Source organism: Zingiber officinale, chromosome 2B (genome assembly GCF_018446385.1).
Source record: "Zingiber officinale cultivar Zhangliang chromosome 2B, Zo_v1.1, whole genome shotgun sequence".
Classification (NCBI taxonomy): domain Eukaryota; kingdom Viridiplantae; phylum Streptophyta; class Magnoliopsida; order Zingiberales; family Zingiberaceae; genus Zingiber; species Zingiber officinale.
Genome location: NC_055989.1, coordinates 28,990,551 through 29,113,728, shown reverse-complemented (window position 1 = coordinate 29,113,728; position 123,178 = coordinate 28,990,551). Strand labels below are relative to the sequence as shown.

The 123,178-nt window shown below is 37.8% G+C and overlaps 2 protein-coding genes across 3 annotated transcripts; one reads left to right on the top strand and one right to left on the bottom strand.

Moving 5' to 3' along the window:
- The first annotated feature begins 1,597 nt into the window (after positions 1–1,597).
- LOC122045543 (N-alpha-acetyltransferase 35, NatC auxiliary subunit-like) lies at positions 1,598–66,469 on the top strand. Of its 2 annotated transcripts, XM_042605808.1 has the most exons (16): positions 1,599–1,851; positions 15,165–15,232; positions 17,409–17,567; positions 17,650–17,817; positions 27,082–27,232; positions 28,369–28,448; positions 28,957–29,229; positions 29,369–29,512; positions 34,093–34,227; positions 34,934–35,032; positions 50,629–50,685; positions 50,777–50,981; positions 65,320–65,438; positions 65,503–65,571; positions 65,651–65,749; positions 65,841–66,465. In XM_042605808.1, the coding sequence occupies exons 1-16, from the start codon at positions 1,710–1,712 to the stop codon at positions 66,078–66,080; spliced, it is 2,208 nt and encodes a 735-aa protein (XP_042461742.1). In that variant the 5' UTR covers positions 1,599–1,709; the 3' UTR covers positions 66,081–66,465. The 2 variants fall into 2 exon arrangements, with proteins under 2 accessions (XP_042461743.1, XP_042461742.1); XM_042605809.1 differs by lacking the exon at positions 34,093–34,227 and having other exon boundaries at positions 1,598–1,851; positions 65,841–66,469.
- Positions 37,099–40,906, bottom strand: LOC122044937 (sucrose-phosphatase 2-like). The gene is made up of 7 exons (XM_042604966.1): positions 40,662–40,906; positions 40,275–40,574; positions 40,074–40,175; positions 39,769–39,963; positions 39,386–39,676; positions 39,030–39,064; positions 37,099–37,132 (listed from the first exon to the last, which is right to left on the bottom strand). The coding sequence occupies exons 1-7, from the start codon at positions 40,743–40,745 to the stop codon at positions 37,099–37,101; spliced, it is 1,041 nt and encodes a 346-aa protein (XP_042460900.1). The 5' UTR covers positions 40,746–40,906.
- Positions 66,470–123,178: the final 56,709 nt, after the last annotated feature.

Genomic DNA, 123,178 nt, shown 5'->3' with positions numbered 1-123,178 from the left:
ATCAGTGTACTTCGTTCAGTTACGTATTGCTGCTAGAAATGAAAACTATCTAGATTGGCCATAAACTTTACATGTTTCTTTTATGCTCACATCCTTCACGACAGGTAACTGTCAGTGGAAGGAGCACAGGAGGTTGTCACAACCACCAATGACGATCAACCGGTTAAGGCGTGACATCCTTTCACAATGAGTTGTAGGGTCGAAGGTCCACGGACGCGCACTGGATGAATAATCCGCCGAATCGTGTTAAATTCCTGAGACATATTACCCGGCCAAGATTACCTCCTCCTAGGATTCCTGTGGGAGGGAGCTAGGGGGCATTTGGGCGGGCGGGACCCGCCTTTTTGCACAATGTTCACAAACCTCTATGGGTCAAATACCTTCGGTCTCTCCCACGCATCAAAATCCCTATTGATCGCACATGCATTCACATTGGATCAGCGGGTGGTGGTAGCATAGGGTCGGGGCAACTATGGGTGGCTTTGGTGTTCTGGAGTACAAGAGGTTGACACAACCTCTAGTGACGTCATGTTCGGCAAACCTCTAGGTCAAACATCTTCGGTCTCTCCCATGCATCCGAATCCATACTAATCATCCATGTGTTCATGTAGATGTCGCCCTAGGAAGAATTTAGTACTTGTTAATTAAATGACGGACCGCTAGTAGTAGCACAGGATTGGGGTAGCTAGGCTAATTTTGGTTCTAGGGAGGATGGTCACGACGATAAGATGAGTCAACGTCACTTGTGGTAGGGAGAGTAGCGATAATGAAGCTCTCGACGAGGAGAGTGTTTAACCCACACAGTGGTATTGAGGAGGAAGGCATGCGGTGGTTAGTAATTGTTGCAGTGATGGTTATGCAAATACTGTGTTATTAGGGAGAAGGAAACCGTAGTTATGCTCGTAGAGTGGCAACCGAATGCCCGAAGGAGGACCATAGTTGGCTTGGGCGCCAGCCGTAGGTTGCTCGCATGGCAAATCGTGAGTCGTGTGGCGTCATGCGCAATTGGAGTTGAAGCAATTGGGACGAGAAAATTTAGATTAATTAAAAATGTGGGGTTGAAAAGAAATTTAATATATATTTTTTAAAATGGATAGAATTGGAGCTCACCTTAACCAAAGTATGATTCCACCCTTGAATGACAACCAATATCACCCCACTACACAACCTCTTTTGCCTTTCTTTTGTCACCTTCTCCGAGAGAGAATGAAGAGCTGGCTTCTAAATTGGAGTTGACTGAGATTTTTCGTTTTAGGATGGGTAGATGTCATTGTAGCCTTCAATTTACGAAGTTTATATGCACTTGTAGAAAAATTACTTTATTACTCCATAAAATTAATTAGCAATCTATGGAATCGATTATTTGAAGTAAAAGTGTCAGTCAAATATGATATAATATGTTATATTACTCTCTCTCTTATTTTTTTTAAAAATGTTATTTTTAATTTTTTTTTACCAGGGTTGCAATGGAAAGTAGGCCACTGCCATGTTCGTCTAGTATGACAGGAGCTAAGATTCTTGGTTAATTTCACCAAGTAGTCGGGTGTGTGGGCTGGGCCCAAACCGCTTTCATTGACGCAATAATACCTTTTGCTTGTGTGGGAGACCCTTAATCTCACTCCTCGCCTGCCTTCGATCGCTCGCCGTTGTTTCCCGATCATTTCCTACGCCTCCCCAAAATCCTAAACCTCCGGAACTCTCCCTCGCCGATGGCTAGCCGACTTGTACAAGGACAAGAAGGAGAAACAGGAGGGCGTCTCGCCGACCCATCTATTTCTTATCCTATCATCCCTGCCGGCGAGCAGACCGTCTGGGCCGACGTCAGTCCCCTCATCGCCTCCGCCTGCAATGGTGATCCTGCTCGCCTATTTCTTTTACGCTCTCCAAATGTCCTATTTATTATGCCGATCCAAAATACTTCTTGAATAAGTTTGATAGTTTTCCTTATTATTTCCTGAAAATATGGTATTTGTTGATGTTTTCCTCAAATTCACGGTGGGAATTGTTAGCGACCTACAAAGAATTTGCAACCGTTGACATGGTCCTCATTTGTTCTATCAGCGCGTTGGAGTATCCGTACTATAGCAGTCCATGTTCTGCTCCTTTATTCTTGTTATGGTTCTTTAATAACTGAAAAACTGAACGAAGGAAAATAAATGTTTAAAAGGAAGACAGCTGATATAAGTTGGAAAACGAATTATTTTAATCTAGTTAAAACATATAAAGTTGTATTTTTGATGCGGTTGAATCTTCTGTCAGCCTTTTTTAAATTCTGAAGTTTTTTATTCCCAAATACGAATAAAGTAGTGGTCAATAAGTCATGTCCATGGTCACCCTGCATCATTTCTATAACGACAGTTGTCGCACAATGCATAGTATGTCTAGTTAAATGACACACTCATCACTTAATCCTCTATTGCCACATCTGTTGTTGCTCTAAATTATTCCTTTAGAAACCTGCTGTGGTTTCATATGCTTAACGGACAGATTTATATTTTTAATTACTAGATTGTTGTGAGGAGAGGTAGTGGATGAGTTAAGAAATTATAATACCAGCGATAAATATATGAATGCAATGCAAACAAAGAAAAAGAAATCATTCTAATTTGCTAGGAGAAATTCAGGCCTTTGTCCTTTCATAGCAATTTTGTCATAGGTTGTCTTTATGAATTCATCCTCAACATTTCCACTTTCATACCCAAGACTACTATGAAGATGTGGACATCATCATTGCCCAATGATAAATTGAGTTTTCTTATTCATGGGAAGGAATGACCAAAGAGGAAGGAAATGAAGTTAAAGCTCCGGAGACTAATAAACTATACCAATTTTTTACTCACTGGAAGATACGTCTAAAGATTCATAATGAAGATATTATGGTACGTAAATGAGAAGACATAAATGATTTTATTTTATTTACATATTGGAAAGGATAACCTAATTCAAATTCGAAGATGCTTACAACTCCCTTAGAGTTGAGTACTCTTTAGTGATAATAATGCAAAAAAAGAAATTAATTTAATTTGTTAATTGTTCAATTTTGGTGTGATGAAGTGTAGTTTTTTTTGGGGTAGTAGTTTAACAAATTAGTGGATTTTTTTTTCTAACTTAGTGTTTGAGTATCTAAAAATTGTTGTGGCAATATATTGGGTATCTTTTAGCTCAGTTTGATTTATCTCTTTAAGACCCCTTTTCTTTGCATGGAATAATTGTCCTTGTGCTTCATTGAATTCATCCAAATTCTAATTTTGGTTACAATTGGTGTTCCATTAGAATGATTTAGATTCTTCTACTTCAACTAGTAAAGTTGCCTAAAATATATCACATATCCATGTTACATTATCATAGCACATATGCACTACAATTGATATGAAATGATTGTTGGTGCTGAGAATTCCGTTCTGTGTAAATCCCTTTAACAAAAATTTGTACGAGCACAGAACCTTTCCTAGCAACCCATATGCTCGATCAAACATGTGTTTGATCAATCAAGCAAGTTCTTGATTGATCAAAGCGCACCTTGATCGAAGTACAAGATCGCTGGCCTCTTGTGTTGATATTCAAAATCGATACAAAGAAAAATGAAACTAGATACGCAGCGGAATTAAAGAACTAGTTGTACCTTTCTTCGTAGCTAAAGACCTCAAGATCTTCTGCCGTATTCCTCTCCTCTTCTTGGATGTCGTGTGGGCAACGATCTATCAAGACAACACCACCCTCTTTTCTTTTCTTCCAAAACCGCCGGCCACAAAAGAGTCGCTAGGATGGGGCACCTTCTAATCTTCTTCTTTCTCTTCTTCTTCCTCTTCTTTCTCTTCTTGTTTTTCTTGCTCTTCTTCCCTTTCTTTAAGCCGCCGCCTACAAGTGGATGGAAAGGGCGCCCACCACTGAGTGAGAAGGGGCCGCTGGCCACCAAGGGAGAAGGGGGGAATAAGGGCGCCGACCCTAAGCAAGGAGAAGGAGAGGGAAAGGGGGGGAGGAGAGTAGGTTTGTGCCGTTGACCCTAGGAGGAGGAGAGGGGGCGACAACCACAAGGAGAGAAGGGATTATAGAGAATAAGAAAGTTAGGTTTTAGGGGCCACATCCTACTCCTTTTTATAAACTTGTCGTCGGTTATAAGGAAAGAAAAATTAACAAAATTTTGTTTAGAAAAAATCTAAACAAATTATGTTAAAACAAACCAAGTTAAATTAAACCAAACCAAGTTAAGTTAAACCAAACCAAGTTAAGTTAAACCAAATCAAGTTAAGTTAAACCAAATCAAGTTAAGTTAAACCAAACCAAGTTAAACCAAACCCAAACTCGGTTATGGATGGGTGGATGCGAGACTTTATAGAGGCTACAATAGGGACCGAGAGGAGGAATTGATTTTAGCTTCATGATGGACTTGAGCTTCCTGTGTTCGACCCGAACACCCAACTCAAGTTTATCAATAATAATCCATACCACTAAAGAGTTATTATTGAACTACCGCATCAATCCCATATTATAATATGGGCTCCTACTTATTATGAGTACGTTAATCTCCTTGTGTTTAAGATATCAGATGTCCGCTAATTAAATAAGTTACTAACAACTCATTTAATTAACATTTCACCCGCAAGAGTAGTACCACTCAACTTTATTATCATATCGGACTAAGTCCACTTGCAGGGTTTATATGATAATCCTATGAGCTCCTCGGGGATATCATCAACCTAAATAAATAGACACCCTTTATAATCAACAACACACCATATAAATGGTACTATCTCCAACTTATCGGACTATTGATTTAGAATAAATCTCACCCATCGAAAGTTAAAGAAATAAATACTAAGTATATGTGTTTGTTATTATATCGGGATTAAGAATACGCACATCCATAATAATGAGATTACGTTCTTTTATATAGTCGTATAAATCGAACAACCTCAACGGTCCCGCTTAATACACACATAGTGTACTAGTATAATTATATAGTCAAGACAATTAATACAAGTACGGACATTCTGATGGTTTGTCCTTATCCATCTTGGTCATGAGCTACTATTTATAATTTATAAGGAACCGATGATCTTGTCAGACACCACACACCATGTTATCTACAATATAAATTAAATGGACAATGCATCGACGTATATATAAATATAAAAGACATTTGATCAAAGTGATTTTTATTTCAAATATCTCAAAACAGATGTTCATACAAAATTGAGCTATAGTATACCTCAACAATCTCCATATACTAAAATTATGCTGCGTATATACGCCGTACATCGATTCCCATCCTCAGCATGCCGTGAGTTCTGTAAGGCAGTGAAAGGATCTTCCGGGTTATCTGGATCTGATCTTGGCGAAACAACTTCTCCTCGCTACGATGTCTGTGACGTGGTACTTGCGCTCGATGTGTTTACGCCTTATGGGCTTGTGGTTCCTTCGAGTTTACTATTGATCACTATTATCACAATAAATTGTGATAATTTTGAAATAGAATCACATCTAAGCCCATGAAGTTTCAGCCATACACTTTCTTTGGCCGCTTCGGAGGTGCCACGTACTCAACTTCCATTGGTAGTCCAAACATATTCTACCACTCCTCCATTGTTGTGACTCCACCTCCCAGTAAACACGTACCACGAGGTTGGCTTACTATTGTCCCTATCGATTGAAGTCGAATCCTGTAACGAATCATCTACGGTAAATCGATATAATTTCTAGTCCTTTTCGGTACTTTAATATATGTTTTACAGAGACCAATGTCCCTGTCTGGAGTTATTTTGATATCTGAACTATGTGACAAAACAGGTCTACATGCATCGCATACATTAGGCTTCCTATACCGAAGCATAAGGAACTGCCTTCATCTCTTCTATCACCTTTGATGTTTTAGGACACATCTCTTTAAATAAAGGTACTCTATGCTGAAAAGATAAAAAATCTTTCTTGGAGTTTTGCACGCTAAAACGAGCTAGGATAGTATCGATGTGAAGCTTGGGATAAACACAATATACTTTTCTTGCGATCCCTTATTACTTTGATCCCAAGAATATGTTCACATTCTCCCAAGTCCTTCATATCAAACTGTTTGGACAACCATACCTTTATATCTGACAACACTTTGACGTTGTTGCCAATGAGCAAAACGTCATCTACGTATAGTACAATAAATACCACCACATTTTCGCCACTTTTATTGTATATACACGACTCATCCGGACACTGAATGAATTCATGAGACTGGATTACTTCATCAAACCGGATGTTCCAAGATCTCGAAGCTTGTTTCAGCTCATAAATGGACCGATTGAGCTTACAAACAAAATGCTCTTTGCCCTTCGTGAATGAACCCCTACGGTTGTTTCGTATGGATGTTTTCTTCAAGACTTCCATTAAGGAAAGTTGTCTTGACATCCATTTGTCAAACCTCATAATCTATATAAGCAGCAATAGATAAAAGAATCCAGATAGATTTAAGCATGACTACCGGTGCAAAAGTTTCCTCATAATCGATTCCCTCTTTCTGAGTATATCCTTTTATAACAAGCCTCGCTTTAAAGGTTTCCACCTTCCCATCATTCCTCTTTTCTTTTGCACCTATTTACATCCAACGACTTTACACTATTTGGTGGTTACAAGCTCCCACTGATTAGAATACATAGATTCTATTTCGTAGTTCATTGCACTTTGCCAAGACGCTGCGTCTTTATCTTGGAGTGCTTCATCATATGTCTAGGATCGTGTTCATGTTCACCTGTGATCAAGTCAAGACTCTCCAAAACATGAATCTGTCACGGTTGCACGCACAATCCTCCTTCTGACGAGGCCACTGTAATTGTCACAATCATTCATGACACGTGTTGCTTATTTATGGTATCTCATCTTATGCGGGTGGTACTAAATTAGACGCTGTCCTCTTATTTCCTCAAGAACAATTTTACTCACGGTCAGGGTTCATTACATAATTATTTTCTAAAATCGGCACTGGTGTTAACAATGACCGATCTTTAGACTATAAAACAAACCACCTTCGCTCCTTTAGATATCCCACGAAACAAGCGAACTTTCAGACGTGATTCCAACTTATCGTCTCCTTCAAAGACGTGTGGGACTACTCCAAATCGAATATGTTTGAACTAGGCTCACACCCATTCCAGCGATTCGGTAGAGGGTACTGATTTAGAAGGTACCAAGTTCAGAATGCACGCCGCTATTTCCAAAGCATATCCCCAAAACGAATTTGGTAATTCTGAATAACTCATTATTGATCTAACCATTTCCATAAGAGTCTATTCCTTCATTCCGTCACATCATTCTGTTGGGGTGTACCAGGTGCAGACAATTGAGATTGAATCCCGGCCTCTGATAAGTAATTCCTAAACTCTCCTAAGAGGTACTCTTCACCACGATTTGACCGTAGTATCTTGATTCTTTTATCCTTGTACTCCTTGAACTTATCAAAGCACTCAGACTTGCGGCGCATCAAGTAAATGTACCAATATCTCGAATAGTCGCTTATAAAAGAGACAAAATATTCGAAATCACCTCTCGCCTGGATATTTAGGTCCACACAAATTAGAATGAACCAATTCCAACACTTTTCTTGGTTATTTTTCCTTCTAAGCAAGATTCGCAGGTTGGAAAGTTTTCCACTACCAATGAATCCAAAGGTCCATCGGCTATTAATCTTTGAATCCTACTCAAGTTAATATGACCTAGCCTTAGATGCCAAAGATATGTTTGATTCATTTTGAAAATTTGGTTTCTCTTATTAGAATTAGAAGATGTCTTATTAATTTTCATTCATTGCATCGGAAGTTATTGGATTAAGAGTATACAAATTCTCAACCAACGCACCAAAACAGATAACCATCCTATTTTTCTTGACGACCACTTTGTCATCAAAAGCAGAATGTCATCCATAAATAATTTAGAACCCCAAATTAAGTTTTTCTAAAATACGGCACGTAAAGATAATTTTTCAAAATCAAAGTTTATTCCTATCAAAAGATAAATAAACATCTCCCACTGCAACAACCGCCACTCTCGTAGCGTAGCCCGTATGACGGTGATTTTCTTCACGATCGTCGGGCTTTAACCCTGCAATGAATTGCAGATACGATCAAGGGCTCGTATCTACACACCGTCCGGTAGATAACACCGCTAAACATGTTTTAATAACTAATAGACGAGATATACCTTTATTGTTCTCCTTTCTGCGAGGGTAGTTCACCTAACGTCTGCATCGCCAGACGAAACCTTGCCCTTCGCTTCTTTCATTTTCACACCGTCGGGCCCATTCTCGAGGTCGAATCATTTTCTTTATCAACCAACTTGCTTTTCTTCTTCCCGCCTTTCGGCAGGCAAACGTTTCATGCAACTCGAACCTTCACGAAATAACCTTCTGCCGCTGAGTTCTGTCAAAGTTACGCCAACGAATAAGTCCTTTTGTTCATGTTATAGTTCAGGCGGCCAAAACTCTTAGGTAGCGTTTGGAGAATGACATCGATCCGGGTTCCCCATCGATTTCTACCTCCATGATTCAGATCTCGCTTAATGAGTCATTATTTCGAGGATATGATCCTCACCGTGTCCCTCGCCATTGTGGTCGCCAATGTTTCTATGGCCTCACTGACGACCCGATTCGTGTCCAAGAGTTCTTCGAGATCGAGCATCACGCCATAGCAGTGTAGATGCTAAATACATCACGAAGCCAAAATGTACACCCCGCCATCTCATCTCGCTGACCCATTTACTACGTCTCTCATCTCCTCTTTACTAGAATCCTTATCGTGCACGCTAGGACGCACTCAAAAAGTAACGAATCAGATCCTTCAAAGCTAAGACAATGTCCAACTTTCGCTTCCAATCAATATAATCGAGACCAAGAAGTTTGTTTTCTTTAAAATAACGCAAGATCGAAAACCATGTTGAAATTGAGAATCACAAAATAAAATATTTCAAAATTTTAGAATTTAAAATAATATTGATTCTTCAAACAATATAATTTAAATTCACCAACACCTCAAAACACCGTGAATTTCGTATGCCACGATAGTGTGGACGTATACTAATTCAAACATTTGTAAGAGGAGGTTTTACCCATTAATTTGATTATCTTGTCAACCTAATTTTACGATAAATAAAATTAATAGTTGGTTCATCTTCACACAAATAATACAGTGATTCCGATGGGGAGGATACTATTAAACGCGCTAAGTATATACATTACTTGATATTTAGTCCATTAATTAGGATTGTGTCCCTTCATATGGAGAAGATCACACATACCTAAATAATTTCCTATAATCATCCATAAAGGAAGTTTGATTTAGTGATCCGTAAGCAAACTCATCCGATACGGAGGAAGACATTTAAAGCCAACGCAAGTTTGAACGCATCACTTACAAACCAAGAATGGAGATGTGAAATTTATTTAAATAATCCCTCTCTACTTAGTTATTTAAATCGAGGAATTTTAATCACGCACGCACATCACAACACACACAACACATACATCAAAGCATATAAAAACAACATATAAGGCAATAAACATGAAAATAAAATTTCCAACTATTATGGCCTCATCCAACGCCTCCAATATGCCGCCAATGGATCGTTGTCCTCCAATGCCGACTGGATCAAGCCGTCGCTCTATCTCGCTTCCTTCTCCATCGGGCCTCGGTCCTCACGCATAGCAAGGATACAAGTCGCAATAGTAAAATTTTACATTTATCGATCCTATATTTCACAAAGGAATTTACACGTAATCTAGATCGAACGAATGTAAAACAACAATAATAATAATACGACAATGATCATATTTAATTATTACAATCACGCACACACAACAACCTCGACACGCGAGGGTTCAAATCACAAGCACACAAAAACCATAATAGTTGGAACTAGGATGCATGCAACCACAGAGTTAATCTATTTTGCATACCCTACTATTATCCTGCCTAAATTATATATGAACAGTGCATAATTTAATCGAAAACCAATCACACAGAACCAGAAAACTCGCTCTGATACCAATTGTTGGCGCAGGAAATTTCGTTTTGTGTAAACCCCTTGTACAAAAATTTTATATGAGAACAGAACCTTTCCTAGCAACCCATATGCTCGATCAGACATGTGTTTGATCAATCAAGCAAGATCTTGATTGATCAAAGTGCACCTTGATATAAGCATAAGATCGCTGACCTCTTGTGTTGGTATTCAAAATCCATACACAAAATCGATACAAAGAAAAACAAAACTAGATACACAGCGGAATTAAAAAACTAGTTGTTCCTTTCTTCGTAGCTAAAGACCTCAAGATTTTCTGTCGTATTTCTCTCCTCTTCTTCGACGTCGTGTGGGCGACGATCTACCAAGACAACACCACCCTCTTTTCTTTTCTTCCAAAACCACGACCCAAAAAAAAGTCGCTAGACGGGGCACATTCTAATTTTCTTCCTTCTCTTCTTCTTCCTCTTCGCTTTTCTTCTCTTCTTCCCTTTCTTCGCCGCCACATAAGTGGACGGGAAGGGCGCCGACCACCAAGTGAGAAGGGGCCACCGCCACCAAGGGAGAAGGGGAATAAGGGCGCCGACCCTAAGCAAGGAGAAGGAGAGGAAAGGGGAGAGATAAGGTTTGTGCCACCGACCCTAGGAGGAGGAGAGGGGCGGCAACCACAAGGAGAGAAGGGATTATGGAGAATAAGAAAGTTAGGTTTTATGGGTCACATCCTACTCCTTTTTATAGACTTGCCATCGGTTACAAGGAAAGAAAAATTAACAAAATTTTGTTTAGAAAAAATCTAAACAAATTATGTTAAACCAAACCAAGTTAAAACAAACCCAAACTCGGTTATGGATGGGTGGATGCGAGGCTTTATAGAGGCTACAACAGGGACCGAGAGGAGGAATTGACTTGAGCTTCCTGTGTTCGATCCGAACACCCAACTCAAGTTTATCAATAATAACCCATACCACTAAAGGGTCATTATTGAACTACCGCACCAATCCCATATTACAATATGAGCTCCTACTTATTATGAGTGCGTTAATGATATCGTATGTCCGTTAATTAAATAAGTTACTGACAACTCATTTAATTAACATCTGACTGCAAGAGTAGTACCACTCAACTTTATTATTATGTCGGACTAAGTCCACCTGCAGGGTTTATATGATAATCCTTATGAGCTCCTCAAGGGATATCATCAACCTAAATAAATAGGACACAGTTTTCCTTTATAATCAATAACACACCATATAAATGGTACTATCTCCCAACTTATCGGACCTATTGATTTAACGAATAAATCTCACTCATTGATAAGTTAAAGAAATAAATACTAATTATATGTGTTTGTTATTATATCGGGATTAAGAGTACGCACATTCATATTAATAGAGGTTCTGTTCTTTTATATAGTCAGTATAAATCGAACAACCTCAAATGATCCTGCTCAATATACATATAGTGTACTAGTGTAATTATATAATCAAGACAAACTAATACCAAATTACACTACAACCGTTCAATAGTTTGTCCCTATCTATCTTGGTTGTGAGCTATTATTTATAATTTATAAGGAACCGATAATATGATCTTCTGTGTGACACCATGTTATTTACAATATAAATTAAATGGACAACTGCATCGACAACAACAACCAAACCTTGTGCACAATATGACTTTTAGTGAAAATTTAAGAGGAAGCAACATAGAGGGAGAGTGTCATCATGTCTTTCACATACATATCAAGTTAAAACCTTTTCTAATTGAGAAAATTCAACTACTTTGGAGCCCAAGATTTAAGATTTAAGATTTAACTTGAAGCAAATGCCAATCCATGCTTGAACAAGCAAGTAGGAGGAGAACAAACATGGGGTATTATTCTGTACGATATCCTAACCACTTTTTATGAATCAGAATTGGTGGATCTTGTATGGTGGTATTTTTTAAGTGTCCTTTTCAACCCAAGTGTATGCTTATTTTCCTCATCTCTAGTAATAAATTATAGCATGAGTTCTTATGGTTATGATAAGGATATCATGTACTTAAGGTGGGGCAAAAATTGCTAGAATAAATTAAGGTTGATCCCAACTTTGTATTGTGAAGGTCACCAAGATGTACTCTGGAGAAAGGTTGAGCCATTGATATACAAGTGATGTAGCAAGAAACATGTTGGTAGGAGGAAGGATTAATGTTGATTTTCTCAGCATATATCAATTACTCTTGGCAAAAGAATATGCTAATCTTCATGATTAGCAATTTGTGGTTTTGCTTACATGGAATGATGAAAGTGATATTGGCAGCGGGATATAGCTGGATCTATTTTGCCCTTATTGTTTGGAGATTCGTTACCCATTCCTAAATCTCCTTGCCTTTGATACAATTCTATTCCCATTCTCCACTATAATCCAACTCAAATCAAAATTTCCCTGACATGTCTTGCCATGCACCAATTCTCTTAAATAAAATACCATCGCAGTTTCAATTAGAAATCAATCTCATCATTTTTCCACAACTTTCTCTACTCACCCTTTAGAAGGGGAGCCTTGGTGCAACTAAACTTGCTACCGTATGACTCGAAGGTCACGAGTTCGAATCATGAAAACAACCTCTTGCAAAGCAGGGTAAGGTCATGTACAATAGACCCTTCCTGACTCCACGTTGGCAGAGTTTCGTACCAGACTGCCCTTTCCTCTACTCACCCTTTATAACTTTATGAGTCTCTTAATGACATTTAAATATAAATTAAACTAAATGGAAAAAACGTGATTTCGAGATTAAGAAAGACTTACCTTGCATTGCAAGAGGTTGTTTCCACGAGTTGAACCTGCGACCACCACCATGTAACACGACAACAACTTTATTGTTGCGCTAATGCAGGTTAAGACCCTTCCCCGGACGCCGCATTGCTGGAAGTTTCATGCACTGAGCTGCCTTTTTTTAGAGATTAAGAAAGACTTATAACAAATCCCATTAAATTGTACCACTATTTAGATTTTATCACTGCAAACAATATGAAGGGGAGCCTTGGTGCGATGATACAGATGCCGCCGTAGAGGTCATAGGTTCGAGTCTCGGAAACAACCTCTTGCAAAGTAGAGTAAGGTTGTGTACAATAGACCTTTCCTCAGACCTGCATTGACAGGAGTTTCATGTACCGGGCTACCCTTTATCACTAGAAACAATATCATTACATGAAGTTTGCCAAGTGCAAACTAAGATAGCAGATAATTTAATTAGAAACAAACACTAACTTCATTTTGTGTTCACTCGGACTTTATGCTATTTAATATCTATTATACTAATGAATTGCAACAGTTGGATTAATATTCTTGGACAAGGATGAGGAATACCAGGCCTTGTCTTGTCACCAACTGGGTTTATGAATTTCAGACTGATCCCATGTTATAACATGATCATCTTTGGCCAATCTCACATTCCCACTACAATCAGACCTGTGCACTACATACTGGTTTGAAATTGTTATCCCTTGATGAAAGCCACAGAATTCAAAAGTGCACTAAGATTTTTGATCCTTTGATATATATACAAGTTTATATCCTCTGAAATGGGAGGTCAAGGTGCTCTGAAAACCTAAAACAACCTATATCAGAAAAAAACATCTATGTTAGTCAATCATTGCAGTTTGTTGCATGGCCCAATGACTACAGTTTTACAAAGAGTTATGAGGGGTATGGAGGGTGCTTACCAATATTTGCACTCAAAACTTTTTTGGACAATTACATATTGCCAATTATGATTTGGAATTTTAAACCTTGGTTGAATGTTTTGATAGGGACTGAATCTTTTTCTATTTCAATTGAAATTCATCTAAATTTTCTTTGATAACATAAAATGTTTCTCCATTGTTTAGTGGGAAAAGATTTGTCCTGTTTTTGTCAAACATTTGGATATTGTAAAAGGTAGATGCCTTCTAAACCAATGAAAGATGAAAAAACACTAATCTGCTCCTACATACTCAAAGCTTCTCCCCTTGTTGACCTTGAGTTCCCTTGGTTCTTGTTCCTCAAATTGTTAGAATGATTGCTAAGAGCTTCCTCTTTCCCAAGGTTTTGCAAAAATGCCTAGTATACAAAGTTGTTTATGGAAAAAAAACTTCAGCTGTCTTCTTAATCCACATAACATAGCAAGCTATTATTTCCCTGATTCTAGTGCCTTGTATAGCTTCTAAATCATCACCTTGTCAGCTTTAAACTAATGGACTAAATTACCAAGAGACTTGAATATAGCATTTTAGTCATATCAGTTTGCAGCATATATTTCCTACCAAATAACCATCAGGTTTATTGGTGGGGCTAACTAACCAAACTTTTACACAAGTTAAAGAAGATTCGGCTCAATGAAACCATGCTAAACTTGTGTCTCTTTCTTTGATTGACATGCAAATGTTTATATATCCATTAATCTCTAAATTTCAATGGAGCATTTGCATTTTCCTCTTTCTATACGAGATGCTTAATATCTAAGGCATACTTATCAACTATGATGTTCAATTTTGCTGGCTACAATTTTGTAGAGTATTAAATCTTAGTGGCTCAACTTTCTTGTCATTCAATGCTTTATTTTCTTTGGTCTGATTTACTATTTGAGGTTTGTGTGTGTTCATCTATATACTTACATATGTATAAGGATTAAACAATTTGTATTATAATCTGCTGGTGGGCCTCTATAAAGTAAGGACAATATCTAATATTGTTTTGATTCAAACTACAAGTTTAAGTATGTACAGAATGTTCTAACCGCATGACATTCCTATACAGCTAGTCAGCTGATGAAATATTTTCAAGCAAGAATTTTCAGAGCAATGAAAGTTTTTGATACCTGTATATTATTTTTGTATGTGGTAAGCATCTTTATTGCCTGCCATTGTGCGTCTAAGCTAATTACAATGTAACAAGAAGCTGCTTTCATACCATTTGTAACTTCGAATTTGGTGCATTTGAGTACTATGCAGTATTGTTAGACCAAAGAACAACTTTGACAATGTTATGTCTATATGTTCAGATATGGTGTATGGTGTGCTAAATTGTTGAGTCAAAATTTGTCTTTCTTGTTTGTAAAAATACACCATTGTCAGGTCATGTTATTGACTCTACCTCTTTATATCAATAATATTTTGCGAACTTATACTAGCTTGTATCTTTTGTTCACAGATCTTCAAGATGGTCAGCTCATACATGGAGAAAATTTCAGCCTTTTTGCAGCAATGTCTGCTCTGGAGGTCTGAGCCACATTCCTGTTTGTTTTCCTTCATTGCCATGATAACATATGGTTACATACTTACATGTGTATAATCCATGCAGTTTGTTTGTGTGCAATACTGAGAAATTTAACTCTATTTTATATAGAATGAATCTATGAGAAAACTCAGTCTGATTATATTTTAGACAGTAAGATTAAAATTAATGTACAATAGTTTGTGCAGCAAAATCTTGATATTTTACATGGAGGGATGGGTTGGAACTTCCTGCTGAAGAAAAATTTCTTTATCAAAGTTACCTGGCCGTCACCCTCAAGACCTTGTATTAGTATGTATCTGAGAGTCTTTTGTCCCATGAGTTGCATTGGAGTAATACAGAAACACAGGCTGCATAGTGACAAGGCAGACAAATACATGCAGATGATTAATGTAAGGAACATTCAAAATGGGTAGGAAGAGGGCAAGACTAGGTTGAGAAAGTGTGGAGGAGAAAACTTACACCTGCTACTATAACCTTTGTTGTTGCTGTTTGCTGCTTATCATCGTTGGTTACTGAAATTCCTATGTTTCAGTTTTGCATGTTGATGATCTTGGTGTCTTAGTGACACAAAGCATGGCCATTTGCCAAAATTGACAACAAGAGAGAAGAGGAGAGTAGTTCAAGGGGTTATTAAACAATAATTTAATTCATAACTAATTCAATATTAAGTATCTTACTAATTTGTCTATATATATTTGATCCAAAGATAAAAACGATGATAACTTACTATTAAGTTAGCTAATAGACTAATATAAAAAAAAGTAAACTATTGATTGAATCAAGAAACATGTAAATATAGGTTCTTCCTCCCATGATATAAGGATAGTATAAACTATTGTGCTGACTCAGCTAATAGAATAATCTATATACATTGTATTAAATAAGATTTCAAATCTAGAAAGACCAAATCTTGAAAGCTTCTTTGCCATTCTTGTCTATCAATGAAAACCCCATGAGTTAGACAATAAAGGTGTAGATGGAGTGTGATACATGAGATCAACAAGGTGTGAATGATGAAGGATAAATGGAGCTCCGGTGTCTTAGTTTTTGTCACAGTGAGGAGTCCGTATGCCTTGGTCAGTGAATCTCATAAAAAGGGCACCCTCATAATAAATCACTTGTCTTCCTGCCCCATCATCATGCAGGAGTGTATATATGACTCTAACACAAGGATGCATGCATCAGTTGATCCCATGGTGAGAGAAAAGACAATGGGAGGCTACAGAAGATAAAAAAAATAAAAAAAGTTTACTTCATTTAATACTAAGTTTACTTCATTTAATACTTCACATCATGTGCATCACTTGGCTCAATTCGATTTCTTAACCATCTTCATTACTGAAATAATACTGTAGTTTTTTTGTATGCTCTATGTTGAGTATGAAAAATAAGGACAAGGGAGTGCAGAGTGCTCACTGTCTTGCTGAATAGGTATTCTTTATATGCTTACACTTAAATCGCCTTCTCATGTAATGTTATGGGGTGTATACCGTTTGTCCGAGTGAGTGTTATTGCTAAATGAAATTTGATAATATGGGATCAAAAGAGAAAAGAAAGGAGAAGAGCAATATTGAGATCTGTTGTGTATATGGATGTTGAGAAAAAGGAAGTTGACTCAACTAGCTGAAGTTCAACACTGAAAAATGATTTAATTTGGTATAGTAGCACTTATATTTTTTCTGATAATGCACATATCCAAGGAAAAACATTTATAAAAATATGCATTAAACTTTCTTAAATCTGGAGACATGTTTTTAACAGAAAAAAAGGCATTCAAAAAAATGTGAAGAGCACCATGAGGAAAAGAAATATTGACTTTGCCTATTTTTAACAGAAGAAGGCAATAAACACTAAAACAACATCCCCAGAAATGAATGGAACTTTCATATGAAGAATCATAGTCACTGCAGTTTCAATCAAATAATTTTTTTTATCATTCCAAAATTCAGGCATGAGGAAGAGTGAACAATGTCATGAGTACTTATAAAAGAATTGAAGTACAAAAATCATCATAAGAATTATCAATGTGTAACAAAGTCAATTTGAGTTGAATTTCAGCAATGACAGAATGAACATCAGAATCATCATTCATCAAGGTACAAAAGAAGAATGCTGGAGTTTAACTCCTCAAATTTGACTACTTGCATATTGTTTTAGATAATGGATCCAAAGATGGATGCTGGAGTTGAAAAATGTGGATACTACTCGATCGAGGAAGCTATAGAAAATAATGTTGCTCCAGTTCCTCTCAGCCTGAACCCGACTCTTGATGTTCAACGTGTGATTGATGTCATTGACCATCTTTTTTCTTGTGAGGTATTGAAAGCAGTTTTGTTTTCTTTAAATCTATTTAGGACTATAGAAACTTCTACATTTATTTGACATATTTGTTTGACAGGCTACTTGGTACAAAGGTCATACGTTGGCACAAACTGTTTTTTCATGCATATATCTCTTGAGGATTGAACGGACATCTTCACATGCATTGCTGCATTCATATTGCAGAATTATGCGAGCTACTTGTAATGCTGTTATCTCTGTAGTTTCTGATTCACGTACACATGAGGTATTTTCGTATCTAATTAACTCTTCTGAGTTAACATGGCATTCACCAGATTAAAGTGGAAATTCATTTTGATAGTCATGGGTCAATGATTTAATAAAGTTATTTTTTTCATCATCTTATTCTTGAATCCTTGTCCTATGAAAAATTTGAATATCCCACGGTTGTCAAGCCTGCTTATAATATCAGGCTATTTGACGTTAAAAAATAGCATTGTATTATTATTTATGTGTGCATAGTTACATGATTAACAGATGAGAATAGTAAAAGAACCTTCGTACACACTCTTATTCAGACTTTAAACCTTAGTAGAAGTTACCCTTTTCCTGGGACTCATTGGTTCAATGGTTTCTGAAAGATGTTATGACACCATAAGATAGATCTATTTGCCTCAGTTGGCAATCCTGTGAAATATAAGAGAGAATCTTAAAACAGGTATTTTATTTTTGCTTGAATGTTCAGAACAGTGAGATTAAATCATTTTTTATAGTCTTTACAATAAATTGTTCTCATCAAAATCTGAAAAATAGACTAGATGTACTACAAATAATACAAATTTGTAGAGCTAACTCCTGAGGCTCAAACTTAATTGAGTTAGGGGTTTTTACTTTTATCTCCTAGGATATTAAGGCTTGCTTCAAATTTGGAATTTTTCATTTTCTCTTGTTGAGTTCAGGTTGGGAAGGTGTGATAATTGCTTTATAGTTTCTATTTTAAGTTTGCTAAGTTTAATATGATTATGGATTTACAAATTTGTTCTGTGCCAAGTGGCAAGAGCAAAATACCACATTCTAGTTGTCCACTGATGGGCAAAGTTGGGTTGAGACCTTGAAACCCTCATCAGGTTGTTTGATTAATTCTTTTCTCATTTGAAAGGTTCTGCTCCGTGCAACAATGATGAGGGGTGAGAAACTTCAGTAATGTCACAACACAAGGAAGGTAAGCAACCTCTTATGTGACAATCTAGTGACATAGTATAGGCAAGGGACATCTTCTTTGATGATCAAGTTACACAATGTGACACAAGTGAAGCGAGAGATAAGCAACTTCTTTTCCCTCTCTTCCTTCCCCCAAAATTGTGGATGACTGATGGGTGGAGGGAAATGGATCACATTTAAAAAAAAAAACTTCAGTGGAAAGGAGGAGAGAAGATAGAGGAAAAGGAGAAACATGGGACGGAAGAAAGGGAAGAACGACAGATGAGCTCGTGTTCGTTTTGGCCACGAATCACAGCCTCTGTGGTTGCAAATTGGGGCCTTCATGGCTGCATATTGTGACCTTTGTGGTTGTCAATTGCGCCTCTGCGACTGCAAGTTGCGGCTAGGCCGTGAGCTTATGGTCTCCGTGGTTGCGATTTCGTTGGGCGACTTGGTTACGGGAGCTCGTCAGGAAGTCTTGAGAGCTGCAATCTGGCCGTGAGCTTGTGGCCTTCGTGGTTGTGATTTTGTTGGGTGACTTAGTTATCGGAGTTTGTTGGGGGGAATTGCAAGGGATGCGATCCTGCTGTTGGTTATTGGAGTTCATTGGGAAGTTGTTGTGAGAAGGATGTAGACTTCGTTCCACCTGCTTTCGTGTGGACAAAAAAATAAGTACAAAATGATCGACCGACAAATTATGAATCTGTCCACGGATCATTTTTAAGCTAAGTATGAGGGATTCCATCAAATTAATCCCTTAATTTGCGCTCCGGAGTAAACAAGGCAGTAGGGTTAATAACTTGCAAAATAGACATGTCATGTCTCTTTCTAGATGAGTTGGGAACTGAAACTCTACGTCGGATTTGAATGAGATTCTAAACCTAGAATAGGAATATTTGTAAAATTTATTTAATTGTGTCTAAAAACATGTATTATCTCTCCCATTGATTATTCATGCAAATAATTTCACAACAATCTCCTGTTTCAAAGAATGCTAAGGACTTATCTGTATTACACCAAAGTAACTTTGTATCAACAAGGCTATGGTGCTGGTTGCATCCTAGTGATTAATCAACATTGACTATATTCATGTTCCATTATGGCATCTTATAAATCTCATTATTCCCACCTTTCACAATTTTATAGAAATTACTAGTACTTTTCCATATATCCTCTAGGGTAAGCGTAGTTAACTACAATACGCAACATGTCTCTTAATTTCTTCTTCATTTTTATCTTTATCCAATGGTTTAACTTCATATTAATACTTAAAATCTCCATAATGTTTGTCAAGCATTATTGCTAAAACTCAATGTGGACATTTTGATGCTATGTATGTTGATGATTGCCACACTTGATGATATTGTCTGTCTCTTGGTTTAGGGTTAAACATTTCTTGGTTCTTATTAGCTTGTGTAAGGTGGAGAATTAGTATCTATTCTAGGTAATGTTTTGAAAAGTTGTTTCCCTAAAAGGGTGGTCCTATGAGATAGAGTGTTTCTAAGTCTGTTGATTTGAGTTATGCACCTATTTAATTAGGGTCTTAGATTAACTCTAGATAAAGCTTATGGTATTGTTCCATCTCTATAGGCGTCATATGCTCCTCTTCTATAAAATTAAGCAAAAATAATTTTACTTCTCTTTGGATTATTGTAATTTGTGAATGAACCTATGGAGGGTCAATTTTAGGTCTTTCGTTACGTCATAACAGATATACAAAATCAACCAAATGACTTTTTTGTTCTATTTTGCTTGAGGATGATCATTCTCCATTTGTCCACTTAGGTCTATAATTTATAACCTAAAATCAACCAAATGAGAACTATTCCTTTCCTATTTGAGTCTCATCTTAAGTTAGTTTGTGATTGTTACAAATTATATAAATAAAAAAATATAGAGAGATTATTTACCTTAATTGTAGGGATATGATTTATCTTGATTGTAGATATTTGATTAAGTGTAAATACTCTCTCTATATGTATGAGATTGATTAATAAAATTAATAACATATTTTTTCTTCTAAAATTTCTTAACATGATATCAGAGCAAACCCTAGCTGTCATCCAGAACCTTAGTCGTCATCCCAAGCCCTAGCCATCATTTCAAACCCTAGCCCCCACTTCTCTCTCATATTGATTGATTGGGACAACTCTTTGCTTGCATTAGCTGCCATTGACCTAGGAGGAATCACTGATCTATCATCACCCAAATTCTAGTCATCGGAATCTCTGCACATGAGGCACATATGCCGTTACTAGTTTTTTGGTCTAGTCCCACGAGTCGGCGTGTGAAAGTGTGTTTGTTATAGGAAATATCTTCGATTGCCACTATTTCATCATACAACATCTTCGTATACCTGATTCAACATTTATTCAGGTGTGAGACTTTTTGTGCAACAAGTTTAGAGTTTCTTTGGTATTCCATATTTAGTTCTTTGTTTTCTTTTGTTCTTGCGGCTCTTTGATGATATGGTTGAGAAGAAGTTTGTCATGATTTTTGATGATGAATATATCAAATTCTCTCAGTATCAAGAATCGTTAAAATTTTCATCTACTCTAATTACTACCATCGCTGAGTCAGGTACATGCCTTATTTTAACATTCCTATGCTTGTATTGTTACATTAGTAGATGGGTTAACCTCTTATGTTCTTAGGACTGACATAGTTACACCAATTCCTTCGATTCCATTACACTCTATTGTAAGCTTACCTCAGTTGTCTTTTAATTTAATTTATGCAAGCAAACTCACATGTACTTTTAACTATTGTGTCTCATTCTTTCCCGATTATTGGCTTTTTCAATATCTTACGACAAAGAAGCTTCTTTTCAAACTTTGCGAAGAGGTAAGTGTGCTTAGATGAGAACAGTACTAGGATGGGCAATCCTAGGAAGCCCCCATGCCTGATTGGACAAGTTATTCGAAATGTAGGTCTAACCATTCTGGGTTCTACAAACAGTTTGCAATGGGTATCATCTTATTGGTTTTATATGTAGATGATATTGTCATTACTCGGAATGATATTGTAGGCATTTCATTTCTTAAAACCGTTCTTCATAGTTAGTTTCGTTCAACGTAGTTAGGGATTTTAAAATACTTCTTGGGCGCTGAGGTAACAAGAAGTAAGAAAGGAATCTTCTTATCTTAGAGGAAATGTGTACTTGACTAATTATCTGAGATGGGAAAATTAGGAGCTAAACCATATATTACTCCAATGACTCCTAATCCACAACTCATAAAAGATGGTGAATTATTTAAAAATTCTGATAGGTATAGAAGATTGATTGGAAAGTTAAATTATCTTATTGTGACTCGTCCAAATATTACATATTTCAGTTGGTATTGAGTTAGTATATGACTTCTCCAACAGTTAATCCTTGGGAACAAATTTTGTGCTATTTGAAAGGAGAACCTAGATGAGGTATTTTGTATACCAATCATGGACATACTAAGGTTGTTTTTCAAATGATGATTTAGTAAGATCCAAGGATGATTGAAGATCCACATGTAATCATTGTGTGTTTGTTAGAGAAATCTAGTTTCATGGAAAAGTAAGAAGTAGAATGTCGTCTCACGTTCAAGTACAAAATCAAAATATAGAGCTATAACAAATGTTGTATGTGAGATAATGTGGATATATCAACTTTTGACTAAAATAGATCTTAAAATTTCAGATTGTGGTGTGATAACCAAGTGACTTTATATATTGTTTCCTATCGCGTATTTCAAGAGCAAACTAAGTATATTGAATTTGAGTGTCATTTTGTTGGTGAAAATATATAGCAAGGTTTGATTGTATGTGAAGATAGGAGAACAACTAGGAGATATTTTTACAAAAACTTTAAATAGGGGTTGGGTTTGATTATCTTTTAATAAGTTAGGCATGATTAATATTTATGCTCCAACTCGAGGGGGAATGTTATTAATTATATAAATAAAAATAAGAAATATAGGGATATTATTTACAATAATTGTAGGGATATGATTTATCTTGATTGTAGAGATTTGATTAAATCTATATACTCTATATATGTATGAGATTGATGAATAAAATTAATAACATATTTTTTCTTCCAACATTTCTTAACAGTGATAAATGATTTTCCTAATCACCTAAGTTGAGTTCATCCTTTTTCCATAGTTTGCTAATACCCCCAATAAGTTTTATTCTAGTATATCATTCTTCTTCTCAAGTAATAGTTTCTCATGAATTCATGTTAGCTAGTCAATTAAAATGCTTTTGGATTTAATTGACCATGAAACTAGTGGTTCAATATTCAACATATTCTGGGATGCCCTCTAACTCCAATCTTGGTCTAGTTGCATGTGTAGGATAGTATTTAGGTAATCGATTGATAATCTTTCCTAGACATTGGGTGGTGTAATTTTGAGTTCTAACACATGTTAGGGTTTCATGATACTCTTGATGTGTTGTCGTTAATTGTGAGTAAAACTCTTTTCTTCAGTCAATTATAAAATAGCTTATAAATAAATTCTTTAAAGCTAGCTAGGTAGCCAAACCTACTTTACATGGATCTAAACTCATCCTTTATATTTTATAAAGGATTTAATTTCAAGACCTACCTAGCAACTTTGCGGCCTGCAGTAGTGATATTTTCTTTCATTATTGCCGATTTACTCCAGTTAGTCGATGTGAAATTATGACAAACATATCAAACGAGGAATAGGAAGACAAAAAACGACTTTGTTAGCAACAATAAAGTAAGATACAATTTATTTAAGTGTAAATGATGATATTGTAGAGATAGAGCTCAATGACGTAAAATGATCCATATAACCAACTCCATCTAGTGGGATAAGGCTTGTTGTTGTTGTTGTTTCTTTGAGAAAAGTTAATCAAATGCTAAAATAAACTAAATTAATTGAAAAATTAAACAAAAGAATTTTTAAAAGATGCGCAACTCTACTAACATGTGTGCAAGTTGTTGAAGTGCCATGTGTCCAAGTCTTGATAAGAGTTTCTGGACTCTTTTACTTTGATAATTTTTTTTAAAGGAAATTATGGTTATCTATGCTATTTTGTGAGGCACACAAAAGGGAGAGGAAGTATGTGTTTAGTGGATATCAACCATGGTTGTAAAAAATCAACTACTGATACAATCTACTACTGATACGGATGACTTGGATTGATATTGGTATAGCCTAATCCATTTTTCTTGAGAAATTAATCATCTCATATAGATGGATGGAGAAGTTTTAAAAGTTACAAAAGTATAGATTGAAAGAAATTACCTAAAAAAATGAGTTTGACTCTCAGAAAACAGAGTAAATTAATTGAAAGCTTAATAGATCATGAACGAGAACTTGACTGGCTGAATTGATTTTGTCAAACTTGTCCAATCTACCAACTCATTCTTGATTTTAATCGTGTTTACTAGCAAAGTCATACACGCGAGGGAATATTCTTTAGTTACTCTCGTGAATTCTAGCTTAAATTGCTAACCTCCATCTAGAATTTGTTATGATATCAACAAAATAACTTTGTTGTTGTATGCCATCTGCCATTAGTAGACCAAACATCTCATTAGTCTCTTATTCATCCACTATTGATTGAGAGATGACATTATTGGTTGAGAGAGATATAATACCTCTTTTGATAAATAATGCCTCAAATACGGAATATTAAATAATAACCTTTCTTAGTGATTGGTATATTAATAACTAACTTTGTTTTTCTTTTAATGTGATAGCAAAGTTCAAAATTTCGAGTCATGCTGAAGTTTCGCTCTTTGACTCGAACGATATTATTTTGGTATCATGTTGATGTTTCAAGGCATGGTGCAGATAATATTTTGGAGTTGAAGAATGAAGAAGATGAAGCATAGGAAAGAGTGGTTTTCTATATGAAGAGTGGTTAAATCTTGTAAATTATTGAAACTCGATACCACTCGGTACAAAATTCAATACCACTTAGTACAGTCTCATTCGCTTGTTTCATCTCTTTTCTCTTTCAACCTCTAATTTGTCATCGACACCATGCATTCAAGCGTCGACAATCGACATGATATTGGAATAGCATCTTTTCAGTCAAAGACTTAAACTACGGTATGACTTGAGATTGTAAGCCTTGGTGCGGAGTGATATCGAGTTTTGGTGATTTACCCGAATGATACGTTTCGACCGTTTCACCTAGCACAGTACGGGATTTCAAACCATGTGTGATAGCATTCAAAAATATTTTTAATTATTGATTTTTTAAATAAAATATCATTTATTATCTATGATAATCTAAATGGAATACATTTAGTTTCCAATTGATGCTATTTAACAATTTTTGAATATTTGTTTACCAAATAATAACAATAATAACTTGATATTACTAACTTAAAATAACAACATATGATAGTACTGATACTCTAACTAGTCTGATTAATCAATTCTATGATTCATTGTTTATATTGTGCTATTAATAAAACTATTTAATAAGACAATATAGATTATTCTTATGTAAACCCATCATTTGCCATCTCTTATATCATATTATTTAATTTTTCACTTTTTTTTTTTAAATTTTCCTAATCATTCTGATTTGACCTTTCCTACCTATGAATCTGATATGGATGATTGTTTTTTTGATCATTGAATCTTGACAATAATACTGCTCTCTCTTGGTACGGTTGGTAGAAGTGTAGATTTGATATTAACTTAGTATCTACCTATTGTTTGTTATTGCAAATAACCTTCTTGAAGGGGAGCCTTGGCGCAATGGTAAAATTGTTGCCATGTGACCAAAAGGTCACGGGTTCGAATCCTTGAAACAACCTCTTTCAAAAAGCAGGGTAAGGCTGCGTACAATAAATCCTTCCTCGGGACCCCGCATGGCGGGAGCTTCGTGCACCGGACTGTCATTTTTTTTTTTTTTTGCAAATAACCTTCTCTCATATAACATGTTCTTTAATGACCTTTACCCTGCTTGAATGATCTTGATCTCATTAACATTAGGGGAGTTCTAGGTTGTATATTGGTCTATTGAAAGTTTTTCTTGTAATTTTGTAATTTTCATGAACTCCAAACTTTTTATAATACATTCTGAAATCCTCTTGCTATGTTGCAATTATTATTTCATTGGACCTCCAGTTCTCTTTGCACTACATTTTAAAACAATTTTTTTTTTGCTTCATTTATTTGTTTATTTTTATTTTTTGCAATTTGTGTTCTGCTCAATGTTGATCTTCTCTTTCACATTATCCCAATTTTCCAAGAGATTTTTTTTTTACATGTAGTGGAGCCCACAATCAGTAGATATCACAATTAATTAAAATGATACTTTTGGGCTCTCACGTTGGATCTTTGCAACTGGCTATTTTAGTAGTGGATCACCTTGACTTCTTTGTCAATCACTAGATGTGTCATTTGCTGATGAGGGTGGATCTTCGCTCTCGCAAATAAGAGGTGAGCAGTATGCTCTCTTCCTCATATAGTAGGCTTATCAAGATGGATTGCAGTTGATGTGGTGGGTACTATTTGGACATGAAGGTGCTGGACATTGCTTCTGAGTTCTAGGCTTTGTTGGATAAGGCATTCGTGGTGACAAGAAGTTGAACGTGTTGATGGATGCAAGGCATATAAAAAACAGGACATTTTAATAGGCTTGTTGGAAGATGGTAGTGGAGGACTATGGGGAGGGTGTATGAAATTCTGATGAAGAAGGGAGACCAGATACAGTTGCACTGTGAACTTGTATTTGTTTGTCTGGAGCAGTTGCAGCAGGTGAAATTGCATCGAGGTTTGTGGGATATTGACTTTAAGTGGGATTTGTGTAGTTGGAATTCTGGAATAGCTATAATTTTTTGAAGAGAGAGCACTAGGTGACAAGGGAAAGAAAAGAAAGTATGCAATGGAGGAGAATCTGGTCAGTTGCAGTAGACAATGAAAAATGGATGACTGATTGCAATAGAGGAATACAACTATAAAAAGGTGTTGAGGTGGGTGGGTGGATCCCAGATTACACATGGTCAATTGATCTAGCACAGGGCAAATCCGTTTGTCTTGGCAATCTCATGTGAAGAATGTCAAAATAGAATTTGCATTATTGCTCAAATGTCGAGAACAATGAGAAATATTTGTCTCCGAAGGCCCCATAAATTTTCTAGTAAAATAAAATTATAGTGTAAAATAGAAATTTAGACCCAGAACTAATTCGATTTTTTAGATTGATTTAATGTTTTTTGGAAGAATTTATTTTTATTTTTAAAACCTTCTTTTTTCCTTTTGGTTCAAAATTCAAACTCTAGATTAGTTACCACATTTCCATTGGGTTGTTTAAATTCCTTTTTTTTCCTTTTTTCGTTCCTATGTCCTTGAATCATATTTTAAAATTTTCTTGATAGGAGGAGGACCTTTTCACAATGGCTTATGGGCTTCCTCTGAAAGGAGAAGGTGACGAAAAATGCTTATCAATTCTAAATTCAGTTGAGGAAACAATTTCTCGCCAACTTCGAGCTTGCAAAGCCCAGTCATTAAAGAAGAAGCAATTAGAAGGTACATAAACTTTATATCATTTTCACCTGCACTTATGATTTATCTTTTTAAGCTGGTTAAGACTACCCTCAAAGAGTAATTTAGTAGTTCTGGTTGATGCTTACTCTCAACTTGAAGGACAAGTAGATAATTAATCTGCAAATATCAGTACAAAATTAACTCACAAAATTCTTGTAATGCTGAAATAGTGGCTTACATTGTTGCTGGACACTTGAAAATGTAATACAGTACAAGACACTATACCCGGTTGGGGAGTATTGCTAGTTTGTTATATCCAGCAAGATTGGCTGAGCTGCAGCGTTAAATGTGGTTTGACGCTGTTATGGGGTTGTTTAGGTGCATGCGTAGGGAATGGAACATACATGCAAAGTAACCTTCAAAAGTTTATCACTTTTGTAGAACTTTACTGCTCTCTTCTTCTTAATGACTTTCACTGACCATTAATGTGGTTGATGTTGGTATGATGTCTTTCTGAGTGATGTTTATTGAATTTCCTTATAGAACAGAGTATTATTTCTTGTCTCTACTTGTTAAATAGCTTATCTTGTTCTTGTTTGTATTATTTTCTTGTGACAACTTTTCCATGATAACTAATTAATTCTTGATTATATTAAAAAAAAAGGTTTGGTGATCGTGTTTCTGAAACCAACATGCATTATATTGGTGGTTGATATCTGTTTCTATATATACTCATAGACACAAAAAATCAGTCATCTTACTTTGATTAAATAGGAAAACTGGAGCATGTAACGAATAGGAATGTAAAATCAGGATTTCAGTTCCTTTGTGGTGAAGAGAACACCAACTTTACACCATGACAAAAAAGAGATACACAATTTATTTTGGTCATTTGTGAATTGCCAATTTATAGTTTGATTACTTCATCCATTCATGGAGTTTGGGCAACTCATATAGCATATCTTGAATTAATGAAGATTTGCACGTTCAGACAAAACTTGAGTATGCCAAACTTTGGGTAGCTACCTGATGTGTGATATGGGTGCCAATGAAAACTATTTGTCACACTATCCTTGATCTTTCATGGATATGCATTCCTTATTGCTAGATATTTTATTTTATTTTTATACTTTATTTTTTGCAAGATTGTTAACGCTAATTCCCTTTTTTCCCTGTAGATATTGAGCCTCTACAAAGTAATCCTGACTTGGAAGAAGGCTATTGCAGAGCTCTTCTTTGTCGTTTACGTTTTCGTAAGGTCTTAGCCCATGTTTCCTAAATTTTCAAATATACTAGGATGTTGCATAAAAATTCATCTAAGACTGCCTTGGTTTTGTCTCGTAAAATTTGACCTATATGTTACCTAGTTTTATCTCTTTCAAGTTGTTGATATCAGAGATGCTACGTTTGGTAATTCATGTAGGTTCCTTCATTTTTACACTTCTGTAGTCAATTGCTCTCTGTTGTAGTTTGACGTTATTTTGACAGGAGTACTATTCTGTTTTTTTTTAATTACACGTAATCAATAGAAATGTGGAGTGTTAACTTGGAGTACCAACTTCGGGCACATGTATGTAGAGAATAGATGAAAGGACCATGTATCAAAGTTGTAGAGCACATTTTAATAGTACTTGATAAATTTGTGATCAACTTGATAGTCATAATGCTGTTAATGATTCTATTTATTTTCTTGTATTACTAATTGCTAATACATTTTTATGCTTTCCTCCTGCCAATCTGTTACTAAATTATGAAACCTTTTTCAGCACTATTACCTTGTTCTCACGAGTATGAAGAAACCCCAAGGAAAGGGTTTGGAGTTGGCTCGTAAACATGTGGCATCATGCTTGTCTGAATTAACTCACATCACTAAGTCACAAGAATTCCTCAGAGCCTTGTCATATGGATTTCATCAAGATGATATTCAAAGTAGCACCACTGCCTCAGGTTGTAGGCCTATTGGTTTTGATGCTAGCTTAAACAACAGATTTTCTGCTCCAACTCCACCACGGGCAACACATATCCTTAGTTGGAAAGAAGTGAGTTTTTGGAACACCTTAGGGATATCTTTGCTTCATTTTATTGATGGGAAATGTCAATTCCTAAACTAACTATATTGTTGCATGTGCTGTTTTAAACTTTTAATACACATTAAACATTTTCCAATCTGATTTCCAGGCTGTCAGTTATTTTCAGAAGCTGCTGAGTGATTTAGATTTCGTATGTTCCTTGAACACGGATTTAGTGCTTGATGATGTTTTCTGCTTTATTGTCCAATTCCAGAAACCTCAACCTGATCTGGTGGCTAGAGCTCATCTCCAGGTAGTTCATTGAGAATGTTGAATAATATACCTGTATCTATCAATATAATTATTTTTAACAATATAGATATCAATATTTTAGTGCTATTTGGCTTTGTAGCAATAACTAAAGACCTATCAGAATAATAATAGTTTCTCTTTCTCTCTTTTTCTTTAAAAATGACAAGGTAGTAATTTCCACTAGGCCCAAGAGGCAAGGGACTTACCACAAGTGTGTAACATATAATGTTAGGTGATCCCAGAAAATTGAAAATGCACATTTGTTATTTGTTCTTGTAATAATGTTCCATCAGCCAATGTTAATACCATATCAGGCTTTTCTATGTCGTCGTCAAACTCGACCAGTTTGGTCTAAATAAGAGTTTCATGACAATAGTGATCTCTCAAGAAAGTTCATTAATTTCTTTTGTATGTTTACTAGTATAATCTAGGGAATGAAGGTTCCTACAATAGTTTTACAGCTTTTATATAGCAATGTGAACAATATATGTATTTTTGGTTATTTTTAGGTTCTACCATTTTTCTAAGAAGAGAATAGTTTTTTTTATCGAAAAGAACAGGAAAAGAAAATCAGCCCATCCTTCTCCAGAAATAATTTGGAAGATCCAAAAATAGACACAATGTATGGGCTAGCAGTAATAATTGAGGTAGTTGATCCATATAAATTGATCTCGAATCTGTGTGAAATCTATTGATACATAAGAAATATATCTAATCATCTCCCTTTAATAAATAGATCCGATCATACCAAGGTTCAAAATCTCAAGCTATGCCGAGGTTTTGATCTTTGAATGAAATAATATTATGTTAGTACGTATTGTATCAATGTTTCGATGTATGGTGTCGGTAATGAATTGAAGTTGTAGGAGGAAATGAAAATAGGAAGGATACATTGTCTGTGCCGAACATGATTTTAAATTACTGAAACATAACATTCTGATCCATGCATATCTCAAAGATCAAAACTCAACACACAATGTCTCCTTCCTTTGCTTAATCTCCTTTCTCCTTCAACCTCCAATCAGTCATCGGCACCATGCATATCTTTTTAGTCAAAGGCTAAAACTACTAAACTCGAGATTTTGAACCTCGGTGGTTTTGGTAATTTACTGAACCGATACGTTTCGATCATTTTGCCTACATGGTACAAGATTTCAAATAATGGATCATACCTTCAAATACAAAATTCAAAGAGATCAAGTAGGGAATGATACTGAATCATACAATGAGTTGGCTAAATTCAACATTTGTTTGTATGAATATCTAAGGATTTTAATTTGAGGGCACACCAGAGAAACATGAGGCAGCTGGAAGTCTGAAGCCAAGAAAGGAAGAGATTACACTTGAATGCTTATATACCTCGAGTTCCATATTTTCTTGTGGGGGACAATATACAGAAAGCTGAGGAGAATTCAAGAATAGGAAAGGAATTGAATTTGACATAATTTTTTTTTATCCCTGAAGATCTGTGAAAATGTTACTTTTGCTTATCCCCTAAGCACTGTAGGCTTGCTTATATTCTAGTAAGTATGAGTTTGGTTGTTAATTTGGAGAGGACTTAATTGCTAATTTGTTTATATGCAGAGATTATATTTAGAGGAATTGTTAATTTGCACAAATTTTTACGTGCAGGGATCATTTATGGGATTTTTTAGTGGAAAAATCTAATTTGGATTGGAAATGTGTAGAAGAAATTAAATCAGAATAATTCATTGATGATTCTCCATGTCTATTGGTCTATAGGGTTGTCCATTAGTTGCACATGATCAAGTGTGCATTTGTGGTGTGCTTATATCAATGGGCATCACCACTAGTTGAAACCTGTGTGCTTCCATAATCCTGTAGACATGCCCTACGCCTGTGCCCTTTTTGGAAACCTGAGAACCCACAGATGCTAACATCAATCAGACATCCAACTGCTCCATTAGATCCACTAAGGAGGAAGTGGAATACAAGCACACGAAGAGAGGGAGAGCTTCATCACTGTATCACCTGCCAACTCGACCATTGGCCAGCCATGCTATGCCATGCACTGCTCAAGGTCTGCCACAAGATCTCTCCCACCTTATTTGCACAAGCAAAGGCACCTTGCTGTCTATACAATTGGGGCAACTCCTTTGCTTTGCCACCACACCAGACTTGAAATCTGGTAATTTTGCATATTGGTCCAACAAATTTGAAAATTGCAGATTAGTCTGCTGATTTAAAAAGAAAAGAAAAATTCAATTACAACATTGAGAATTTTGAGTGTTTCAAGGAAGACATCATCTCTCATTATTGTGACACTTGTATGACAAACTTGGGTAACAGAATAGGCTAGCATTACCCTAGTTAAATCTTTTTCATTGAAAATTACTTGTATGACAAACTTCAAGGACTCTTTTGCTAATTTACGAATGCTCTAAAAAGGGTCTCCTATATTATGATTGAGACCATCTTTAGATTACAGGATATACCTGTAGGGCAAGTTCTTTCACAATGGTGATCCACATCCAACTATTGTATTTGACTAGGAGATACTCTTATATCTTGTAAAAGAAAAAACAAGCTAACTTTAGTGGCTAAGATCAAAGGTGGAATCAAGTTTGGTGACAAATTACAAGGCTATAGTTCTTGCCACATATTAGGTTATTTGGTTTATGGCTCAAAACTTGATGATTAAACTGGATAATTCTCCTACTAAGCAGAAGAACTTTATTGTGATATCATGCTACAACGCACATTGCATTTATTCAATTTTCCATGGGAGGACAAAACATGAAAAGGTTGATTGTTACTTTGTGGTGAAATTTGCAATCAAAGGAGAATCTTACTTGATTTATTAGTTTTAATATTAAGTAGAAGATTCCCTGGCTAAATTTAATGAAAGTTTTAAAATTGAATATATTTGTAAGAAAGTGAGATTTTATTATATGTTCAAACCATCTTAGGGAGGATTGTCATTGATCCAATTACAATATTGCAAATTTTGAGGGTTTATTTGTGAAGCTGTAACATGATAATATAGATAGCTAGGAGGGACTCTCTCCTAGGTTATGGAATAACGTAAACTACTTCTCCATCCATAGAAGGCTTGCAATTTGTAACACAATATGCCCTTTGAACTGCATTAACTCGAAATGATGCAAGAACTCTGATATGGAATAGTAATGTTTGTACACAAATGCCTGTTTTATTTTGTTTAACAATGTTACTGTTGTTTAGAAATGTGAGAATAGAATGACTGCTTGGGCTGAGCATAGAGGAAACATTGAAGGGAACTGACTCAAGAATAATGGAAGGTGATAAAGAACCTGTACCACATTTCCACTAATAATGATGCAAACATGAGGCATATGTGAGAATTCACTATGTGCAAATAGGTTGTATCTGCAGTATGAGAAATGACCTTCGAGTCATGGTGCTCGGGGGATCAAAAAGATACCTAACACGTTCCACATGTGTTGACATAAATTTTATGGAGAAAGTTTCAGATAATTGTTTAGTAGTAGAGCAGAGCAATGATAATAACACTGAAATTGAGTATCATGTTATTAATAAACCAACTACATGCTAGAATTTGCAAGACAGATACTTCTTGCCTGAGTTTGTTAAACTAGTGAAACTCATTCCATTCCGAAAGTGACAAGTAGTGGCTTAAAATCAGAAGGATAGAAAGTAGATTCAACCAAGGAGAGATCAACTTAAAATGAAAAGAAAAAAAGGAGTATTAAATTAGGAGGCCAAGGATTAGCCTTTTGAATTTAGAAATTCCCCAACCTGATGTTTACCTACGTGTAAGTGTATTTAATGCAACAAGTGGGTGGCATATGTGGCACCGGAGTTTCTCCTCTAGGAGGCTTAGTTGCTGTTTCAGAACTCCCTGTACTACCAAGTAGAAGTGGATAAACTAATGCTATACAATCAATAAGAGGTGTAATGTGACACCTTTAATAGTTGAGGAATACTGGAAAAGAAACAAAATAGCCCTTATGAGGTTATTATTATTGACTGTTAAACAAGGATAGTTCCAAACTCAAGGTAAGTTCATTTGTACACATTGCAGCCGCTTTTGTTGGTTTACTGCCCGTGCAATAATAATGTCAATGTATAAGGTATGCACTTAAGTGCCTGATGATAAATCTTCTATCTATCTTTACCCTAATTTCTCCCCACAAAGTTTGTCTTTTCATTGGAAGTCATGAGTTGGGGAATGCTTGTCATTCAGTGAAGCTCCGTCTCCTTTCATTGTGGAAAGATATATAAACATCTAAATTTCTCTCTGCAAAATGCAACCTATATAATAGTCTTGTTGATTAACTAGCTTTTATTATCTGTAGCGAGATTAGTCATTTAAGTATTTATGGATGATTATTCTATTTTTATGCTTATATATACTCTTTGGATTTTTTAAAAATAAATACCTGGTTTGCTTGGTCTAATTCCTTTTTCTTTAGGTAATTTACCATTCTGGAGTACCAGATCCTTTAGCAATAATAATCTTGCTTTCTCATGAATCTACACCTTTTACCTTGTCAACTAAGATTATTATTTTTCCTTGATACCATTTATCTCAATTTTCTTGTTTGGAGACATTTCCAGATTTTATTGATTCAAGATGGAAAGCTTTACGGCAAAGAATTCTTTCATGATATTATCTCAAGAGAATTAGGGCTACCAGAACTTACAAAGGGTAAAGAACATCAGAAAAATGAGTTCATTGTACAGTTAGGCCAGGTGCGAACTGATAATTCTTAAATTGGGTAGGGTAATATCTAAATATAGCCACAACTATAGGGGATGTCTTATAACATAACATGTTTCCAATTTATATCTTATATATGCAAACTTCTAGACCTGCTATAGTTGTGGCAGGCTGCCATCCTTATTTTTAATGGGTTGCTCAGTTGTTTTTCCAATAATCAAACAATAGGGATTGACATGTCACTATATATATATATATTTGTAAAACATAAAGTCTGACATGACAAACAAATCCTTATTAACGCATGTTATGTTTGTGATATAATGTATACATGTGTGTGTATTGGTGACAATACATGTAGATATATATTTGTGGCATGATATATACATGTTTACAATTTGTGACATAATGTTTCTTCCAGTTATATGCATATCTCTTGCTGCATTTTTTTTGTGAATGTGATATTCCACTTTTATTGATAGAGCAATTAGATGTTTGTTGTCCATTTCATCAAGCTAAATGATTCATTAATCTGAGGATAATAACTTTATGACAAGTTATGTACAATTGATACATAGTGAATTTTTTTTTTTATAAACAATCCTATATTGTTATAGTTGAGGCTATATTTAGATATGAGCCCATAAAAACATCATTGGTGCTGTGAATCCTCTTACATCCTTCCATACTGCTTCCATTCAATTTTGATGACTTTTTCTATTCTTTACAAATATACAGTTGATTATCAATTTGCTTAAAATACTTTGTGCAAACACTGCATGGCAACGTCGCAAGCTTGGGAAAATATTACAGGACTGGAGTGTTCTTTCATTACAGGTTCATGCCTAATGACTAATGAGCATTAAATTCCTCTCCTTGCTGTTATTGCTTTTCTTTCTGGATTCAACCTCCGCTCTTAGCATTCTTTAGTCCTTCATTTCATGGAATTATTTACATTTTCCATTGTATTGTATGCTCAACACAAGTACTATTTTTTTTTCGTAATTACAGATAGTCTACTTTGTTAACATCTGTTCTGCTAATGATTTTTTGTAATGATTGCAAAATAATCTATCTTGTTAGCAATTATTATCAAACTATTACTTGTACCTTTAGATCATGTAGAGGCATTTTGAGGCAACGATAAGGACTCATTCCATGCTCTCCAGAAGGGATGACACATACTAATCCATCTTTATGTTAAATATAACCTGTCACTATGTATTCAAAAAGATTTAGGATCTATCTCGTTCTCACATTTAAGCTTGAAACACAAAAATAATGATGAAAGTGACTTATATGAAGTGGATTATTATAAAAGAAAATGGAAATTCCACTTTTATATTTTCAACTGCATGATCCATATTTTTGTCCAAATCATGTACTTTATTTCTTGACATTCCTAAAATTGCTAGCGAAATCTCTCTTTCCTAATGTTTTTGATGACCTAAACTTGCTCATTTTAGAAAAAAATTTATATTAGTAGGGTTTGTGAGAGTGATCGGAATACCTAGAAAATTGAGTTGAAATGCTCTATGAAGGAAATTTAGGCCAAAAAAAAAAAAATTTCTTTGATGGCCCAATGATATCATTGTAGTTAGAAAACCATAATGCATACTTCAAAGTGAATATTGGGTGCCTTTTTGGGGCAATAAAAAATTTCTCTTTGAATTAAAAATAGTCAATCACATTGTTAGTCCATAATAAAGAATTTTGCTCAACCAAAAAAGAAATCCAAAAGCCAAATACTTCCTAGGAGTCTCATGTTGCTTCGAGGTGAACTGGATATTTTTGTGTTGAAATAACTTATGAATGAGTTTTGGCCAAAAACTTTATGTATAAATATTAAAGCATTTATTTTAGTTAGAAATTTATGGCAAAGTGTACTTGGGTGCTCGAGGCATAGTGTTCAAATTCATCAAAATATGTAACTTTTGTGTTGAAAATGGCCACCAAATAATTTTTGGCATTTTTACCACACCAACCTATCCTTATATATATATATAATAAACAAGTTTAGGACATCGAAATAATTGGAAAGAGGAGTGTAGTTATTGGAACATCATGTAGTTTTAGTATATAAAGAGAAGTGGTGCTACCATTTTGTAAAAACAGTGCATGAAGTTATAAACCTTATTATAGGTGGATAAGATAATGAAAATGATAAATCAAGCTAGTGGACTTCTTTAGGAATTAGGAGGTACTCCTCATGCGTGTATCCACTGTTGGATCATGTAAGACGAGAGAGGGGGGGGGGGTTGAATCTCGTTCGTTAAAAATCTATTCTAAGGCCTGCGATCTTGACCTTTTTGGTTAGACGATACTAATATTAGTTATTTTGAAGAAGCAAGATCGTACAAGTATGATATGATGAAAGTAATAGTCCTACTATCTTTAAAGAATTAGTGTAAGACAATATTAAAGTTACCAACAACAATTAAGTAGAGATGTAACATAGTTGTTGGAGAACTTCTCGGAGCAGACTTGTCGAAGGTTGCACGAACAATCGCAATAAGAGCAAAGTAGATCGGATGAGAGGGTTGTTGTTTGGCTCGGTGCTCGAGGGCTTCTTTTATAGGCAGCATTTGGTCGACCGAAAAGCCGTTTGATCCTTTAGATCGACTGATCCTTCTATCAGTCGACTGAACTCCGTGCCTTCCTTCTTTGCATTGATCCGAATCGGCTAATCCCGTGATTTTCGTTGTTCGGTCGACTGATCAAGCCTATTGGTGACCGACCCCCTGAATTACCATTCCAGCGAAGATTCGATCTTATCATTTGTAATTTCCATTTTGGGTTAGTCGATTGATCCTCATTATTGGTCAATCAATCCACTTGTTTACTAAGTTTACGAGTTCTGCTATTTCTACTTGATTGGTCGACCCATCCTATGGTTCGGTCAACTAAACCTTGGTCAACTTGGAGCTCAGTTTTAAACTGTAAAACAAAGTTAGCACAAATACAATAATAATAGTATTCCTGCAAAATAGAGTTAGACAAATATATTAATGTATAAACAAGACAGTACCTCAACTCACCTGTCAAACATTGGGTCCTCTAGACCTGTGTGCACTTAACCGCTTAGCATCGGATCGGCTGTTAGTGCTTCCCTTGACTCGATATTAGGTCATCCAAACCGAGTCCACCCGTTAGATGTCAGGTCCACTTGACTATCTGGACTTCCTGCTTGGTTCCACGATTTGTTGAGACTTCCCTTGCCTAGTATCGGGTCCAACTGACCTACTAGGACTTTTCGAGTTGAGCATCCATGGATCAATTCATAACAACAAGACTTAACTTGAACCTTTGACAATATCAAAATATAGGTTTGATTATGGTACTTCCTGCACCAACATCTACAATTGAGATGGATTTGCCAAACAGGTTGAAGCAATCAGATTCATCTATGAGAGCTAGAGGAAGAAAAGATAGGACAAGATTGCCTACCTCATGTTGTTCTTAATTGACAATGAGACATTGATGGCATTGTAAGTTAAGAACGAGGGAGTTTGATGTCTATAAGAAGAGGGAGGGGAGTTTTGAATTTCATCGCGTTGTGGTGGAGAGGTGGAGTTAATTGCTTTTGTTGTTCAGAAAGGAAGAGGAACATGATTTGTGGGGTTAGTGGTGTTGATGCAGGAGGCTTCAAAGATTACCTTTTTTTTTAGAATTATTTTTGTATTTTGCATTTTAGGATTTTGAGTCCATTTAGGGTTTTTAGGGTTTTGAGTTTGTTAATATTTTTTTCCTTTCTTTTTTGTTAGTTAATTTTTTTTTCTTTTGCATCTTAGGGGTTTGGGTTTGTTGAACATTTGTTGGGTTGATGTTAGACATTATCTTTTGATTTTGAATCAATTTATTTCAGCTAAATCTAGAGACAACTTCTTTACATTTGGATGATTTCTTGTTTTCTCTAAAATTCCTTTATGAAATTCCACCTCCAGAATCATCGCTTTTCTGTCTGGCATTTGGTAACAAAGCCTTTAGATCCCATGGATAGTCGTCCTGATCGTGACAAGTTTCGGCTGAGGAAGTCTTGCACTGGGATCGTAGCACCCAAGATAAGATACTTGAAGATCTACAGATACAAGTCGCAAGAACTTAGCATCTAGTGGTGCAAGATGTTAAAGGTCATAAGTTTCCTTATCTTAACTTTGCATCCATGAGTTTCGTGACTACCTAGCTGAGTGTGGGATTCTATCCCAGCTCACTCCTCCTGGAACACCACAGTGGAATGGTGTATCCGAAAGGAGGAATCGTACCCTATTAGATATGGTACGATCTATGATGAGTCACACAGATCTTCCGACATACCTTTGGGGCTATGCTCTAGACACGGCAGCTTTTATACTCAACCGAGTTCCATCCAAGGCCGTGATAAAGACACCATATAGGATATGGACTGGAAGAGATGCCCAGGTGTCTTTCATGAGGATTTGGGGTTGTGAGGCATGGATCCCTACGTCAAGTCTCTGACAAATTGGGACCCAAATCCGACAAGTGCTACATTATTAGATATCCCAAGGAAACTAAGGGATATTACTTCTACATTCCCAGTCTGCACAAGGTAGTTGCGGCAAAGACTGGGGTCTTTCTAGAAAGGGACTTTGTTTCTAGAAAGACTAGTAGGAGCACGTTCAATCTTGAAGAAGTTCAAGATGCAAACAATAACACTGATGCCTCGATGGAAGTTGAACTGGAACCACAAAGTGTTATGGATGATGTTGTTCCACAAGGAGTTGAGGAACAACAACCAGTTCAAATAGACATACCTCTTCGCCGGTCTGATAGGGTACGTCGTCAGCCTGAGAGATACTCATTTCTCTTGTCTGACCATGATGACGATGTGCTCATAGATCCAGTTGGTTCCTACCAGACAAATAAAAGAACTAATCAGCACATATGAACTCAAAATGTATCCATGTGTCATATAAATTAGAAAGAATTACATTGATGTTTATGCACAAAATCATTGCAGTATTAAATATTATCCTCTTTTTTTCTTGGAGATGAAAATAAGATGAGTTTTAGATGTCAATTTGCAAGAATTTTGTAATTCTTCTCCAGCTATCTTTTTGAAAGATGAGTTAAAACTAGAATATCTTAAAGATCATAAAGTTTATATAGACAAACTCATATACCCCTGTGTCAGATAAACTGTAAAAACTGATGAATGGAAGATGTGCTTACAAGTATGCCCTTCAAACTTTGGATGAAGGATTCAGATTTTTCCACTTCAGCTCGGAGCCACCTTTCATATGCAATAAAAAAATTTACTACTATGTTTGCTGGGGTACTGTTATCTGTCTTGCAAGATAAGAGATCCAAACCATCTCTTGGAGATGCATTAGGACCAAGCCCAAAATGGCCAATAGCTTCAATAATACCAGCTGCACATCTTTGGGTTGCATGAATTATCTTCTTGTTATCTTTTGCGTTTTCAGCATGCCACTGCAGTAATTCCTCCTGGGCATTGCTGACCTGAAATTCAAGAAGGCAAAAAAAAAAAAAAGTTTAACTAAGTACACTACCAACATGCAAAGTAATTCATGGATTTTTATTATAAAACTCACCATGACACCATAAACATCTGGAATGCTGAACAGCTCTGCATCATTCCCAGAATCACCACAGACAAGTGTATTAACAGGTAGTTTGCTTTCAGCCTTGAACTTTGAGAGCAAATAAGCAAGAGCTTGGCCCTTGCCAGCACCTTGTGGCAATATATCAAGATCCATACCTCCACTGTAGATTATTTTTACATCTAGCTGTTTGAAAATGTATGAAAAGGGACAGTAAATCAGATAGAAGCATGATCTGGTTAGATTAGTTACAAGAGAAAAAGCATTCAAAACCAAATTGTAGTTGCTAATCTTACCCCACGTCTCTGGAAAGCATCTGAAAGAGACCTTATTACTTCCTGAGCATGCTCCTTGTCAACATAATAGCTAATCTTGTGTGGTCGCTGCTCAGTTGCAGCCTGCATGATACAGCATATGAAAGAGGACCTATCATCTGTGTAATTCATGCACAGCAGAATGGCAATAATTAATGTCACAATGAAAATTTTGAAGATCACCTGAGCAGTCAGCTGGGGAAACTTGGATGTTTCTTCAAGAATGACGCTCTTATCCCAATTTTGATTGAGAAGATCTACCCAACCATTGTCAGGCACCATCAAATTGCCATAAGTGATCTCAGAGCCAACAGACATGATTGTTATATCAGGAGTCAACATTGGTTTTTCCTTCCTCAGCTGTTTGTAAAGTGTAGGCGACCTCCCAGTTGAGAAAACCAGGAGAGAATCATGGCGATAAAGTGACTCCCACAGAGCATTGAACCTAAGCAATGATGTGTTCTCTGAGTCATGATGATCAACCTGCAAGCACAAATTCATTCAACTCTGGTAGCAGCAGAATGATAAAGTTCTAAATTACATTGCCAATAGGTTGATTATATACCATACCATGGTGTGATCAAGATCGGAAACAATCATGAGACGTGCAAGGCCATCGAGACAATCCATTGTCCTGCAAAGCAACAGTTTCATTCTTCATCACCAAAGAGATTGACCTTCCAAGTTTAGCTATTGATAAGAATTTCAACAATTACTGATAAGTTGGTCCAGAACTCCAGGCCTATGCGAGACCCAGGAAGAAGAAGCACTAGTTGGTGCTCAATACTAATGACTAATCCAACGTCCTTATCAGAATAAGAGAAGACATTGCCTAAACCATGCTATGAATCCTTTGACCAGAGGTGCCACAAGCCTACAACATTCACCATGTCCAAATAGGGCCAAATACCTTCCCAAATGAAGGGGTCCATGCAACCATGATTTCCTCCACAAATGGAAGAAGACTGAGACCATAATCTAAGAAGAAGATGACAAGGTAAAATCCCCATATATATCCATGACTCTTATCCTTCAGCCCTGCATTTGCCCCCTTCACTTCCGATATCACACGCTGATACTTTGACATCAATATCCCCAATGGATACTCTACACCTCTACTTATCACATGTAAAAATTATTCCGAATAGTCATGCTGGACAATTAGAATACACAAATACTTGCCTCTTATGATTAACACAGATGCCAAGAACACCATCAAGAGGCATAACAACTATGAACTCTAGTGATTAGCATTCCCTATCACTAAGACTCCTATCGTAATCGCGAAATCCATGGTCGAGATGAATAGTATGAAGATCGGGTTTCCATCTTGTGTTTTCTAGTGCGCTACGTGCGCTACAGACCGAGTAATTCATTGATTGCATTAATGAAGTGGAGAAGATTTGTGATTATGAGAAAGTATCCGATCATACGAAAGCAAAATTGGTTATCATTAAACTCAAGGGTCGAGCATTTGCATGGTTGGAGTAGTTGCAACTCTCATGGGACAGACAAGGCAAAGCTAAGATCCCTAGGAGAATATGAAGAAGATGAAGAGTCACTTCCTTTTCTCTGGTTACACTCAAACTTTATTCCAGGGACGATTAGGTTTCAATAGGGAGGACGATAGCTTCAATGCTCGAGTAAAACACCTCTTCGGCTCTTGTCTCTTCGATAGTTCGACATCGAAGGTGGTGGCTCTTTCTAGAAAAGCTTTGAAGATCTGGGAGCTCAGTAAATATTACATCAGATTATTATACTCTTGAAGAATTGCTTCAGTTTAGGAAGACTAAGAAAAAGAAATACTACAATAACAACCAAGCCTTATCCCACAAGGTGAGGTCGGATATATGGATTCTTCTATGCTATGGTGTTCTATCTCCTATTATATTATCATCTATATTTAAATAAATTTTATCTTGTTTTATTATTACTAATCAAGTCTTTTTTTGGTCTTCTTCGTTTGATGTGCATATTTGTCATAGTTTCACATCGTCTAATTGAGACATTTATTGACCATCTAAGTATATGTTCGTATCATCTTTAATGTGTTGGATCGAAAGCGCTAGAGTGGGGGGGGGGGGTGAATAGTGCTCGTGGCTTTCACAGTCGATTTCGTAAAACACAAGTAATAAAGCAGCGGAAATAGTAAAATGCACAAACACACAGAAGACACGAGAGGTTACTTCGTTCGGAGCCTATCTCGACTCCTACTCGAAGGCCCGCGGTCGTTGACCGCTTTCGGTGGGCAACAACTATAGTATCGCAAGAAGAATTACAGCTTTGAAGTACAATTGAAGTGAAAGCAACAATAAGACTAATTATACCGACGACAAGAACAGTATTTCGGAGCTTCGGGTCGTCAGGATCTTGTAATAGCACTTCTGGGCGTCTTTTGAAGCAGCACGTTGAAGAAAGAAGGCTTGGAAATCATTGTGCAAAAGTTGTTAAGAGCTGCTGGTCGAAGTCCCCTTTTAAACTGTGCTGGAGGCGCCTCCAAGCCTGTCCGAGGCGCCTCCAGGCCGCTGAGTCGCACGGGCTGGTCACACCTCATCCCTCTGAAGGCGCCTCCAAGCTGCTTCAAGGCGCCTCCAACGCTTGGTCCAAGGCGCCTCCAGCTCTTCTGGACAGCTGGCTTCGGCTAGCACTCGAAGCGCCTCCAAGCCCCATGGAGGCGCCTCGGACACTGTTCATCCGAGGTTTGAGTTGCTCCTTTATTCCTGCAAATTGTGTTAGTCCCAAACACAAACCCTGCAAAACAAAGTTAGCACAGTAATAATGTTATAGATAAACTTGACAGTCGTCGGACTGTTCGGGTCTGACTTCGGATTTCCAACCGGAAACCTTAGGTCGACCCGACGCCTACTGTTCCCTCTACGGGGAACGCGTTCTCACCTACTCCACTTAGGAGATTTACCTGTTGCCAGTGCGATCCTCCAGATCGACTGGACTTTTGCTCAACGTTCGAAGCTTCTGGACTTCCGCTTCCCGGCTGGTCCAGTCTTTCACCTGGTTCGCGACACTAGGACTTTCCACCTAGGGTTATCCTCCCCCCCCCCCTAGGGCTTTTGCCTGAAGCTCTCGACCCGCCAAGACTTTCCGCATAGGGTTACCACCCTCTATGACCTAGGGTTACCACCCCTAGGGTTTTCCACCTGCTTAACCGCAGCTAGGACTTTCCTGAAACACTCAATCAAGTGCATTAGATCACAAAACAACTTAACTTTGAATTCCTTTGCCATTATCAAAACAACGGTCGATCGTCGGATGCTTCCCGCACCAACATAATGTGTCTCTTTGAGTTTTCCCTCAATATATACAACACCAATTTTCTCTCTAATGCTCTCATTTCTTATGCTGTCCATTCTCATATGTCCACACATCCACCTTAACATTCTCATCTCTGTAACTTTCATCTTCTCATGTGTTCAAGTCATTATCCAACATTCAGTGCTATATAGCATAGCCGATCTACTTGTCGTTTTGTAGTTTTGTAGAACTTCCCTTTAGATTTTAGAGAAATCTCTAAAAAAAGATTTAGACAAAGAAAAAGAAATCTCTGAGAAAAAAAGAAGAGTTAGATTTGGATGCCATGGAAGCATAGGCTATTTCGTGATGGTTCGCTCGAGGATTGATTTGAGAAGGCAGGCTGCAATGGAGGAAAAGGACGAAATTGAAGCTAAAATAAGAAACAGATATTAGACAACATACAAGAAAGCATAAGAAGCGTCAAATCATACTTTATGCCTTGATAGTTGATTATTAACCAATCAAATCAAGAAATGTAATAGGGTTTATTATTTGGTCAAAATTAGGGGCCTCCCTAGCATGTCTAGGTTTGTATCAATTATCATTTTTAAAAACTAACTTATTTTTTCTCTAGACTTAGGGTAATGTTATAGTTAATGAGAGATTGAGAGTTTCTATTAACTATATATGCATGAAGGATAATGTTCATTAAAATGATTTAGGGTTTCTAGACTTTGGATTTGCTTTAGAGTTCATCCTTTATATGAGTCTAGTGTCTAAAATATACATCTCTTATCTATTTAGTACTTGTAGTAGTCGGTGTTTCCTCTTATCATGCCGAACTAAGCATATTATCAAGTAATAATGCTTATGATGATTGTTTTTATGGACAGTGAATTAAATAAAATAAAGAAATCCTATATAAAGGTGTTTTTTTTGGATTTTTGTATAATAATGTATTAAGATAAGAAACATTAGTGACAAAATTATTTAAATGCAGAAAATTTAAATTTACTAATTAAATAAAATATGGATTGAAATCTCATACCGTGTCATGTGGAATGATTGGAGCATATCGTTCCAGTAAATTATTAAAAATCAATACCGCTCAACAAAGATAATGTCTCATTCATTTGTTTAATCTTCCTCCAACCTCCAATCTATAATACTAAGATGCTAGCCATGTGATGTTGAGATTGCCATGAGGTTTGAACTTTGGAGTGGTTGCACTTGATCATGCTAATTTTACAATCTACTTAGTATTAGATCTGATACCTATGGTTGTATTTTATTAATTTGTTGTGCAGAATTATTCTTACAAGTTAATTTTTTTAATAGGCTTAGAACAACATCCCATCTCGTTGCATCTGATCCAATAAAATTTTACAATGGACCAAATCCACTTCTTGGATGAAATTTAACTTGATGTGGAGCCAACAACTTAAAATCTATACTAATGAAACCATTTTAATTACTTGCTATAAAAACTATTCAAGAGAATTGGGCTTCTTTATTGGTGGTTGTGGTTGCCTTCTTTATTGGTGACAAAGTTATAGAAGTAGCGCCTTTTTAAACCTTGCAAATATGTGGAGAGAAGGTTGTGTCCATGCAACAAGTGCCATGACTATGAACTCCAAATAAAGGTGGTTGTTTTTCCTCTTGATCTTGCACCTAGAAGTGATGTGGTTTCTTTAGTCTGCAACGATAGGGAGAAGTAGGTGAGTTATTAAACTGAACTCATACGATGTTGGCTTTCTTGAAAAGGGTGTCACAACATGCACCAAGAGGGTGGCTAGAGTTAGCAGCTAGATGTTTTGAGGGAAGTGGTGGAGACAATAATCTTAAGTAGGTAATATCAACTAGGAGGTAGCGTAGGGAATTGTTGCTAGTGATGATTAGGCGTGGAGCAATTTGTCATGAACGTGCCCTCAATTTATTAGGGTGGTGGCGAGCAAGGAGTGTAGCCAACATTCTTCAGGGAAAGTAAGTGACATTTCCTGGGAGGTAGCATAGGGAATGGCTACTCATGGAGGGATTGGGTGCAAAGGCAATTCGTCTAATAGTAGAAAGGATTTGCCAATTTATTGGATAGTGAAATGTAGGAAACTCCTTATTATAGGTAAGGCCTTTAGATCATGATTGTCATGACTTGAAGACTTTCATTCTTATATAAAACATACCTTTCTTGCTCGGACAATATCCATCATTGCATCAAAATTGCATTGAATATCCCTAAGGGTGCACCACATGAATGTGTAGTAATTTATTAAATACAATGACAATAAAGTCTTTATCCCACTAAATGAGATCGGTTATATAGATCCTTCTATGCCATTGGACTCGATCCCCTACTATATCATTTATATTTAAATGAATTTTATCCTGCTTTATTATTGCTAATTAAATCTTTTTGGTCTTTTTCTATTAATATGCATATTTGTCATGATCCTATCTCGTCTAACTGGTGCATTTATTAAACGCCTAAATATGTGTCATACTATTTTAAACATGCCTCTAAGAGTTTTCCTTCAATAAGTGCAATCTTGACTCTCTCTAATATTCTTATTTTTATCCTTTCCATTGTTGTATATCTACACATTCACCTTAACATTCTCATCTTTGTGGCTCTCATCTTTTGCTCGTGTTCTCGTTTTATAGTCTAATATTTAGCTCTATATAACATAGTAGGTCTAATTGTCATTTTATAAAATTTTCCTTTAAGCTTTAAATTACTATCACAAATAACACATGACATCCTCTTCCATTTTAGTATCCTATATAACACATCCCTATCAACCTTTCCATCCTTTTACAAAAACGATCATACTTAAACCTCTTAGTTGCAGTAACTCATCATCTCATAGCTTAATAATTATCTTGCTTCGTTTAATACTAAACTTAAATTCTATATGTTTTATTTTTACTCTACTAAGCGCAGATCTTTTTACTTCTAGAATTGCCCATCAAGATTCAAGCTTAGCATATACAATTTCACATGTCGACTAAAATAATGTCACATGCAAACAACATTGTGGCATGCACCATGGTAATATGTCTTGGATGTGTCTAATAAATTCATCCATAACTAGTGTAAAAAAATTTAAACTTATAGTTGATCCTTAATTAATCTTATCTTTACATAAAAGTCTTAAATTAATCCATCTCATTCTTATTACTTCATCCTCATACATATTTTTAATTCTTTCAATATACACTATGCTAATTGTTTTCTTTTCTAGAATTCTCAACATAATTTCTTTCAAGACCTTTTGCTAGGTCAATAAATATCATGTGGTAGTCTTGCTTTTTTTTTTTTCTCATAACTTTTTAGTTAGTTGTATGAGATGTATAACTTCATCTTTCCTAGCAAGAATCCAAATTAATTTTCATTGACCTTGGTTTGTTTAATATTATTTTCTATCACTCTATCAAATTTTTATGGTATGACTCATTAATTTAATGGTGACCTAATTAAGAACAATTGGTACAACACGTAACATCACATTGTAGAAACTCAAATAATTCAATTCATCGAAGAGGTACAATTTTATTGAACTTGAAGATAATCAAAAAGGGTTTTACTCTTTTTATTGATCCAAAATAAGTGCTAATCATCTTAAAAAGTCTAACTTATAGTTTTAAAAATTATAACAAATCTGACTGAGTTATCTCTAAAGAGAATACTCAACTTTTATCGACTCTTAAAAATTATATAATTTTAAAAAAGATTTTTCTAAATTGATCCCTGATTTCCAAACCTGCATCACCATCTCTATAGAACTTTGGTCTGATGACCTATGGGGCTCTCTTCTGTAACTACAGCATCCTGATTATTTCAACCAATGGTGACTCATCAAGGGAGAGAATCATGTACTTGAAAACAAATTCTGGTATATTCTACAAGGCCAAGGAATCTTGATCGAAGGCATGACCAATCGTTGAAACTAGAGGTTTGTCCTCCAAGAGAATCAGGTAAAAATGATAGCTTGGATATTCTCATTTCTTTCTGAAAAAGACTTGGATCCTGTGTCAAGTGCCGAATACCTAATTACTTAATGTTTTCTGGATTGTTTACACAGTTTGGGGCCTTTACTGCAGTGGTGGATAGTGTGGAAGTTCCAAAGACATTCATGATTTCTTGAAAGACCCCAAGTGGAAAGAAGTTGTTATCAAAGAAATAAAGATGATGGTTGGAAATAGTACATGGACATTGAGCTATATGTGAGAACAAGTGGTGTGCAAATGGATATTTGCTGTCCAATATAAATCTAATAGTAATAGAAGTATTGATAGATACAAGGCAGAATTGGTAGCTTATGGGTTTCCAAAAACTTTTGGGATAAAGATTAACTAGAGTTTTCCCTTGCGGTAAATATAAATTCCATAAGAGTGTTACTCTTTGTTGCTGTCAACTTGGATTGGGAATTATTTCCTTGATATCAGAAATGCCTCTCAATAGTGAACTTGAGGAAGAAATCTATATGGGGACTCCACCAGGTTTTGAGAAAGGGTAAGATATTAGAAAGGTGTGCAGGCTGAAATCTCACTGCACCGAAGAAGTCACCTAGAACCTAGTTCAAGAGCTTCAACACTGCTCTTGCTTGGTTCGTGTACAAGGACAAACATATCACACTTTTTTTATAAAAGCATTCAACTAATTGTGAGAGATCTACAGTTATATGAATGGTCAACATTCTAATTACAGGAGATGATATCCATGAAATTGTCTAACTAAATCAAAATTGGGTTAAAGACTTTGGAAACATGAGGTACATCTTGGGAATGGAAGCAGCTAAGAGCTAGCAGGGTATTTTTATTTCCTAAAGAGAGTATACCCTTCGCCTTGTGCAAAAAATCAGGATACTTGAAATGGGGGGAGGATGATAATGACTCTTGGTTGATAAGGGGAGATACTAGCAGCTAGTTGATAAAGTTGATTATCTTTCTCTTACTGCCTGATATTGTCTTTGTGGTAAATGTTACAAGTCAATTCATGTAGTCACCCACTCAGCAACACTTATACCATGCACTTTATTCTTAAATATCTAAAAAAACTCTTGGAAAAGTTTGATGTTCTTCAAAAATTAAAAGCAAGAGGGTTGATTTGCATATTCAGAGTAGGCCATGTGCATTGCTGATAGTTGATCAGCTACAGGGAAATTTGATCACTTACAGAAGTAAAAAAAAAAGTTGTAGCATGCAAAAATGGAGAAGCAGATTTCAGAGACATTGCCTAGGGAATTTGTGAATTAATTTGGTTGTAGAGATCAAGATTTGAAACATCATTTCCATGCTAAAGTTTTGGTTCACATACAAAAAGATACAATGTCGGTACCATACTGGGATGCTGACATGTGATGTTGGAGGGTATCAAGGAGTACAAAATTGGGAAAAGGAGTAAAGGAGTAAAGGGAGAAGAGTAAGAATTGGCTTATCTTGTCAAAAAATTTCTAGTTCCCGTGCTCATGATCATTCGTAGAAGTTGCCATTGCTTCTGAAAATCACTCAGAAATTGTCATGCATGTGAAAGTCATACGTGGAGTGATGGAATCTCTTTCTTCATATCACATTCTTGAGTAGGTTTCATTTGGTTAGCACATGGAATGAAAAGTTTCACACATGTTGATAGACCGAAGTAATTTTCAAACCTTGGTAGAGATTGATGAAAGACTTACAATTGCCACTTGCTTGTCCAATAAAATTTTATAAGCATTGTTTAATAATTGTATTCAACATGAGAGGATGAAACATGTAATTGATTAGGATTTATGGAGGAAATTGAAGTAGGATTACAGCTTTTTTATATTCCTACAGCTAGTCAAGAGACAAACATGTTAAAACCTGTCAAGATTATTCATCAATAAGCTACAAACGGTGAATATCTTGAGGGAAGTGATAGATAATTGACAGATCCACTGAAGGATTTTCAAGAGATCCCTGATTTAAAGGATTGTAATTTGTAGTTGGTTTCAGAAATTTTCTGTTACCTTTATTTTCTCCCATAATAATGAAATTTTCCTTTAGTTTACAGATAATGTGTTTCTTATGTTTCTAATTTAAGGTAATCATCTTTTATTTATTTCTTCAAGAATGATGGAATAAATCATAATGGGTGGACTAGTTATTCTTCATTTTTTTTCTCGTTTCTACAAATAAAGATTATCTTCCCTTCTCTAATATATAAAGTGATAATATATTCGTACTAAATATATATTAATCACATTTGATTGTTATACAAGATAATTTTTCTTTTATTCTTAATTTAAACTTATTAATTAATGAGTTAACTATACCACATTAATGTTCTAACAAGCCGACCGAGCATATGTAATGTGTGGTCTCTTTTGACAATTTGTGCTGCCTAACAATCTCACCACCTAGGTAAACCAAGTGTGGACCTAGGATGGTCAGCTGAGCACCTACGAAGACTAGGCAAGTGTTATGTGAGCTAGGAAGACCATACACCCAGTGAAAAGGAAAAAATTGGTTTGATTCATTTTTGTAATTGTTAAACATTTAGATATAGTTATGTGCATGTTACTAATAAAGTTTGTTAGGTATATGTTAGTCATTTAGCAATATAAATATTTTTAGATTTTTTAATCAAGTGTGTCGGAGCTCACATACCTCATATGAATTGTGTAAGGGGTTAACTAGAAATGTTATTTAACAACTTAGTCATGTATAAGGTGATAGATAACATTTATCTAGCATATAGATGCAGCAGGAAACTGCTGTCATAAGTAAGGCATCAATAGTATTCATTTTTGTTTAAACTATATATTTAATAAACTATATATAAAGATTATCCTGCCTTCTCTAATATATAAAGTGATAATATGTTCGTACTAAATAATATATGTTAATCACATTTGATTGTTATACAAGATAAGTTTTCTTTTATTCTTAATTTAAACTTATTAATTAATAAGTTAACTATACTCACATTAATGTTCTAACAAGCCGACCAAGCATATGTAATGTGTGGTCTCTTTTGGCAGTTTGTGCTGCCTAATGGTCTAAGCACCTAAGCAAACCAAGTATGGACCTTGTAAACTCCTCTGTAATGTGACCACACTGAGATTTATACTTTCCAGTGGCCATACTAGTTTACAAGTTTTTTTTTTTGTTTTTAGATTCAGCCTTAACTTGTCTTTCATTATTCAATTATCAATGTTCAGATTAATTGGAATTTCTTAACATACTGATTTATACTATGTAAATTCTTATTGCACAACTCATTCGAGGAGGAAATAACGATACTGATAAAACAGATTTTCTCCCACAGTTGGAGATAGCCTTCAAAAGAGAGATTGGAGAGACATTAAATGTCATGGTTGATGAGGTACATTGTATTTTTAATATTTCTTGAGAACAAATCTTTATTGATTATCCTGTCGATTACACATTTCAGTAGATGTTAAACTGATTTTCAGAACATGAGCACGAAAGTTTCGAAGCATCTCCTTAGATGGACAGAGGAGAGGACCTACTGGATTGCTTCTCGATTTCTTACGTTGGGCTTTGAACTAGAGTTGTATTCGCCTTATGATTACTGCATGGTCTATTGGTTTATGTACCTGGTTTTCATGAAACTATTGGAGAAGATTCAGCTGCAATCTGCTGCCAACAATGAAAACTGTAAGTAACATCTACTCTTTGAACGCCACTGCTAAATACCTGGAGGCAAATCACTATCAGAATGCCACCAAGAGTGCGAGTTTTGGTCATTTTACTTCTCTATAATGTTTTTTCTTTTTGACAATTCTCTTCAACATACCCTAATTGGAATTTGTTCTTGTTATACAGCAAGTTTCTTCAGTAGGAAAAGAGTTAATTGGGTAGTTTAATTTCATATTTGGCCTTCATGAACATTGTCAAATGACAGAAAAGGCCCCTGGGTCAATGACAATATGCTATATTTAGACTGAAGCTTAATTCTCCTTTGAGGGCAAAGAAGTATGTGTTGGCCAGCTGTTGATTATGGTGCTTGGCCACGCAATTGGAAAGATAATGGCAAACCTCAGCCCACTGCTTGATCTCCTGTGAATGTAGGAGATCATGTTTGAAACATGCTTTGTTACGTAAAAGTAAGTTGGTGTTGCCATTCTCCCAAATTTGGCATCAGCATCAACCGCTTATTGAAATGTGAAAGAATTGAGTCATACAAGTGAATTGTGTGATGTAGCTAAACAACTTATGTTATAAATTGATGCAACTTTACATCTCAAGTAAAAACTTGAAAGATCAATAAATTGATTTGCTGGTTGATCTAGTCTGTGCCTCTGTAATACAATTTATGCAATATTATCTATGTCAAGCAAATGCAAGATGTTGGATATGCAATTATAATAGATCATGTAATACTAATTCAATGATCAAGTGACCCAATCGATGCACAAGATTTGATTCATGAGCTTATTTTTTTTTTTCATTTGAATAGAAATTTCAATGAGCCTATTGATAAGTTAGCTCGCTTAGTATATTTGCAACTTGAAAGATGATGCTTAAAAACTTAAAAGATGAGGTTCATATACATCACTTACTAAGTACACTTACAACCTACACTAAAATTTGTAGGTGTAAAGATCTGACAGTATGGCTAAAAGGATATCTTACTGATAATGGTAGGTCTATTTTGAAGAATATTTTGGTATTATGGAACTACTTCAGGCATCTGTAGACAAGGAGACAAAATGTTCACAGTGATGTACCTCCATAGAATACATCTAAGATTTTTATCCAGTCATGATAGATATCACACGGGTTTATACATCATCTACTAGGTTACAATGTTTACAAGTGCTACAAAGAACAATGGTTTGTAGAGTGCTTTTCTAAGTAGTTTGTCACTCCATGATAAATTTATGCTAGTTTTGCATCAATCTTGGCTTGCTAATCTAAGCTTTTGTGGTGATCATGGCATAAAGTTTTTTGTTTGTGTGTGTGTCGGTTAGCATAGGCAAAACATTTTGTTTTTCCTGTTGACTAACATGCATAATAGCTCAGTGCCATGACTTCGCCCAAGGGGAAGAAAGAGGGGTTAAAGGGATGGTGAAACTGAGCAATGTGCTCTTCTTCCTTTTCTCATCTTGCAAGTTATACCTTTCCTAGGAGGCCATGGTAGTTGAAGCTGTTGATGCGGCTAGTGTGGGGGATGATATCGAGGACCTCTTCTTCAGTGGCTATGAACTCAATGAGATGAAGGATCTCGACAAACTCACGTTGGTGCATGAGGCGATATAAGCATATGTTGGATGAGCTAATTGGGTGGTGGCAATGTGCTAGAACATAGGACATAATGTGGAGACAGAAGAGGCAAGATTAGGCATAGCAATATGGGATGATGATGGAGGGAGCGAGAGAGATTGGAGGAATTGATGACAATGAAAGAGTGTAATTGAGAAAAACTCAGGAATTTAAGAATAATCCAATGAATTACTTCCTTTAGGAGTATGTTTGAAATTCTAAAAATTATGGGATATATATAATATTTTTTCAATTTGAAATTTTTTTGTGCTTAATACTATAACTCAATACCTAAACCCTAAAGACAAAATTTGATTTGCATAACCGGGGATTTAAAAAAAAATAAAAAATACATGGGCATGGACGAAGTGAGTACAGTAATGTCTGCAGCATATATATATATATATATATATATATATATATATATATATATATATATATATATATCAATTAAATATATAATTTTTGCATATTTATGTTTTATAATTTTAAAACATGGTGGGGAACAATTGGTTCAACAACTAATTGGAGGTGATCCTAGACATCAACCTCGACATCAACACTAATGAGGCTTCCTCATTGTTACTAGAGGAGAAGGGGAGCTCCGACCCTATCTGCTACTTTGTGGAGGCGGCCATTATCGGCTTTGACATTTAGTTTTCTTATAAAGGCGACAATTAGTGAATGGATTTTTCTTTTCTTACAAACAAAAATTCTTACCAAAAGAAAGGAAGTCAAAATAAGTTGCAATAATTTCATTTCTCCTTTTTAGCCTAATTAAATTAAATAACAACTTTATTTAGATGTTTTAGGCTTTTAAAGTTGTTATTAACAAAAATTGAGAAAAATAGTGTAGAAAAGTTAAATAGATATTAGTCTTTGTACTTTGTCAAATGACAACGATGACTTGACAAGTAAGCAACATCAATAAAATAGTTACAATATATTTTTTACTTGAATTTGAAAATAAATATTTAATTATTTCTCATTTGGATGAAAAAGATTACAATAAATATTCAATCTTAGTTTGATGATTCTCAACTTGCAAAAATAAAGTTGTTGCTAGTGCAAGGATTAATTTAGATGAACATAGATTCCAAACACGTTTGTGTTCTATGTGGTAAAAAATGATAACGTTCATCCTAGGCTCCCCTCCACGGCTCACCCCAAGGCATGTGGAAGGGTGGTAAATCATGGTACCAAATGACCTCCTAGGTGGGACGAACTTATTCCCTAATGCTATGTTTACTTGGATGTGCGGATAAAGAAGGGAAAGGAATTCATCATGGAAACATATCCTTAGGGAAGGGGAACGAAAAGAAGTAGGATAAAAAGTAAACAAGGAGAAGGAAAGCCAAGCCGACCGACCACAACGAGGTCGCGACTCACAAGTGCCTCGGCGGCGACCTTGTAGTGAGGTCGTAAGGCCAAAACTCATGGCGAGGTCACGAGGTTGGACATCACCCGCGACCTCGGGAGGTCGGACCTCGACCGCAACCTCGCTATGGGGAATGCATCTGCCATGCTACCCAATACGACATTGAGGAAGTCCAAGACCACTGCAACTATCTCTGTACTGTCTCTGATCTTTGTTTTTGCCTAGCAAGGGTAGTTGTTTTCTAGCTTTCAGTTTCTTAGCAGGAGATCATTGCCCTCTACAGTCACAGTTGTTAGAGGCGTTAGGCGCACCGAGGTGCAAAGGGCTCCTAGAGCCCGAGGCGCTCCCGAGGAGCGCGCCTCTTGAACACGAGGTTGATGACTAAACTATTGACATACTCATATAATATGTCAAATATGATAACTATTAATATTCCACACACATCAATATCAAATATGACAAGCAAAACAACACCATGATAAAATTAATAAAAGTTTCAAACTTTCAAGTTTCAACTTTCTAATTTAAACTAACAAAGTTCATCAAAACAAGCGTAATAAGTCAAATTAATCATCAAGCTCCAGATCATCCTCATTGTATTCTTCTTCTTTTTTATCATCATCTTCTTCAAATTCAATTTCTTCTTCTTCTTCTTCTTCTTCTTCATCTCTAAGTCTTAGAGATGAGTGTCTCATAGAGGAAGATGTATTTCCCTTCTCGACTTATTTAGGCCTAGCATGTGAACTAGAGGTCATGATGCAATATTTTTTCCTCTAGTACAATATTCAGGCTCTTTAGCTCCACTAGCCCTAGCAACGACATTCCATGTCAAGTCATCACCTTCAAAAATCAACTTATCTTCTTCATTATCACTTTCTCCATCCATTTTACCCATCAACCATTCATTACTATCATCAATATCTGTCAAAGAGATGGGGTCAATCTTATCACGTGCATCATACTGAAGTTTTAATGCACGATTATATTTCACAAATACCAAATCAGTTAAGCGCTGCTGAGCTAGCTTATTCCTTTTTTTTGCTGTGAATCTACAAAATGTTAAAAATCACAATAAATATAATAAAATAGCAAAGAATATTTTCTATTTATAAAAGTAACATATTAATAGTATTAAACATTTATATTTATTATATACTTGCTCAAATACACTCTAATTGCGCTCACAACTAGAAGCACTACAAGTGAGGCTAAGCACTTTAATAGCAAACTTTTGCAATTCTGGGGTATTTGCTCCATAACATTCCCACCATTCTGCTGGAGATAATGCTCTTCTATGTCTAATTGCCACGTTCCTCCCAAATAGCCTTCCGATATATAGAGCAAAAAAAGGCCCGATGAAGTTGACATTCCCAACTTATATCAATGATCTCAAACGCTTCTTTGTATTTCTCTTCTTTCTCCTTAAAGGCCTTCATAATTGTTTCTTTTGCTCTATCCATAGCCTCATAAATATAGCCCATTGCAGGTTTTCTTTCGCCATCAACCAGTCTCAGAACACGGACTAAAGGGTCATATATCTCTAAAATATGCACAATACTGTTCCAAAATCTAAGTGTCATGATGATTTTAGCTACATTCTTCCCTGCCGCTTCTTTTGCCCATTTACTCTCTGCCCAATCCTTTGAAATGAATATTTTTCTTAAATTTTGCTTCTGTAGGTGCATCCTTTCAAGAGTGAGAAAAGCAGTAGCAAATCTTGTGACACCCGCTCGACAAAGCTCTTTTTGTCTTGTGAATTGTCTCAACATATTTATCATACCGGGGCAAACATAAATGTAAGCATTCATACTCATTGCCTTCTTCAATGTTGCTTTAAAATCAGGCAATTTCCCAATATCTTCTAAGATCAAGTCGACGCAGTGAGCAACACAAGGAGTCCAATACAAGTGTGACCTTTTTGCTTCTAATAATTTTCCTACAAAAGAAGTTAGAAAAGTAGATAAGTTTAACATATATAAGAAAAAACATATTGATAAGAAAGAATTAAATAAATTCTTACTAGCAAGCACATTGTTACTTGCACTATCCGTAACAACTTGAACAACATTTACTTCTTCTACACGCTTCACAAATCGATCAAGCAACTGAAATATTTTCTCTCCAGTCTTTGCATAATCAGAAGCATCAACCGATTCGATGAAAACTGAACCTTTAAGAGAATTCATTAAAAAATAAATCAATGTTTTATGTCTTTTGTTTGTCCACCCATCTGCCATCAAACTACAACCATACTTGGCCCATTCTGTTTCACATGACCTAATGTAATCATTTGTCACACTATCAACAACCTTTTTTAGAAAAGGAACCCGCACCTCATGATAACTAGGTCCTTTTAGACCTATACCATATTGGCCAGCCAAGTCCAATATTCTTTTGAAGCTTGAATAGTTAACGACATTAAAAGGAGTTGCCGCATCAGACATCCACTCAGTTATGGTCATACAAGCTTTTTCCCTCAATTCTTTCTTGTATGCCTCATATATCGTAGTTTGCTTTTCTTTACCCTTTCTACTTTCAATATTTTTTTTTTTTGTACATTAGGAGCAAAATACGTATCTATTGGACCTATTTGTCTGGACCTTTTTTGCATATTCACTTATCTAGAACTTGTACTTATAGGTGGCACAACTTTGGCTCCAATATCATCCATATCAATATCATCACCAAGAGGGTCTACATCCTCAAAGTCCAATGTCGCAAGTTTAGAAAGATTACTTTTCTTTGTCTTTTTCTCCATGAAAATTTTAATTTCTTCACGTACATGAGGCGGACATTTTTTGCAAGTCGTAGTATTTCGAAACCTCCCAACAAGATGTTGTTTTACACTATAGATACCCCCTTTTGTAACTTTTTTACAAAAATTACAAATTAAATTATTTTTATTATCTGGATTAACTCTTTAAAAATAATTCTATTCCGGATCTTTTGATATATAAGTTGGAGTATCACTACTACCTTCCATGATAATTGAACAAGAAAATAGTCTGAAAAAATAAAACTAAAATAAAATCAATACGGTACCACTATACCAGCAATAGAAAAGCATTGTACAGTCTGTACCAGCAATAGCAAAATAGTAAAAAACAAAAAGCAAAACAAGACAAACAAAAATGAAAAAACAGTATAAAAAAAATGAAATATCGGACAACAACACCAATACAAACCAGTAAAAACGGAAAAATAATACCGAAAAATCCGACACCAGTAGGAAGCAAAAACACAACTTGCAAAAATGAAAAAACAAGAAAAACAAAACAAAACAAAATCGGACAGCAGCACAGCAAGAACACGAACCGGCAACTCAAAGAGAAAAAAAGAACAAGCAGAAGAAAAGAAGATACAGAACAAAGATAAGAAAAGAAGAAGAAGAAGAAGAAACGAAGAAAAACTGAAAAGTGAAAATGAAGAAGAGAAAAAGAAGAAAAGAAATAACAGAAGAAGCGAAGAGAAGAAGAAGATGATAACAGACGTAAAAGAAGAGAAGAAGAAGAAGTGAAGAACAGAAAAAAGAAGGAAAACATACTTGGGCGACGACGCAACTCAGCGATGGCGCGACTCAGCGATGGTGAGACTTAGCGATGGCGGCGACGGACGGAAATGGGTTCAGGTTTCTTCTTCTTCTTGCGTTCTTTTCTTCTTCCCTTTTATCCTTTTCTTCTTCTTCTTCTTGCGTTCTCTTCTTGCGTTCCTGCGTTCTTTTCTTCTCCTGTTTCCCGTGCCCTAATTCCAAACAAAGTTGGTTTGGAATGCTTTTTTTGGTTTTAAATCCAGATTTGTTCACGATCACGCCTCGATCGATCGCGCCTTCGTTGAGGTGCAAATGCGCTCGAGGCGCGCCCAGGCGCGCCCAGGCGCGCACCTGACGAACAGCGCCCGCCTCGCGTGGGAAGAGGCGTTTTCCAAGCGCCTTGTGCGCCTGACGCCTCGGGCGCGCCTTTAACAACACAATCTACAGTCATAAGATTGCATGATTGTGAGATTGCATGCTTCTGATTGTGAGATTGCATGCTTCTCGCTCGCTTCTGCCCGATTTGGAGGGGATGAAAAATAGAGGCAAAAATAATCAACTGATGGATTGGAGATCTATCCGTCCATTATTTTTTTACATGTATATAGAAGTAAGGATCTTGAATCTCGTGCAATCAATCATTTTCTTCATCCACGCTTCCTAGTAAACTAGCCATATGGGAATGAACCCTAGGGGATTCGAACCTTACTTCTATGTGACAATTCTACCACCCGAATACTAACTCAGCTATGCCCGTGGGAGCAACACGTTTGTGTTCTATTGCTAGATTTGGGACAAGATTGTTTTCTTCCTATAAAGAAATAAGTAGAAAGAAAAATTGAAAATTTTATAGTCTATTTATTGAAATTAGAAGATGATATGAGCCAAATAATGTAAATACTTGAATGTTGATAACTCTAAAAGCTTACGTTTAATTATTTTTTTTCATTTTGCCTCTCCCTAGTTTAGTTTTTTTTTTAAAATTTTTTTTTTTGAAATTTTAGAAACACCAAAATATCATTCAAAGTTTGCAAACTCTATTATGCCAAATGATCTAACTTAATTGGTATACACTTTTTTGTAATGACATGACATAATTAGAGCTATCAAACAGGCTGACTAATGGTGGGGGCTGACCCATGTTTGCTTGGGTCGGCATCTTGACGGGTTAGAAAATTTCCAGCACAACCCAACTCAAGGCGGATTGTGGGCTAGGCGAGGCCAACCCACAAGCCTGTCAAAAAAATAAAAAATATATAGAAAAGATTAAAATTTCTAAGTTTGGGTTATGGTCATACCTCATTTTGTATCACTCTCTCATAGCAACTTTTATTCGAGTGCAACTTTCACAACTCTTCAATGGGAGAATAGTAAAATATACATGAAGAAAACCTTTCTGACAGTTGGAATTTTTGAAGGGAAATAAAAGGAAAGGAAAAAGGTTCTTTTACTACTGAAACAATATCATTTCTTTAAAAATTTACAAATTTATAACATTTGGAGAAGCTGATGTATTACTTGAGGAGATAGATATACAATTACTTGTCATACTGTTTGTATTAATTAGCCATTTAGGAGAATCCACAAAGGTCAATACAATAAACCAGTTCTATAAAGGTTATATAATATTAGTACTGTATGAAGTAATGTTCATTTTTTTTTTCAATTTATATTAATATTGGATTTATATGGAATCAACAACTTAATTAAATGGAATGGACAGATAGAAGTGAAGATTGTCATGGCATAGATTTGGGACACGATTGGTAACGAAAGGTGTCGTGCCATAAGTAGTGCATACTATACGACTGCAGGAGCACTTCTAGTATATGATAAAATGAAGAAGCGGACCTTTGAATTGCGGTTTAGGTCGGTCAAACTCATGAGTCCATTAAGTTGTTCACTTTAGTTTTATGTTTTGGGGGGAAATGTTTTTTTCCCCTCAACCTGCGGGCCAACCCAAGTCCACCACGGGCCAATCTGCGTGGTTGTGGGCCTAGGCGGGCCGGTCTACCTAAAATGGGTTGATAAAATTTCAACCCAACCTGCTTAATGGGACGGGCCAATCTGACAGGCCCAATTCAAATTGACGGCTCTGGACACAATACAATATAGAAATTGAATTGTTCCGTCGAGATTGAAAATCCGACATAATTGAGGATTTTTAAACCTTGGTGGTAGTATAGGCGATTCAGAAAGAAGGCAACATGTAGGTCATCCAAAGTTTTGTTGTTGCAATTGCTTAGGTGATTTCAGAGAGACATGCCTTCTACAATTTTTCATGAATACAGGCTAATGGATTTCAGATAGACAATCATCATATGAAGAATACAAGAGTTTAATAAGATTTTTATTTCTGTATAGGAGTAATGCTAAATTCCTTCTGAGTTTCATGCCACTTCTCCAAAGTACATGCCATGCCTAGGAGTAGGAAGGTTGGCATGCCAATAGTTTGCTATTCTTCAATTCACCTAGATTCATTTCAAGAATGCCCAAAGGAGTAAACTATTTGATAGAAGCAGATTCATTGAGTATGAAATAAAAATGATCACGCGCATGGAAGAGGGTTCCCCACTCTACAGAATGTTGATGGACATATTTTTATCTAACCCAATCTACACCTACTGCATGTCTTCCTAATTCATCCACCATCTAGAAAATGGTTCTTTATCCTCTGTATATTGTGTCATTCAGTTGCTGAATTTTGCTAATTGGGAATGCATTTACTTTGTTCCATATCTATGTGTCATTTTAGGCGTGCTCTCTCTAAAGCTGGGTTTAGATATAAACTGAATCTTGAACAGCTGACTTGATGGTGGTTTAATAGATAGCAGGAACTCCCTTCTAAAATTGGTTTTAGATATAAACTGAATCTTGAGCAGCTGACTTGATGGTGGTTTAATAGATAGCAAGAACTCCCTTCTAAAATTGGCTTTAGATATAAACTGAATCTTGAACAGCTGACTGGATGATGCTTTAATAGATAGCAAGAACTCTCCAAGTCTAGGTAAACGAGTCATTACCCATTACAACTCAAGAAAGAAAGATCTCACATTTTTGTTTCAGTTTGGTGTTTATATTTGGAACTCAAGAATATAGCCTAACAAAATCTTAGGCGCACTAAGAGTTGAAGTTTGAAACAAAGTTTGGTCAGGAATTTGTTGGAGTACAAACTGATTAAGATGGTGTATGGGTGTTTGATACTCAGCTTGGTCATTTACACTCCTGTACTCATTTCGACATGCCACGACATGGGTGTGGATGCAAGATATGAGGCCAAGCAACCAGACTGACCTATGAGAGCAAGATGAAAAAGAAAGAATTGAAGGAAAATTACCTACTGGCGACTCACATTGTTTGCGAAAGAGATTACAATTGTGTCGCTTGTATAAAGGAAAGGGACTTCGAAGCTCAGAAGCATTGGGTAGGGAATTGGTTGGCCTGCTCGTGTTTCTAGGAGGTGGGAAGGGAGGATGGTTTGTGTTGTGAGGGAAAGGGAAGGGAGAGCATAAACGTTAAGAAGGTCTAGGAATAGCTTTTACAGGTTGGGGTAAAGTCCTGGCTATAAGCTTTGGCTAACTTTTATAAGTCAGTTATGTAACATAAATAAGCTTTATGAGTAAGGTTATATTCTAATTTATAACTGCTATTTGTTATATTATGTTAAGTTTTAGTTTGGTTATATAACTTATAATACAACAACCAGCAATAACCAAGTCTTATCCCACTAGGTTGGGGATAGGTTATATAACTTATAATATAAAGTTTAAGCTTATATTCCATTAATGTTAATTTTTTTAAGATTAGTTCTGTCGTCATATCATTGTCCAAAATTTGGACCATTTTTTTAATGAATCTCCATGTCTTCATTTATATGACATTTGGATCCATACTTATGTGATTAGCTTTCTCAAGTCTAATTGACATAGTATGGGACCCTTTTTGTACGTAATCAGTGTTCCTACTTGTCTTGATACTAGTCTAACAGAGCACTGCAGAAATCATTTAATATTTGAATAACTTAAGGTGAGTGAAAGATTAACACTTCAAGAATATCTATGAAATTAATATTTTAAATACTTTGGAAAGTTTGTGAATAATTCATGAAAACACTTAGGTTTGAATTCAAAGCTTTATTTAAGATACAACCTAGGGTCAAAAGAAAAACAAATAGTAAATTATTTAGGGGCTGCATGTTTGGGGAGTTTGGAATGAGAATGGAATGAAACTTGGTGCTTGGTTTGGGGAAATGATGGTGGGACCCACGGATTCATTCCTCTAAATATAGGAATGGGCCATTCCTGAGTATTATGAGGGGTATGGGAATCATTCTCATTTCATTAATATTTGCAATCATTCCCATATCCTTTCCCATTCCCTTACCCGAACCAAGCGCCCCCTTAGAATTTCACAAACCAACTAAAATCCCAAAACACAAAAAAAAAAAAAAATTATGATATTCCACTTGATACTTTGTATAAACAATTTGGCATTTGATCATTTTCAACATCTCATTTTGAACTTCAGTCTTGGATCTTTTGTTTGTTTGTTTATTTGTTTGCATTGTTGGGTCATTTCATCTCAATTTACTATTGTTTGAGTTTGACAATATTCTAATCTAAAAGCTCCTTCAAATGAAAATCATGTATCCTGGTTTGCAAACTGTGTTATTCAGACATCTACAACTATAATTGATGTAGAAACCTTGGATGTAAGCTGAACCTTCTCCGCTTTATAAGAAGATAACATGTAGGCTCACTAAAATGATGTACAAAGCGCAAAGTCGTTTTCTTGATATGTGAAAGTTTGTATCAGTTGATTGTGTTAAAACTATGTATTGTAAGTGTGATACTGTTTATTTTATTATGTAATGCCAGTTGGATGATTAGACGACTTCTTCAAATCATCAGCGGGAACTTCAGTTTGTTCCATTTCTGAAAGGATGAGATAATCTCAATAACTACATACATGACTCAAGTTTATATCATACATTTAGCTTCCAAGTATAAGCCTCTTTCTTAATAGCTATTATAGAAGAATATGCTATAAGGATTCTAGCATATTAGACGTAATGAGACAATTGTTAAGATAGAAGATGACAAATTATCCAGAACGGAGAGCTTGAAGTATTTAGGATTATCTTTATAAAATAATGGACGGATTGAGAGAGATGTCTTCATAGAATACAAGCAGGATGGTTGAAATAGACGTTAGTGTAAGGTGTTTTATGTGATCGTGAAGTACTTCTAAAACTTTAGAGGGAAGTTCTACAAAACAGCGATTAGACTTGCTATTTTGTATGACGAATGCTGGGCTATGACTCGAGCACATACAAAAGATGAAAGTTGTAAAGATGAGGTTGTTAAGGTGACTGTGTGGACATATGAAATAAGAAATGAGAGCATTAGAGAAAAAGTTGGAGTTACATCTTTTGAGAGAAAACTCCGAGAGATGTTTAAGATTTATAGATATGTAGTTAGACGACCAATAAATGCCCCAGTTAGGCGATGTGAAACTATGACAAATATGCACATCAAATGAAGAAGAGGAAGATAAAAAAGATTTGGTTAGTAATAATAAAATAAGATAAAATTTATTTAAATATAGATGATGCTATAGTAGGGGATAGAGCCCAAGGGTGTAGAAGGACCTATATAGCCGACCCCACCTAGTGAGATCAGACTTGGTTGTTGTATGCTAGAAAGATTCTAGGCCCATTGATTTGTCTATAGCCTCATATGTGCAATGCATTTATGTGATTCATACGTCCAAAGCTACAAGTGAAAAATTAAGCATAGGTAGTTAAGAGATATAATTTTATTATTCAATTCAAAAGAGAAGAATTACATATACCAATAATAGTTAAGAGAGATAATTTTATTATTCAATTCAAAAGAAAAGAAATAGATACACCATGTATGCGAATGCAACTTATAACTAATACCCCATACAGGACTAAACTCATACCCCCTAAAGTAGACATTCTCATTCAAACTAGAGAATAGATATTACTAGGTAGTTGCACGAAATAGGAAAAATCCATCTAATAGAATATTAATAGGATTTCTATGACACTTGACAAAGATGATGGAGATGTAAAACTGGTCTACTTTTGCAGACTTTGAAGTTGCAATGCTTGGGACTGAAAGCAGGAAGAAGAGAGTAACTCGAGGAAGTAGATGAAGATGTATTGCAAAATAGACGGAAAGTGATGATGATGTGGTTGCAAACAATGAAGAGTCTACGAGCTTGACCAGAAAATGAGGATGGGTTTTGTAGGAGGGACGGTGATGGCGGGGTAGAGGTTGCCATCTGTTGGATCATGGAGATGAAGGAACAAAAATGGATAAGAAGGAACAAATAAAAAAAAATTGGAAAGGGACAAATGCATGACTAAGGTAGATAGTTGTAGCAAGGTTAGGTGTGTTTATTGAAGCCCTAATCATGGGTGACAACCCACTTCCTTAGCAAGGTGAGAAGGATAAAACTACAATATACATATCAAAAGAAAACAGTTATAATACACTTTTTGGGACAAAACTACATCCTCATAACCATGGCTCTAAGGAATTCCACATGCGCCACTCATGCTACCACTTTGGCTCATGTTGTACTCGACATAACTCACCTACATATGCAGTACTCGACATAACTCACCTACATATGGTATACAATTCTCGTATGCTATTAAAATATCCCTAATTGGTAAATTTGAACCAGTTTTGACCAAGCTTAATTGATTTTTAACACTTCTTTCTCAAGTGATACAATTTTAAATGAATTATATGCATGTTATACATTGTTGATAAATATTAATAATTGTATCTTGTATTGCATTGTATGATTGACATAACATATTATTTTTCGTATGCTGAAGTAGGAATTGGATATTGTTGCTTTGCATTTTAGTCAATTTTGTTGATATAAATATCTTTTAAAAAATATTTTTATATTAGTAGAATTCGCCCTTTCATACCACATATTGTAGCAAAAAATGATTACGCTCATCCCAAGCGCCCCTTATAGCCCATCCCCAAGTTATGTGAAGGGAGGTAAATCACGGGATCAGCTTATAGCCGACAGTCAAGTGGCTAAGGGGCGGGAGGAGTTTTTTTTCCCGAGGGCATGTGTCCGCCGGGAATTGACATGCCACTTTCAAATAATTTTTGAAACTTGCATACCACAATAGTAATTGTCTTGAGAAAAAAAAAGTGTGATAAAGTGAAGATAAATGCAACCTGGTAGATTTAGTCTCATAATATTTTATCTTAAGTAGGTTCTCTCCCTGTATTTGTAATTTAGGAAACTTAACATTTTGGAAAGTTGTCTCCTATGTAATTTGGTTTTTTCTTTGTGATCATGCATAAGAGATCAGTAGATTAATTGGTCATCAAATTGTTCTTTACTTATTATTCATTAAACCTAAATGGGCATGATGGTTGTGCTGTGCAGTACAGCAATCAATTTTTGTCAGATTACTTCTCAAAATGTTCATGTAATTGATTTTCTTTTGAACGAGCCAACTCAAAAATTCTCAGACTTCTGACCCAGAGATTAATCAATAATACACCAAATTAGTTCTCATATTTAGTATTTTCTCATATCACTTTGGCATCTTTAGATTGTCAAAGTTAGTTCCATCTTCAGTCATTTAAATTATTAAGAACCGGACTGGATATGGCATAATGTGATTATATTTGCCCATTAAACTGCTCAAAACATTAAATGGTCGAACAAAATTTGTCTGATGTTGTGAATGACTGAAGCTTAGCTAGTGCAACTTAATATTTGATAATAAATTGGCATCTTCTTTAACCAATCAGCCCAAAGAAAAGGCAAGAAGAAGAAGGATCATGGCAAGGATCAAATAAGAGATGCTTCCTTTTCTTCCTCTACCTTGTTAATCCACTGCTATATTTGTCTCTCAGAAGGATTAGCTATGGTGAGTTTATCTTAACTATCTCCCAATATTGCAAAGAATTTGAAAAACTTTTCTTCTATTGTAGATTCTTGCCGCATTGCGCAATGAATCTAAGGCTTTCCATATGGTTGGTCCTTTCAATGGTGAAGAAGAGGTATGTCTGTATACTTGTTACTTGAGAGAAAATTGTGGTGGTGGAAACTAATCAACATTTTTACTTGTTCTTTAATCAGAGATTTATTCAGCACTTCGACCTCCTTCTGAAGGCACATGTTCCTGAACATGCTACATACTACCTTTTCAAGGAATCAACAGGTCATGCACGAATATCTGTAAGTGACTTGGTCTTGTAAGGATTAGTTTCTTTTTATATTAATCTTGTCGTATCTCCATTTCATTATGTCATTTATATCCATGTTTCAGAGTATCATCAAAGACAACTGCTTTCGGGAAGCTCAGAAAATTATTACATCCCTAAGGGGAAGTTATGCTGGTAATTCTGACAAGCTGATTGAGCTTCAGCAACTTGAACAAGTTGCAGAGCGTAATCGGGTTGCTTTGAGTGTCATAGACCAAATTGGTGCTCGGGATCCATCCCTCACGGTCTCATTTGAATTTACGCACCATCCACACTTTGCCATAGCAGTGATCAAGAGATCATAGTCATTTCATTCACCCAGTTTTTGTCGACTGCTGATGTCAAACCAGTCATGAAGTAGCTCGACTAATTTCATTCTGGCACGAGATTTAGTGGAGGAATGCAGAATGCTGGTTCTAGCCATTTCTATGCAACCATTTCATCAGTTGCCATCATTCAATTGATAGTCAGTTTTGCTTATAATATGTACCATTATTCATACAATTGTATGCTTATTATAAGTTGCTCGACAAACTATATTTTGTTTAAACTTATCAATCATGCTCACATTTGCTTCCAGTAAACTGCCTTTGATGATTCTTGGTCACTGATTAAAGTGTGATATTATGTCTGTTTTAGTGAGAGTAAATATACAATATCTAAAACCTTTTGCTCATGCAAGACTTGTTTACCAAAAATGATTGAGAACATTTTATTTTAAAAGATTTGAGTTTTTGGATGTATAAATTGACAAGGGTACCCGATTCAATGATTGAAGGAATGCCTGCTTTAAATTTATCATAACATGTTATTTAAACTGGTTCGGTGTGCCAAGTTTGTTGTCATGATTCCAGAGCATTTTAATTGAATGCTTTTATTCTTTGAAAACTCTAAGGCGAACACTTTGTCATCCAAAAAGTATATTGAAGTTGGAAACGTAAACAGCAAACACTAGCATTCTCATGTCCAGCCATTTCACATTTGCACGCCCTCCTAAGGGGTCCATAAACTTGAAATTACTAAATTCTATCTTGAATTAGTACATTAGTAGCTATGACAACATGAAGGCACTAAAACAAGGGCTCTAGCCTAAAACATAAAACCAAGTGGAAAATCAATCTATAGCATCGGCAAAAATTTAAGGCTGCTTCAAAATCTTTTTTATCATAGATCTCACAATTTGTAAGGCTTGATCGAACAAAGATCGAGAAAGCTAAGCCACAGTAGGAAAACATAGCCATCAGGAAGCATTGGCCAGAAGGCACCCTTGGGCTTAAAGTCAGCCTCTGCAATAACATAAATATCCTTGATAAGGTTGTTTCTTTAACAAATAAATAGGAATGTTGACCTTGTGTAGGGTTGCCAAACTGTCATAGACCGAGGAGAGGGCTATGAGGATTAAGCTCTCTTCTTAGATAAATTCCTTTTGCTATTGCCACTGCCTCGTAGGATAGATGTAGCAACTTGAGGGGAAGGAAGAATGGCTGTAATATGAAATTTCAATTTTGCGAGAATCGATTTTGAGGGTGCCAAGGATCAATGAAGACTAGAAAGCTAGAGGCCGAATAAAGACGTTTAGAACTAAAAATATTAATCAAGTCGGTATAATCAAGTTATTCCATAATTTATTTTTCAATTGATAACCGTCAAGCCATTCAACCTTTCTCATGATATGTGGATCAGAGAAAAGTTTTGATAAGCTTTAACTTTGAGAAACTTCGTTCTACACTTGCTATTGTAATTGAGATAGTTAATAAGATTTTATAAGCAATGTGAGTATTTGAGAAATATCCATCCATTTTCTTCTAGTAAATCACTACATCAATTTATTGATTTTGCTTCCGTTGGTAATGAATTCTGTCCATGATGAATTAGTCATGACTAGTCTCAAACCTGGATAAAGGAGGAAGGTTACGTTAGATTGTCAGTCAACGTTAAAACTATGACAAATGTTCAATGAATGAATCCATTAAATTATTGTACTAATGCTAGGTTGTTCCTCCAAAAGGAACGCGTTGCAAGGTTCCACTGTAACATCTCAGCAAGGACAGCTACATCTCCAGAATTCGTGTGTAGTGCTAAATATATAAGAGTTCACATTGCATGGTTCAATTGTAACATATCAACAATGACCACTATATTTCCATGAGAACTTGAGTATAATGTTAAATATACAAGAGTTCTCATATCATACGTTGGATAAGAATAAATATGATAGGAATACTAATAGTCTAAGATTTGGAACATGAAATATAGGAACCCTCACTAGTAAATCAATAGAGGTAGTAAATACAATGATTAAGAGAAGAATTAGTATTTTATGTGTATAAGAGACAAAATGGATAGGTGAGAAGGAAAAGATGATAGAGAACTAAGGTTTTAAGTTATGGTATATAGAACAAAGTAAAACAAAAATGGAGTGGGTATTGTTATAAATAGTTCGTTAAAGAATAAAATTGTAGTAGTAGTTAGAAAAGGGGATCGAATTATAACTCTTAAAATAATAGTGGTGAAAGAAACTATGAACATAATTAGCGTATATGCACCGTAAGTAAGATTAGATGAAGTTACCAAATCAAGGTTTTGGAACGACTTAGATGAAGTATTACAAAACATTCTACCAAATAAAATAATTTTAATAGGAGGTAATCGAAATGGACAAGTCGAAGTATAAAATTAGAAATATGGAGGGTACATAGGGATTATGAGTTTCGAAAAAGAAATACAGAAGGAAAAACTATATAAGATTTTGTGATAGCATATGACCTTATATTAACTAATATATTTTTTCAGAAAAGAGAAGAACATTTAGTCATGTTCAAAAGTGAGAATAATAAATTACAAATTAACCTTTTTATGCTTAGGAAGAAGGATAGAAATGTTTGTAAAGATTGCAAGGTTATCCCTGGAGAAAACTTAACTACCCAACATAGGTTAGAAGTATCGGATATACGTCTTAAATATGGTATCAATAGAAAGAAAATATATACAACTCCTAAAATTAAGTGGTGAAAGTTAAATGATGGGAAGCAAAATATATTTAAGGAGAAGGTAAGAGTAGTATTAGGTGAAATATACGGTAATTTTAATATGACATGAGATAAGATGGTATCAAAGTTGAAAATAATAGCTAAGAGTGTACTCGATGAGTCAAAGGGACATGCACCACTAAGTAAGAAATCTTGATCGTGGAATGAGAAAGTATAAGAAAAAGTGAAGGAAAAATGAACAGCTTATAAAAAATTATATACTTGGAAGAATAAGAAAATTTTTAAAAATATACAAATAGCCAAGAAAGATGCTAAGAAAGTAGTGAATGACGCAAAGAAATAAAAGAGATATGGAATATGTATTTTTATCAACTTTTTAATAAAAATTTAGGTGACCAACTTAACTTAGGTAATTTAAGTAGGTTAAATGAATATAGAAATTTAGTTTTTTATCGTAGAGTTCAAACTTCAGAAATAAAACAAGCTTTAAATGAGATGCACAATGGAAAAACCATTGGTCCAGATGATATTTTGATAGAGGTATGGAAGTGCCTAGGGAAACAAGATATTGAATGACTTATAAAATTATTTAACATCATATTGAAAATGAAAAAAATATATGATTAAGGGAGGGTAAGTACTCTAGTTTCCTTATATAAGAATAAGGGAGATATACAAAATTATGCAAACTATAGGAGCATTAAAATAATGAGTCATATCATGAAACTTTGGGAAAAAAAATAGAAAAAAAAAAGATTAAGGAAGGAGACCACGGTGACCAAAAATTAATTTGGGTTCATGCTTGGAAGGTTGACAATAAAAGTTATATATCTTAGACAACTAATTGAAAAATATCGGAAGTAAAAACAAGATCTACATATGATATTTATTGGTTTAGAAAAAAGCTTATGATAGAGTCCCAAAAGAAATTATATGAAGAATTCTAGAAAAGAGATTTGTTAGCATAACATGTATTGAACTAATTAAGGATATGCATGAGGATGTAATGATCAGAGTAAAGACTTCAAGTTGAGTAACTGAAATATTTCCAATAAAGATAGGATTACATCAAGGATCAGCTCTAATTCCCTATCTTTTTACACTAATTATGGACAAACTCACTACACACATTCAAGATACAGTACCATGGTGCATGTTGTTTGTACATTATATTATTTTAATAGATGGAACATATGAAGGAGTTATTGTTAAACTAGAATCTTGGCGGGAAACATTAGAAGGAAAATATTTTAGTCTTAGTAGGATAAAAATAGAATATATAAAATTTAAATTTAGCAATATTAGACGTAATGAGACAATTATTAAGATAGGAGATGATGAGTTGCTCGGAACCGAGTGCTTTAAATATTTAGGATCATTTTTACAAAATGATTGAAAGATTGAGAGAGATGTCTTACATAAAATATAAGTAGAATGGTTGAAATTGTTGGTGCGGGAAGCATCCGACGATCGAACCTAAGTTTTGATAATGACAAATGATTCAAAGTTAAGATGTGTGGTGATCTAACGGTCTGAATGAGATTGCAGGAAAGTCCTAAGTGTACTTAGGCAAAAGCCCTAAACTGTGGTTAGGCAAGGTAAAAACCCTAGGGGGTGGTAACCCTAGGTCATAGGGGGTGGTAACCCTAGGTCATAGGGGGTGGTAACCCTATGCGGAAAATCTTGGTGGGTCGAGTGCTTCAGGCAAAAGTCCTAGGGGGTAACCCTAGGTGGAAAGTCCTGGTGTCGCGAACCAGGTGAAAGATTGGATCAGCCGGGAAGCGGAAGTCCAGCAGAAAGTCCGGAAGCATCGAGCACCGAGCAAAAGTCCAGTTGATCTGGAGGATCGCGATGACATTAGGTAAATCTCCTGAGTGGAGTAGGTGAGGACGCGTTCCCCGTAGAGGGAACAGTAGGCGTCGGGTCGACCTAGGGTTTCCGGTCGGAAATCCGAAGTCAGACCCGGATAGTCTGATGACTGTCAAACTTCATATTTATTATATTATATGTGCTAACTTTTTTTTTGCAGGATATGTTTGTGTTTTGGATCTAACATGTCTTGCAGGTACGAAAGAACAAGGTTAAGCCTCGGATAAACAGTGTCCGAGGCGCCTCCATGGAGCTTGGAGGCGCCTCGGGTGCTAAAGTGACGTGGCTGCGCAGACCCGCTGGAGGCACCTTCATGGTGCGCGAAGGCGCCTTGGATGTCCCATTGGAGGCGCCTTAAAGATGAATGAAGGCGCCTTCAAGGCGATAAGCGACGACTGTTCAGCGCTGATCTGCACGAGTGATTCGGAAGGGATGGAGGCGCCTTCGGAGGACTTAGAAGCGCCTTGGATACCCTTTATAAGGGGAGTTCGAGTAGCAGTTCAACATAACACATTTCAAGTGATCCTCTTGCTGCGTGCTGCTAAATCGACGACCCAGAAGTGCTGCAACTTGACACCGACGACCCGGAGCTTCACTTTCTCATCCATTGTTGTCGGTATAAGATTTCTAGTTTAAATTAAGCTGTAAATTGTTATACTTGTAAACCTTATCGAGATTATAATTGTTGCCCACGGAAAGCGATCAAGGATCGTGGGCCTTCGAGTAGGAGTCGATCTAGGCTCCGAACGAAGTAAATTCCCTTGTGTCTCTGTGTTTTGTTCTTTATTCCGCTGCGTGTTTTAACTCCGATAGTTTTACGAATCGTACGAAATAGCCACGAGCGCTATTCACCCCCCCTCTAGCGCGTCTTGATCCAACAATTGGTATCAGAGCGGGGTCGTTTTGAATCGGTGCAACCACCATTCAAAATAATTTTTTTTCGTGGTATTTTCAGAGTTTTCAGAGTCAATTATAATTTAGCTTTATAGCTATATTCTAATTTCTTTTCTCGAATCGGTTTTTGCTCGAAGTTGGTGCAACACCACTCGAGATCATTTTCTTTTAAATACTTCCCGCACTACTAATCCAGGACCAAGTCCTGAAATTTTCTTGTCGTTTATTTTCTTTATAGTTGATCTAAAATGACCCAACAAGAGGGTTATAACACTGTCCGTCCCCCGCTCTTCACCGGAGAGGACTTTGGTTACTGGAAGGGGAGAATGGAGAACTTCCTAAAGATCCAGTTCGAGACGTGGATGATCGTCAAGACTGGTTTGGATCTGCCAACGGATAAAGACGACAATCCTACACCCTGCAAGGATTGGGAACCTGCATTAATCAAGAAGGTGGAGGCAAATGCTAGAGCAACTTGTACCCTCCAGTGCGGACTAACAAAGGAGGAGCTAAACCGCGTCGGTCCATTCTCAAGCGCCAAGGAGCTATGGGAGAAGCTGATCGAGCTTCACAAAGGGACCTTCGATACCAAAGTAACTAAGCATGATTTACTATTCAATAAATTGTATAACCTAGAAATGCAGGAAAATGAGACGGCAAGCCAGCTACACACGCGCATTCAAGACATCCTCAATTCTCTCCACGAAATCGGGCAAAAGGTAGAGAATCAGGACGTCATAAGGTACGCACTAAACTCGTTTCCGAGGAGCACATTGTGGGCATCAATGGTAGATGCCTACAAAGTCTCCAAGGATTTATCTTCAATAAAGTTAGATGAATTATTCTGTGAGTTTGAATTACATGAACAGACTAATGCATAGCCAACCAAAAAGGGGGTTGCTTTGGTTGCAGGTATCAGTCGAACGCGTGAACCGAGATCACGACGAAGAACTGAACCAGAGTCAGAAGAAGAACCCGACTCAGATGATGAAGATGAAGAACTAACAACCGAGCTCATGAACCTTGTGAAGAGACTCTACAAGAAGAAGAAAGGCTTCAACAAGAGGACCTAAAGAAGGCAGTCCAATCCAAGGAGGCCCAACCAAGTTCTAAGGTAAAGTTCGAAGTGATCTGCTACGGGTGCAACCAGAAGGGGCACATCAAGGCCAACTGCCCGAATCAAAATGGGGTTGCTTTGGTTGCAGGTACCAGTCGAACGCGTGAACCGAGATCACGACGAAGAACTAAACCAGAGTCAGAAGAAGAACCCGACTCAGATGATGAAGATGAAGAACTAACAACCGAGCTCATGAACCTTGTGAAGAGACTCTACAAGAAGAAGAAAGGCTTCAACAAGAAGGACCTAAAGAAGGCAGTCCAATCCAAGGAGGCCCAACCAAGTTCTAAGGTAAAGTTCGAAGTGATCTGCTACGGGTGCAACCAGAAGGGGCACATCAAGGCCAACTGCCTGAATCAAAAGGATGCAAAGAAGCAGAGAAGGAAGAAGGCCTTAAAGGCAACATGGGACGAATCTTCCTCAGAAGACGACGACGACGAACTCGATCAGACGAGTTTACTTGCGCTGATGGCCCGGGACCAGATCGACGAATCCGAGAGCGAGATCGAGCCGGAGGCCGAGTCCGAGCGAAGCCACAGATCCGTATCCGTTTCCGAAGGGCCCGATCCCTCTGTAAGTATCCCTCGACTCAATAACTTAGTCAATTATTTATTACGAAAATTAGCTAAGTCGAATCTTAGAATTAAGTCACTTCTAAAGGAAGTAGCTGTCCTTAAAGAAGTGACTGACTCCAAGTCTTTGACTGAACCAGTTTAGACTGGAAACTCAACTCAAGTTCAAAAACTTGAAGAAGAGACTCCAGTCTTAAAACTCAAGTCAAGGATATGGAGAAAACACTAGAACGATTTTCTTTAGGTTCCAAGAATCTTGACCTAATTCTTGGGACACAAAGAACCGTTTACAATAGAATTGGTCTAGGATTTAAACCAGAAAGGAAATACAAATCATACTTATCTCTTGTAAAAAGAATAAATAGAAAAACAATCCAAGCATGGGTCCCCAAATCCAAATTGATTAATCAAGTTGGACTTGGTCAATATTGGATCCCGAAGGATCAAATACACTACCTCGATAGACCATATCGAGGCTATGATCCAGGGGGAGTAAAAAGAAAAACAATATTAACATAAATTTGAAATTAAATTCAAAATTCAAAATTCAATTAAAAATTTGAAATTAAATTTAAAATTCAATTAAAAATAGAAGCAGGATCCAGAATAGCTGGCACCCACAACTAAACTACCCGACTGGGTAACCGAACTTAATCTACCCGAAATGGGTAAATAAGAGTAGACTACCCGGCAGGGTAATTAAGGTTAAATAAAATGGGCTAAGTTTAACTTGACCCACGGTACTGGTGAAGTTTTTGGATGATAGTACGTTAGGGAAGCTTGGGCATCGCATGTCTAGGAAGATATGACTTTGACCTGGTGCATTTGGCCAAGTGGAACTGACCGAAGCTACCCTTAAATGGATCCTAACTAGTTAGACCAAGGTTTAGGAAACCTCGAAGGCATGGTTACTTTAATGAGATCCTTGTGACTCACCATAGCCCAGAAGTTTATCCAAAGAACGCTTACTTGTTAAACCCAAAGCTAAACCTGAATCTAACACAAAGTTAAACCAAACCCTTAAATTGAACCTCAATTCATCTCACAAAAATTATAGGATTCCCTGATTGAAAATTTAGATCGGGTGAGATGACTAAGGAATTTAATATTCAAATTCTATAATTAAATTCTTAATTAATATTATTTTTTTAAAATTACTTAAAAAAAATTTATTTTAAAAATTACTTTAAAAATCTTTTAAATCAATTTCAAAATTACTTTAAAAATCTTTTAAAAATTAATTTCAAAATTACTTTAAAAAACTTTTAAAAATCAATTTCAAAATTCCTTTAAAAATCTTTTAAATCAATTTCAAAATTACTTTAAAAATTTTAAAAATCAATTTCAAAATCTTTTAAAAATCTTTTAAAAATCAATTTCAAAATTCTTTTAAAAATCTTTTAAAAAACTTAATTTCAAAATTATTTGAAAAATCTTTGAAAAAGTCTTTTAAAAATCATTTTAAAAATCTTTTAAAAAACTTAATTTCAAAATTATTTGAAAAATCTTTGAAAAAGTCTTTTAAAAATTATTTTAAAAATCTTTTAAACAACTTAACTTCAAAATTATTTGAAAAATCTTTGAAAAAGTCTTTTAAAAATCATTTTAAAAATATTTTAAAAACTTAATTTCAAAATTATTTGAAAAATCTTTTAAAAAAATTATTTTAAAAATCTTTTAAAACTTAATTTCAAAATTATTTGAAAAATCTTTTAAAGAAAACATTTTAAAAATCTTTTGAAACTTAATTTCAAAATTATTTGTAAAATATTTTAAATCATTTTAAAATCTTTAAAAACTTAATTTAAAAAATATTTTAAAAAAACATTTTAAAAATCCGTTAAAACTTAAAACTATTTGAAAAATCTTTTAAAAATCATTTTAAAAATCTGTTAAAACTTAAAATTATTTGAAAAATCTTTTAAAAATCATTTTAAAAAACTTTTAAAACTTAATCTGAAAATGTCTTTAAAATTATTTTTCATATTAATTAACTTAAAATTATTAACTTGAAAATAAACCTAAAGTTAGATCTTTGTTTCAACAAATACAAACTCAAACTTAATGACTTCACTTTCTTTTCATCAAATAGAGTCCAATTCAAACAATTTATGTGTAGGAACATAAAGAATTGGATCAGTGGATGTTAGATAGTGGATGCTCCAAACACATGACTAGAGATAAACTAAAGTTCACAAAGCTCAAACTAAAGAATTTAGGGTCTGTTGCATTCGACAACGACGACAAACTTAAGGTAATCGGAAGAGGTAACATCGAACTTAGTTCCGATTTTATTATTCGAAAAGTTCTATTAGTTGAAAACTTCAATTTTAATCTGCTAAGTATAAGCCAATTGTGTGATAGTGGATACTTAGTTACCTTTGACAAATCTAGTTGTTTAGTTAAAAATATTGAAAACCCTGAAATCACACTTAAGGGGCTTAGGAAAAATAATATGTACTCAATTGATCTACCCACTTCCTCATTAAAGTGTTTTCTAACACAAGAAGAGGAAACTGAGTTGTGGCACAGAAGACTGGGTCACACTCACACTAGACTCATTTCAAAAATGAGTCAAAGTGGTCTAGTTAAATGTTTGCCCAAATTAAAATTTATTGAAAACTCAATCTGTAATGCCTGTCAGCAAGGAAAACAAACCAAGTCAACCCACAAGTCAACTAATCAAGAAAGAACTAACTCTTTACTTGAGCTCCTTCACCTTGACCTATTTGATTCACATGGAGCCAAGTCACTAAGCAAGAACCAGTATTGCTTAGTAATAATTGATGACTAAAAATTTCTAAAAACAAAAGATGAAACTTTTGAAGAATTTAGTAATTTTTGCAAGTTAATAGAAAATGAAAAAGATACTAAAATTAAAAGAATAAGAAGTGATCATGGGGGGGGGGGGATTTGAAAATCATAGATTTACCCAATTCTGTAAAATCAATGAATTTTCATGTCCTAGAACCCCCCAACAAAACGGTCTAGTGGAACGTAAAAATAGAACTTTACAAGAAGCCGCTAGAACCATGCTAAATGAATATAAATTAAGTCATCAATTTTGGGCCGAAGCCATAAATACAACAAATTATATTCAAAATAGAATTCTAATTAACAAATATCACAATAAAACTCCTTATGAAATGTATTATAATAAAATTCCCAACCTAAACTACCTAAAAGTTTTTGGGTGTAAAGTTCATATTTTAAATACTAAAGATTACTTAGGAAAATTTACACCCAAATCCAGCCAAGGAATCTTCTTAGAGTACTCCACAATCAGTAGGGCATATAGAGTCTATAACCAAAATACCCTAAAAGTTGAAGAAATAACTAATATAATATTTGATGAAGAAAATAATCTACCTAATTTAAATGAAAATGTTGACATTAATCCAAGAATTATTGAAGACGATGAAATTCATCCCAACACTAATAAACCAGAGGAACCAATTTCTGACCCAAATATAAGACCAACTAGAGCAAGTACCTCTCACCCACCTGACCAAATTTTGGGTGATCCAAACCTAGGAGTCAGAACTAGATCCTCGTATAGGAACTTGAGTCAGATTGGCCTTATTTCAAAGATTGAGCCTAAGACTATAGAAGAAGCCCTACCCGACCCAGACTGGATTATTGCTATGCAGGAAGAGCTAGCACAATTCGAAAGAAACCAAGTCTGGGAACTTGTACCTAAACCCATAGATAAGTCCATAATTGACACCAAATGGGTATTTAGGAACAAATTGGATGATCAGGGTGAAATAGTTAGAAACAAGGCTAGACTAGTAGCCAAAGGATTTAGTCAAATTGAGGGTTTAGACTACGACGAAACCTATGCACCAGTAGCTAGACTTGAATCCATTAGAATGTTGTTAGCCTATGCAACACATAAAGGGTTTAAGTTATACCAAATGGATGTAAAATTCGCATTCCTAAATGGATTCATTAAGGAAGATGTCTATGTAAACCAACCCCCAGGATTTGAGGACCTAGATTATCCTAATCATGTATTTAAATTGAAAAAGGCCTTATATGGACTTAAACAAGCTCCTAGAGCATGGTATGAACGACTATCTAATTACCTAACATCCAAAGGCTTTAACCAAGGTCACATAGATCCAACTCTATTTGTAAAAACTATAGAAAAAGACATCTTTATAGCCCAAATCTATATTGATGATATAATTTTCGGCTCAACTAACTCTAAATTTCTAAAAGAATTCGTTAAATTAATGGAAAATGAGTTTGAAATGAGTATGGTTGGAGAACTAAATTTTTTCTTAGGTTTATAAATTAAACAAACGAAAGATGGAATCTACATTTACCAAACTAAATATGCTAAAGAACTAATTAAAAAATTTGGCATGGAACACTCTAAAATCATAAATACCCCAATGGCCACTAACATCAACATTGACTCGGGCCAAGAACGTAAATCGGTAGACCCAAAGTACTATAGAAGTATAATAGGAAGCCTACTCTACCTGACTACAAGTCGACCAAATATAATATTTGTAGTTGATATGTGCGCAAGATACCAATCTTGTGCAAAAGAATCACATCTAACATATGTTAAAAGAATACTTAGATATATAAAAGGCACCCTCAATATAGAACTTTGGTACCCTAGAACTAGCACCTTTGACCTGTTTGGCTATTCTGACTCAGACTATGCCGGGTGCAAATTAGACAGAAAAAGTACAAGTGGTAGCTGTCAAATCCTAGGTCAGTGCTGTTAGAGTGTATACTAAAAGCCTAACCTTTGTAAACATTTATTTGTTGAAATAAAAGAATCACATTGGTTAATTTCTACATTTATTTGTTAAATGTAATTGTTCAATTAATTTATATAGTAGATAACATGGAGTGTGGTGTCACACTCAGAAGATAATGTTGTCGGCTCTCTATAAATTATAAACAGTTGCTCACGACTAAGATGGAAAGGAACAACTCATCAGTATAGTCGTAGTGTAATTAAGTATTAGTTTATCTTAACTAATAAATTACACTGATACACTTTAAGTATATTGAGCAGGATCATTTAGGTAAGTTCTTTTTGTACTGACTTAGTAAAAGAACTAAACCTTAGTTATTATGAAAGTGTGTACTCTTAATCCTAATATAATAACAAGCACATATATTTAATATTTATTTCTTTGACTTATCAAAGAGTGAGGTTTAGCTCGATAAATCAATATGCCCGATAAGTTGGAAAATGATATTACTTATAGTGTGTGTTGTTGATTATAGAAGGAATCTGTGTCCTAGTTATCTAGGTTGAGAATGTCCCCAAGAGGAGCTCATAAGGATTGCCATGTTAAACCCTGAAGGTGGACCTAGTTCAACATGACAATAAAGTTGAGTGGTACTACTCTTGGAGCTAGATATTAATTAAGTGAGTTGTCAGTAACTTACTTAATTAGTGGACATTCGTAATCTTAAACACAGGGAGACTAACACACTCATGATAAGAAGGAGCCCATAATGTAATTTGGGATTGGTGCGGTAGTGCGGTAATAACTCTCTAGTGGAATGAGTTATTATCGATGAACTTGAGTTGTGTGTTCAGGGCGAGCACGGGATACTCAAGCTCATCGGAAGGCCAGAACCAATTTCTCCTCTAGGTCCCTGTCGTAGCCTCATTATAGCCTCAAGTCCATCCAAATGTAAGGCTCTTTTTGGTGTCCAAGAAGGGGGCCGGACCATTGCTTGGTGACCAAGCAATGGCCGGCCACATCCTCTTATAGGGGTCGACCCTATAACTTGGTGACCAAGCTTGTAGGGGCCGGCCAAGATTTATTCAAATAGGAGAGGCGTTTTGAATTTTTAAAATCTTCTCTTTGTAGAAAACTATAAGTTTTAAAAGAGATATTTTAATTTTTAAAACTTTCCTTATTTGAATTAGGCCACATGTTTAAATAGAGAGTTTAAAAGATTTTAAAACTTTCCTTTTTTAACCATCCTTATGGTTTAAGAAAAAAAGGGAAAAGAAGTTTTAAAATTTAAATTTTCTATCACCATGTTAAAAAAGGAAATTTTATAAGAGAAGTTTTAAATTTTAAAACATGATTTTAATTTTTAGAACTTTCCTTTTTTAACTCTTACTTTAGGAAAGAGAGTTTGTAAAATTTTATAAGAGTTTTCTTCTTGTAAAATTTTATAAAAATTATTATTTTTCTTTCCTAAATATGGTGGCCGGCCACCTTGCTTGGTGTCCAAGCAAGGGGCCGGCCAATCCCAATCCTAAACCAAATAGGATTGATCTCAACCATTGATTGGTGATTGATTTAATCAAGAGGAAAGAAAAGGAAAAATAAAAAGGGAAAAGGAAAAACTCTTGGATGATTTTATTTTTTATAAAAGTTTTTCCTTATTTGCCTTGGGCAAGTAATATAAAAGAAGGGGTGAGGGGGCTTCATGAGACACAACTCTTATTCTTTTGCTTGGGTGATCTCTTGGTGGCCGGCTGATTACGACCCAATTTGTCGCAAATTGAGCATCAAACAATGAAATACCAAACCCCTCATACGCTAATGTAGCATAGGAATGACTCGAGTCGTCCGCCAACGAAAGCAACGATAGGATGGTAAACTTAGGATCGAATGTTATTTCTATTTTTTGGGGTTTTCAATATTGAAATGGGGTTTGGATTTTTGATTCTAAATTTAACAAATTAAAGGCAGAACAAGAAGGAAACTAATCTAATGCTGGAATGAAATTTAACTAGGTGTCAATAATTAATCCACAATGCATTGTCACTCTACGTTATGGGTTAACTATCAACACAATTAAACTAAGGATCGAAATAGCGAAGCATCAAATGAAATCTAATCTAAATAATGGAAGACAATGCAAGTAATAAAGCTATGTCTACTCTAACTAACCATTGAAGATTTTCCTACATCGCATTGTCACGCTACGATACAAGAATATCTATCAATGGGAATAACATGAAACATAACAAAGAACTCAAACATGCATAAAGAAAGCAACAATCAAACAAAGACAATTGATTAAACAAACTTAACAGTAATTAAACAAAACCTAATTATGCATAAAAGCTAAACTTGTACCACATTGTCACCCTATGATACAAGATCAACAATCATACATAATGAACTAAACAAAGTACCAAAACTAATTAACATGCATCATAAGAAGATCTAACATGAAATTAAGCTAACAACTACACATTAAACAAGCATAAGAACTTAACTACAAAATTAAACAAGAACAACAATTAAATCCTAGTTAACCAATCCAATCCTCCACCACGATCATACACCAAGCCAAATACCCTTCGCTATCACACAAAGGGCCCAGATCTGGAACACCGGCACCAGTGAACAGCAAACTCAACTACTGCCCCTGATCATGACTGGAAATTGATACACAATTTGAAATGGAGCTTGCTTCTCCCGGAATTGGACACACTGAGACTGCTGGAATCATGCCAATCTTCGGAACACCGTCAATGGAAGTCCACAGCACTGCTCAGTGATGGAAGAAGGAGAAATTCGCCGGAGAAGAAGAATCCGCCGGCTGTCCCCTGTTGGAACCCGCTGCTTTCGGAACGCCGTCCGCAGGTAGATGTCCGCTGAGGTAGGGATGAAGAAGGACTACCTTGCCGGAGGAGAACGCTCCGCCGTCAAGAGAACCCTAGACCCAAGCCGCTGTCCACTCAAAGAAGTCGCTGAGGTTGCTGCCGTCGCCGCTTGGAGCAGATTGGAGAAGAGGAGGTTGGTTGTGGAGGACCAGCCGGCCGATTCTTCTTCTCCGGCGAATTTCTCCTTCTTCCATCACTGAGAAGTGCTGTGGACTTCCATTGACGGTGTTCTGAAGATTGGCATGATTCCAGCAGTCTCAGTGTGTCCAATTCCGGGAGAAGCAAGCTCCATTTCAAATTGTGTATCAATTTCCAGTCATGATCAGGGGCAGTAGTTGAGTTTGCTGTTCACCGGTGCCAGTGTTCCAGATCCGGGCCCTTTGTTTGACAGCGAAGGGTAGTTGGCTTGGTGTATGATCGTGGTGAAGGATTGGATTGGTTAACTAGGATTTAATTGTTGTTCTTGTTTAATTTTGTATTTAAGTTCTTATGCTTGTTTAATGTGTAGTTGTTAGCTTAATTTCATGTTAGATCTTCTTATGATGCATGTTAATTAGTTTTGGTACTTTGTTTAGTTCATTATGTATGATTGTTGATCTTGTATCATAGGGTGACAATGTGGTACAAGTTTAGCTTTTATGCATAATTAGGTTTTGTTTAATTACTGTTAAGTTTGTTTAATCAATTGTCTTTGTTTGATTGTTGCTTTCTTTATGCATGTTTGAGTTCTTTGTTATGTTTCATGTTATTCCCATTGATAGATATTCTTGTATCGTAGCGTGACAATGCGATGTAGGAAAATCTTCAATGGTTAGTTAGAGTAGACATAGCTTTATTACTTGTATTGTCTTCCATTATTTAGATTAGATTTCATTTGATGCTTCGCTATTTCGATCCTTAGTTTAATTGTGTTGATAGTTAACCCATAACGTAGAGTGACAATGCGTTGTGGATTAATTATTGACACCTAGTTAAATTTCATTCCAGCATTAGATTAGTTTCTTACTTTCTTTTCTTTTAATTTGTTAGGTTTAGAATTAAAATCCAAATCCCCTTTTCCATATTAAAAAATCACAAAAATAGAAATAACATACGATCCTAAGTTTACCATCCTATCGTTACTTTCATTGGCGGACGACCCGAGTCATTCCTATGCTACATTAGTGTAGGAGGGGTTTGGTATTACATCATTTGATTCCCAATTCGCGACAAAATTGGGCCGTAATCAAATTGGCGCCGTTGCCGGGGATGAGGAGAAGAAAGGAGAAGGAGGCGCGGTGCCCTAGCTCCGCGGGGAAGAGGATCGCGAGAGAGAGGAGAGTTCGGCACTGTGTCATGCGGGTGAGAAAGAGGAGTTTCTTAACGGGTTTGGATCTTGGATTTCGGGTTGAAATGTTTGAGTGAGATCCGGATCCGGATCCGGATCCAATAAGAATTGAAATTGGGCTTTGACATTGGGCTTCAAGTTTGGGCTTTAAAAGTGGGTTTTGAATTGGATTTGAATTGGAGGCTTTACTTCTTTGGATCTCCTTGATGCCTTGATCATGGATCTTGATCAACAGTCTAGATTACTTCCCTACAAAACAAGATGCATATTTTAGATAAAATATCAGAAAAATATAGGAAAAATTAGATCAACGCTCCAAATAAATCTCAACTCATAAAACATGATATAAATGCAGAATTAAGCATATGAGAGGATAAAAATATCAAGTCCAAGAGCCAAAATAACATATAAAATTGCTAGTTATCACCGGCCCTCTCCCTTCTTTCTCTCCCTTTGCTCTCTTCTCCTTGGTGGTGGTGGTGGACGGATTTTAGAAGAAGAAGGAGGAAGCTTTTGGGTGGTGTTCATCATGGAGGATCGTCACCCACACGACGTCCAAGGCGAGGCGAGGAATACGGTAGAAGATCTCGAGGTCATTAGCTTACAGAGAGAAGGTATAACTAGTAGTTTTCTTCCGCATCATACTAGTTATTTTTCTTTGTATGAATTCTAAATACAAGAGGCAATTAGATCTAGTTTATCGAATTTATTTTTCGATTTTGTGTTTTCTTCTTTTTCGAATTTGTGATTCGATTGTTCTTTTTGGTTAACCTAAAGTTATTTAAGGAAATAAATATTATCTTTCCTTAAAAGGCTTTGCCTAGGCGGTGGTGGTTGCTCCCATATCCAAGAAGGTCATGTGCCTCGCCATGCAGTCCTGGAAGCCAATTTTGAAAATTAATATTTATAGAATTAATAATTTAGGTAGATTTGAATCAATAGTGTTAAGTTCCGCTTGCGATTCAAATCTAAACCATTAAGAACAGATAAGTTAAATTTGGAATCAATGATGTTAAGTTCCGTCTGCGATTCCTGATTTAACTTCTAAAGAACACAATAGGTTATTTAAGGAAAGGTTCGACACTTGTACAAAAATTTTTGTACAGTGGAACCGATACGTTTTCCTAGGATTAACCAACAATTGGTATCAGAGCTAGGGTTTTCCTCTATGTATTTTTAGAATTCAAATAGGTTATGCACATGTCATACATAATTTAGGCAGGATAGTAGTAGGATGTACTAACTCTTTGGTTGCAGGCTCCAACTATTATGGCTTATTGATATTGTGTGTGATTGGACCCTTGGACATGTCAAGGGCATTATTTGTGTGCATGATTGTATGTATAAAATATAGCAGGAGCTATCTTATTTTTAGAATTTTATTTTTTGTTCGATCTAGAATACATGTACATTCTCTCGTGGAATATAGGTTCGATATATGTAAAATTCTATTTTTGTCGCGGATCAGATTCTTGCGAGGCGTGGTACTTTTGGAGCACCAGAGGCGCAGCGGAATAAGAAGCAAGAAGGATGCGACAACTCGACCCGATGGCGGTGGCTAAAGATGGCAGCAGCTAGGGTTGGAGCATACTGAAGACAGTGATGGAAAAAGCCATAATAGTTGGAAAATTAATTTCCAAATTTATTACTTTTATTTACTGTAATGTTTATATGCATGTGATGTATGCTAGGATAGGTTAAAAATCCTCATTTTTAAATAACTAAGTGGGAGAGGGATTTTAATAAATCCCATGGTCTCCATTACTGGTTTGTAAGTGATGCAACAAGCCTGCGTGTTGGCTCTGAGTGCCTCCCTCTACAATGGATGAGTTTGTTGCGGATCACTAGATCAAACTTCCTTTTATGGATGGTTATAGGAAATTATTTAGGAGCGTGTGATCTTCTCCAACTGAAGGGGCACAATCCTATTTAATGGACTTAGTATCAAGTAATGGTATACACTTAGACGCATTCAATAGTATCCTCCCCAACGGAGTCACTGCTATTGTCTTGTGTGACCAAAGTGAAACCAACTATTAATTTTATTTGTCATAAAGTTAGGATGACAAGATAATAAAATTAATGGGTCGCACCCTCCACTTACAAATGATGAATTTGTATACCTCCACACTAACGTGGCATGCAATATTCACGGTGATTTGAGGTGTTGGTTAATTTAAAATAGTATTGTTTGAGGAATCAATATTATTCTAAATTTAGAGTCTTGACCAAAGTTTACTTTTGTGATTCTTAGGATGACTTTCAACCCACTAGCCATTATACTGAAAGAGAACAAACTTACTGGTCCCAACTATATTGATTGGAAAAGAAACCTGGACATAGTTATTACTGCTGAAAGCTATAAGTTTGTACTGACTGAGACTTGCCCTGATGCACCTAACGGTGACTCTACCCCAGAGGAGATTGAGTATCATAAGAAATGGGTAAAAACTGATGAGATGGCGCGGTGTTATATTTTGGCATCAATGTCAAATGTATTGCAACATCAGCATCAAGATTTACCAACAATTTATGATATAATGAACAATCTCAAAGAACTCTTTGGGCACCAGAGTCAGACTGCTAGGCAAGAGGTAATGAGGAAGTTAATGACAACCACCATGTCTGAGGGGACACCCGTAAGGGATCATATCCTCAAAATGATGGCTTATCCGAATGAAATACAAGTCCTTGGAGGAGAAATCGATGGGGAAACCCAGGTCGATATAATTCTCTAAACGCTATCCAGAAGTTTTGAGCAGTTCCGCCTGAACTATAACATGATCAAAAGAGAGTATACGTTGGCGGAACTTCTGACAGAACTACAGGCAGCAGAAGGAATATTTCGTCACAATTCTCAGATTCACTATGCTGAAAATGGTTCTACTTCTAAGTCGAAAGGCAAGAAGAAGAAGAAACAGGTCTTTTCAGCAAAGAAGGTGAATAAACCTTAGAGTACAGGACAGAAAGTTGGAATGAAGAAGCTGAAGGGCAAGTGCTTCATCTGCAAGCAGTCTGGACATTGGAAAGCGGACTGTCCTCATAGGAGCCAGAACAATAAAGGTACATCTCATACTCTAGTAGTTGAAACATGTTTAGCGGTGTTATCTACCAGCACCTGGTGTGTAGATACGGGAGCCACTGATCATGTCTGCAATTCTTTGTAGGGGTTCCAGGAAACCCGGCGACTATTTGATGGAGAGATAATCGTCTACATGAGCAATGCTACTAAGGTGGCGGCTGTCGCAGTGGGAGACGTCTACTTATCTTTTGATAGGAATAGAAATTTAATTTTAAGAAATTGTCTTTATTTATCCAGTTTTAGAAAGAATTTAATTTCAGTTTCTAAACTGTATATGGATGGATATTCAGTTTCCTTTAGTAACAATGTCGTTATAAAAAGAAATAAGGTGATTATCTGTTCTAGTGCATTGGTTGGCAATTTATACACTTTAAATCCAATTTCTCCCATAAAGCAAAATATGGAAATTAATAACACATCTTCTAACTCTAATAAGAGAAAAGAACATTCGAAAATGAACCAAACATATCTTTGGCATCTAAGGCTTGGACATATTAACTTAAGTAGGATTTAAAGGCTTGTAGTAGATGGACTATTGGGTTCATTAGACTTGGAAAATTTTCCAACATGTGAATCCTGCTTGGAAGGTAAAATGACCAAGAGACCTTTTAAGGCCAAGGGGTATAGAGCCAAAGATGCATTAGAATTGGTCCATTCTGATTTGTATGGTCTTATGTCCATCCAGGCAAGAGGTGGTTATGAATACTTCGTCTCCTTTATAGACAATTATTCAAGATACGGATACATTTACCTGATGCGCCTCAAGTCTGAATGCTTTGACAAGTTCAAAGAATATAGGGCTGATGTGGAGAAACATCTTGGTAAAAGTATCAAGACACTACGATTTGACCGTGGTGGCGAATACCTCTTTGGAGAGTTTAGGAATTACTTATCAGAAGTTGGGATTCAATCCCAATTGACTGTACCTCGTACACCCCAACAGAATGGTGTGGCAGAACGAAGGAATAGGACTCTTATGGAAATGGTTAGATCGATGATGAGTTATTCAGAATTACCAAATTCGTTTTGGGGATATGCTTTGGAAACAGCAGTGTACATTCTGAATATGGTACCTTCTAAAACAGTTCCTTCTACTCCCATGGAATTATGGAATGAGCGTAAGCCTAGTCCGAATCATATCCAGATATGGGGTAGTCCAGCACATGTGCTGAAGGGAGATACTTACAAGTTGGAATCACGTACAGAAGTTTGTCTGTTTGTTGGATATCCTAAGGGAACGAAAGGTGGTTTGTTTTATAATCCTAAAAATCAGAAGATCATTATTAGCACCAATGCTTAATTTTTAGAAGAAGATTATGTAATGAACCATAAGCCCATGAGTGAAATAGTTCTAGAAGAAATTAGAGAGGACACGTCTACTTCAGTACCAACAGTACAAAATGAAGTACCACAAGAGACTGCAACATGTGTTGCACATGATACACAACCACAGACGGTGCCTCGTCGTAGTGGGAGGGTTGTAAGGCAACCTGAGAGATTCATATTTTTGGGAGAGTCTTCGGACTTGATCCCGGGTAAACATGAACCTGATCCCCGGACATATGATAAAGCACTCCAAGATATAGATGCAGTATCTTGGCAAAAGGCAATGAATTCTGAAATAGAGTCTATGTACTCTAATAAGGTTTGGGAGCTTGTAGAACCACCTGATGGTGTAAAAGCTGTTAGATGCAAGTGGATCTACAAAAGGAAAAGAGGGACAGATGGGAAGGTAGAAACCTTAAAAGCAAGGCTTGTTGCGAAAGGGTATACTCAGAAAGAGGGAATCGACTATGAGGAGACTTTTTCGCCGGTAGCCATGCTTAAGTCTATCCAAATACTCTTATCCATTGCTGCTCATATGGATTATGAGATTTGGCAAATGGATGTCAAGACAGCTTTCCTTAACGGAAGTCTTGAAGAAAACATCCATATGAAGCAACCAGAAGGGTTCATTAAAAAAGGCAAAGAGCATCTAGTGTGCAAGCTTAATCGGTCCATTTACGGATTGAAGCAAGCTTCAAGATCTTGGAACATCTAGTTTAACGAAGTAATCCAGTTATATGGATTTATTCAGTGTCCGGATGAGTCTTGTGTATACAAGAAGTGTAACAGAAACGTGGTGGTATTTCTTGTACTATACGTAGATGATATTTTGTTAATTGGCAACAATGTCAAGGTATTATCAGACGTAAGGGTATGGTTGTCCAAACAATTTGATATGAAGGACTTAGGAGAATGTGCACACATTCTTGGGATTAAAGTTATAAGGGATCACAAGAAAAGAATGTTGTGCCTATCCCAAGCTTTATATATAGATACAATCCTTGCTCGTTTTAGCATGCAAAACTCCAAGAAAGCTTTCTTATCTTTTAGGCATGGAGTAGCCTTATCTAAAGAGATGTCTCCGAAGACATCAAAGGAGATTGAGGACATGAAGGCAGTTCCTTATACTTCAGCTGTAGGAAGCCTTATGTATGTAATGCTATGTACGAGACCTGATATCTGTTTTGCCGTGGGCATGGTTAGCAGATATCAGATTAACCCTGGACAAGGGCATTGGACTGCGGTAAAGCATATATTAAAGTACCTGAGAAGGACTAGAGATTATATGATAGTTTACCAAGCAGACGATTTGCTCCCTGTGGGCTACACGGATTCGGACTTTCAATCAGATAGGGACAATAGTAAGTCAACATCAGGCTATGTGTTTACTCTAGGAGGTGGAGCTATTGCATGGAGGAGTGTTAAGTAGAAATGCTTCTCGGACTCAACCATGGAAGCTGAGTATGTGGCAGCCTCTGAGGCAGCCAAAGAAGTTGTATGGCTCAGGAACTTTTTAATGGACTTAGATGTGATTCCTGGTTTGCCCAAGATCATCACAATTTATTGTGATAATAGTGGTGCAGTTGCAAACTCGAAGGAACCACGAGCCGATAAAGCAAGTAAACATATAGAGCGCAAGTACCACCTAATACGAGACATCGTCAAGCGAGGAGAAGTTGTCGTCGCCAAGATTGCATCAGAAGATAACCTGGCAGATCCTTTCACAAAGGCCCTTCCGGCGAAAGCTTTTGATCGGCATGTGGAGGGGATGAGAATCAGATGTAAGACAACAGATATGGCAGCTTAGACTTTTAGTATAAGTGGGAGATTGTTAGAGTGTATACTAAAAGTCTAGCCTTTGTAAACATTTATTTATTGAAATAAAAGAATCACATTGGTCAATTTTTGCATTTATTTGTTAAATGTAATTGTTCAATTAATTTATATAGTAGATAACATGGAGTGTGGTGTCACACTCAGAAGATAATATTGTCGGCTCTCTATAAATTATAAACAGTTGCTCACGACTAAGATGGAAAGGAACAACTCATCAGTATAGTCGTAGTGTAATTAAGTATTAGTTTATCTTGACTAATAATTTACACTGATACACTTTAAGTATATTGAGCAGGATCATTTAGGTAAGTTCTTTTTGTACTGACTTAGTAAAAGAACTAAACCTTAGTTATTATGAAAGTGTGTACTCTTAATCCTAATATAATAACAAGCACATATATTTAATATTTATTTCTTTGACTTATCAAAGGGTGAGGTTTAGCTCGATAAATCAATATGCCCGATAAGTTGGGAAATGATATTACTTATAGTGTGTGTTGTTGATTATAGAAGGAATCTGTGTCCTAGTTATCTAGGTTGAGAATGTCCCCAAGAGGAGCTCATAAGGATTGCCATGTTAAACCCTGCAGGTGGACCTAGTCCAACATGACAATAAAGTTGAGTGGTACTACTCTTGGAGCTAGATATTAATTAAGTGAGTTGTCAGTAACTTACTTAATTAGTGGACATTCGTAATCTTAAACACAGGGAGACTAACACACTCATGATAAGAAGGAGCCCATAATGTAATTTGGGATTGGTGCGGTAGTGCGGTAATAACTCTCTAGTGGAATGAGTTATTATCGATGAACTTGAGTTGTGTGTTCAGGGCGAGCACGGGATACTCAAGCTCATCGGAAGGCCAGAACCAATTTCTCCTCTAGGTCCCTGTCGTAGCCTCATTATAGCCTCAAGTCCATCCAAATGTAAGGCTCTTTTTGGTGTCCAAGAAGGGGGCCGGACCATTGCTTGGTGACCAAGCAATGGCCGGCCACATCCTCTTATAGGGGCCGACCCTATAGCTTGGTGACCAAGCTTGTAGGGGCCGGCCAAGATTAATTCAAATAGGAGGGGTGTTTTGAATTTTTAAAATCTTCTCTTTGTAGAAAACTATAAGTTTTAAAAGAGATATTTTAATTTTTAAAACTTTCCTTATTTGAATTAGGCCACATGTTTAAATAGAGAGTTTAAAAGATTTTAAAACTTTCCTTTTTTAACCATCCTTATGGTTTAAGAAAAAAAGGGAAAAGAAGTTTTAAAATTTAAATTTTTTATCACCATGTTAAAAAAGGAAATTTTATAAGAGAAGTTTTAAATTTTAAAACATGGTTTTAATTTTTAGAACTTTCCTTTTTTAACTCTTACTTTAGGAAAGAGAGCTTGTAAAATTTTATAAGAGTTTTCTTCTTGTAAAATTTTATAAAAATTATTATTTTTCTTTCCTAAATATGGTGGCCGGCCACCTTGCTTGGTGTCCAAGCAAGGGGCCGGCCAATCCCAATCCTAAACCAAATAGGATTGATCTCAACCATTGATTGGTGATTGATTTAATCAAGAGGAAAGAAAAGGAAAAATAAAAAGGAAAAACTCTTGGATGATTTTATTTTTTATAAAAGTTTTTCCTTATTTTCCTTGGGCAAGTAATATAAACGAAGGGGTGAGGGGGCTTCATGAGACACAACTCTTATTCTTTTTCTTGGGTGATCTCTTGGTGGCCGGCCCTCTCCCTTCTTTCTCTCACTTTGCTCTCTTCTCCTTGGTGGTGGTTGTGGCCGGATTTTAGAAGAAGAAGGAGGAAGCTTTTGGGTGGTGTTCATCTTGGAGGATCGTCGCCCACACGACGTCCAAGGCGAGGCGAGGAATACGGCAGAAGATCTCGAGGTCATTAGCTTACAGAGAGAAGGTATAACTAGTAGTTTTCTTCCGCATCATACTATTTATTTTTCTTTGTATGAATTCTAAATACAAGAGGCAATTAGATCTAATTTATCAAATTTATTTTTCGATTTTGTGTTTTCTTCTTTTTCGAATTTGTGATTCGATTGTTCTTTTTGGTTAACCTAAAGTTATTTAAGGAAATAAATATTAGCTTTCCTTAAAAGGCATTGCCTAGGCGGTGGTGGTTGCTTCCATATCCAAGAAGGCCATGTGCCTCGCCATGCAATCCTGGAACCCAATTTTGGAAATTAATATTTATAGAATTAATAATTTAGGTAGATTTGAATCAATAGTGTTAAGTTCCGCTTGCGATTCAAATCTAAACCATTAAGAATAGATAAGTTAAATTTGGAATCAATGATGTTAAGTTCCGTCTGCGATTCCTGATTTAACTTCTAAAGAACACAATAGGTTATTTAAGGAAAGGTTCGACACTTGTACAAAAATTTTTGTACAGTGGAATCGGTACGTTTTCCTAGGATTAACCAACAAGTGCCTAGTAAGTTGGTCAAGCAGAAAGTAACATTGTGTTGCTCTATCCACCACTGAAGCTGAATACATAGCCCTAGGAGAGTGTGCCTCTCAACTTTTGTGGATGATGCATACCTTAAAAGACTATGAATTAGAATACAAAAATCTTAATTGACAATATAAGCTCAATTAATCTAACTAAAAATCCAATTCACCGCTCTAGGACTAAACACATAGAGGTAAAACACCACTTTGTAAGGGATCATGTAGCTAAAGGTGAACTTGCACTCAACTATGTTGAGTCCAAATCAAACCTAACTGACATTTTCACAAAACCCTTACCTGAACTTGAGTTCAGTGCACTTAGAAGACAAATATGGATGTGTTGGGTAGAATAGATATTAATTTTCTAAATTCATTGTCTTACTTCAAAACTCATTCTCTTATTCTTTTCAAAATCTAGGAAAAATAATGATTTTAAAATCCCCTCTTCTTAGAATTTTCAAAAATTGAACTTAGCCTAGGCTCTACCTTAGAAATCCTGTTCCCCTAGATTTAAGCCAGTGCATCTCACAAACACCTAGGTATACCTTGCTTGTGTTTGAAAAACATAGAATGATGTGAGATGCATAGGGTACAGCCTGGACTCAAGAATACTTATTTCTGTGCATCAATATGAGTCTGGGCATTAAATACTTTATTAATAGTAATCAAGTCAAGTCTTCCAGCTCTAGTCAAATCTAACTGGACTAAATGACTTAACTCGACTAACCAAGTGAAGGCTGTTGCCCTCTAGGCAATCAGCAAGTAGCTAAAGGTTAGACAGTTGATGAAGGAAATATTAAGATTAAGCATGCTTGTAATTTAAGGCTCTGATACCTGATTAAAACAAATTTTGACTCATGCTTGGACTTAAGGACCAACCAATTTGATTAAATAAACTAAATTAAATATTTAGTTTCTCCCTCTTCTTCCTAAAAATTAAAAAGCTCTTACACCCATGTTTTCAACAATAAATATTGTTTTATTCAAATTAAGCTAAGTGTCTTTTTAACTTAAGCTCTATTTTCAAAATTCAATGTTTGCAAAAGACTATGCTCATATAGAAACCTTCAAACTTTTTCAAACTTAGCAAACCTTCAAATCCAACTTTTTATAAATTCTTGCTAAGCTATTTTTACTTACCTAAAAGTATTAAAAATCATTGCTTTCAAAATATTTTTTGCTAAGTAAAAAGAGACTTCAATTTTCTCTAAGATTTTCAAAATTTAGCTAAGTATATTTCAAAAACAACTAAGTTTCAAAAGTGGCTAAAATTATCCATCACAGTCTACTATATATTAGCCTTTTAAACTTAGGTGAAATTTTTTCCAAAGTCAATTTAGCTCTTATCCAGTCTTTCAAGCCTAATCTGTTTTTCAATAAGAAAAATTAAAAATTGCTTAAAACTGGCTTATTTTTTATAAATGGCAAAGGGGGAGAGTAGGAAATTCAAATGTAAATATTCAAAAGGGAAGCCCTGTATTAAGGGGGAGCATCACAAAGTTTAAGTGTTAGCTTAAGTTATGCTTTTATTTGAATTTATATACTTAAGCTTGCTCACTTAAAACCTTTTAATATATTCATGCATTTGTTTTACTTAACTTTGAATTTGGGTTGTCATAATAAAAAAGGGGGAGATTGTTGGTGCGGGAAGCATCCGACGATCGAACTTAAGTTTTGATAATGGAAAAGGATTCAAAGTTAAGATGTGTGGTGATCTAACGGTCTGAATGAGATTGCAGGAAAGTCCTAAGTGTACTTAGGCAAAAGCCCTAAACTGTGGTTAGGCAAGGTAAAAACCCTAGGGGGTGGTAACCCTAGGTCATAGGGGGTGGTAACCCTATGCGGAAAGTCTTGATGGGTCGAGTGCTTCAGGCAAAAGTCCTAGGGGGTAACCCTAGGTGGAAAGTCCTGGTGTCGCGAACCAGGTGAAAGACTGGATCTGCCGGGAAGCGGAAGTCCAGCAGAAAGTCTGGAAGCATCGAGCACCGAGAAAAAGTCTAGTCGATCTGGAGGATCGCGCTGGCATCAGGTAAATCTCCTGAGTGGAGTAGGTGAGGACGCGTTCCCCGTAGAGGGAACAGTAGGCGTCGGGTCGACCTAGGGTTTCCGGTCGGAAATCCGAAGTCAGACCCGAACAGTCCAATGATTGTCAAACTTCATATTTATGATATTATATGTGTTAACTTTTATTTTGCAGGATATGTTTGTGTTTTGGATCTAACATGTCTTGCAGGTATGAAAGAACAAGGTTAAGCCTCGGATAAACAGTGTCCGAGGCGCCTCCATGGAGCTTGGAGGTGCCTCGGGTGCTAAAGTGACGTGGCTACGCAGACCTACTGGAGGCGTCTTCATGGTGTGCGAAGGCACCTTGGATGTCCCATTGGAGGCACCTTAAAGATGAATGAAGGCGCCTTCAAGGCGATAAGCGACGACTGTTCAGCGCTGATCTGCACGAGCGATTCGGAAGGGATAGAGGCGCCTTCGGAGGACTTAGAGGCGCCTTGGAGACCCTTTATAAGGGGAGTTTGAGCAGCAGTTCAACATAACACATTTCAAGTGATCCTCTTGCTGCGTGCTGCTAAATCGACGACCCGGAAGTGCTGCAACTTGACACTGACGACCCGGAGCTTCGCTTTCTCATCCATTGTTGTCGGTATAAGATTTCTGGTTTAAATTAAGTTGTAAATTGTTATACTTGTAAACCTTATCGAGATTATAGTTGTTTCCCATGGAAAGCGATCAAGGATCGTGGGCCTTCGAGTAGGAGTCGATCTAGGCTCCGAACAAAGTAAATTCCCCTGTGTCTCTGTGTTTTGTTCTTTATTCCGCTGCGTGTTTTAACTCCGATAGTTTTACGAATCGTACGAAATAGCCACAAGCGCTATTCACCCCCCTCTATCGCGTCTCAATCCAACAGAAATGGATGAGAGCGTTGGATGTTTTATGTGACCATAAAGTACCTCTAAAACTTAAAAGAAAGCTCTATAAAATTACAGCTAGACTTGCTATATTATATGGAGCTGAATGTTGGACTATGATTCGAGTATATGAGCAGAATATTAGAGTTGCAGAGATAAGGATGTTAAGATGGATGTGTGGATATATGAGGATGGACAGAATAAGAAATGAGAGCATTAGAGAGAAAGTCAGAGTTTCATCTATTGAGGTAAAAACTTTGAGAGACACGTTTAAGATGTTACGAGCATGTACTTAGATGACCAATATATGCTCTAGTTAGGCAATGTGAAACTAGGACAAACACTCATATCAAATGAAGAAGAGAAAGTCCAAAAAAAACTTGGCTAACAATAATAAAATAAGATAGAATTTATTTAAGTATAGATGATGATATAGTAAGAGATAGATCTTAATGACATAAAAGGATCTATATAGTTGACCCCACCTAGTGGGATAAAGCTTGGTTGTTGTTGTTGTTTCTTCTCTTGCTAATGAGTACTCAAGAATATCAACTCAAAAAATAAATCATCCCCACTAATATCAGAACAACCCCTATGAGTTTAAGAATTCTCAAGATCTTTCTAAGACCTCAACAGGGCTTCATCATCTATACGTTGTAACCTCTCTCGATTGAACAAAAAATGAAATGTTTCTTCATATTTTTAAAATTGTTCAAATCAAGTTTTTATTAAAGAATGAGTTTGATCGATTATAAAGAGAAAGTAGTTGATTTGAAAGGATTTTGAAATTCACTATGCCACTTCTTAACTATTACTTTCACCAAATTGTTTCTTTCTTCGAACAACGCATTTCTCTCGGAATATAACTTCAATGCCAATCTCACATTCCATTTCTTTGTCTTCAATTGTGGCCTTATCATAACCATTTTCTCTAACTTCTTCTAGAAATAAAATAATTATAAAAGTTTGATAGCAATATTAATATTCATATCTTTAGATTGAAAAAATTTGCCCATAGTCTTGATAGTATAACATGCAACAACTTGTACCAGATTACCTCACCAAATAAGAATTCAAAATTCTTGAGTTTATATAACACTAAGGACTTGGCTTCACTCTTAGTTTTGGGATCTTCGATATCATTTACCAAGTCATATAAATCATCTCTTATTTGTGCGGTTTTCTTCTTTTTAGGTTTAACACTCTCATCATGACTTTCCCAACATATTTGTGACAATGAATTAACTATCAAGCACTTCACATGATCTTTGAAAATCTTCCATCGCTTGGTAGAAGAGAAGAACAATGTATATATCCATTATATCACTCCAAAAAATGACATAGCCTTAGGACATCAATTCACCATATCACACAAAGCTAAATTAAGACATAAACAACCAAAAGGAGTATCAAAAGCTCTAGATTCATTTCAAGTAACCTTTTTTGGACAACTTTATGTCTCCCTATCATATTAGATCCATTATCATATCCTTGACCTCTAATATCATTAATATCAAGCTCAAGATTGATTAAAGCATTTTTTAAAGATGCATACAAATCTCAAGTCCTGAAATATTATCAATCTCTAAAAATTGCACTCAATATTCTTCTACTTTTGTGGAACTTTCTGAATCATCTAAACATCATACGACAATGGACATTTCTCCTTGTGACTGATATCAAGAATACAATCTAATATAGTTGAAAAATATTTTGCTTGTCTATGTAACCGACCCCACCCTCCTCTCTACTAGTTTGTGAGGGTGGGACATTACTGTACTATTAACTTTACTTAACTAGTGTTACTCACATGTTGATAATTATACTTATAACTCTTTATAAACTCGAAACATGCAATAAGTAATAGCTGGAAACATAAATAACCCATCTAATACATTCTACTCAATTATTTGTTCTCAACTAAAACTATATATATTAATATGAACATGCTAAAACTATATATTAATCTGATCATGCATGCAACAATAATACAACTCAGATAGCGGAACTAATGTGCATAGCAAATAAAAGGAAGAATTCTAAAAGTTAAAATATTCAATGAACAAATCCAGCAACATGGAAGAATAATCCAACAGTCTAAATACAAAATCTTAATGAATTCTTAAGCAAAATCCCAAGGCTTCCATAGTCCAGACATCACACATCCATCCACACCTCCTTGTCGCCTTCCTTCACTATAGCTTTCCTTTTCCTTTATCTGCAGTAAGAGGAAATGCAACTATAAGCAGATGCTTAGTAAGTGCTATCTAACTCATAAAACTCAAATATGCATGTGAACAAGAAGGAATTTAAAAACTGAATACTTTAAAAGAAATACTACTCATGCTCATCTAATAGCAAGGAAATCAAAACAGACTGAAATGCTAAACATGTAAAGCTGCTCATGCTCATCTAACCACAATAAGAAAGTCTAAACATGTAAGAATAAAAGAGCTAAGCTTGCTGATTTTTAAACTTATGGGAAGCTTATTCCATTTGTTCAAAACTTATACTTTTATACTTCAAAATAATAATCTCTTGGGCCCAGGCTTAGTACCATTTGCGCGCTCCCTAATAGAAACTGAGGTAGCGAGCCACCAGTCCTACAAGGGTAAAGACCTTGGTCTTACCACGGCCAAGACCTCGGAATTGGTCATCTGGATTTATTTAACGACAACCTCGGAAGTCGGGTACTAGCCTCTTCAAATAAAATACTTGTTACTAGTAATTACTTCTAATAAAAGAATGCCTCGGCAATTTAACAGCAAACTAAAAACTGTTCGTATTCATTGCATCTACATAAAAACTAAAACTAAATACTTAAGGAAATATCTGAAGCTGAAATACTTAGTAAAAATCTGAAATTGAGATGCAACTACACATATCTATCTGCGTCCAGTAAGTTCCTAAAGAAACCAAAAACTACAATGCCATGTTATAAAGCCTTTCACACTCAAACAAAACCAGCCAACAAAAATAACCTGCACTGCAATTTGGTGGCTGTTCCAGCTCATGAAAAAAACAAAACAAAACAAAACAAAACAAGCTAATTTGGGCCGCACACTTGATTTAGAATTGTACATGCTCAAAATTAACAAGATAGTCTGTACTGGAATGCTAAACTTGTGAGTAGCGGTAAGAAAATCTAAACAGCATACTTACAAAATGTATAGCAGTTTATACACAATGCAACTAGTAAGAAAATTGCTACCGGAAACCTAAAAACATAACTGTTCTTCATGCTCAGTGCCACGGCAACAAAAACCCGAAAATTGCAAGACTCCATATGAACCGATTATGCTCATCAAGGTCACAAATAGGAAATCTAAATCAAAAGCTAAAATACTAATTTCAAAGCCTGAAGAAAACAACCCACATGCTTAACCTATACCAATCATCCTCTTCTTTTCTTTGAGGTTTACGGCAGCAAGCACAAAACCAAAATTTTTACAGCATGATTCAAAAATCAAGAAGAACAAGGTCCGGAAACTACTCCTACTGAAGGTGAGAAGCACTTACCGTCGTTCTTAGACTCACAACCGAACAAAAAGGCTTCTAGGGTTTCGGAGATCTGCAAGTTTCGGCCTCTTTTTCGTGCCTACGGTTTCTCCTTGACGAGAGGATCGTGAGGATGTGAAGAACCCTCGGATTGACCCTTGGCCGGCCACCGGAGATGAAGCCTAGCTTCTTCTTCATTTCCGCCCAAGCAGGGACGCCGCTCGAAATCGGGAGAAGGGGAGGTTTAGGTCACGAGAGAAAATAAAACTCTCTCTTAACTTATCCCTTTTAATATCTAGGGTATTTCTGTTACTTATTACCGCTTAAGTTTATTTCGCTATCTATTTGATCAGCACGACCCTACTGGGTTCCTGGTCATCCAAAACAACTTAAGACTTTGCTTAACTAGAGGTCTCCGATTTGATCCTCGGCCCGACCTCTTTTTGCCTCAAATTCATTTCTTTTGGTAAAAATACCAAACGAACTCCGAAAATTACATAAAAATACTCTAAAAATTTCTAAAAATCTCTAGAACATTTCTAAAGTATTTCTAAATATTTTTAAGTACTATTAGGACTCGTAATGAGGAAATTTGGGTTGTTACAGTCTAACCTTTGCAAGTATTATTTTTCTTACCTCACTTACCAGCCTCTATATTAACTCATTTTGAATTCTGTAATAAAGATATGTAGTATAAGTCTCATAGTCTTTAATCTTCCAGAGGTGCTCTTTCATTATTGGATCAAACTCTGCAATCATTTGTAAAAAAAAACCATTATTTTCAATATTATATTTTTCACAACTTCCTCGAAATGCTAAGTTATTTTTCATCAATCATTGAACAAGTACGATTATCCTATGTAACACTTGTTTCTAATGTTCACTTTTTTTATTAAGTTGTACTTGTATGCCTGCATCAATCACTTTATTTGTTCTTAATCTTCTTTCCAGTTCAAGCCAATTCATCATACACTCCATATTTTCTCTACTCGCTTCATGATTTGCAAGGCTACAACTCAAATTATGTCAATAATTGTATCCTTCGTTAGCTAACTAACCATATCCAATCTTGGCTAGTTGCTTCTTGAATAACCTACATTAGAAACAACAAATATTTGAGAAGAAATTGAATATAATAGTAATCTTTAATCACCTTCTTCCCATTTTATAGAATTCTCTTATAATGTGATGCATTGAATTGTCTATTAGCACTATCTTTAAGAAACACATTACCAACATCTCTCTTGGGACCACTTTCTACTAAGAATTCTCTAACTTTCTCATCAATATTGTGTCACTTCCCTGGATCATCAGAACAAGTTTCATGATTCAAATTCTCATGTTGGACATATTCATCATCTTTCTCATTATCATTCAATTCATCCACATTAATAGATTCAAGGACTTCTTCACTATCAATTTGATTCTCATCAAATTCATTATCTTGTTCTCCAATAATTGAATTATCAACCACGTTTCCAACCTTTCCAACTATGTTTTGTTCGAAATAAAGTACTTATTGATATCTCTAAGCTTGACTTTGAATTATTTCTTCAATCTTTAGCTTTCTTTTTCTTTTTTGAGACCCAGGTATGTACTTAGGAGGTATGGTTAACCTAAGAATTCAAAAATGATTCAAAGAAATATCATATATATTTTTTCTTATGTTGTAATTTTATGAGACATTTATTGAACATATGAATCCATACCTCACCTTAATTAAGAATTCTAACAATAGATTAATTCCTAGTATTATCAAAAAGTAGTGAAAATAATAAAGACTCAAACTAAAAGCTAACTTTATCTTCTTTGGTTGGGTTATGGTCTACAAAATTAATAAAGTCACAATTTTTTCCCCTTCAATTCAAGATCTTAAAGAACATACATAAATCTCATTTCATGTATTAAACAAGTCAAGGAATTTGCTCCTGCTTTTGAAAAAAAATACTCTTAACTAATAATAATAAAAACAAAGAAAGAGGAAGAAGATATCTTCAGCTACTAAAAAATGATTCTACCAACAAATCTTTCATCGCTTTTTAAGAACTGAAAAGGGGAAAGATGTCACGCCCCAGGTAATCTCTGCCAGCAGAAATTTCGACAACATCTCCCCTGTACGGGTAACAATATAAATCTTAGAATACATATATCAATCCATCGGTCTACATGGCCGGAACAATACAATACAAACACTATAACAATCCACGCAGTTTAATATACAACCTTCGGCTGTCAACAAAATTTACTAAAAGAAAAGACGATATAGAAATAATCGCAGATATATGTAAATCCTACTCCACTACAACGAAGAAATGAAATCCACAAAATAATGAAAATATCTGCAGCGGAAAACAAAAGTAGCAAACCTGAATGTTCAACATAAAGTCCACAATACAAAACCCACATCACCGGTATATGCATAGAAACCATAACAGAAATCAACAATAAGGAATCCTCGCGATAAGGGGGGCTAGAGACTGGAATCTCCCAACGGCCTCAACCTGAAAAATAGTAATATAACGGTGTGAGTCCAAGAACTCAGCAGGTAATCCAATAGATATGTACAACAACATATAACTACTAGTAACAATCCTACGGTACAAAATCCTAACAATACAATCTATAGTACCGTCTCCTAACAATATAACAGGTATGCATAACTGAATAAGCTACAGTAACTAACAACATGCATGTAATACAGTCTGCTGCAAGAATAGTAAGAAATCCAATACTGAAATAAACTGTACTCACTTGCGAGGCTTGAGCAAATGACTGTGGACATACACAGATAAAGATAGTCAGAGCAAAGAAGCATGTATCCTGTATGCATGTCAATCATATGCAGTCACTAAAATGCATCATCCAATATGCAACAATCACAATGAATGCAATATGTGCATATGATGCAATATGACATGGTCACCCCTGAAGCTAGTCAGCCATCTCACACGCGATGGTGAGACCGAGTGGGTAGGGCTGTGACACCGTGCACTCTGCCGTCACTACCCCTGATGAGTGATCGAGTGGACGGAATGCTGTAGGAGTACACCTATCCTCCTATCTCAAATCATAGTGAGGGAGTGCAATGCTCTCATCTCCTGGTACGCGATGACGGGGAGGGACCCCAGCGTGCTACCACGCTGCAGTCACACTACCCATGAGCGTCCTAGCGGAGCACCACCGAGCAACCTGCCACACAACCCTGAGTGTTGTACCACTACCCATGCAGTGGTCACGTTGTGTGTAGGTCCATATAGCCGGCCCACAAGCTCAATAATAATGGAGTCGTCAATCGCCCAGTATGCAATCATCCGATATGGTGCATGCGACTACAGAATGTCATACCTGAACATATCCTCCTCCATATACATAGGTGCCGAAAAGATAAACACGTATATAACAAGGATAATAACTATAGGAATCCAACATCACATATCCAATATGTTTATCTACTAATCCAGTATCAAGAGAAACACAATAAATAGCTTTATCTCTATGAACATAGATAAGCATAGCGAGAAAGAAAAGCATACTAAGGTATAGCAGCTAACGGTAGAAGCATGTATTAGGTATCAACTTAAACTAAAACCATGGAAGTACTAAAACTACCAATCATTAGTAATTATATATAAACTGCACGTATCATAAGACAATATCAACAAGATAAGTCAAAGGGTACCCACCTCAAATAGAAGGTAGTATCACGCCAAATCTAACGTCGAGACGCCTGTCTCGAATTAGAGTCCTGTGTCAAACAATATATATATATTTTATTTAGCTCAATCCAAATGAATAGCTAAATAAAATCCCTAAAACTAAATTAGGGAAAAACCCTAATCAACACAACCTCAATCTACCTAATTAAATATAATGGTTAATTAGGGTTAGTTACCTAATCCCTAATCACCAATTAGATTAGAAATCTAGACTCAAATTAAATCCAATAGTTGACTAGGGTTAATTGCCTTAACCCTAATCATTCCATTAGATTAAATCTAAGCAATTAAATCTAATCACAATTCAACAACTAATTATAACCTTAAATCTAAAACATGATCTACCACATGTTCTATTCTAAATTCAATTCAAGCATAACCCCAATTCAAACATAGAACATGTATCAATTACTCCTACACATACCTCAAATCCCAGCTCTCTGCTCTTGATCCGCAGTCAAATAGGAGCTGCTGGAAGGAGTGCTGCCGGAACAAAGTGAGCTGGATCAAGAACACCACTGAACCAATCCTCACTGATGGATTCACCTCACGATCACAAAACCTCACCTCATTGGGTCGGATCACAAGAGATGAGATCAGGTACTCGGCTTCGCTCCCAGTGAACACTTGGTGATCACGGCCAAGAATCGGTAGCCGGCGACCAAGATCCCTCTCTAATGATGGCTCTAGGGTACAGGTCAGAGAGAGCGAGGGTAAATGTAGAGATGAACCCAAATCTAGCTAATACATAGATCCAACGACACCTTACCTCTAAGATCGCTCCTCGGTGGTGTCGCTCCGTCCAATCCGACCAGTGAAGAGGTGGATCGCACTGTGAGCAGCAAGAGGAGAGGAAAGGGAAGGTCGATTGGCTGGGAGACGACACGAATCAAGCCCCCCACCGTGCTCTAGCCGCTGTATCGCCGATAATCGATCGTTGAATCCACCGAACAACAATTCCTCGGTCGAAGAAGATCTGAACTCCGCCGGTCCTGTCGTGCTCCAGCAAGCTCCGGCAACGATCACTCAGTCGACGTCGAGGGTTGCCGGAAGTCTGTCGGCTTCGATTCGTCCGCGAGAGGAAGAACGAGAGGAAGAGGGGAGATCGGGGAAAAGGATGAAGAAGGTTTGGGTCGGGAAATTGACGTTTTAAGGAGGAAAGAAAAAGGAATATTTATATTAAAATATTTCCTCACTTAAGCGGGTATCCTGAACAGGCTTAATCCGAACCCGTTAGCTCATCCCCTCAAAACTCATCGTACGAGTTCCGAAAAATTCCCAAATTTTTTTTAAAAATTTCGGAAAAAATTCTATAAGGCTATTTCTCAAATAACCCTATTTATTTAAATTTGAGGATATCTCACAAAAGAAGAGAAAAAAGGTTCTTTGATCGATTTGCAAGAAAGATAACTATGCAATGGATTATATTGGGTTAATTTACACCTTTTTTTTCAAAATTATGGGTCCCCTAAGAAGATGGGCATGAGTCAGATGACTCTTTTGTAGGATTGGAGAAAGCACTAGAGGGGAGATGAATAGTATGCATCACTTTTTCACTCTTTCGAAAAGCTTAGAGAGATAAGGCAACAGAAAAAAAAGAACAAACAATGCTAACAAGCTTTGTTTTTCCTTGGTTCACAACCCAGCAACTGCTATTCCAAGGCCCTTTTGTTGAGCAATTCACTATAAGGTCGAAGATTACAAAAATCAAGTATAATAAGAAATGACAATAATTAAAATTAATACCAATAACAATTTGACTAGAAGGTGAGGTGTTGGTTATCAGAGCGGCATTTAAGCTTCATATGGAAGTTTGGAACAACGTAAGAGTTGTTCAACGTAGAAGATGTGTGTACTGAGTTGTTGGTCGAAACCTTCTTTTATAACACATTCCGAGTGCCTGGATCCCTTTCCGGTGTCTAGGATCGACCTGATCTGATCTGTCTCCATCGATGTTTATCCACCTCTGGGTTCCTAGATACCTTTCTGGTTGTTGGATTGCTAACGTGGCTACACCTCGGCAAACCTCTATCTGAATCATCTCTATCCATTCCTAGGCACCTAGATCTCTTCCAGGCGCCGAAAGTCTAATGTGTGCCAGCCAACCAAGGTGTGCTAACTCAACTACTCGCATGGATGGATTGAGCCATTATGGGCGCTTGGATCCTTTGTGGTCTCTCAAACCTCCATGTGCTTGGATCCATTCCGACACCTAGAATACCCTAACTCTGACCATCTTTCCTACACCACAGAGTTAGCGTATTAGACATAATAAATGATATGAATAACTAAATGAATTTACTTTGATAGTCTCAAGATTGTTTAGTCTTAACTTTTGAATTTCATTAAAATCCTAGGTCGGACCAACACCTACTATTCTCTTAATGGGGAATGCATCTTCACCTACTCCTCTTAAGAGAGTTTACTTGTTGCCAAACATCCAGTTCTCTTGATCTGTTTGTACTTTTGCTCAGTATCTGATCTTGACTTCAGGACTTTTCGCTAGACGTCTGATCCTCGACCTTCCTAGACTTTCTCCTGGTGTCCTCGACCTAGGCTTCTGCTTGACATCCTCGATTTGTCAAGACTTCTATCCAGTCCACCCAACTAGGGCCCCTTTGTCTAATCCTCTTGACCAAAACTTCTTTACCTAGCCTCAACTAGGACTTTCATGCACAGTTAGTTAAGCTCATTAGATCACAAAACCCTTAACTTTGAATCTTTGTCAATATCAAAACACAAGCTTGATTAGCTAGTACTTCAAACACCAATAAAATTCCCATTTTTGATTTATGACAATTTAGTTCAAAGTTAAGTAAAATATAACATTTTTTGAGATAAATAGAGAAAACATTTTACAAGGAGTTGAGTTGAGTTTTCTAAGACATGCTTCCCCTCATTTAACACTCTCCCCCTAAAGATTTTTGAAAGTATATTTTTGAATAATGCATTTTGAAAAGCATATCTTCAAAAATATTTTAACTAATTTTGAAAGGTTTACATTTTTTATCTTCAAAAATTATTTCAACTTTATCATATTTCTCTTCCTTTGACATATATCAACAAAAAACTTCTAGGAAAAATATAATTTTGAAATGAGCCAGACTTTGAAAAAGTTATAAAAATTTCCCTCAAGTTTATTTTTGAAAATTAAGCATGGAGAAATCTTTTTGCAAAAATAAGTGTTTTAAAAGTTTGTTTAAAGTAAACATTTTAAGAAAGAAATTTTTTGAAAGTGTTTAAGTAAGATTTTTCAAACATTTTGAACAATAATATCAAGTAAAAAAAATTTAAGTAAGAGGAAAACAAATAAAATAATTAAGCAAATAATTTAAGATTGATTTCCTTGTAATCCAAGCATGATTAAAAAAATATTTAGTAATTTTTAGAAAATAATATGTGAAAATAATTCATCTAGTTTCCTTAAAGAAATATCTAACCTTTAGCTACTAGCTGACTATCAATAGATAGTAGTTTTCACTTGGTTAGTCAAGTTAAGTAAAAATATCCAGCTAGTTATTTACTATGAAGGATTACATAACTTGATCAATTTGAATTAGTATTTTTAGCCCAAACTTATAATGATGCACTGATATAAGAATCTAAAATCTAGACTTTGTCTTAAGCATCTTACACCATTCTATGTGCTCTTAATATACAAGCAAGGTAATCCTAATATGTTTGTGAGATGTTGGATGCCTAAATCTATAGGTTTATGCTTTCTAGGGGGAAACCTAAGCTAAGTCCAATAATTTTTTATTTTTACAAAAGAAATTTGTATTTATAGGAAAAAATATTAAGGTTTATACTTAGAATTTTGATTTTTTTTGAAAAATATGTAAGTTTTGAAATATATAAGCAATATCCTATTCTACTTAAATTAGAAAGGTATAAGTTAATCATTAGGAACATAAGCTAAAGTCAAAATTTAACCTAATAAAACAAAGTCAACTATATGCAAAGACACAAGTCAAATCCAAGTTTGTGCAAATCAATCTCCAGCTATAAAAATTTGATCATCTACTATGAAGATGATGGAGGTGGGCCTGAACTCCATGATCTAAGAAAATTTATCAGCTGGAGGTGTTGAGTCTACTCCTTCTCCCTAAGTCTATGAATATCCTATTAGAGACCAATGACAAATTCCTCAAGGCTAGTGACTCATCCTCTATACTAGGTGGAGCCAGGGTGGAGGAAGCTAAAGAAGATCAACAAGAAGATCAAGCAGGTCCTCCTCCTCTATTGGGGATGGATCTCTGTCAGGATGAGACTTATCCTCTCGATCAGATTGATGATGGTCCTCTCTCCTCCATGACATTACCCCCTCATTATCTATATGAACACTAGATACAGAAAGGTTCCTAATACCTACTATGTCAAACTCATTTAGGTTTTTAACATCACCTGAGGTGACATCAAAACCTAATAATGCTAAAAGTGAAGTCAAAATATGAAATTAAGGCATGTGAATCCTTCTACTAGTGCTAATGATGGCAGAGTAAATGATGACATAGAACATATGTAAACTAATATCTATGTCAAGCCTATGCCATAATGCATAAAGTAAAAAATGAATGGAATTGTCTCATCATAGCTATATCTCTAGTGGTCAGGGGCAGAATGCATAGGACTAGGATCCTATATAAGACATAGTCCTGAATCCGTAATGTCATGGATCAGAATTGAGTTATAGTGGGTACCCTCTCTCCCCCCAAAAAATATGAATATATCATATCTAGTGAAATGTGGGAGTAGGGATCACCAAATAGTAGGTCCCTAGGAGGATAACATATAAAGGTGCATGATGAAGGTCTAAGACATAAATGCTCTATAAGGATGGTGGGGGATAGTGTAAGAATCCTATAGGGTACCCTAATGGTGTAGGTGAGGTCATCAACTCGAACCAAGTTATTGTATAGTTCAGCATACAAAGCTTTATTAACTGAACTAGAATACTAAACTAGGTTTTGTAGACTATAATACTCAATTACCTCAACAGATGGTATGCATGATCTCATAAAGAATATCCTACAGAGGTATCTAGAGTGAAGAGGCATATATGATATGGATAAAAACCTAATCCTAAGTACCTCTATAGGAAATCTAGAGCAAGTACTAGGGATTGAGAGATACCAGCATCATCAGGGTTGTTTCTCTTAATGCTAATAATAATTATTGAAAGATTAACAAAAATATTTAAATTTTGAATTAGTTTAAGTTAGGGTATTACTGAGGCATTTTACGGATGTTTATATAAGAAATGATAACCTCAGAAGTGAAGTAGGCTTAAGATTTGGAGAGAAGATCATAGATCTCATTCAGTTGGGGCACTTAGAGCTGAAGCTCTGGGCACCTTATGTAGGTAAAATATGGGCGTCTGAAGACAGTTCCAGGCCCTGTATAGCAAGCATTTCAGGATGCCCAGAGGTGAATCGGGCGACCTTATCCCTAAAAATTGTGGGCAGTTTACGAAAATTATGGGCGGATTGTTAGGGTTATGAGGCACCTAGACTAAATCTAGGCACTTGATTTTAGGCGAATCAGGGTGCCTATATATGTTATAGGCACCTCGAGCTTATAAGCAGAGGTTTTCATTAAATTAGTTTAAGTTAATTTTAATTAAGTTTGTGTTAATTTTAAATTTAATTTAGTTTTAATTAATTAAATTACATTTAGTTTTAATTTAATTTTGGTTAAGTAAATTATTTTTAATTTTAAGTATAATTTTTGTTAAGTAAATTAGTTTTGATTTTAAGTTTAATTTAGTTTTGATTAAGTAAGGTAGTTTTAATTTTAATTTAAGTTTAAGTTAAGTTGGGTTAAGTTTGATTTTAATTTAAGTTTAATTTAGATTGAATTAAGCTAGATTTGAGTTTGATTTAAGTTTAATTTTAATTTAAGTTGAGTTAAGTTTGATTTGAATTTAATTTTAATTTAAGTTTAGTTAAGTTTGATTTTAATTTAAGTTTAAGTTAAGTTGAATTTGATTTGAGTTTGATTTAATTTAAGTTTGATTAAAGTTTAATTAAACTGATACTGAATTTAACTTAAATCTATCTCACATTTTTTTCTAGATTTTTAAACAGGAAACCTTATAGGTTTTGTGAGATAGTTATAAATTTTATATTTATTAATTTAATTTGAAATCTAAGGATTGATTGACATTTGAGTTAGATTCAGGTTTAACTATTCTTTGAAGGCAACACGAGAAGCATCCAGCGCCTCTTGGAGTGTCTTCAGGTCAGTCTGAAGGGCGGCCACCTCCGTCGAACGACCATTCTTCTCGGCAGCAAGCAAGTCGGTCAACTCTTTGACTTTGACCTCAAGGGCCCGGGCTTCAACATTCTTCGCCTCCAGGTCAGTGACGGACTGATTCTTCCTGTTAGTGGCCAGAGTAATCTTCTTATCGTAGGTCTTGACCTGGGTCTCGAGCCGGTCTACCATGGTTTGCAAGCCTGAAGATTTATGTTGTTCGGCCTCTAGCAGTTTGTTGGCCTTCTCCAGATCGGCCTTCAGCTCGGAGTAGGAAGGCCCTTGAAGAGGGGTCCCCCTAGAGACCTTGAGCTTTTTGAATTCCTCCTCGAGGAAAGCTAAGCGGTGGCACACCGCTATAATCTTGACCTAATGCTGCGATTTAGTTAAAAATGTAAAATACCGAACGGAGGATAAGAAGAAAAAGCTTGTAAAAGTTACCCCAGTAGCTTGTTGCAGATGACTGTTGCCGAGCAGCCCAGGTGGCATCACGCCCACGTGCGCTCGGGAGTCCTCCCAGACTTTTGCGAGGGGCCCCCGAATGGTTATCAAGTGTTCGGGGCTCAACGGCTAGTCAGCCTTGCGCAAATATTCCTCTGTCGGCAGGTGGAGCAGAGCCTTGATAGTCCTATGTCGGCCCGGAGTGGACTGGGCGGACGCGGAAGGAGCAGAAGTTTGTCCGACCGGCTCAGAGCGGATGAGAGAGCGCCTGATTATCTGGCGAGCTGGAGGGAGCGAGGTAAGAGGCTGAGCGGCGACGGGGTCGGTAGGCCAGTCTCCTTGAGATTGATTCCGGTCGGACGATAGCCCTTCCACATATGCAGGAGCTGGGGGATCGTCCGTCTGTTCGGAAACGTGAATGGCAGAGGTTGTTGAGCGGGTGGGGGTGCCTGTTAGGCGGCGTTTACGCCCAACCAACGGAACTTCATCATCATCAGAGCCGGCTTCCGCGGGCCGAGTGGCCGGTGGCGCACTCAGTGAAGCGTTCTCCCCGGCCGCATCGGTGGTGACCGTCCGCGCGGCCGACGCCTCGCCCCCTGTACGTACCTCTTCACTCTCACCCTCGTGAGAGCCGATCGGGGTGAGGCCCAGCTTCTCCGCCTCCTGCGCGGCAGCCGCCTCTATCTCGTCGGCCTTGCGCTTCAGCAGGCAAAACACCACTGATTTCATCAAAGTCTCGACTGCAAGAAAAAAGAAAATAAATCAGTTAGACGCCAAGAAAAGGAGAGAAGGTTATTCCTTACCCGGGCCGTTCGGAAGCCGCGTTCAGATCGAGCTTAATCCGAATAGGTACATTATCCCTTCGGGTAGCAGCTTGTGTATGTCTAGCTTCAGCCCGGCCAGCAAGTTATCTGCATGCAGAAAAGCGGGTTTAGTCCGGTACCTTTTTAGTTCGGGAGGAGTCGGCAACGAAGTTTGCCATTTCGTTCGGAAGGATAGTGGCTCGGGAAAACGCAGGAAGAAAATATGCTCTTTCCAATGCTTATTGGAGGTAGGCATTTTATCAAAGAAAACTAGACCGATCCGAGCTTGAAACAAGAAGGTGCCCAGCTCGGACTGCTTGGGGTAGTAAAAATAATGGAAGATTTGGGGCTTAAGGGGAATATTGTGTACCCGGAAGAGCACAACTACGATGCACAGCAGCCTAAAGGAATTTGGAACAAGCTGGCCGAGCGGAATACGAAAATAGTTGCAAACTTCTAAGATAAATGGGTGGATCGAAAACCTAAGGCCGCCTACGAACTGGTCGCGGAAGAAGGTAACAGCGTCGGTCGGTGGGTCATGGGGCCGGTCGGACGACTCGGCCAGAATCAGTTTATGGTCATCATGGATTTCATAGGTATTAAGTAATTTGAAGGTGTCTCCCGAATCAAACATACTCTCCATGGTTTGATACCAAAGACCTGGAGAAGGGGCAGAAGAACTAGCCATTGCCACCGGGATGCAAAGCAAAGGGAAAACAGAAGGCAACGGAGGAGATGAACGGAACAGTGCCTGCGATGCGCAGACACCACCGGAATGCAAAGAAAAAGTGCGAAGAAAACAAAAAGGGAGTGAGCAAAGAGTTCTTACAGAAAAGAGGATGGCTGGAGAAGAGAGCGAAGGGCCGGAATGTCAAGAATGGATTCGCCGAAGAACGAAGCAGGAACCTTCAAAAGCACGGGTGCGATAGAGCGGAAGCGGCGGAAGGAGAGGAAGCGGCCTTATAAAGGTTGGGCTCGAGCTGCAGGGACCGCCCGATCCAGGGCACGGGATCCGAGGAGCACATCCGCCCGTTGAATTCAAAGCGCCATGGGTCACATCGAGCCTGACAGCTCGAGCAGGCGTTGACGGCCGCCTGGCCACGTGGCGTCACCCTAGTGGGTGCATTTAATGACCACCCTTACGCAGGCGAGGGTGCGTGCTCGGCCTTAATGGCTGGGATTTGCATGAATTCCAAGGAAATTCGCAGGACATCAGTGTTGACCGACGTTGGGTCGGCAAGACATCCACCGGCATGTCGAACTCTTCAAGTGTCAGTGGGTTCTAGGCCGAGCGGCATTCTCATCAGATACAAAACGACTGTCATGTCGCCAGACTGATAGTCTAGTCAGTCGGACTTGCAGCCTCCTTCGACTAGACTTGAGGGAGAGGCATGTGATCCGGTAGCAAAGGAGGGGTTCCATACGGACAGAGGTTAAGGACACGTGGAGGCCAAAGTTGAGATGATCGACGTAAAAGGTGAGCCGAGCGGGAGGCCACCTTTTCGGGCGGCCGCGGTAGAAGGCCTGCGAAACGGGAGGCCACCTTTTCGAGCGGCCTCGGTAGAAGGACTGCTAAGCGGGAGACCACCTTTTTGAGCGGTCGCGGTAGAAGGTCAGGTCGGCAAGGAGTTAACTCGGCTAAGGCTAAGGTTCAAGTTTCTGATGCTCAGGGATTCACATACGACAGTTGACTGGGTCGAGCGGCCGCTCAACTATGTGGTAGGCTAACATAGGCGCTATTCAGCCGAGCATATGACCGAGCGGCCCACTCGCTCGGCCCGACCAGTAGGGCCAAGTGTCTCTCCCGTTCGGCCCGATAAAAGATAGAAGGCGCAGAAGAGTACAAAGGGGACGGCCAAAGATATCCTTTTCGAGATATGTGCCGCCGACAGACAGCATGGTCGGCGGCTGAACCAGACAGAAGATCGTACGGTGGAAGTTTCCACTGTCATGTCAGAGATATGCTCGGATAGTTGCGGTATGGCGTCAGGCGTGCTTTTCTGACACATCCATTTTGAGGTATGTTTGGGGAAGCGCTCACGCATCGAGGAGCGTGCACGCGCCTCCTCGGGGGCCTATATAAGGACCCCCGGACTTTGACGGAGGTATGAAATCATCCACACTGTAGCTACAGTTCTCATTATCTTGCTCCAGTTTTCTTCTCACCTAACTTGAGCGTCGGAGGGCCGTCGGAGGGAACCCCTTCCCGTCCCGATTTTGTTGCAGGTTCGCCGGAGGTCCACCTTATCCCGACGTCTACACGAAGCCAACAGAGAGCACCACGTACCTAGCTTTCATCAGCTCACAGTTCGGATATGATCAAATTGGCGCCGTCTGTGGGAACGCACCTGAATCCGAACAGAGAAGATGGAAGGAGCTGGACGACCACACTCCGTGACACTCTCTCAGGAGGAGCTCGACGCCCTTATTGAGGCAAGAGCGGCGAAAATCGTGGAGCAACAGCAGTAGAAGGCGCTAGCCGAGCAGTTAGCACGACATGCAACTTCGACATCAGGTGGCCGAGCGGCGAAGGAGGACCGACCGGAGCAATACTCCACATAGGCGCAGAATAAAGGTCAGACCGGCACTCCAGGGAATGCGCTGCCTGCCCCTATTCCATTTCATCGGGCATTGTACCAGACTCCGTCCAAGCTGGCACAGGCCAATCAAGGGTCATCAGACGAAGCGCCCGTATGGGATGCTATAAAGGGGAAGGCGGCTCGGGCTGAGTCATCCCCCGAGCGGATCAACCGTCAATTTTCTGAAGCCATCCTGAGAGACCCACTACCGAGGCACTACACGTCCCCGGCGATCGGAGAGTACAACGGGACTAGCGACCCAGATGACCATCTGGGTAAGTTCGACAACACCGCCACACTACATCAATATACATATGGTGTAAAGTGCCGAGTGTTCCTCACCACCCTTTCGGGATCGGCGCAACGGTGGTTCCGGAGGCTTCCGGATGGATCGATCACCAGTTTTAAGGAGTTTCGAACGGCTTTCCTCCATCATTTCGCGAGTAGCAGGTGATACCAAAAGACCAGCGTTAGTCTATTCGCCATCAAACAAGGCTCGAGGGAGTCGCTCCGAACTTACATCCAGCGGTTCAACTAGGTGGCCATGGACATCCCGACGGTCACCTCGGAGACCATGATCAACGCGTTCACGCAAGGGCTCATGGACGGTGACTTATTCCGATTGCTCATCCGAAAGCCACCTCGCAGCTACGACCACATGCTGAACAAGGCCAATGAATACATCAACGTGGAGGAAGCCTAGGCGGCGAGGAGAAAAGAAGTGTCGTCCGAGCCGTCGACAATCGCCGAGTGGAAGCCCCCAGCCAACCACCAACCACTGAGGGGACCTCGGGCCGAGGGAGCAAGGCCACACCACGAACCCCGGCCGCACGCGGTCCAACATGTAGCAGCCGATCGGCCTAAACTGAAGGGAAAGGTATGGACTTCCATGTTCTGTTCACTTCATCAGTCAGCCACCCACAACACCTGAGATTGTCGAAGCCTTCCGCCGATCGCTCACCCCACGCCTCGAAGCTATCGCCGTCGATCCCCTTAACCCGATCGGAGACACCGACACCAGGATACCAGACGGGGTGGGGCTAGGGAATCGCCCGAGTGGAATCAGCAACCAAGGGTCCATCGCCAAGCTTCGCAAGAGCGAGCAAGACCTTCCGCTCGGGAGGAAGAGAATAGAAGCAACGTAGCTCGAGGCGAAATCAACATCATCGCCGGTGGCCCCACAGGAGGAGATTCGAACCGGGCCAGAAAGTCACAGCTCGGCAGCTCAGGATCCACGCGGTCAGCTGCAGCCAAGAGTAGGTGAGCGAGCCCGAGAACAGCTTCGGGCCCCGGGACCTCGAGGGAGTCGAAGTCCCCCACGATGACGCCCTCATCATCCGAGCGGTAATAGCTAATTACACTATCCACTGCATATTTATTGATATAGGCAGCTCGATCAACATCATTTTCAAGAAGGCATTCGATCAACTTCAAATTGACCGAGCCGAGCTATTGCCAATGACGACCCCGTTATACGAGTTCACGGGCAATGAGGTCCTCCCGATCGGTCATACCAGACTGGCTATCTCGCTAGGGGAGGAGCCGCTCAGGAGAACACGGACCACTAACTTCATCGTGGTCGATGCCCCCTCCGCATACAATGTGATCCTGGGGCGGTCGGCTCTCAACGAGTTTTGAGCGATCGTCTCAACATTTTGTCAAAAGATAAAATTCCCTGTCGAAGATCAAGTGGGGGAAGTCCGAGGAGACCAGCTGGCAGCCCGGCGATGTTATGTGGAAATGGTCAGAGTCGAGGCAAAGGCCGCTTGGAAAGCTCCACAGATCAAGGTAAATGCTATAACTGAAAAGCCACCTTCCTTGGTTTATGAAGAAAAAGAAGAGGTACAGATCCACCCTGCCCGACCGGACTCCACTACGTTCATAGCATCCGACCTGGAGGCGAGCCAGAAGGAGAGGCTGGTCAAATGCCTCCAACAGAACTGCGACATCTTCGCTTGGTTGACTCACGAGTTGCCGGGAGTCTCGCCAAGCATAGCGCAGCACGAGCTTCATGTTCGGCCGGACGCTCGGCCGATGAAGCAAAGGAAGAGGGACTTCAGCGCCGAACAGAATGTCATCATCCGAGCTGAAGTCGAGAAGCTTTTGCAAGCCAGCCATATACGAGAGGTGCAATTCCCAAGATGGCTCGCAAATGTGGTGCTAGTCTCCAGGCCAGGCAACAAATGGAGGGTCTGCATTGACTTCCGTGACCTGAATAAAGCATGCCCGAAGGATTTTTACCCTTTGCCCCGAATCGACCAACTGGTAGATTCGACTGCTAGATGCGAGCTGATATGCATGCTGGATGCATATCAGGGCTACCACCAAGTGCCGCTCGCCCAGGAAGACCAGGAAAAAGTGAGCTTCGTTACTACGAATGAGACTTACTATTACAACGTAATGGCATTTGGGCTGAAGAACGCCGGGGCTACATACCAAAGGCTAATGAACAAAGTGTTCCGGGAGCAGATCGGGCGTAACCTAGAGGTATACGTGGATGATATACTTATTAAATCTTTCTGGGTGGAGGATCTTTGTGCAGATATAGAGGAAACCTGCCGAACACTGAGGAAATACGGAGTCAAGCTGAACCCCCAAAAGTGTGTTTGGAGCAAAAGGTGGGCGCTTCCTCGGTTACATCGTGACCGAGCAGGGTATAGAGGCGAACCCTAGCAAGGTAAAAGCGCTGCAGGATATGCCGCCTCCTAGAAATCTTAGGGAAGTGCAACGTCTTGCCGGTCGGATAACGGCGTTATCGCGATTCATCTCTAAAACGGCCGACCGAAGCCTACCTTTCTTCAAGGTCTTGCGAAAAGCTACCAAGTTTCAGTGGGACGGGGAGTGTGATCAGGCGTTTGAAGACTTGAAAGCCTATCTGAATTCGTTACCTATGTTGGCTAAGCCGAACGTAGGCAAACTACTCCGTATATACTTGTCATCAACCGAGCATGCTGTTGGCTCGACACTGGTGAAAGAGGACGGAGAAGAGCAGTCCGTGTATTTCCTTAGCCACATTTTAAAAGACGCTGAGTCCCGCTATACCGGTCTCGAGAAGCTCTCTTTCGCGCTGGTCTTAGCCGTACGGAGGCTCCGCCCTTATTTCTTAGCACATACGATCATCGTCATGACGAACAGCCCGCTGGGAAGAGTGCTCCTGAACCCAGAAGCATCCGGGCAGTTCATCAAGTGGACAACGGAGCTCAGTGAATTTAACATCCAATATCAACCCCGCTCGACGATTAAGTCGCAGTCCTTGGCGGATTTCATAACGGAGGTACATAATCCCGAACCTAAAGCTTTATGGAAAGTATTTGTAGACAGATCATCCACTCGGCTCGGAAGCGGGATTGGTATCTTGCTACTTTCTCCTCAGGAAGAGCAGATGCATCTGTCTGTCCGGTTGGACTATCGAGCAACAAATAATGAAGCAGAGTATAAAGCGCTCATAGCTGGTTTGCAGGCCACCCGGCATGTGGGGGTCGGCCGAGTAATCCTTTACTCGGATTCTCAGCTTGCCGCCCAGCAGCTCTCAGGCACTTTTGAGATAAATAATGTGACGCTCAAGCTCTACGCGGAAGCCTTCGAAAAGCTTAAACCCAACTTCAGGGAGGTAGTCATACAGAAGATACCCCGAACAGAGAACCAGGTGGCGGACGAATTAGCTAAACTTGCTAGCTCGATAACACCGGTGGTGATCCATCAGCCGATCGAGCAAGTATCCTTGGTGGCTCATATTGATAGGATGGAGGGCCTCACGTTCCCAGGGGACTGGAGAATGACCATAGTCGAATTCCTGCGATCGGGAGCCACGCCATCCGATCGGGGCAAGGCCCAATTGTTAAGAAGAAGAGACGGTCGGTTCACCCTTATCAGGGATCAATTCTACAAAAAGGTTTTTTCTCGACCATTGCTAAAGTGCGTCAGCTCGGAAGACGCAAAATATATACTGGAGGAGGTGCACCAAGGGACTTGTGGGGGGCACCGGAGCGGTCGATCATTGGCGAGGAAGATTTTGCTAGCCGGGTACTTTTGACCCACCCTACACGAGGATGCCGGGCGGACCGTCGCCGCTTGCTTGTCCTGCCAGAATTACCATAGCCTCTCCCATCGGCCAGCGGAGGAGATGAAGACATTGACGGTATCCTTTCCGTTCGATCAGTGGGGCATGGACATCGTGGGACTTTTCCCCATGGCGACCGGGCAGCAGAAGTTCCTACTAGTGGCAGTCGACTATTTCTCCAAGTGGGTCGAGGCCGAACCGCTGGCAAAGATAACTGAGCAGATGGTCAAGAAGTTCATCTGACAACATATAATATGTCGGTTCGGCGTTCCTCGTAGGCTCGTGTCTGATAATGGGCGACAGTTCGTCGGTTAGCAGCTTGGAGAATGGTGTGCAGGGTATGGCATCGAGCAGCATTTCACTTCCGTGGCATATCCTCAGAGCAACGGTCAAGCCGAAGTGGCCAACCGGGAAATCCTTCGAATTCTTCGTGTTCGGCTCGATCACATTGAGGGAAGTTGGGTGGACGAGCTGCCAGGCGTACTCTGGGTGATCCGAACAACCCCAAAGGAAGGAACGGGTCACACTCCGTTCCACTTGGTATACGGAGGAGAGGCGGTCATCCCAGTCGAAGTGGGCATAGAGTCCGATCGAGTCCAGAACTACGACGGAGACAATGCTAAGCGGATATTGCTCGAACTAGATCTGGTGGACGAGGCGCGTGCCAAGGCAGCTGTCCGATTAATGGCGTACCGACAGAGGATGAAGCAGAACTACAACAGGTGAGTAATTCTCAGAGCATTCCAGGTCGGCGACCTGGTGTGGAAGAAGGTAAAACCGGTTGGCGATGTAGGCAAGCTGGAGGCCCCCTGGGCAGGGCCTTTCAAAGTCATCGACAAGCTCCGATCGGGCGCCTACTACTTGGAGGATGAGGACGAACGACGGCTTGAGCGACCATGGAGCGCAAGTCATCTTTAGCCATACTGAGCTGGGTGAAAGGTACGCCAATGTAATGCATTTCATGTATGTTCATTCGTATGTATCCTTTAGCTACTAGAGTAAAGATTAGCAAAGGGTATGAGCCATGTGTGCCGAATGGCAAACTCCCATGGAGTCGGACCGGTGACTATAAACCCTCCGGCCTGAAGACCGTCGAGCGGCGACGTTAAACTTTAGAGTCAGACCAGCGACTATAAACCCCCCGGTCTGAAGACGGTCGAGCGGCGACGTTAAACTCTAGAGTCAGACCGGCGACTATAAACCCCCCGGCCTGAAGACCGTCGAGCGGCGACGTTAAACTCTAGGGTCGAAGTGGCGACCATTAATATCCCGCTCGGAAGACCATCGAGGGGCGATGTTAAACTCTAGAGTCGGACCGGTGACTATAAACCCCCCGGCCTGAACACCGTCGAGCGGCGACGTTAAACTCTAGAGTCGGACCGGCGACTATAAACCCCCCGGCCTGAAGACCGTCAAGCAGGGACGTTAAACTCTAATGTCAAAGTGGTGACCATAAATATCCCACTCGGAAGACCGTCGAGCGGCGACTTTAAACTCTAGGGTCGAAGCGAGTCGGACCGGCGACTATAAACCCCCCGACCTGAAGACCGTCGAGCGGCGATGTTAAACCCTAGGGCCGGAGCAGTGATTGAAAACATGGCTTATAGATTGATGAACGGAAATTAGAGGGTCCAGCCTTGGCATTATAAAAGCCCAATAAACTTACAGTGATGCGGCATTAGACTGCCTAATGGTAATGTGAATATAGAGAAGCACGGGCTCAGAAACCATGCGGTCCATATGCGCATGATTAGACAAGAAAATGGGCATAGAAATTCATTCAACCAAACCAGCCGAACGACCATTACAAAAGGGTAATAGAGGCCGGACGGCCAACATACATACAGGACTTCACTCTAAATAATTAAAAATCTCGTCCGAAATCGTGGTCAGAAGGTCAGCATGGTCGCGGACGGGAACAGTAAAGTCTTCGGGCAGCTGGCCCTTTTTCTTCAGATAGTCAGTTGTTGCGGTGATAGCTAGCTCGAAAGCATGGACGAGCCGAGCGCAGGCCTTCTCAACAAACTTCTCCGAGCGGATGTAATTCTGCTGCATGATAGTGACTCGACTCGGCTCGGCATCCTGATATTCTTTGAAGGCAGCGTGAGAAGCATCCAGCGCCTCTTGGAGTGTCTTCAGGTCAGTCTGAAGGGAGGCCACCTCCACCGAACGACCCTTCTTCTCGGTAGCCAGCAAGTCGGTCAACTCTTTGACTTTGACCTCAAGGGCCCGGGCTTCAACATTCTTCGCCTCCAGGTCAGTGACGACCTGATTCTTCCTGTTAGTGGCCAGAGTAATCTTCTTATTGTAGGTCTTGACCTAGGTCTCGAGCCTGTCTACCATGGTTTGCAAGCCCGAACATTTATGCCATTCGGCCTCTAGCAGTTTGTTGGCCTTCTCCAGATCGGCCTTCAGCTCGGCGTAGGAAGGCCCTTGAAGAGGGGTCCCCCCAGAGACCTTGAGCTTTTTGAATTCCTCCTCAAGGAAAGCTAAGTGGTGGCACACCGCTATACTCTCGACCCAATGCTGCGATTCAATTAAAAATGTAAAATACCGAATGGAGGATAAGAAGAAAAAGCTTGTAAAACTTACCCCAGTAGCTTGTTGCATATGGCTGTTGCCGAGCAGCCCAAGTGGCATCACGCCCACGCGCACTCGGGCGTCCTCCCAGACTTTTGCGAGGGGCCCCCGAACGGTTATCAAGTGGTCGAGGCTCGACAGCTGGTCAGCCTTGTGCAAATATTCGTCTGTCAGCAGGTGGAGCAGAGCCTTGATAGTCCTATGTCGGCCCGGAGTGGACTGGGCAGACGCAGAAGGAGCAGAAGTTTGTCCGACTAGCTCAGAGCGGATGAGAGAGTGCTTGATTATCTGGCGAGCTAGAGGGAGCGAGGTAAGAGGCTGAGCGGCGACGGGGTCGGCAGGCCAGTCTCCTTGAGATTCAGTCCGGTCGGACGATAGCGCTTCCACAAATGCAAGAGTTGGGGGATCGTCCATCTGTTCGGAAACGTGAATGGCAGAGGTTGCTGAGCGGGTGGGGGTGCCTGTTCGGCGGCATTTACGCCCAACCAACGGAACTTCATCATCATCAGAGCCGGCTTCCGCGGGCCGAGTGGCCGGTGGCGCACTCAGTGGAGCGTTCTCCCCGGCCGCATCATTGGTGACCGTTCGCGCGGCCGACGCCTCGCCCCCTGTACGTACCTCTTCACTCTCACCCTCGTGAGAGTCGATCGGGGTGAGGCCCAGCTTCTCCGCCTCCTGCGCGGCAGCCACCTCTGTCTCGTCGACCTTGCGCTTCAGCAGGCCAAACACCACTGATTTCATCATAGTCTCAGCTGCAAGAAAATGAAAAGAAATCAGTTAGACGCCAAGAAAAAGAGAGAAGGTTATTCCTTACCTAGGCCGTTTGGAAGCTACGTTCGGATCGGGCTTAATCCAAATAGGTACATCATCCCTTGGGCAGCAGCTTGTGTATGTCTAGCTTCAGCCCGGCCAGCAAGTTATCCGCATGCAGAAAAGCGGGTTTAGTCCGGTACCTTTTTAGTTCGGGAGGAGTCGGCAACGAAGTTTGCCATTTCGTTCGGAAGGATGGTGGCTTGGGAAAACGCAGGAAGAAAAAATGCTCTTTCCAATGCTTATTGGAGGTAAGCATTTTATCAAAGAAAACTAGACTGATCCGAGCTTGAAACAAGAAGATGCCCAGCTCGGACTGCTTGGGGTAGTAAAAATAATGGAAGATTTGGGGCTTAAGGGGAATATTGTGTACCCCGAAGAGCACAACTACGACGCACAACAACCTAAAGGAATTTGGAACAAGCTGGCCGAGCGGAATACGAAAATAGTTGCAAACTTCTAAGATAAATGGGTGGATCGGAAACCTAAGGCCGCCTATGACCTGGTCGCGGAAGAAGGTAACAGCGTCGGTCGGCGGGTCATGGGGCCGGTCGGATGACTCGGCCAGAATCAGTTTATGGTCATCATGGATTTCATAGGTATTAAGTAATTTGAAGGCGTCTCCCGAATCAAACCTACTCTCCATGGTTTGATACCAAAGACCGGGAGAGGGGGCAGAAGAACTAGCCATTGCCACCGGGATGCAAAGCAAAGGGAAAACAGAAGGCAGCGGAGGAGATGAACGGAACAGTGCCTGCGATGCGTAGACACCACCGGAATACAAAGAAAAAGCGCAAAGAAAACAAAAAGGGAGTGAGCAAAGAGTTCTTACAGAAAAGAGGATGGCTGGAGAAGAGAGCGAAGGGCCGGAATGTCGAGAATGGGTTCGGTAGAGAACGAAGCAGGAACCTTCAAAAGCACGGGCGCGATAGAGCGGAAGTGGCGGAAGGAGAGGAAGCGGCCTTATAAAGGTTGGGCTCGAGCTGCAGGGACCGCCCGATCCAGAGTACGGGATCCGAGGAGCACATCCGCCCGTTGAATTCAAAGCGCCAGGGGTCACATCGAGCCTGACAGCTCGAGCAGGCGATGACGGCCGCCTGGCCACGTGGCGTCACCCTAGTGGGCGCATTTAATGACCACCCTTACGCAGGTGAGGGTGCGTGCTCGGCCTTAATGGCGGGGATTTGCATGAATTCCAAGGAAATTCGCAGGACATCGGTGTTGACCGACGTTGGGTCGGCAAGACATCCACCGGCATGTCGAACTCTTCAAGTGTCAGTGGGTTCTAGGCCGAGCGGCATTCTCATCAGATACAGAACGACCGTCATGTCGCCAGACCGATAGTCCAGTCAGTCGGACGTGCAGCCTCCTTCGACTAGACTTGAGGGAGAGGCATGTGATCCGATAGCAAAGGAGGGGTTCCATACGGACAGAGGTTAAGGACATGTGGAGGCCAAGTCGAGATGATCGACGTAAAAGATGAGCCGAGCGAGAGGCCACCTTTCCGAGCGGCCGTGGTAGAAGGCCTGCGAAACGGGAGGCCACCTTTTCGAGCGGCCTCGGTAGAAGGACTGCGAAGCGGGAGGCCACCTTTTTGGCGGCCGCAGTAGAAGGTCAGGTCGGCAAGGAGATAACTCGGCTAAGGCTAAGGTTCGAGTTTCCGATGCTCAGGGATTCACATACGATAGTTGACTGGGCCGAGCGGCCGCTCAGCTGGGTCGTAGGCTAACATAGGCGCTATTCAGCCGAGCATATGACCGAGTGGCCCACTCACTCGGCCCGACCAGTAGGGCCAAGTGTCTCTCCCGCTCGGCCCGATAAAAGACAGAAGGCGCAGAAGAGTACAAAGGGGACGACTAGAGATATCCTTTTCGAGATATGTGCCGCCAACAGACAGCATGGTCGGTGGCTGAACCAGACAGAATATCGTACGGTGGAAGTTTCCACTGTCATATCATAGATATGCTCGGACAGTTGCAGTATGGCGTCAGGCGTGCTTTTCTTACACATCCATTTTGAGGTATGTTTGGGGAAGCGCTCACGTGTCGAGGAGTGTGCACGCGCCTCCCCGGGGGCCTATATAAGGACCCCCGGACTTCGACGGAGGTATGAAATCATCCACACTATAGCTACAGTTCTCATTATCTTGCTCCAGTTTTCTTCTCACCTAACTTGAGCGTCGGAGGGTCATCGCCGGGAACCCCTTCCCGGCCCGATTTTGATGCAGGTTCACCGGAGGTCTACCTCATCCCAACGTCTACACGAAGCCAGCAGAGAGCACCACATACCCAGCTTTCATCAGCTCACAGTTCGAACAGGATCATATACATTTTAAAAATTATCTTATATGTTGTGGTGAGGCATAGGGGTCTTCTTGAGTATCAGAGCAATGACCACTTCAAGATAAATCTTTTTTAATAAATTATATATTTAACTTTCCTAGTGAAAAATCTTGGTTTAACTAGTCTAGGATGTGGTGAGGTAGTTCAGTTAGTTCCATTGACTCCTAGACCAAGCTTTCCTAATATACTATTATCTCATCTCACCCTGGTACTAGGTTTAGCAAGTCTCAATCAAGCCTAAGTCCTTAAATAATCATTCTAATTTAAGCATTAATTTAAACTAAACATACAAGGAAAAAAAATAAATCAATCAAACATGCATATCAAGAAAAGATAGTTTTTCTATCGTCTCCCCTTGGGTCATAACTTCTATAAAGTATATCTAGGTAATAGACTTGACCCTTGGGTATCTAGTAGTGGTTTAGTCCAACTTGATTAATCAAGTTTGTTTTATGAACCCATGCTTAGACTTGGTTTCTATTTCGATTTAAAATTGACAAGTAAGATTTAAATTGAGTGTTAGTCTTGTATCCTAGTCTAGATTGATTGAATACAACCCTTTTTTTTCCAAGTATCATATCAAGATACTTGAAACCTGTAGTGAATTGTTCCAATAACTTTCCAAGTTCTTTGACTTGATCTTTCAAAATGAAATTTTCTTCTTCAAGTTGTTGGACTTGAGTTGAAGTTCTACTTTAAACTAGTCCAGTCAATGGACTTGGGTTAGTCTTCTCTTTAAGGGCTTTTACCTCCTTTTGGAGTGACTTGACTCAGACATTAGACTTAGCTAACTTATGAGTTAAATATGAAATGAAATTATACAACTTATCTACTAAAGGAGAACTTATAGTGGTGTTTGTTCCTTCAAAAATGAATATGGATTTGTGGCTTCTCTTGAATTCGACCTTTGATTCAATTTCAAACTAGGTGTTAATTACTTGTTCCCATTCTGGTAGTGTGAGGAAACTTGCTGGGGCTTATTCTTCTTGGTCTGAGTCTTCTGACGAAGAGCCATCTCATGTTGCTTGCAGCAACTTCTTTCTTCTTTGCTTCTTTTAGATTTGGACACTCCGATTTGAAGTGCCATTTTTTGGTTGCACCCGTAGCAAGTCACCAAAGTCTAGCTCGGTCCCAATTGAGTGCTCTTTGATTGAACCACCTTCTTGATTTCGCATTTGGAGAAGCCTTTCTGTTTCTTGTATACTAGGTTAATTAGTTCAGTGGTGATTTCTTTGTTGTCTTCTAAATCTGACTTGACTTTGGATTTGGGCTCGAGTTGTAGCTTATGTTTTAGCACCTTCGTCTTGATTTTTCCTACAAGCAAAGCAATCCCTTTCTAGGAAGGGTGTGCATTAATCTATTCATGCAATTCAAATTCAAAAAATAATTCTTCTAATTTGAGAAAAGTAGGATCCTTAGAAATTTTATAAGCATATACCATAGTACCCACAAAGTATTCATCAACAATGCATATAAAGTATACCTGATAATATCATGATTTTTCACTTGTTGACTGATTGTGTGAAGTCTGTTGAGGAGATCTTGGATGTGAGTGTGGAGTTGATTTGCTGATTCTCCTTCCTGTATTTTTATATAATATAGTTTATTAAGTATTAAATTATGTTTACTTACTTGGTGTTAGAAGTACCTTTGTGTAGCTCTATAAGCTTGTTCCATAGCTCTTTGGTACTGCTAAATGGTCCAACCCGGTTAAGATCCTCTTTGGTTAGGCTGCATTGTAGGGTTTGAGTTGCCTTAGCATCGACATCGATCTTCCTCTTTGTTAGTGCTTCCCATTTATTGCAGGGGATGGGTACTCCTTTTCCAGTGGGGAGTATGAATCTAGTATTGATCATGATCTACATCTCCACATGAGTTTTGAGGTAGTACTTCATCCAACCTTTCTAGTAGCCGAAGTCCTAGCTACTGAACAGAGGTGGACAAGCAGTACTATAACTTTCTTGATAGGTCATTTCAAATAACTCTTGCAAAAATAGAAATGACAACAGAATGTACCAAGACTAGGTCTTGGATTAGTAGTGCAGGAGAATAGGAATGTGAAAAAAAAATATTAAACTTGTATGGTGTTGCACTAGCTTCGAGAAATGAAAAACCATGAATGATAAAGATAATTTATCAAAAGGGGGCAATGCACTGATTCTAATTAACAAACAAAATGAAAATAATGAGAAAAAAGTATGCTCGAAAAGGTGGTTGCACCAATACAATGCGACCCCGTTTGATACCAATTGTAGGATAGGAGAAAAATCTAGAGGGGGCAGGGTGAATAGCGCCATCACTTTTTCACTTTTTTGGAAAGCTTTG

Bases quoted from the DNA above. Each gene is read 5' to 3' on its own strand.
- LOC122045543 (XM_042605808.1), top strand. From the start codon at position 1,710: ATGGCTAGCCGACTTGTACAAGGACAAGAAGGAGAAACAGGAGGGCGT. The intron at 1,852-15,164 runs GTGATCCTGCTC...TTTTGTTCACAG, and splicing joins CATCGCCTCCGCCTGCAATG to ATCTTCAAGATGGTCAGCTC. The intron at 29,513-34,092 runs GTAGTTCATTGA...AGACATTTCCAG, and splicing joins TGGCTAGAGCTCATCTCCAG to ATTTTATTGATTCAAGATGG.
- LOC122044937 (XM_042604966.1), bottom strand. From the start codon at position 40,745: ATGAAACTGTTGCTTTGCAGGACAATGGATTGTCTCGATGGCCTTGCA. The intron at 39,677-39,768 runs GTGAGTTTTATA...CTTGAATTTCAG, and splicing joins CAGATGTTTATGGTGTCATG to GTCAGCAATGCCCAGGAGGA. The intron at 37,133-39,029 runs GTCAGACAAGAG...TTTGTTTTACAG, and splicing joins ATGAGCACATCGTCATCATG to TTTAAAACTGAGCTCCAAGT.